At 42.7% G+C, this 117268-nt stretch overlaps 2 protein-coding genes across 2 annotated transcripts; both read right to left on the minus strand.

Annotated features, from left to right (window-relative positions):
• Nucleotides 1-11572: 11572 nt before the first annotated feature.
• Nucleotides 11573-30866, minus strand: KDELR2 (KDEL endoplasmic reticulum protein retention receptor 2). The gene is made up of 5 exons (XM_075830206.1): nt 30587-30866; nt 25806-25906; nt 22901-23059; nt 14998-15250; nt 11573-12816 (listed from the first exon to the last, which is right to left on the minus strand). The coding sequence occupies exons 1-5, from the start codon at nt 30675-30677 to the stop codon at nt 12782-12784; spliced, it is 639 nt and encodes a 212-aa protein (XP_075686321.1). The 5' UTR covers nt 30678-30866; the 3' UTR covers nt 11573-12781.
• A 16007-nt stretch (nt 30867-46873) lies between these two features.
• On the minus strand, nt 46874-114894 carry OTOA (otoancorin). Its single transcript, XM_075831562.1, has 26 exons — nt 114837-114894; nt 114310-114337; nt 113752-113836; nt 113396-113527; nt 111493-111728; nt 110452-110555; nt 108060-108166; nt 107819-107958; nt 106021-106144; nt 102907-103122; nt 101328-101495; nt 95724-95864; nt 81767-81822; nt 80372-80489; nt 77702-77775; nt 75263-75392; nt 74873-75063; nt 74678-74771; nt 71642-71771; nt 62213-62400; nt 61922-62077; nt 59845-59987; nt 50582-50718; nt 49856-49953; nt 49423-49621; nt 46874-47177 (listed from the first exon to the last, which is right to left on the minus strand). The coding sequence occupies exons 1-26, from the start codon at nt 114892-114894 to the stop codon at nt 47113-47115; spliced, it is 3318 nt and encodes a 1105-aa protein (XP_075687677.1). The 3' UTR covers nt 46874-47112.
• Nucleotides 114895-117268: the final 2374 nt, after the last annotated feature.

Genomic DNA, 117268 nt, shown 5'->3' on the forward strand with positions numbered 1-117268 from the left:
AGTTTTGATGCAATTTTTACGGCTGTTCTTTGAGCAAAAGTGGATCCAAAAGGAAGGAAAGGTATAAAGAAACACGTGGGATTTTTTTTTTTATGCTGTTTTAGCCATACCTGAACTGCAAAGTCTGAGTACACCATAAGGGAGGATTTACACGAGCATGTGCGTTTTGCGCACACAAAAGGCACTTAACAGCTCCATGTGTCACCACCATATGATGCGCGGCTTCGTGATTTTCGCGCAGCCGCCATCATTATGACACTGTTTGTATGTTTGTAAACATAAAAGCACGTGATGCTTTTCTGTTTTCAATCAAACTTCTTACCGCTGTTGCGCGAGTCACGCACGTCCCACGGAAGTGCTTCCGTGTGGTGCGCGTGATTTTCACGCACCCATTGACTTCAATGGGTGCGTGATGCGCGAACAGCACAGAAATATGGGACATGTCGTGCGTTTCACGCAGCGGACACAGGCTGCGCGAAAATCACAGACTGTCTGCACGGCCCCATAGGTCCGTGATATTCACGCGCGTTGCACGGACATATTACACGCTTGTGTAAATCCTCCCTTAGGCTGGGTTCACACGACCATGTTACGTCTGTAATTGACGGACGGATTTCTGCCGCAAGTCCCAGACCGAACACACGGCAGGGAGCCGGGCTCCTAGCATCATAGTTATGTACGACGCTAGGAGTCCCTGCCTCGCTGCCGGACAACTGTCCCGTACTGAAAACATGATTACAGTACGGGACAGTTGTCCGGCAGTGAGGCAGGGACTCCTAGCATCGTACATAAGTATGATGCTAGGAGCCCGGCTCCCTGCACTGTGTTCGGTCCGGGACTTGCGGCCGAAATACGTTCGTCAATTACGGACCGAACATGGTTGTGTGAACCCAGCCTTAATGTTCAGGATGAAACACCTAGATCCCCCCTGGTTCTATTGGACCGAACTTACAGGGCTATAGATCCCTGAGTGTCTTCCCTCAGCATCAGATAAAAAAAAATAATATATATATCTCTATCACCACCTTGACTATATCATCTACTTGTTGTCGCCCACTTACTTGATCGACTTGTCCAACCAATTTTTTTCTTTTTCCCAGCCAGATAAGTCATTGATCACACCACCGCAACTGCCATCTGAACTCTGCCTAAATTAATGCACTTTTCCTGGCAGGGACTCAAAATATCGGTTGTCATAGAAACTATTATAGATTTTTTTTTTTACGCTTTTCTGGTTTGTATTCAAATTCTGTTAGAAAGCTGAGAATTTAGGAAAATTGTCTTCACTGCATGCAAACAAAATGTTTTAGAAATATTTGTAAAAAAAAAAAAAGTGTTTTCACGATAAATGTGGCAGATTTAATCACATATAGAAACAGTAAGTAACCAGACAAGTCAGTGATACATTTCAAGGCACATTGGCTATCTGGGTACTAGATCCTGCCCCAACAGCAACACCACTAAATATCAGTGCCAGAGGGGAAAATAAAGGGCAGAGGAATACGTCGGCGCAATATACCTTAATTATTGTATAACATAGAAATGACTTATTGTACAGATGTAGCCAAGTTTATAACTTGCTGCAACGTGATATCACACAGAAGGCATTGAAAAGGGTTTCTTGCCAAAGATGGCTACATCTGTGTGGGGATATACCCTAGTAATGCCCGATTACCATCTCCTACAATAAATTAGCCTCCATAATTCAGCTACTCATTGCCCACCACAGACGAGGCAACACATCCCTCTCTAATGTAAGATGGTTTGCGATCCCATCACATAAGCAAGTTGGTAGGTAAAGTGAGAGCCTGAGGGTATGTTCACACGCTTAGCTAAAAACGTCTGAAAATACGGAGCTGTTTTCAAGGCAAAACAGCTCCTGATTTTCAGCCTTTTTTTTTTAGCAACTCACGTTTTTTACAGACGTTCTTGGAGCTGTTTGTCTATATTTAATGAAAAACGGCTCCAAAAATGGCTCAAGAAGTGACATGCACTTCTTTTTCGCAGGCTTTTTTTTACGCGGCCATTTCTAAAAATGGAACAGAACGCCGTATTTTCCATTTAAATAAATGTTCAGATGCGTTCCGCTTCCGATTTTTCGGCCGTTTACAGCCCAAAAAAACTGCCAAGAATAAGCAGTTTGAAAATACCCTGATAGTCACAGAGGCATTCATAAGGCATCTATTAGGATACCCAGAAGGGGTTAAACTAATGGGTGCTAAGACCGCCGGCTATAGATCGGTCAGGACCAGTGCAATACTATGCAGCGGATAGACAGGACTCTACCCACAATGCTTCACTCAAAATCCTTTTCAGCTGGATGCCAAGCACAGTGTACAGCCCCTACCTTGAGCTCCAGGAACCCACTAATTTAACCCTATATGGGCAGCATATATAGTTGACGGTTTAAAGTGCTTCTGTCTCATGACAGGCGTGCTACAAATCTGTATGTGGTCTAACTCTAAGGGTATGTTCACACGAGGGCGTCCGTTACGGCTGAAATTACGGGGATGTTTCAGCCTGAAAACATCCCCGTAATTTCAGCCGTACCGGCATGTGCAGGCGCTTGAACGCCGCGTCCATTACGGGCGTAATTAGCGCTGCTATTCATTGGAGTCAATGAATAACGGCTCCAATTACGGCCAAAGAAGTGACAGGTCACTTCTTTGACGCGGGCGTCTATTTACGCGCCGTTATTTGACAGCGGCGCGTAAATATACGCCTCGTGTGAACAGACAAACGTCTGCCCATTGCTTTCAATGGGCAGATGTTTGTCAGCGCTATTGAGGCGCTATTTTCAGACGTAATTCGGGGCAAAAACGCCCGAATTACGTCCGTAAATAGGCCGTGTGAACATACCCTAAGGGTATGTTCTCACACTTAACAAAAAACGGCTGAAAATACAGCGCTGTTTTCAAGGGAAAACCGCCTGATTTTCAGCTGTTTTTACACAACTTGCGGTTTTTGTAGTGTTTTTGGAGCGTTTTTTCTATTGAGTCAATGAAAAACGGCTCAAGAAGTGACATGCACTTTTTTACGAGGCGTCTTTTTACGCGCCGTTGATTGAAAATGAGATGTAAAATAAGACCCCGTCTGCACAGAACGCGTATTTCTCATTGAAATCAATGGGCAGATGTTCGTAGGCGTTCTGCTTCTGATTTTTCAGCCATTTTTCGGGACATTTACGGCCCGAAAAATGGCTGAAAATAGCCCATGTGAACATGTCCTAACAAAAATGGTTCAAAGTGTAAGATGGCTGATCTCAATGGGGGATTTAGTGTATACATTAGACTTTCTGAAGAAGATACGAGACAAGATATGTGGAAGAACAGCTGCTGGGATACAATTGTGCACCCCCTGCTGGCCACAGGTAGAAACATTTCTCATAAACCATAGTATTGAGAACAAAAAAGGAATTCCTTAGTTTGTAGTTATAAGGCCGGGTTCCCACGTAGCATAAACGATGCAGAATTTCCACAGCATTTACAGTAGCAGCAAAGTGGATCAGATTTAGTAAAACTCATGCCCACGCTGTGAAAAAAAACAACGCAGCATAAACATTCATAAATTGACCTGCGGTGCAGAATTTAATTCCGCAGCATGTCAATTTATGCTGCATTTTTGTTGATTTTCTGTTGCTGGTTTTCCCCATTGAATTCAATGGGGATGCAAAACCTGCAACAGAAAGCCAAGTGTTGCGACTCTTGCGATATAATCACGAAAAATCGTAACTCTGGAAAAAATAAATCATACTTACCCATACTTCCTCCAGTCCAGCCTCCAGGGATGACGTTTCAACCCATGTGACCGCTGCAGCGTCACATGGCCTGCAACATTATTGTAGGCGGCCAGACTACACGCAGAGAAGACTGAGGGAGTAAGTAAGAGCATTGTCTTCCGCAGCAGAAATTCCTTAAAAACCGTACCACAACGTGGTGAGATTTTACGGACAGAATGTACCATGCAACAGCAGCTAAAAAACAAACAAAAAAAAAACGCTGGTAAGTCGGTCACAGAAATTCAAACAAAAAGTGAATTTTAGCTGCGGTCTCACCTGCAGATTCCGTGTCATGCATTGATTAGAGCAAACTTTATGTGCACCTGTGGATTTCCAGTGGTTTTTACCACGTTGCCGCTGCATAAACAATGTACAAAACTCAACTTGCGTATTTTAGTGCAGAATGTCTGATCCCATTGAAGTACATGGGCCAAACAAGCAGCATCTCCGCACAGGATACGCATGTCAATTCAAGATGATGCGGATCTGAAAGTTGCACCGCAGGACACTTTTCTGCATTGTTTTCAAAAGCTTTCCCTTTGCGGCTACTGTAAATGGTGCAGAATTTCCATATAGAATTCTGTTGCAAAAATTCTGCAGTGTTTATGCAGTGTGAGAAGCCAGCCTAAGGCCTAATTCACACGGCTTTTAGCTGCACCCAGCACATACAGTGAAGGAAATAAGTATTTGATCCCTTGCTGATTTTGTAAGTTTGCCCACAGTCAAAGACATGAACAGTCTAGAATTTTTAGGCTAGGTTAATTTTACCAGTGAGAGATAGATTATATAAAAAAAAATAAAAAAAATAACATTGTCAAAATTATATATATTTATTTGCATTGTGCACAGAGAAATAAGTATTTGATCCCTTTGACAAACAAGACTTAATACTTGGTGGCAAAACCCTTGATGGCAAGCACAGCAGTCAGACATTTTTTGTAGTTGATGATGAGGTTTGCACACGTTAGATGGAATTTTGGCCCACTCCTCTTTGCAGATCATCTGTAAATCATTAAGATTTCGAGGCTGTCGCTTGGCAACTCGGATCTTCAGCTCCCTCCATAAGTTTTCGATGGGATTAAGGTCTGGAGACTGGCTAGGCCACTCCATGACCTAAATGTGCTTCTTTTTGAGCCACTCCTTTGTTGCCTTGGCTGTATGTTTCGGGTAATTGTCGTGCTGGAAGACCCAGCCACGAGCCATTTTTAATGTCCTGGTGGAGGGAAGGAGGTTGTCACTCAGGATTTGACGGTACATGGCTCCATCCATTCTCCCATTGATGCGGTGAAGTAGTCCTGTGCCCTTAGCAGAGAGAAACCCCCAAAACATAATGTTTCCACCTCCATGCTTGACAGTGGGGACGGTGTTCTTTGGGTCATAGGCAGCATTTCTCTGCCTCCAAACACAGCGAGTTGAGTTAATGCCAAAGAGCTCAATTTTAGTCTCATCTGACCACAGCACCTTCTCCCAATCACTCTCAGAATCATCCAGATGTTCATTTGCAAACTTCAGACGGGCCTGTACATGTGCCTTCTTGAGCAGGGGGACCTTGCGGGCACTGCAGGATTTTAATCCATTATGGCGTAATGTGTTACCAATGGTTTTCTTGGTGACTGTGGTCCCAGCTGCCTTGAGATCATTAACAAGTTCCCCCCGTGTAGTTTTCGGCTGAGCTCTCACCTTCCTCAGGATCAAGGATACCCCACGAGGTGAGATTTTGCATGGAGCCCCAGATCGATGTCGATTGACAGTCATTTTGTATGTCTTCCATTTTCTTACTATTGCACCAACAGTTGTCTCCTTCTCACCCAGCGTCTTACTTATGGTTTTGTAGCCCATTCCAGCCTTGTGCAGGTCTATGATCTTGTCCCTGACATCCTTAGAAAGCTCTTTGCTCTTGCCCATGTTGTAGAGGTTAGAGTCAGACTTATTAATTGAGTCTATGGACAGGAGTCTTTTATACAGGTGACCATGTAAGACAGCTGTCTTTAATGCAGGCACCAAGTTGATTTGGAGCGTGTAACTGGTCTGGAGGAGGCTGAACTCTTAATGGTTGGTAGGGGATCAAATACTTATTTCTCTGTGCACAATGCAAATAAATATATATAATTTTGACAATGTGATTTTCTTTTTTTTTTTTTTTTATATAATCTATCTCTCACTGGTAAAATTAACCTAGCCTAAAAATTCTAGACTGTTCATGTCTTTGACAGTGGGCAAACTTACAAAATCAGCAAGGGATCAAATACTTATTTCCTCCACTGTATGTAAAACTTACCTATAGGGTGCCATTATAAGAAGAATGTAATTTTGGCCTCTGACAAGTGAGTTTTTTATTTTATCTGGATGGAATAGCGTAGAGGACTAAAAAAAAAACAAAAAAAAAAAACTTACTGTGAACTAAATTATTATTATTGTTGTTATTTTAACATAGGAGCCTCTCCTGACGTATACGTCAAACGGAGACCATCGGTGTTCAAGCCCCCTAAGCACGACGGACCTGGTTGAAACACAGACGATAATAACCTGCACACCAATCTCATTAGATCCAGAAGATACACGGACATGCATAAAGACAAGCCTGAGGTGATGTTCACACGGCCTATTTTCAGCAGTTTTTCAGGCTATAAACGCGGAGGTTGAACACCTCCAAATATCTGCCCACCGATTTCAATAGGAAAAAACGGCAGATTGTTCCGACAGGGATTTTTCTTCTTTTACACAGCCGGTCGAAAAACACGGCGCATAAAAAAAACGGCCTCGTAAGAAGTGCATGTCACTTCTTGAGCTGTTTTTGGAGCAGTTAAAGGGTATGTTCATACGAGGGCGTCCGTTACAGCTGAAATTACAGGGATGTTTCAGCCTGAAAACATCCCCGTAATTTCAGCCGTACCGGCATGTGCAGGCGCTTGAACGCCGCGTCCATTACGGCCGTAATTAGCGCTACTATTCATTGGAGTCAATGAATAACGGCTCCAATTACGGCCAAAGAAGTGACAGGTCACTTCTTTGACGCGGGCGTCTATTTACGCGCCGTCATTTGACAGCGGCGCGTAAATATACGCCTCGTGTGAACAGACAAACGTCTGCCCATTGCTTTCAATGGGCAGATGTTTGTCAGCGCTATTGAGGCGCTATTTTCAGATGTAATTCGGGGCAAAAACGCCCGAATTACGTCCGTAAATAGGCTGTGTGAACATACCCTAACAGTCTCAATAGAAAAACAGCTAAAAACAAATGGACAGAAAAACTGCATCAAAAAACGCTTGATGCATAAAAAAAAAAATAAAAAAGCTGAAACTGACTGTTTTGCCTTGAAAACGGCTCCGTATTTTACAGCCATTTTTAATCTAGCGTGTGAACATACCCTAAGCGTACGCAACCGACTAGGTCTGGGCAATTTATCAAAACTCAATCCAAACTTCAGTGCAGATAACTGACCTCATCTTGCACATTTTGGCTCTGTTTTCAACTGTATCTGTGTCCTCAGGTTGCAGATACAGTTGAATCGAATGGTGGAGCAGGGAGCCCTCAGCTATCTGATCCACCATTCCTTATGTAACGCCAACCGTGAGGCTTGGCACAGGTAAGCGCGATGCAGTGACATCATTGCGCATGTCTGCACCTAGCCACACAGACAGGAGGAGCAGCATAATCTCCACTCATCCTGGGAACAGCGTTAGGCTATTTTTATTAGGCACTATAGGGGCATTAGATTGTGGGGGGGCCACTATGGGCGCATTAGATTGTGCGGGGGGCCACTATGGGCGCATTAGATTGTGCGGGGGGCCACTATGGGCGCATTAGATTGTGCGGGGGGCCACTATGGGCGCATTAGATTGTGCGGGGGGCCACTATGGGCGCATTAGATTGTGCGGGGGGCCACTATGGGCGCATTAGATTGTGCGGGGGGCCACTATGGGCGCATTAGATTGTGCGGGGGGCCACTATGGGCGCATTAGATTGTGCGGGGGGCCACTATGGGCGCATTAGATTGTGCGGGGGGCCACTATGGGCGCATTAGATTGTGCGGGGGGCCACTATGGGCGCATTAGATTGTGCGGGGGGCCACTATGGGCGCATTAGATTGTGCGGGGGGCCACTATGGGCGCATTAGATTGTGCGGGGGGCCACTATGGGCGCATTAGATTGTGCGGGGGGCCACTATGGGCGCATTAGATTGTGCGGGGGGCCACTATGGGCGCATTAGATTGTGCGGGGGGCCACTATGGGCGCATTAGATTGTGCGGGGGGCCACTATGGGCGCATTAGATTGTGCGGGGGGCCACTATGGGCGCATTAGATTGTGCGGGGGGGCCACTATGGGCGCATTAGATTGTGCGGGGGGCCACTATGGGCGCATTAGATTGTGCGGGGGGCCACTATGGGCGCATTAGATTGTGCGGGGGGCCACTATGGGCGCATTAGATTGTGCGGGGGGCCACTATGGGCGCATTAGATTGTGCGGGGGGCCACTATGGGCGCATTAGATTGTGCGGGGGGCCACTATGGGCGCATTAGATTGTGCGGGGGGCCACTATGGGCGCATTAGATTGTGCGGGGGGCCACTATGGGCGCATTAGATTGTGCGGGGGGCCACTATGGGCGCATTAGATTGTGGGGGGGGGGCCACACAGTATTGAGACATCATACTTTGTTGTGGCAGCTATGGGGGCATATTATATAGTAGGCTCAAGGAATATATACTAAAGGCTATGTAAACCTTTGAAAGGGATATTTTTTTAAAATAAAAATGGCAGTCAGTATTTGCTGCAACTTTCAAAATTAGTTTTTATTAAAAATGATTCCACTTTGAGATACAGTTACTCTGTATCCTGTATAGAGAGCAGCTGTATCTTTCGCTAAGACCTGAATAAGTCAGTCCCGCGGACCTGATGGGTTTCGAGTTAGCGGGTCCTGTGACACACAGCATCCACCTGTAATTATCACATGTAAGTTATGAACTTAGATTAGATGGATAACAGGTGGATCCTGCGTGTTGACTGCCATTTAAAAAAAATAAAACGCAAAGGTTTAAATAACCTTAAATTCAATGTTGGGGCATCCAAATAGGGCGTGGCCAATTTGTGATTTTAAATTAAAGCCATGAACACCCATGGCCTACAATCAACTAAAAGGGTTCTCCAGGACTGAATAATGTAATCCCTTCTCCCATCTAGGGGACCACTGCTGTTTCCCTGCCAACCACCTGTCTACAGATTAGGACACATACATAAAACCTTATGCGCACATCCGTTGGCTGGGGACATGCGCCATATAAATAACGACAAATTATTGGGAAAAATGATTCTGCGATCTTGCTATAACTTGAGTAGAGTTAGGGTATGTACACACCACCTATTTCGGTCCCTTTTTTAAGGCCGTAAACGGCCGACAAATCGGAAGCGGTATGCCTCCAAACATCTGCCCATTGATTTCAATAAGAAAAACTGCGTTCTGTTCAGACGGGCCATTTTTTTTTACGCCCGCAAAAAAGTGCAAGTCACTTCTTGAGCCATTTTTGGAGCAGTTTTTCATGGACTATAGAAAAACAGCTCCAAAAACGGCCGTAAAAATCGCCACGAAAAAAGCGCCTGAAAATCAGGAGCTGTTTTCACTTGAAAACAGCTTTGTATTTTTCAGAAGTTTTTTAGTAAGCGTGTGAACATAGCCTAAGGCCTGATTCACGTTAAACGTCCGTGGGACCACCGTTTAAACAGCGGCCGTCCAACGGAACTGTTTTATTCCATGTGGCCGTTCACACAGCCGTTGTTTTCAACGGACCGTGTGAAGGGTTCGTGTGAAAATAGGACATTTCCTATCTTTTCACGCATCCCTCCATAGACTCCGCTATGGGGGATGCATGACATCACGTCCCGCAGCGCTGAGCACGGATGCACCTCGGACGTGAAAAACCACATTAAAAAAATTAAATAAATAAATAAGGCTTGTACAGGTGAAGAACATACATTGAAACCATTTGCTTCACCTGTTTGATGCAGTTTTGACCATGTGGCCAACTTTTCTTAGGGTAGGTTTACATGAGAAGTGTTAGGCGGGATTCACACGACCGGGTCGTTCCCGAGCCCGAGTGTCGGCCGGTAAAATCGGCCATTTTGCCCGGCCGGTTTGCATAAAGTTATGCATCCGTGCCGGGCCGGGCAGATCCGGACAGTGACATCAGCGGCAGCTCCTGAAGGGGAATCCCCATGTGTTCGGGGATTCCGCTTCAGGAGTTTCCCCTGATGTCACTGCCCAGATATGGACAGAGACATCAAGCGCTCTGTCCAGGAGCGGAATACCCGAAAACACGGGGATTCCGCTCCTTCAAGGAGCTAAAGTGCGGCTAGCACATAGCAGAGCGGGGAGATACCTCCCCGCTCTGCTATAGTGGCGTCGCTACAGTAGTAGCAGCCGCAGCAGCAGCAGCTGCTGCTACTACTACTAGCGGCGCCATCTAAGGTGTCGCCGAGCCAGGGTGCTTTTAACAAGCAGGGGAAGGGAGCCAGCGCAGCGCTCCCTTCCACCTGCTGTACACCCCGGCCCTGCAACACAGTGTACAGCGATGCCATTCGTCAGAATGGCATCAACTCCTCCTCCTCACATGCACTCTGCGCTGTGAGGAGGAGGAGATAGAGCGCAAGCGACGGGAAACCCGGCCATCACTCGGAACACATTCCGGTGATGGCCGTGTAATACCCGGCCCCATAGACTTGTATGGGAGCCGGGCGGCCGGGTGCCCGGGCAAAGATAGAGCATGTCCTATTTTTTGACGACCGGATTTTCCGGCCGTCAAAAAATCGGTCGTGTGAATAGCCCCATTAGGGGTCTATCATTCCTAATGCAGCCGGGTGCCGGCCGATGAACAGTGTAGTCACGCACTTCTCCTGTAGCGGCATCCCCGGCCATACAGTTGGGGATTCCGCTGCAGAAGTGCGTGACTTCGCTGTGTCCATATATGGACAGTGTAGTCACGCACTTCTCCTGTAGCGGAATCCCCAATCCCCGGCCGGGGATTGGGGATTCCGACTCCTACAGCGAGCAATAAAAGACCCTCCTCCTCACATGCACTCTGCACTGTGAGGAGGAGGAGAGAGAGTGCGCGAGCGACGGTAGACCCGGCCATCACTCGGGACACATTCCGGTGATGGCCGGGTATTACCCGGCCCCATAGACTTCTATGGGAGCCGGGTGGCCGGGCACCCGGCCGAAAATAGAGCATGTCCTATTTTTTGACGGCCGGTTTTCCCGGCCGTCAAAAAATCGGTCGTGTGAATAGCCCCATTAGGGGTCTATTATTCCTAATGCAGCCGGGTGCCGGCCAATTTATGAACGGCCGGGAAACCCTGTCATGTGAATCCCGCCTTAGGGCAACTTCAAAAAAAAAAAAATAAATTATATATATATATATATATATATATATATATATATATATATATATATATATATATTGATTTTCTTTTTTTTCAACGACAAAATCCTGGCTGCCTACAGCCACCACTTAGGGGAGCTCACTTTCTACAAATGTATATAGCTTCCATTGAATTCAAAAATAAATATATGTCTACAGTGACCTCCCCCTAGTGGTGGCAGACAGAAGCTCTGTTTTGACACCCTTTAAAAACCATTATGAAGCTAATGAGAACAGAATTTTGGACCTACAAAGAAAATCATGCTCATAGTCGGATGTAAGCTGTAAAAAAATAAATAAAACTAACACCACAAGTAAAACTGTATGGTACATGTGTACTTGTGTGTGCGCTCAACAGAAACGAGGAAATAAAAGAAACTCAATTTTGAACATATATACTTTTACTTCAAACCATTGATATTTCATATCAATTTTCTTTTTAAACACAGAATGTACTGCATGGTTAGATTCCAGAAAACAGTGAGTTATCAGGAATGGCTATGTTGTGGCTGAGAAGCTAGTCAGAAGCCGTACCCATTGACACCTGTAAGGATGCTGAGAATTGTAGTTCCAAAAGCTGGAGAGTCACAAGTATGTCACTGGCATACTAAAGAATGTAAAAGGGCATGAAATCAGACTTATTCCCATGACCGGTTCAGATTTCAGTGCCTGTACCTATAAAGTCATTGTCTGCCAGCACCAATGTCATATTAGGCATTTTCTAGGGAGTCACAAGAAAAAAAATAACTTCCAAAAATTCCTTTTTGTATAAAATGCTCTTATTTAATGGCACTTCTTTAGTAAATCTTTCAATATTCTTTAAGATGAATAAATCCAAGGAAGTCTACACATACACAGACCTGTATAAAATGTGAATTTGTGAGTTAATTTCTCATTGTAATGGGAACTAAGCCCATTTGCTGCCGAGTACCCTGCAACATCAACACACTGATCTATACTTTTTATTCCGAGAACCCTTTCATGAATAAGTCATGAGACAAAATTATAACTGATCATTTCAGAACAAGCATGGTTTCCTCCCCCAAGAGAAAATAAATTATAGTGGAATGACTGGAAAATATTGGAGTTATTAAAAACAGACTAGCATTCGAAGCAAAAAAATAAAAATAAAAAAAAATTTACAAATCATTGTCTCTGACAGCAAGTAACTGGGAGAGAAAAAACACAATTGCAAAAATTTGCACCTAAACCTAGTTGTAAACTGCACAAAAATGTTCACTGTTTTTTTTTTTTTTACAACTATTGAATTGGAACTGCACTCTGGATCTATTATTACAGTATACCTTTTATGTAAAAAAAAATCTTTATACATCGTAATAAAAAACAAGGAAGGCAAGATGCATAAAACAAATCAGCTGGTATCCGAGAGTCATCAATTAAACCACTTTGCTGTTGGAGGTGCTGGCGTCGCACACTGTCCCGGGGGCCCCTCCGGCAGCAAATAGGGCAGATCTGCATAAAAAAAAGTAGTGTATCTGACTCTGCTTCAGGCATCTTACACCTTCGCTCATAGTAAGGATTGTTCTGTCCAAATGGTGTGGAGGACAGCTGCTGGTCCCGATCTTTGGCACTTACGCTGGCAAACTCAACTTCTTTCCTTTTAGTACTGCAAAGAGAAAAAAACAACAAAACCTTAATAATACATAGTAAAAACAGAGAGTTGATGAAGTAGACCTTGTACATCAAGGTAGCAGTGCGACCCCTTCAATATTTTTACAGGCACAATAGTGTCGGGTATGTGTCTGGCACGGTTAGGCCTCATGCACACGACTGTAGCCATGTGCACGGCCGCGATTTTCAAGTCGGCCGGCAGCCGCAAGCCACCCGCAAATCGCGTGCCATGCACATGGCCGCAGCCATTATTTTCAATAAGGCATGCCCGTTCTTTCTGCGGTCCAGGCTCCAGGGCCATAAAAACCACGGTCGTGTGCATGGCCCAATAGGAATGAATGGGGCCACAATTCTCCCGTGGATTTTCGGGGGAATTGCAGCCGCAAAAGCACGTTCGTGTGCATGGGGCCCAACTCTTGCCTCCTATTCAAGGGTGTCAGACACTCAACATCCACACATTGAGATGTTGTATTTTAGCACAGTCAAGCGAGTCTCTCATCCTTAACCCCTTCCCCTGCTTGCATTCTGGACCCTAAGGACCAAGCAATTTTTATAGTTTTTCTATCGTCACATTCGAAGAGCTATAACTTTTTTATTTTTGCATCAACATAGCTGTATAAGGTCTTGTTTTTTGCGGGACAAGTTGTATTTTTTTAATAGCACCATTTTGGGGTACATACTTAACTTTTAGTAACTTTGGGGGGGGGGGGGGGGTGGAATAGAAAAAAAACCTGAAATTTCGCCACTCTTTTTTTGCGTCCTAAAACTACCATCGTTTACCGCGTGGTATAAACAATGACTTTATTCAACGGGTTGTTACGATTGCAATGATACCAAATTTCTATAGATTTTGTATGGTTTACTACTTTTAGACAGTAAAAACACTTTTTCAAAATTATTTGTTTTGGTGTCTCCATATTTGAAGAACCATAACTTTTTTTTATTGTTCCGCCGATGCAGCTGTATGCAGACTTTTTTTGGCGGGACGACTTGTGGTTTTTATTGGTACCATTTTGGAGTGGACGCGACTTTTTGATCACTTTATCACTGTGCGGGTTAAATAATGTAATAGCTTTATAGTCAGGGTTGTTACGGACGTGGTGATACTAAATATGTGTAACTTTTTTGCTTTCATTTTTATAGTAAAGCATTTTGTAAGGGGAAAAAGTGTTTTTTTCATATATTTTTTTAACTATTACTTTTTTACTAGTCCCATTAGGGGACTTGAATATGCTATCATCCAATCGCTTTTATAATACACTGCAACGCTTTTATATTGCAGTGTATTACTGCCTGTCCGTTTAAAACGGACAGGCATCTGCTAGGCCATACCTCTGGTATGACCTAGCAGGCATTTACTACAGGCAGACCTGGGTGCCTTTATTAGGCCTCGGCTGCCATTGGAGACACAGACACTCGGCGATCTTATCGCCGGGTGTCGGTGGGATGAGAGGGAGCTCCCTCCCTCTCTCCAAAACAACTCAGATGCGGCACTCGCTATTGCGCGCCGCATCTGAGGGGTTAAAACGGGTGAGATCAATACTAATCTTGATCTCACCCGTTCGAGCAGAAATGCCCCCACCTACCTCTGGTAGCTGAGAGCAGGGACATTTAACGGCTCCCTGCTGTTTATTTGAAAAGGCTATTGCATCAGAATAAAGCCCACTAATGACCGCCGTGAAAAGTCCTCCATCACAGTCCGGTCCGGCCTCCCTGGATGACGCTGCAGCGGCAATCACGTGGGATGTAACGTCATCCCAGGAGGCCGGCCTGTGACGTCATCCCGGCCGGCCGCCTGGGATGACGTATCATCCCATGTGACTACCGCTGAAGCCTGTGATTGGCTACAACAACGTCATCCGAGGAGGCTGGACAGCAGGAAGGGAGGAGGGCGTTCTGGGCAAGTATGTTTTTCTGTAGTTCTTTTTGCGGTGGAATACGCCGCAAAAGTCACAACACTTGGCTTTCTTTTGCAGGCTTTGCACCCCCATTGAATTCAATGGGGAAAACCTGCAACAGAAAAACAAAAAGAGCATAAATTGAGCAGAAATTCTGCAAAGTTTATGCTACGTGGGAACCCGGCCTAACTTGTTAATTGACCTGAATAGCGTTGTCTCCTTCATTCCAGCACTGTTTTGTCAGAATAACGCATGCTTGGATAGAGAAATGTACTCACCTTTTGTAACATACAAGTAGAAGAAGTCGCAGTACAGGATGGTTTGTACCACACCTGCCACAATGGCAATCAGGTCAAAGAAACCTTCGAAGGAAAAGCGCCAAATCCAGTTGAAGAGATACAAGGCACGGTACAAGCCCAAGAAGAAGAGGTAATGGGTAGTGATTGTCTCCGCTTCACCTGTTTTGCTGATCATGAAGAGCTGAGGCAGGATGGCCACGGACTCCAGATAAATAGAAAAGGTCCATAGGATCTACAAGATAAGAGTGAGATTTTAGGGTATGTTCACACGAGGGCGTCCGTTACGGCTGAAATTACGGGGATGTTTCAGCCTGAAAACATCCCCGTAATTTCAGCCGTAACGGCATGTGCAGGCGCTTGAACGCCGCGTCCATTACGGCCGTAATTAGCGCTGCTATTCATTGGAGTCAATGAATAACGGCTCCAATTACGGCCAAAGTAGTGACAGGTCACTTCTTTGACGCGGGCGTCTATTTACGCGCCGTCATTTGACAGCGGCGCGTAAATATACGCCTCGTGTGAACAGACAAACGTCTGCCCATTGCTTTCAATGGGCAGATGTTTGTCTGCGCTATTGAGGCGCTATTTTCGGACGTAATTCGGGGCAAAAACGCCCGAATTACGTCCGTAAATAGTGCGTGTGAACATACCCTGAAAGAAACATCAGAACTTTCACTTGTGAAACACTAGCGATAACATTTCAAGTAAAACCCTCCCCAAATTGTAAAAACATTAATAAAAAGTGTGTGTATACATACAATTTTTTTTAAGGGTAACTAAACACTCAAACTTCTGACATGTCAGAAGTTTTGATTGGTGGGGGTCCAAGCACTGAGACCCCCACCAATCACTAAGACGAAGCGGCAGAAGTGCTCGGATGAGTACTCAGCCACTTCGTTTCTGTTCGGCTTTTCCAGAAAGCGGATGTATTTGAGTACGGGCTCATAGATTTCTACTGAGCCCATACACCGCTACATCAGCTTTCCGGAAAAAGGCGAACAGAAACTAAGCAACTGAGCGCTCAAACGAGCACTTCTGCCGCTTCGTCTTAGGCCGGTTCACATCAGCGTTCGCTTTCCGTTCAGGGGTTCAGTCGTGGAACCCCGCAACGGAAAGTCAAACGGAAACCTTAGCTTCCGTTTGAATCACCATTGATCTCAATGGTGACGGAAACATTGCTAATGGTTTCCGTTTGTCCCCGTTCTGGCAGGTTTCAGTTTTTTCGACGGAATCAATAGCGCAGTCAACTGCAGCTCCCTTTTTAGTGGGAGACAAGATAGAAAAAAACAACTGTTTTTTTGTTTTTTTATAAAAAAGCATTCATAGTGCAGGAAAATTAAAAAAATGTGAATATTTTATAGTAAAGGACACAGCGATAAGAATTTTGTAGCTTTTTGTTGTTTTGTTTTTTTACTCGTAATTTTGATATATCCCAAACACTAACTTTTTCTTACAAAATGTATTCGTTCCACAAGAAGACTTCATTAGGATGCTTTGCTTGGAATGTTTCTGCAAGGCAGCCTATTAGGCCCCACCTAATTGGTTTATGGCACACGAGGGCCGTTTAAAGGAACAGTGTCACGAAAAAAATTTTTTTTACATCTGTTTGATTTTAGTGTTTTATTAAAAACTTTTATATTTGTGTGTTTGTGTTTTACTTTTTTTTTTACACTTTTTCTTCACTATGGGGGCTGCCATTTTTTTTTCCATTTCTGTATGTGTCGATTAACAACACATACAGACATGGAATCCGGCAGCTACAGTCCCTTAGTGAATGCGAACGGGGCCCGTTCCATCCACTATGGTGTACGCCGTCTGTGTGGGAACGGCGCATGCGCTGCTCCCACACAGTCCAAGTTGAACTGTGCGCTGTCCGGCGCCATTTTCCTGTAGACCGGAAGTCGCGGCCGGACAGTAAGATTACTACTTCCGGTTGCGGCTTCCGGACTTGTGCACTTGGAGCGGCGGTAGCAGACGGAGCGGCGGCGACTGGAGCAGTTAAGTTATTTCTGTGTATGTAAGTATTTTACTGTGTGTTTACTACTGTATGTTAACCTACTACACTGTGTGTTAGCTCAAAAAATGGCGACACACAGTGTAGGAGGTTTGACCGTTCAATCCCCTCCTTTCTCCTGCCACTAGCCAGGATAAAGGAGGGGGGATTCTGAGAGCTCACTAGAGCGAGTGAGTTTTCTCAAATTTTGCAGCATAAAGCAATGTGATTGCTTTACCACATGCAATGCTGCAATTTTGGGAATTGCTCCATCTAGTGACCAGCACTGGGAAATATTATAAATTAGAATCTAATTTATAATATTTCCTGACTCGTGAAAAAAAATTAAAAAAATTAGAACAATGTTTAATCACCTATACACTAATTGTTTAACTAAAAAAAAAAATACATTTTTTTCTAGCGTCACATTCCCTTTAACCCCTACCCGCACCAGGACGTAACTGTACGTCGTTGCGGGAAGTTACTTCCCGCACGAGGACGTACAGTTACTGAGTTAATCCCGGTGCACACTGTCGGCGACAGTGTGCACCGGGAACCAGGAGGTCAGCTGTCGCCGATAGCTGACAGTCCCCTCTTGCTGGTCAGCGGTCCTTTGCCGCTGATTTCGGCGCATTAACCCCTTAAATTCGACGATCGGCTGCAATCGCCGAATTTTAGGGGTTTCTAACATATCGGCAGACCCCCGTCCGAAATCGCGGGGTCTGCCGATAGTTAGTATGGCAAACGGAAGCCAAACAATGGCTTCCGGGTCTGCCATGGACAGAAGCCCATCAGGACCAACCTTCGGCTGGTCCTGATAGGCTTCCTGTCAGAGTGACAGAAAGTCACTGTGCCGTTCCCGATGCACACTGTCGGCGACAGTGTGCATCGGGAACTTGGAGATCAGCTGTCCCCGACAGCTGACACTCTCCAGTGTTGCCGATCAGCGGCTCATCGCCGCTGATTTCGGCAATTAACCCGTTACATGCGGGGCTCGATTGCGATCTCCGCATGTAGCGGGTTTGTAGCGCATCAGCAGCCCCCATGCAATCGTGGGGGCTTCTGATGCTTGTGATGGCACCCGGGGGCCAGACAACGGCCCCCAGGTCTGCCATGTATGTCAGCCTATGAGGATCAGCCTCTGCTGATCCTCGTAGACCAACTGTCAGAGTGACTGTGACGTCACACTGACAGTTGGAATACATTACACTACCTATGTAGTGTAATGTATTCTAGCAGCGATCAGAGCTGCAGGTCAAAAAAAGAAAGTGTAAAAAGTAAAAGAAAAGTTCATAAACAAAAATATAAAGTGTAAAAAGTAAAAAAAAGTTAATAAAAATGTTTTATAAAAGTGTAAAAATAAAAAGGTTTTGTTTTCCTATAATAAGTCATTTATTATAGGGAAAAAATGAAAACGTTAAAAAAAGTACACATATTTGGTATCGCCGCGTTCGTAACGACCCAATCTATGAAACTATAATGTTAATTTTTCCGCACGGTGAACGCCGCAAACAAAATAAACGGAAAACTGTCAGCATCACTATTTTTTGGTCACCACCCCTCCCAAGATATAGAATAAAAAGTGATCAAAAAGTCGCATTTACCCCAAAATGGTACCAATAAAAACTACAACCCGTCCCGCAAAAAACAAGACCTCCCACAGCTTTTTTGATGAAAAAATAAAAAAGTTACGGCTCAGAATAGCGTGTCCCAGAAAATAAATTATTTTATAGAAACTTAATTTTATTGTGCAAACGCTGCAAAACTTAAAAAAAACTATACACATATGGTATCGGCGTAATCGTACCGACCGGCAGAATAAATTAAAACGTAATTTATTGCGCACGGTGAACGCTGTAATAAATAAAGAATTTAAAGCGCCAAAAATCGCTGTTTTTTGGTCACCTTAGCTCTAAAAAAGATCCTGAGGGGCCAAAATGCTCACTATACCACTAGAAAAATTCCTTGAGGGGTGTAGATTCCAAAATGGGGTCACTTTTGGCGGGTTTCCACTGTTTTGGTCCCTCCGGGGCATTGCAAACCCGACACGGCACTGAAAACCAATCCAGCAAAATCTGCGCTCCAAAATCCAAAAGGCGCTCCCTCCCTTCTGAGCCCTGCTGTGGGTCCAAACATCAGTTTACGACCACATATGGGGTATTGCCGTAATCGGGAGAAATTGCTTTACAAATTTTGGGGTGCTTTTTCTCCTTTATTCCTTGTAAAAATGAAAAAATTCTATGTTTCCACAGAAAAATAGGTGATTTTCATCTTCACAGACTAATTCCACTAAATTCTGCAAAAAAACTGTGGGGTCAAAATTCTAACTATACCCCTAGAAAAATGCATTGAGGGGTGTAGTTTCCAAAATGGGGTCACTTTGGGGGGGTTTCGGCTGTTTAGGTACCACAAGACCTCTTCAAACCTGACATGGTGCCTAAAATATATTCCTAAAAAAAGGAGGCCCCGAAATCCACTAGCTGCTCCTTTGCTTCTGAGGCCTGTGTTTCAGTCCATTAGGACACTAGGGCCACATGTTGGATATTTCTAAAATCTGCAGAATCTGGGCAATAAATATTGAGTTGCGTTTCCCTGGTAAAACCTTCTGTGTTACAGATTTTTTTTTATTACAAATGAATTTCGGCAAAAAAAATGAAATTTGTAAATTTCAGCTCTACTTTGCCTTAATTCCTGTGAAACGCCTAAAGGGTTCAAATATTTTCTGAATGTGGTTTTGAATACCTTGAGGGGTACAGTTTTCAAAATGGGGTGATTTATGGGGACTTTCTAATATATAAGGCCCTCAAAGCCACTTCAGAACTGAACTGGTCCCTGAAAAAATATTGAAATTTTATTGAAAATATGAGAAATTGCTGCTAAAGTTCTAAAGAGGCTCTGTCACCAGATTTTGCAACCCCTATCTGCTATTGCAGCAGATCGGCGCTGCAATGTAGATTACAGTAACGTTTTTATTTTTAAAAAACGAGCATTTTTGGCCAACTTATGACCATTTTTGTAGTTATGCAAATGAGGCTTGCAAAAGTCCAAGTGGGTGTGTTTAAAAGTACAAGTCCAAGTGGGTGTGTATTATGTGCGTACATCGGGGCGTTTTTAATACATGTACTAGCTGGGCGCTGTGAAGAGAAGTAACATCCTCTTCTCTTCAGAACGCCCAGCTTGTGACAGTGCAGACCTGTGACGTCACTCACAGGTCCTGCATCGTGACGGCCACATCGGCACCAGAGGCTACAGCTGATTCTGCAGCAGCATCAGCGTTTGCAGGTAAGATCGACTTACCTGCAAACGCTGATGCTGCTGCAGAATCAGCTGTAGCCTCTGGTGCCGATGTGGCCGTCACGATGCAGGACCTGTGAGTGACGTCACAGGTCTGCACTGTCACAAGCTGGGCGTTCTGAAGAGAAGAGGATGTTACTTCTCATCAGAGCGCCCAGCTAGTGAAAGTCTTAAAAACGCCCCGATGTACGCACATAATACACACCCACTTGGACTTGTACTTTTAAACACACCCACTTGGACTTTTGCAAGCCTCATTTGCATAACTACAAAAATGGTCATAACTTGGCCAAAAATGCTCGTTTTTTTAAAATAAAAACGTTACTGTAATCTACATTGCAGCGCCGATCTGCTGCAATAGCAGATAGGGGTTGCAAAATCTGGTGACAGAGCCTCTTAAGCCTCGTAACGTCCTAGAAAAATAAAAGTACGTGAAAAAAAATGATGCAAACATAAATTAGACATATGGGGGATGTTAACTAGTAACTATTTTGTGTGGTATTACTATCTGTTTCACAAGCAAATACATTTAAATTTAGAAAAATGCTAATTTTTGCAAATTTTTGCTAAAATTTGAAGTTTTTCACAAATAAATATTGAATTTATCGACCAAATTTTTTCACTAACATAAAGTACAATATGTCACGAGAAAACAATCTCAGAATCGCTTGGATAGGTAAAAGCATTCCGGAGTTATTACCACATAAAGTGACACATGTCAGATTTGAAAAAATAGGCTGTGTCCACAAGGCCAAAACAGCCTGCGTCCTAAAGGGGTTAAGGTATCCGCATTGTGTGGGAAGGAAGTTAACAAAAAAAACAACAAAAGCAACTAAACTTATTCATACCAAAATACACAATAGCCATCATTTATAAAGCGTTTAAAGCGACCCTCCAGTCCAAATGAAAAACATTTCAGTCAACCTACCCTACTGCTGGCCTGCTCGCTCCTGAATAATCCGGCCACTGTTCAAGGGGACAACCCCCTGCTCCCCAAAAAAAAGCCCTGAAATACTGTCTTATGACATTCACAGTGTGGGATAAATATTGTTATAATGAAATTACAATTATGCCTATTTTTTATTCTGATTTTACCGGATTTTTTTTTAAAGCTTTTTATGTATTAATAGGCTTAATAGGAGGTCTAAAATGGCAGACCTGGGGACCTTCAGTCATGACAATGTATTTGCATCCTGCAGCTGCATCACGAGGGGTCCGATGGGATGACAGAGGGGCCCGCTTCTGCCTAATGGCTGAGAGGTCCCTGGTCGCTATTGATCACAACATCTAAGCGATAAACAGCCGGGATTGGCATTCTCCAATCCGGCAGTTGGAGCAAGCGGCGAGCTGTAAAATACCAACAACCATAGGCTATAGAAGCATCCAGTTAATGGAAACGACATGAACCGCTATTGAAAAGCTTATGCCGTAGCCGTTAAACGGACGCCTTGATGGTTGCCATAAAGTGGCATCCATCGCCAACAGGCTCCCATGTTAAAAAGACGTTTACATTTAACAAGGGAACCCTAGACACACACATTTAGCACGTACGTCGGGACACTTTTTCCTATGACAGTATGTTCTATATATTTTATTCCATTATAATGTCTCTTATAGGAAAAATGAATATATGCACACAGTAGAAAGATCTTGCATTAAACAATTTGTCCCAGCAGCTGATTTACGGCCTGTTCACATCTGCGTTAAAGGCTTCATTAGAGTCCTCCGTCACAGATCTTTCTGGTATATAGAGCCAGAATAGAGCAGAATTCTGCGCTATTGTTTCCAGTAATTCCACAGACAGCCTGATGGAAATCTGACAAAACCCATTAGAGAAAATGGGTTCCGTCAGGCGCCGATGGAACCGGCGCTTCTGGTATTTTCGTTTTTCTGCTCTTCTGACTGAGCAGAACGGAAAAACCAACGCAGGAGTGAACTCAGCCTTGACAGAGCTCCAGCAAACCTTTGTATAGTTCTAACGAACTACCAGAGATCCCAAAGAAGCACTAATGACGTTGTGTTGCTAATGTTTTTTACTCTTCGTAATCTTATAGGATGTTATAGTACAGAAAATATTCTGCAAATGGAACGGTGTATCTGCTGAGAGGGAAGGCAAGGTTCTGTTATGCCAGAATCTCAAAAGGGGCTTTAATCTTAATTTCACATCTCTGCCTTCAAATTTAGATGCCCGTCCCTGCTGGTTCAGTGTCTGCACAGAATATGCATCAAGCTACAACTGGCAGGATTTTGGATGGTGCTCTATAGTTGACTTACAAGACTTTATAAAATTCAATATTAGAACAAGTAAAGCTAATGAATTGCAAAATGACCTAATCTGATTAAATATGTAGAAATAACTACAATGAGGTTCAGGAATGAACCTACCTTTTAAAGGGATAAGTATTGTATACATTAGATAGTCATGAGACGTTCGTATTAGTTTATGTGATTGAAGTGGAAACAATAGCAAATTGGTTTCACATAGTGAATCATTCAACATTACAACGGTCAATAAATACATCCGGCCATTGCTAGTTTGATGCATATAGATGCTACACGTTACTAGGCGAGATCATTGCAAAAACAAACCAGTACCTCAAGGAGAGAAAAATCATGATTGACAAGGACGGACAATCCACCAACAGGAACGACGAGGAACTCCACTCGGAAGGTGTCATGGTTCCCATCATATGTGGCCTTGAACTTCATGTATATCAGATAGACTGTTGCATAAGCACAGGCAACATAGATGAGCTGGAAGAAAGCAATATACTGAATTAGACAACATAGAATACACAGTTTATTCGTTTAAAGGCTTGGTAAACCTTTAAGCACTTTTCTCCGTTCCGCAAGGTTTCTGTTTTTCAGCAGAAGAGCGTAGTCTACTACGCTATGGATTCTGCCAAAAACCCAAAACTGAAGTCTTACGGAACGGAGACAAACTGAACCCCAGATGTGAACGAAGCCCTTAGGTTAGCGGGACTGATGGTTTTGGTGACAGCGGGTCCTGTGTCTCTCTAGCATGCAATATCAATCACATCTAAGCTCATGAACTTCGTTCTACCCGAAAAAAAAAAAATAAAAAAAAAATAAAGCGGTTCTACTCTCCTCCCCAAAAAAAGGCACCACACTGGTCCATGGTCTATGACTGGTATTGCAGCCTCAGCCCAACACCATTTATTTGAATGGGGTTGAGATGCAATACCAGATATAGCCTATGGACAGAAGTGGCACCGTTTCAGGAGAAAAAGGAGACCCCCCCCCACCCCTCAGACCACGTTCACACTACACAGTTTAATGCAGTTTTTGAGCCAAACCCAGGAGTGGATGCAAAAGGAAGAAAATGTGTAATGAAAAGACTGATGCATCTCTTTTCTAATGTATCCATTTCTGTGTTTGGCTAAAAAAAACTGCACCAGAAACTTCAGCAAAAAATGTGTAAATCCAGCCTATGGCCAGGATCACACACAGTTTTGATACAGTTTTTGGCTCGTTTATTTGTAGCCAGACACAGAATTAGATACAAAAGAGAGAAGTTGAATTCTCTTTTTGGTTCCACATCTGGCTCTGGCACAAAATCTGCCCGTGCGACTCCAGCCCAAGAGAGCAATTTTGACAACGGCATTATATTAGATAGTTTATAATTTGGCCTTTCCCCTTAAATAGATGGAAACGCAATATGGGCCTTTACCAGGAGTGACAAATTCATAGCCAACTTTTAACTTATGAAGGCAACCAAATCGGCATATGCAGCCCAACATACGGCAAGGAATAAAGAGACAGATCTCCCAGTGATTGATCATTCATAGTAGAACAATGCTCATTTATTGCTGCGTACACAATCTTTACTGGGAAATGCCTTCACTGCTTTTTATTTTTAATATAAATGACATGAAGATGAGTTATTTTTTTAGGCACAAACAAGATCCACAGGAACAAGTTTTCGATTTCATTATTTGAAAGCGATGCATTTCTGCCTGGAAAACCAGTAACGTCTAACGAGGGACAGGACATTATTAAGAAAAACAGAAATAAACAGGCGCTCCCTTATTGCCATTCAACCCGCCTAACATCATAAGAGGTTATTGAATAGCTATTGAGAGCAGGCAGTGAGTAATGACGGAAACATCCCTTACAAGCAGAGGGTTTAGAGGAGCCTCCAGTACTGGGATCACAGCGCCACTCATTAAAAGAGGAAAAAGCACCAAATTATGATCATATAGAAGACGATGGACGTGACAAGTACGAACCTGGACTATGGATATAGGGACGTGTATGAAAACCAGTGCTGGACAAATCCCAAAAGCAACGTCTTCATTGCTACCATTTTGGGACTTCTTGATTAATCTTTTATTATTATTTTTGGGGGGAAACGGGAAAAGAAATTGCAATTTTGCCGTTTTTTTTTTTTACGGGGTTCACCTTGCAGTTTAAATAATATGATTCTTTTTTTGGGTCATTACGATTGCGGCGGTACTATATATATATAGTTTTTATTTTATTTTTACACTTTTACTAAATAAAACCATTATGCCATTTTTTATTTTTTTTTAATGTGTACCTTATTAATTTTTATTACACAATTATTTTTTCAGTCTCACTAGGAGACTTCACTATGCAATCTTCAGATCGCAGATATAACGCTCTGGTATACTTCTTAAACAAGAGCATTATTGCCTGTCAGTAAAGAACAGACAGGCATCTATTAGGATTAGGACATGCCTCTGGTACGTCGTAATAGGTATATAGCCAGGGCAGACCTGGGGGCCATTGTTAGGCCCCTGGCTGCCCGGGCCGCCGATGGGTGACAGAGGGAGCTCACTCCCTCTGTGAACAACTCAAATGCAGCGGTCGCTAATGACCGCAGCATTTGAAGGGTTAAACGGCTACCGTTGGAGCAGGAGCCCGGCTGACATCAGACAGGAAACCTGTGCAGGACGTTGATTAGGCTGCCGTGAAAAGGCGGCGGCCTAGAATAAAGCCCAATGGCCACCGTGAAAAGGCTTATCGGTGGTCATTAAGGGGTTAATAGTTTATTAGTGCCGCCTAACTCTTTGGGTTATTTTTTATTGCCGTCTTTAAAAATAAAGTTGGCTCTTTGAGTGGTAGAACTGGCTACTTAAAGCGTACCTAACATTTCAGAATAAGCTGTGATGGGAGTACATGAGGATTAACACCATTTCTGGCCATTATGACACACAGCATTTAGCAGTTTTCAGTTGTCTCTGCGCTAGGGGGCGGAGCCTATCGGCTATAGAACCGGCCAGAACAGCAAATCCACTATTGTGCCAGCTGCTGCCCTGTAGTATCAGCCAGAGTGGGCAATGCCTAGTGTACCTGGTATGGACGAGTGTTGCCTGTCAGGTCATGCTGGGAGTTGTAGTTTTGCAACAGCTAGAAAGTTGCAGATCACGAAGGTAAACTAAAATAATGCCCGGCTGCAGCACCTTGGGGCATCTATACCATTACTAAATAAACATCTTGGAGGGCATCATCTTACCTTCATAGAAGTGTTGTACAATGAAATAAATGATGTAAAAAGATCCAGGTATCGGGTAGTAAACACCATTGCAAAGAGCAGCTGACTCTTTCCAGAAATACCTGCAAATGACAAGAAACATGAACTAAAAAACGTGCCCAATAGAGGTTAAAATATATACACAACGTAACAACCTGTGTGTGCGACGTTACAGCAGAGATTACAATGATGGATATGCTCATGTTCTGTATAGCTGTGGACCTTGGAATCAGTATCTACTGGGTCCAAGTATACCCAGGCCAGCGCACACTGCCGTGGATGGAGAACAGCAACAATGTTCCAACTGTGTATACTATGTCTATGTTACTTCCCAATTAAACCAGGGAGCAAGATTTTCTTATTCGACAGATTGTGGGGTACAATAACAGGAAAAAAAAATGCTTTCTTATGCACTTAAAGGGAACCGGTCACCAGCATTTCACATATTAAACCAGCAATACCTGGTGGAAGAGGGTGAAAAATCTTTATGTAACCTAGAATCATCTTCTAGGTCAGCTCTGTACCTTTAATATTCAGTTTTTTAGTGTTCCCATTCTCTAAGCTAATGAGCATAAAAGTCATATCTTCATTAGAAAGAGTCATATCTTCCTTTCCCAAGAGTTAACCCCGCCTCCTTACTTTTGATTGACAGCTCCTTGCCTCCCCCCAGCACACAAAAACACACGCTTGTGAATCAATGTCCTGGTCTGGTGCACAACGGGACACCAATGCGGCGCACGCGCAGTAACTAGATCTGAGGCCCGGACGAAGCAGGGAAGGGTATCAGAACATACATGACGGGCATGCGTGCCATCTCAGACGAGATTTCGGCATTCAGAGCAGGCCAGTTTTCGACAGTGGGCGGGCAGAAGAAGGACGAATGAGACTGCCGAATTATTACCATAAAAAGGCGCAAAATGTTTGCAGACCGTTATTTACGGACGGAGGAGGAGTTTAGGAGAGCGGATAATGGCAATGAACTTGACAGTAGCGGCCAGCGAGGGGTGCGGAGAGTTCAATAGGTGAAATGCTGGCGACAGGTTCCCTTTCAAGTGTAGCTAAACGTTTGACAAACTTCTGACGTGTCATAGTGACATGTCAGTAGTTTGGATTGGTGGGGGTAAGCGCTCAGCCGCTTCGTGTCTGTTCGACTTTTTCCGGAAAGCCGATGTATCGGAGTACGGGCTCATAGACTTTCTATTGAGTCCGTACACGATACATTTATTTCCAGAAAAAGCCGAACAGACACGAAACAGCTGAGCGCTCACTCGAACGCTTCAGCTGCTTCGTTCTAGCGATTGGTGGGGGTCTCCGTGCTCGGACCCCCACCAATCAAAACTTCTGACGTGTCACTATGACACGTCAGAAGTTTGTCAAACGTTTAGCTACACTTGAAAGGGAACCTGTCGCCAGCATTTCAAGGATGTGTTAAAAAAGAAAAAGGGGATTAGAAGGATTTTCCAGTCCTAAAAAAAATAAATTGATGGCCTATCCTGTTTGATCGGTGGGGGTCCGACTCCTGGCTTGCCCACCGTTCAGCTGTATTCAAAGGGCTGCAGCACTCGCACGAACGCAGCTTCCCCCTTATTCCTTACCTGTTTGTACTGTGAATCAATGGTTCACAGTATTACAGCCTTCTCACATACACTTGAATAGGAGAACACTAAGGGTATGTTCACACGCACTAATTTGCCCCGAATTACGGCCGAAAAATGCGCCTCGATAGCGTTGACAAACATCTGCCCATTGAAAGCAATGGGCTGACGTTTGTCTGTTCACACGAGGCGTATATTTACGCGCCGCTGTCAAATGACGGCGCGTAAATAGATGCCCGCGTCAAAGAAGTGACCTGTCACTTCTTGGGGCGTAATTGGAGCCGTTATTCATTGACTCCAATGAAAAGCAGCGCCAATTACGTCCGTAATGGACGCGGCGTTCAATCGCTTGCACATGCCGTTACAGCTGAAATTACGGGGATGTTTTCAGGCGGAAACATCCCCGTAATTTCAGCTGTTACGGACGCTGTCGTGTGAACATACCCTAATACTGTGAACCAGCGCTACAAGTGTCAGTGATTCACTGTTCAAGCAGGTAAGGAATTGAGAGGGCAGAAGCGCTTGGATGAGAAATCCCTGCCCTTCAAACAGCTGAATTGGGGGGGGTGCCTGGAGTCAGACCCCCACCTATCAGGTATTAATGGCCTGTCCTGATCATAGGCCAACAATTTCCTATGACTGGAAAACTCTTTTAAAGGAGTAGACCTTATTCAGGTATATGCACCATTACTGAGTACTGGTAAGACTATGGTGATAAAGTATCAAAATTACAAAAAATTAACTCTACAAACACAGGCAACAGCAGTTTATTACCACAAAGACTGATCCTGACCCTTTAATTCTCTATTTCCATGCGGTTCTGCACATAGAACGGTTAGGTTCAGGAGCAGCATTACATCCACCGTGTAATAGACGTTTTTCTCCAGAGAAATATAAATGCCCGATTCAGGCTATGTTCACACCTACTTCGGGGTATTCCGTTGTTCTGCTCCGTCAGAACGGATTCCATTGCATGATGGACACCACCTTTCGGTTCTGGGGTGCCCTCGTTTTACTGGAGGCAACAGCGCAGCACGCTGCCCTAGGTACTCCTATAACCTCGGCCGGATCAGCGACTGAGGCCCCTAACGGAGCTTCCAACCAGATGTGAACAAAGCCTAAGGACTATTTTGGCAGTACATACAAGTAGAACTACCCAGAACATTTTCTGTAAATATGTAAAGTAATTGCTGCCAACAAAACCCAGCAGCCGAAAACGCCAAATATAAAATGCAAAGAAGCAACGCAAATATGAAAGGTACAAGGGAAACGAGCGCTCAGCACTTTCATTAACTCATTCATTTCAGTAGTAGGTACGGCCATCTTTCCACAGACAGCCGAGACCAAAACCAACATGTTCTCAATATCACTGGGGATCTGCTACTGTGTAGGTTATAAAACACTAACTCCTTGTGTTAGAATTAAAGGGGGTTCCCCCCCCCCCATCTCAAACTGATGGAACTATTATATGATATACCTATCTCATCAGTGGGGGTCCGACTGACTAGACAACCCCCCCCCATCCCAAGAATAAAGTGGCCGTAGTGCTGGTTCAGGGCTACGTCAACTTCAAAGTTCCTCTCTGCCACCGGCCGTGCAGCAGGATCCCTTTCACTTGAATGGTGCTTCTTCTGCATCATCTCTTTCTAGAAAAGTTTGGTGACCAGGCAGACGCAGAGATTACATAGCAATACAGGAGTGACAGCTTGCACTTGACACCAAGTGAGACCCATTGTTGAGGTTATGACGGTAATACCAGTGGCCATCCAAGTTTCCTAGGAACAGATCACTAACAAACAACTGATCAACATTTTATTATTACTACTTTTCTTGAATGTGCGGACAAATGTATCTCTACAATGAAGTATAAATCATGAACCTGCGAGTTCAAGAAGAATATATAGAAAGCGGTGTCCAGAAGGAAACGGTACGGACTCTTCTACTATGGAGCTGTGGCACTTGCCCTGGATACATTGTAACCCAGCACTATGTTGACTCTGCAGCAGGTAGGCAATCCAACCAATAACAGAGGTGATGATGTGGCCGCATCCTCCTCAGTAACAGCCCCACGACTCAAAACTAACATTGTCGTAACGTATCTGGCACAGATCTGGAAGGATAAGGACACGGAGGCTCTCGCAACTAGTCTAATTAGCTGCAGGGAAGAAGGGGTTAACAGCTGACATGTAATAACGGGATCTCATAGATTAAGGTCTCTCGCCACGCCTTACAGCCGGCTGCCACGTCAGACCCACACACAGTTCAAGTTAGAGCAGTCACCGATTCATTTACTTCCAGCACTTGCATCAAAGGGGGGCACAGGGCACAAACATGAGGGGGGGGGCACTCATCATGGGAGGGCAGAGTCCTAGACCTCATGTCTAAACGTTTATTTGCAACTACAACTTTGTTGCCATGGAAAGAATGACATCCCATGTATCTTTTGGACTGCAGAATGTGAACAGTCCCAGCTATGTCCAGAGAAGCACATGGATGACAGACAGTGAAGAACTGCAGAGCCTGCAGCTAATGATCTTCATATATTGGGATCTTCATGAATGACTGGAGGTGCAACTGCAGCACCCAATAGTCATAGGACCCATCGCAGTCACCAAAAGTTGCCATTGACAGCAAGTCACGTGACACCAATATGTCAATGATACATCTTCCACAACTATCATAGCAGTGTTACTTTTAATAGTGGGTGGGTTAAAAAAAAAATATATATATATATATATATATGTGGGGAAAAAGCGCATAGTGTGAACCAAGCCCTGCAACCTGCATGCACCAGGCATCATAGAGGACCCAGAATAAACGCTGCACATAGGCAGCTGCTGTGATAGCGATGCCCAGGTGGCAGATCATAGAAGAGTATAACATTGCTGTATATAAAGTTTTCCTATAAGAGGGTACAGCTGGCACTGTCCTTGGCATTAAGCAAAAATGCATTGCTATACCAACTAAGACTCCAGCTTTACGTCTTTGCTGAAAATTGGGTGTATAAGAAGAACAAGTTACAAGAAAAGCATGAAAATTAGATAAAATAATAACGTGCAGCACCTGGCAGACACCAAGCCGGCACATAATGGCTGCAATGGCAGAGTGACAGGCATACAGGTGGGCACCAGCAACTACCTCACACCACCAGGTTTGGGCATCACTTACCGGCACAGGATCGTGTCTTCCAGATCTTCAGCAGCAAGATGATGATGGCTGCCAAATGGGACAAGTCCCCGCTTAACCTGAAGACGTTCATTGCGCTGGAAGATGTGGGATAAGGGTTCTGCGGTGACCGGGGAGGGAGAAGAGAGGGCAGAGGTGACCCGGGGACCGCGCAGACGAGCTATGTCGCTGCAGCCGCTGACTTCAATCCGTTAAAATGGCGAGAGCCGAGCTACGTGGCCCGGGGACGTGGCCTAACTGCAGCGACCGCAAAGCATGTAGGGAAACGCCGCTCAGGCAAGGATGACGTGTATAGACCCCGCCTCCTGTCTCGCCCCTTCTAGTCTGTCCCACGACAGAACCACGCCCCTTAAAGGCAACATGCCCTGGAATGTTCTCTACATTTTTTACTTTTTTTCTTCAGACTGAGGGGAATCCTTTGGCTCCCGCAGGGTTTCTAGAACCATCCTTGGAATGTCTAGAATCACTTGTTTATGTGTTGGCAAAATAGTTAGATGGGAGGTGACGGTTTTAATTCTTCTTGCAAATTGTGAAAATAAAAAAAAGTATTTTATTTTAGCAATGAAAAAGTTACGAATTTCCAATGGTAAATTTAATCTGACGTTGCACAAAACAACATCTTGAAATCGCATGCGATAAGTTTTTTCCAATATCCATAGATACAATCGGCATGAATGTGTGTATTTATATTCACAATTCACTCCTATATGGGAAAGTAGAGTGACCTCCACTATAAAAGCCATAGAAGGCACCCATATACGTTATCAACCTTTAGTCCACAAGTTTGGTACATAGGGTATAAGTAGTCAATGGAGATCCAAACCTATAGTGTGAGTGGCAAAACTATGATACGCACGCTGAAAGTGGCACACGTAAGATTATTTTCTTCCACGAGCCACATCTTCAGGTGGCCAAGAACGAGTTGCATCCCCTGCAAGCAAGGCTGTAGGCCAGGGGTCTGGTTGTCGGGTCAATCATACTATGCCCTTCACTTATGAGGGTCCTGAGGCAGGCGTTTCAATTAACTCTACAAAGGAGTAAGGCCCTGTTCACATCTGCGTCGTGGCTTCCCTTTACAATGGAAGCCACGACGCAGGGCCAGATCCATAGTTCAATAGATACCAATGGCGATCGACCCTATTTATTTATATTGAGGTCCGTGATGGTGTCTGCAGTTTTGATAGCAAGGATAGCGGTCAATTCTGCCAAATCTGCACAAGTGTGAACAGAGACAAACAAGTGGTATGACAAAATACTCTCACTACATTTCTATTGTAACATTTGTATACCATTTGTATAGTACCTTTGTATACTATTATATTGTTACTATTGCAAACAAGATAATAGTATACAAATGGTAGAATCAACTGAACATCGAGGGCAATGTAATAGTACGTGGGGGGGGGGGAGTCGGTTCAAGAAGAGAAAAAAAGAAAAGGAGGGTCGGGGAAGGATGGGGATCGGGAGTATATTTAATACCACTCTTGCCTTGGCAGCCTGTCAATATCAAGCAATATCAGCTTATTTATTTCTGTTCTATAGCGCCAATATACTCTGAAGTGCTGTACAGAGGTTGTCCATGCTAGCTGTCCCCGTTGGGGCTTGCAATCTGTTCCCTGTGTGTGTTTTTGTGGTGTGGGGTGAGGTGGGAGTGCCTGGGGGAGGCCCATGCGAGTAGGGGGAGAACATACAGACTCCATGCAGATGCATACCCCCCCAAATTGAACTACAGCAAATAGGGACAAGTGAAGCGCCGTGCTAAGCGTGCCATGGCAAATTTTTCCCCATTAAGACACATCTCTAACCCCGCCCAATCCCACCCATACACACCCAGTTTGGCCAACACAGTATAATGCCCCCATACAGTATAATGCCCCATAGTGCCCCCACATAGTATAACACCCCCATAGCTGCCCTCCACACCGTATAATGCCCACTTAGCTGCTCCTAACACAGTACAACCCCTAAGGACGCATATAAAGTTTAAACCGAGACATACCACCAGCGCCCGGAACAGCAGGACACCGCCTGGAATCCAAGACAGTCCTGCTGGATCTGGGACAGTTGGAAGGTATGCAGATGTAGTCCTTGGTTGGATTTGAACCCAGTTAGACTGGTAATTTCTCCATATGGTATATGTGGTTGACCTTTTGGAGCCATTGACATTTTTATGACGATATGTTACATACTGTGGTGATCACAGGAGCAGGGACTTTCTGTCATTAATTTCCTTAAAGGGGTTGTCCAGGATTAGAAAAACATGGCTGTAGTTTTCCAGAAACAGTGCCACACCTGCCCAAAGGTTGTGTGTGGTATTACAGCTTAGCACTATTCACTTTAATGAAGCCAAGTTTAAAAATAACACAACTTGTGGACAGATGTGGCGCTGTTCCTGCAAGAAGGCAGCCATGTTTTTCTAATTCTGTACAACCACTTTAAAAAACACTAAAGTCAGCCTGAAATAGCTGATAACAGGGGACAATTGATTGCAGTCAACAGCAATAGAGAACATGAAGTGGAGAAGGTAGACTGAAGGTTTAATGTCTCTTTAAGAAACTGCCGAGCAAGTCACTTATATATTTTAGAAGCCGCTCCCTCTCGTGTTTCGGACTCTACAGCATAAAGAAAAAACCCTCATACTTGCCAACAGTCCTGCAAACTGGCTGCAAAGGGACAGGGTTTATGCTAATTTGTATTAAAAAATGGGTGGTTCTAATATTTTAGTGGGCATTTATGGGTGGGAGACGGGTGGGGCTTAAAACGATTTCGGATTCAAGTATGACCCTTTGCTAAATAAGGAGCCATTGGCTTTTAACTAAAAGGTCCAGCAACTGAAACCCCAAGCGGTCAGATGTCATCATTGGGAAAAGCTGCGCAGCGGCCATAGCAGGACAAATGTGGTATTACATCAAATGAATGGGCGACCATGTAATACATCGTTCCGTCCTTCAGAGCTGGAGTTCCTTTTTGCAGCGTCTTTCTGATCTGGCTAATAGAGGGGGTCCCAAGTAGGGGATCCGTCTATGACATCTATATACCCTAGGAGGGCATATGAACAGGGGTTGTCCTAATAGGTCCTATAGCACTGTACAGAATGAGGACCTCTACATATTGTGAAGATTTACATTTTGACAATAAACTTTTTTAGAAGAGAAAACCTCTTAGGGTATGTGCACACACACTAATTACGTCCGTAATTGACGGACGTATTTCGGCCGCAAGTCCCGGACCGAGCACAGTGCAGGGAGCCGGGCTAATATCATCATAGTTATGTACGATGCTAGGAGTCCCTGCCTCTCTGCAGGACAACTGTCCCGTACTGTAATCATGTTTTCAGTACGGGACAGCAGTTCCACGGAGTAGCAGGGACTCCTAGCATCGTACATAAGTATGATGCTAGGAGCCCGGCTCCCTGCACTGTGGTCGGTCCGGTACTTGAGGCCGAAATACGTCCGTCAATTACGGACGTAATTAGTGTGTGTGCACATACCCTTACAATAATTCATCAGATAACTATACATTCTATCATTTTAATAATCTCATTAGAAACCATAACAGTTTTTGCATAGTGTTTTATGAATTTTGTGAATATTGCTTTTCAGAGTAATTCTTGAGTATTGCAGCTTAAAGAGGATCGGTCACCACATTATATGTGGCCTATATTGTACATGATGTGATCGGTGCTGTAATGTAGATTACAGCAGTGGTTTTTATTTAGAAAAACAATCATTTTTGACGGAGTTATGACCTATATTAGCTTTATGCTTATGAGTTTCTCAATGGACAACTGGACGTGTTTTACTTTTTGACCAAGTGGGCGTTGTACGACGCTGACCAATCAGAGTCATACACTTCTCCCCATTCATTTACTCTGCACATAGCGATATAGCTATATCGTTATGTGCAGCCACATAAACACACTATAACGTTACTGCAGTGTCCTGACAATGAATATACATTACCTCCAGCCAGGACATCATGTGTATTCAGAATCCTGACCACTTCTCTGTGATTTACAGCACAGCAGGCGTAGTCTCGAGAGATTACACTGTAAACTGTCATTTACAGCGAGATCTCGCTGTGCTGTGCTGTAAATCACAGAGAAGTGCAGAGAAGTGGTCAGGATCCGATTACACATCGCGTCCTGGCTGGAGGTAATGTATATTCATTGTCCGGACACTGCAGTAACGTTAGTGTTTGTGTATGAGGCTGCAGATAGAGATATAGCTATATCGCTATCTGCAGAGTAAATGAATGGAGAGAAGTGTATGATGCTGATTGGTCAGCGTCATATACTCCTCTGTACAACGCCCACTTGGCCAAAAAGTAAAACACGCCCAGTTGGGCATTGAGAAACTCATTAGCATAAAGCTAATAAAGGTCATAACTCCGTAAAAAATGATCGTATTTCTAAATAAAAAACCCTGCTGTAATCTACATTACAGTGCCGATCACGTCATGTACAAGATAGGGCACTTATAATCTGGTGACAGAGCCTCTTTAAGTAGTTTTCCATTGTCACTATATCTTGATCTCCGCATTTACAATGACGCTGCAAACATCTGAATTGATATTTTGTGTACTAGTTGTTAGATATACAATAAAACACATAATTTCATTGGCAGAACTGGTAACGGCATTTACTTATAATATGATAAACGGATTGTCATGGCAACTACCAACTCCGCCATAATCAAGAAGAGAGAAAAATAGCAAAATAATGTATAGAGACGTGAACAGAAACAAGCAGGGTGTAGTGTCAGGTTTCATTATGTAGATGAAATCTATTGATGCATTTTATAGGACTAACACCTGTCATGTGTAATGATGTGTTTTATACATCCAGGATACAAATGCCTTAGAATGAATGTAGACACAAGGCTCGTACTATGATATTAACATTCATGTGTATGGCATTGTTAGTTACAATATATCAATGGGAAATTGCCATCATCTAGTCTATGCATTATGTATGTTTTAAGTGAAAAAGAGATTTTGAGCCACTTTAATTATTACTTAAAGGCTTTGTACACCTTTGAAAGGCAACCTTTTTTTTAAATAAAAAGGTGTATCAGTGTGTTTTGTGTAAGGCCTCGTTTACACGAACGTATTATACGCGCGTGCGACGCGCGTGCTTTGCACGCATGTCGTACGCACCTATATTAGTCAATGGGGCTGTTTAGACGATGCGTGAATTGCGCTCAGCGCGTGTGCGCAGAAAAAAACTCACGACATGTTCTATAATCGTGCGTTTTTCGCGCACTCACGCACCCATTGAAGTCAATGGGTGCGTGAAAACCACGCATGCCGCACGGAAGCACTTCCGTGCGAACTGCGTGATTCGCGCAAGAGCTGTCAAACTCCTGAATGTAAACAGAAAAGCACCACGTGCTTTTCTGTTTACAAACATCCAAACGGAGTGTCAAATTCGAGATGAGCGCACCGAACTTCACCGGGTTCGGCCAAACTCGTTTTGACCGAAACCGGTAAAAAATGTTCGGGTACGCGACGTCAGGAGACAGTCACTGTCCACGGTGCTGAAAGCGTTAAACTGGTTCAGCACCATGGACAGTGACTTCCGCTCCGAAAATCCATGAACCTGTAAAAAAAAAAAGACGTTCTGACTTACCGATAACTCCGGTCCGACCTCCCGGGATGACAGTTCAGTCCAAATGACAGCTGCAGCCAATCACAGGCCAAGCACAGGCTGCAGCCAATCACAGGCTGCAGCGGTCTCATGGACTGCGGCGTCATCCTGGGAGGTGGGGCCGGATGACAAGAGAGGGACGCGTCACCAAGGCAACGGCCGGGAGCCCGGACTGGGGGAAGCAGGAAGTTCTTGGTAAGTATGAAAGTCTTTTTTTATTCACAGGTTGGTGTATATTGTGTTCGGCATTCACTGTCGAGGGTGCTGAAAGAGTTACTGCCGATCAGTTAGCTCTTTCAGCACCTTGGACAGTGACGGGCGTCGACTAGCCTCATCTCTATGATGGCGGCTGCGCGAAAATCACGCAGCCGCGCATCATACACGGATGACACACGGAGCAGTCAAATGCCTTTTGCGCGTTTAAAACGCAACAAGGCTGCGTATACGCAGTGCATACGCCATACAAACGTGCGCAAAACGCAGCGTTTTTTGCGCGCGCAAAACGCACACGCTCGTGTAAATGAGGCCTAACTTTGTAAATACTTTTTATTAAAAATAATTTTTATATATATAGCTGTTCTGTATTCTTTATACACAGCAGCTGTATCCTTCGTTATTCACTGAATCCGTCTGTCCCACGGACCTGACGGGTTCAGTGTCGGCGGGTCCTGCGTGTCTCTAAGGCCTGATTTACACGAGCGTGTGTGTTTTGCTCACGCAAAAAAATGCAGCGTTTTGCGTGCGCAAAAGGCACTTGACAGCTCCGTGTGTCATCAGTGTATGATGCGCGGCTGCGTGATTTTCGCGCAGCCGCCATCATAGAGATGAGGCTAGTCGACATCAGTCACTGTCCAGGGTGCTGAAAGAGTTAACTGATCAGCAGTAACTCTTTGAGCACCCTCGACAGTGAATTCCGAGCACCATATCGAGTAACCTGTTAAAAAAAAAAAAAGAGGTTCGTACTTACCGAGAACTTCCCGGCCGTTGCCTTGGTGACGCGTCCTTGGTGACGCGCCTCTCTTGACATCTGGCCCCACCTCCCTAGATGACGCGGCAGTCCATATGACCGCTGCAGCCTGTGCTTGGCTTGTGATTGGCTGCAGCTATCACTTGGACTGAATTGTCATCCCGGGAGGTCAGACTGGAGGAAGAAGCCGGGAGTTATCGGTAAGTCAGAACTTTTTTTTTTTTTTTACACGTTCACATATATTGGGATCGGAAGTCACTGTCCAGGGTGCTGAACCAGTTTAACTCTTTCAGCACCCTGGACAGTGACCGTCTCCTGACTTCGCGTACCGAAACATTTTTTGCCGGGTTCGGTCAAAACGAGTTCGGCCGAACCCGGTGAAGTTCGGTTCGGTTCGGACGGTTCGCTCATCTCTAAGACACTCCGTTTGGATGTTAGTAAACAGAAAAGCACGTGGTGCTTTTCTGTTTACATTCAGAGTTTGACAGCTCTTGCGCGAATCACGCAGTTCGCACGGAAGTGCTTCCGTGCGACCTGCGTGGTTTTCACGCACCCATTGACTTCAATGGGTGCGTGAAGCGCGAAAAATGCAGAATTTTAGAACATGTTGTGAGTTTTTTTCAACGCACTCACGCTGAGCAAAACTCACGGACTGTCTGCATGCCCCCATAGACTTGTATAGGTCCGTGCGACCCGCGTGAAAAGCACGCGAGTCGCACGGACGTATATCACGTTCGTGTAAATGAGGCCTAACACACAGGATCCACCTGTAATCTAACACAACTGATTCACAACTGATTCACCTTTTTATTTAAAACATTTTTTTTTTGCCTTTCAAAGGTTTTACATAGCCTTTAACGCGTTGTATTATGAGTATTTCCCTGGCATAATGATATTAGGAGAAATGTTCCCTTTACAGTCAGGAGCGATCCAACAATAACACTTCAGGGGTAGAGGTAATTCAAATTCCACACTACTGCATTGCATTTGCGACACTCAATGTCTTACGACTGGCATCTGTCAATGCCCTCCTGATAGAGGATGTAATACCTGCCAGGCCTGGCCGAGAGTACCTGCAGAGAAGCAAAAAGGAATTTGATCTCTTGACCAGTTAGTGGTTTATTATCAGAATATTTTCCTCTTGCAAATGGCGCAATTTTAATGATAACATTTTGTTAGGAAAATTCTCATAATACAATTTACCTAAAACAGTAGTTAAAGAGTGATTGCACTTTCATCAAAATTTTGATATGTCATAGAGACATATCAAAAGTTTAGATCACAGCCGAAGGTGCAAAGCCCTCAGTTGAGTGCTTTTGCACCTTTGTTTCAGCGACGGTGGGGGTCTCAGCACCTGGACCCCCACCTATCCAAACTTTTGATATGTCTCTTTGACATAACAAAGGTTTGATGAAAGTGCAGTTACTCTTTAAGGGCTTGTCCACCATTTCCTGCGTTTTTTACTGCAGAAAATGGTGTGGATTTTGCTGCATTTTTCTCCATGTTGGGAGATGGTGACATCTCTTCTGAAAAACGCAACAATTAAGTCCACTGTCCGCAGCAGGAATTTATATGATGTGGTACGAAAAATATGCATCGTGTGGATGAGATTTGTTAGATCTCACCCACTTTGCTGCTACTGTATTCTGCTGCGTATTTTCCGTCCGCAATTCCAGACGAAAAATACGCAGCAATTTCGCTACGTGTGGACAATCCCTAACTCCAAACTACATTGACAGTTTAAAATAAATCACCAAAGACTATCTATCTATCTATCTATCTATCTATCTATCTATCTATCTATCTATCATCTATCTATCTATTTCATATCTATCGTTCCATCTATCTTCTTGAACATGTGCTTTTCATTGAAATAATGAACTATTTTGATAAATCTTAAAAACAATTTAGAAATGATTACCTGTAAATTCATAAGGTATTGGAACAGGCTTCTTATTGTTTTTGTCTTCATATCTTAACAAAAAAATATTGGAAAACTAATAACAACAACAATATGAATATTCACAGCAGCTCAGAGTATTTAAGGAGATTAGTGTGCTGATATGGGAATTAATAGCTTTTCCTTTCATGACTATGTATTAAATCAAAGTCTACAAGGTCCCCACCAGATAATAGTCCAATATGTCCATCATCACTCTCTGGCCTCCATCGTTCTTGGTATGAATGATGTAGTACTACCCGTATAGGAAAAAGTAAACCTATTAGTTCAAGCTGAGGTTGTAAACATAATTTTTCTCAAATTTCTGCTTCTTTTTGATATATATATTTTAAGGTTTGACAGCATTTGGATACATTACCATTTTGCTATATGTTAACTATATATGTGTAATGACTCAGGTAAGTCCATAATAAATGGGTAGATACTTGCGTAAACACCACCCATAGCATCCACATGACCAGTCACTTACTCCTGTGTCAGCCTTATTAAGGTGATGTGTCCTTAAGAACTTTACAGTCACTATGTTGATTCAGCTGACATGGAATAGTCCCTGGGTGAGGCCACGAAAATGTCACTGTAGCGCAAACACAACAGATTGTATACTGGAACCAGTCTGGAAAACCTCAATGCTCAAATTAAATTAATATGTGTTCAGTCATTCAAGAAATCCACAATGTGGAACCACAAGTACTCTTGGTAAAGCACAAAGACAATGGGACTGAAGTGTAAGGCTGGATTCACACATCGCATATTTGTTGCAGATTTTATTGATCTTTTTATCTAAAGCCTGAAGTGGGTTAAAAAGGACTGGGGAATATAAATTAAGAATTTATATACTTCTCCTTACTCCTGGATCCGCTTCTGGCTTTGGCTCAAAAACAAAGACCCAATGTCTGAATCCAGCCTATGGATAGAAGACCCTGTCCACATAGTGCAGTTTTTGCATGCCTTTTTATGTTTTTTTGCTAACTGGATTAGTTTTAAAGCTCAGAATAATGAAAGACTTTACGACAATTGCCAAGTATAAGAAATCCTGAGGTGGAACTGTCACTAAAAACTGCAGTGCTGCCGGTTATTTGACAAAAACTTTTTAAGCATATATAGCAAGTTTTCCAACCAATGAAACAGTCAATATGTCACAAATAATTGTTTAGATACAATACACACACAGATTTTTGGCTTGAATAACTTATTATTATGGCTCATGTACATGCCCATATTACAGCTCTGTGCAGGGACCACATTCAGTGCCAAAGATGGGAGTGAATCCTGTTCTGGGAGACCAGGAAAGCCTTTCCCAAAGACTTTCATGATCTTACAGGACAAGATCCAATCCCGTCTTTGGATCTAAATACAGAGCTCCTGCAATGTGTACGAGCCAATGGTGTAGTAGCAGAAAAGATAAGTCTATGACATTCTTCACTTTTTGTGGCTGTTGCAGTATTTGGGGCAGTGGACCGCTCATGCTCGGCCATTCAGCTCAGTGGCCAACCAAAGCAGAAAATGACTGGTTGTTGACACAGTTCAGGGACCTTCTAAGTTTAGGGTATTCTTGAGGATCCCTGCTCTTAGACACAGATGACATTTTTTTAAATATATTTAAATGACATATGAGGGTAAAAAACATGCCCTTTAAATATGAAGCGTAATGCCTTCTTTTATTTCCTATGATATCAATCTTTCCTCTTGAATCATAAAACCTGCTACATGTGGGTGTATGTAGACAATAAATACACTGCCTGCCTGACTACACACTCATTTTACATGCATGTATTTACATAGCGGTTAATTTCATGTCAATGTCTATTGTTTACCAAAAGAAAACTACATTTAAAACAGTCGTCCTGAAAAACATGGCTGTTGAGTTTAAGAAAAAAAACAGCGCCACACCTGTTCATTGGTTATGTCTGGTATTGCACCTCATCTCCATTGAAGTGAATGAGGCTACGCTGCAATACCACACTCAACCTCTGTGGACAGCTGTGGTACTTTTGTTGTAAGAAAGCAGCCATGTTTTTCTAATCCAGGACAACCCATTTAAAGGGAACCTGTCACCAGCATTTCACCTATTGAACTCTACTCACCCCTCGCTGGCCGCTTCTGTCAAAAGTTCATTGCCGTTATCCCCTCTCCTAAACTCCTCCTCCGTCCGTAAATAATGGTCTGCAAACATTTTGAACCTTTTATGGTAATAATGCGTCAGTCTCGTTCGTTCGTTCGTTCGTTCCTCTTCTTATGCCTGCCCACCGCTGAAAACTGGCCCACCCTAAATGCCAAAATCTCGTCTGAGATAGCACGCATGCGCCTGTCTGTATGGTCCGACACCCTTCCCTGCTTCGTCCAGGCGTCTAGATACTGCGCATGCACCTCTATGGTGTCCCGTTGTGCACACACCAGAACAGGACATTGATGCGCAAGCGCGTGATTTTGTGCGTGCTGGGGGAAGATGAGGAGCTGTCAATCAAAAGTAAGGAGGCGGGGTTAACTGGGAAAGGTTTGAGGAATGAAGATATGACGCTTTTTTTGCTAATTAGCATACGGCACAGGAACACTAAAAAACTGAATACTAAAGGTACAGAGCCGACTTAGAAGATAATTATAGGTTACATAAAAATGATTTTTCACCCACGTCCCCCAGGTATTGCTGGTTTAATAAGTGAAATGCTGGTGACAGGTTAACTTTAAGGAGAATTTTGGCTGCCTATATGTCTAATAAAGTTTGAAAGATAAAGATATAAAGATTTTGCTGCTACTCCATGTGGCCCAAAGTGATTGACTTCTTGCTGGAAATAATCACATGGACTTTCACTATGTTTGCTTTCAGGGAGGCGTTACAAGTCTTCCAAGATCTCTTGAAAGATTCGTAATTGCAGATTCTACACTCTCATTACACCCCCTCCTGTTGGTGAGAATTTCCTCTAATTCCAAATCTTTGTGATTTGTCCTTTAAATCACCTGTTAGCCTCAAATCCCTCATCTGCCGGATATATATCCTGTGAGACCTTCATGCACCTAGCAACAACCCAGGCTCAGCGGTTCTCAAATTTCTATCCTAAACTAGTTTTTCACTCAGTCTCTGAGTCACCAAGATGAGAAATCTCACTTAAGGTATGTTCACACGAGGGCGTCCGTTACGGCTGAAATTACGGGGATGTTTCAGCCTGAAAACATCCCCGTAATTTCAGCCGTACCGGCATGTGCAGGCGCTTGAACGCCGCGTCAATTACGGCCGTAATTAGCGCTGCTATTCATTGGAGTCAATGAATAACGGCTCCAATTACGGCCCAAGAAGTGACAGGTCACTTCTTTAACGCGGGCGTCTATTTACGCGCCGTCATTTGACAGCGGCGCGTAAATATACGCCTCGTGTGAACAGACAAACGTCTGCCCATTGCTTTCAATGGGCAGATGTTTGTCAGCGCTATTGAGGCGCTATTTTCAGACGTAATTCGGGGCAAAAACGCCCGAATTACGTCCGTAAATAGGCCGTGTGAACATACCCTAAGGGTCTGTGCACACAATAACGGCATTTACGTCTGAAATTACGGAGCTGTTTTCAGGAGAAAACAGATCCGAAATTTCAAACGTAATTGCATGTACTCGCGTTTTGCGAGGTGTCAATTACGGCCGTAATTTGAAGCTGTTCTTCATTGGAATCAATGAAAAACGGCTCAAATTACGTCTCAAGAAGTGTCCTGCACTTCTTTTGACGACGCGTAAATGACAGGTCGTCGGCACAGTACGTCGGCAAACCCATTCAAATGAATGGGCAGATGTTTGCCGACGTATTGGAGCCGTATTTTCAGACGTAAATCGAGGCTTAAAACGCCTCGTTTACGTCTGAAAATAGGTCGTGTGAACCCAGCCTTACTGTTCAGTTCCTACAACTCAGTACTGCTGACAAACTCACACAATCTAGACCCCTTTATTTTTTATAGTAATAATTATTACTTGTCAAATCTATTTGGAGCATAAAAATCAAGCTCCGACGGAAGGTCAGAACGAGACCCCAATGCAGATGTGAACAGAGCCTAAAACGTCTGTTTACCTGCAAAATCGTGTGGCCATACTGGGTGTATTCATTAATGGCTGCAAGATTTTGCAGGTAAAGGGCCATTTTACCAGCAACAACGTGCGGCCATTAACATGAAATTTGACAGCGGCGCTAAACATGGTGCCGACAGCCATGTCAGTGCACTCCGTGTGGCTTTGCCCTAAAAAAAAAAAATGTTTCCGTTGCCGATAATTGCCCTGTGTAAAAAGGGCAGCGATCAGCAGATGAACGAGCAAACGCTCGATCATGTGCTGGTCGTATCATTTAAAAAAAGTTAAATATTATCGTTGTCAGCAGCACATCTACCTATGTAAACAGGGAGACGCGCTGCCGACATGATAATGCATGGGGACAAGCGATCGGAGTAACGACCGCCCGTCCCCATCCATAGCTCCGTGTGACAGGAGCAAGCAAACTCCAATCCCGGCTGACTTCCGTCTAATGTGGTTTATGATGCAGATTCGCTGTAGAATCCGTGGTGGAAAAAGTCTGCGACGTGTTCCCGGTATTAGTTATTAGCAAAAACAGGTGAAAATAATATGTAGGAAAGGTCACTGCGACCCCTTTTTGAAGCTCTTGTATTCTGGGTCAAAAAAATTACCTTAAAGGGGTTGTCCGAGATACGATCACATTTTCAAAAAGTGTTTCATACATTACCCCTTATACAGACAACCTGAATAAAGCAGTATTTTTTTTTTTAAATCCACTTACCACATATCTTCTTTGAATTTAGCGCCGTTTGTTTACATGCACTCCAGGTCCGGTTTGTTGAGGTTTCCTTCTCATGAAACTTCTTTTCCCTGCATGCATTGGAAGAGTTCATGTGAGCTGTCCTTGCTCGTCCCCGCTGACATCCTTCTTGTTTCCTTTCTGACCTTCTTTTTTTGCACCCCAACACCTCCGTAGATGTCATCCCCCACCTCCATAGATGTCACCCTCCCCTCCCCCACCTGTACCTAGCGCTATTGTACGTATCGCTATTGTATCTCATCGAAAGACCGGAATCCCACTGTGGTTGTGGATTCCGCTCCTGGACGCTTCGCTTGATTTCTCTGTCCATATATGGACAGAGACATCAAGCGATCCGTTCTGGACAGGAATCACCGGCCACAGTGGCGCTATGTATATAAGGCGGTGTTTGTGGGGGGTATCTACAAGTGGCTGTGTTTCGCAGGTGCCGTCCTTGTTCACTGTGAACACGCACAGGCGCGCTCACAGTGAACAACTACATGGGCCGGGCAGGCACCAAAGAACCAGCACCCACAGAAACGACACGTCACCAGTGACGTGTCGTATACCATCTGAGGTCTCTCTGGTCCGAGACCATGTGATCGGTATACGACACGACAGTGGAGGAGGCAGAAAAACGTGACATCGGAGCTCATGTGATGAGCAGGAAAAAGCAGCCAGAGTGGAGAACCGAAGCAAGATTGCAAGGGTAAGTATATTATGAAATTGTAAATATGTGCAATGTGGTTTTAAATGTCCAAAAAATAATAAACTCGGACAACCCCTTTAATCATCCCCCTCACAGGCACCACCTTCATGTTCTGATGTCAGTGTTAGATTAGTGTGCCTTGGGCCCACCAGAAGACATGATTTTGAGGGCCTACCTTTTACCTGCAGCCACATTTCTCAGAAGCAGCTTCGGGGATTGTAAAGTTGCCTCAGCAACTGGACTGCCCTGTCTGACACTATCAACGGGAGATCCGACTACCAGGTTGTGACAGGTTTGGTTGTGACTGCCACTTCCGCACTACGGCACTGGCAAGAACACTTAGGTCTCAAGCGTAATACAGATGCTACTAGTCATCAGACCCGCGGTTGGCCCGAAATTTCTGCCCATATAATAGGCTCTTGTAAGACTCTGCTAAGGCAGCTGCTGGATCTGCCGCCTGTAGCCATTCTACATGTAGTCTATAGGTTGGAGACTATACAATGCAACCATGACTGTAAATGGTGAACTATAAAATAAACACTTTTCATTCACATTGTTAAATCAGTGCCGCAATATAAGATATCTCCATGGTATGAGAAGGAGCGCGTTTCTGAAGTGAAGCTTTTCTGTAACAGTGTAAACACGGTAATTACCAAGCATCAAAGTGAGAACACAACGTTATGGAGAAAGCTCTGTCCCGAGAGGTATTACTCATCTGTGATACAACTGTGTCCCTTGGGCAGATCTACCTTTTACGACACAACACGGATGCCAGGTCATCCCATAATCAGCTGTTCAATGCTGTGGTTCGCATTGTATTCACTTATATGTCGGTAATAACAATGATGTGGCATTGTAGACTACAAATGCCTTTTCATTTATAGAATGCATGCAGCAAGGTAGTCGTGTATATCATCTTGACCTTATGTATGAAACCTAGTGCAAACAAGAACAGGGGTTGCCTCCTAGTTTCTTTCAAAGCAGGTAGGAAAATGAAATGAATAATCAGATAGGTTTCTCTGGGCGCCACTTCCACTTCTTGTCTGTACTGGTTTTCATAAAATGAATGTTAATTTTTGACACTTTGAGGGGAATTTATTAGGACTGACGTTGGAGTAAACTCTGACACATTTATTAAGGGGCATCATTTAGCCAGGCCGTGCGCCATACATTCCCCCCACATCGGTAAGAAAATTAAAAAAACACACACTCACCTTAGCGCTCCTTTTTCCCCATCTGGCTCCCTCATCACTCCAGCGCCGTTCGTAGGAGGTCCTGATGCGTCAGGGCCTAATATGCGATGCAGCACTTCAATATCATCAGTACTGCATCACATACAACGCCATGACGCTGCTTGGCGTCATTATGTTGTATGAGGCGCACTTGAATGATGAAGGAGCTGGAGTGAAGTAGAGTATTTTTTTTTTTTTTCAATTCTCATCATTTTATTTTTATTTAAGATGGGGTGCGGGGGTTAGTGTGATGGGGCAAGGCAATGGTGGATCATCATTGGCCATTTTGGGCCAGATTTGCTGGTGAATCGCGGCCGCAAAAACACGTTCGTGTGCATGGGGGTCTTAGGCCAGGAGAGACTGATGCAGTTTTTGGCTCAGTTTTTTTTTAACCAAATACAGGATTGGACTCGAGTTACAAGATTTTTTTTATTCTCTTGGAACCACTTCTGGCTTTGGCCAAAGACTGCATCAAAAACGGCATCAGAATTGTGTGTGTGATCCTGGCCTTAGGCACCCATAGGCTCTTCATGCTTATGGTGCCTCCGTGAGCAAATAGCCCCATAATATGACATGCAATGGGCCATGCCAAAATTTGTTTTCTCACAGATTCTGAATGAAAAACATTCTCCAACAACTTATTATTACGAGGGTATTCTCTTCTAAAATCGGAGGCATACTGAGGTATAGTATGCATACTTGCCATCAGTCTTCATTTTCACAGGACAGTCCCACGAAACGGATTGAAACATTTTCCGGGGTTATAGCAATTTGTTTTGAAAATTGGGCATTCCTTGACGTTTTGAGGGAATTTCTGGTGAAATGAGGTTGGGGCTTAAATATTCTGCTTTTTAGAATTCGGATGTTCGTAAGTATAAGTATGGTCCCATATGGGTACTGAATTACGGATCTGTACAACCTGATTTTCTGATTTACAAAAAAAAGTAACACAGTTACTGGGCCACAAAAAAGAATATTTTATTTTGCTCACAGATATGTTTACATCACAGTAAAAATCTGTATAAAACTGAAGCAAGGAGTAGGTCAGGTTAACAATATAACTGGCAGATTTGGGGATATTTTGTCATGCCCAATATGGGTGAGTAAAGACACAACCCCAATAAATGGTGAGGAAGGTGGTGATATGCAGGGATAGCAGGGTTGGCACAATATAACCATTAAGAACAGTAACATACCACTGACCTCCAATTCATGAATATAGCAGTTGACAAGCAAAAGCAAACACAACGCAATAGTCAGTTGTTATTGTGACACCTGAAAGAGAAAAGAAGATGTTTTTTCACTTTGCTATAGATTTCTGTCACTTGTCGACAGTCATGAAAAATATTTATATGAATAATTTTTCATATTGAAAACCGTTCATATGGTGGGAAATATTATGATTTTGCATTGAGCTGCCAGTATGCTTTCTTGGAGGAGTATAGCGTTTATTACTAGAGATAAGCAAACAATAGAAAGACAATGGAGGCTGAAATACGGAAATACAGTACGGTTCCGTAGAGTCTCTATTGAAATTCAGCTTTATAATAGGAAACTCCCGCATTAGCAAAATTTACATTTTCATAGATCGTAGATCTCTATTCATTGCCGGTCATTAGTAATGTACTGGGATTGCCGGAGATAGAAGAGTACAACACTCGTCTAACTCCGACAGTCCCATAGAGAATGTGTGACTGCCTCTCCTTTCATTAAAGGCACTCTTGACTGACGGGGGTCCCAACAGTGGGAGCCTCAGGGACCAAACACATCACCTATTCGGTGGTTAAAAGAGGTTGTCTTGTTTAGTAACCCATTTTCAATTATGATATTAAGGAATTCTGAAAAGTAACTTAATTCATCTACTGGCAATAGCAGTGAGTGGCTACAAAGAGCATCTGTAAAGGGGTCGTGCAGGATTTAAAAAACATGTCTGCTTTCTCAAAAAAAACAGTGCCACACCTGTCCACTGGTTGTGTATGGTATTACAGTTCAGCCATATTCACTCTAATGGCATGGCCAGACGTGGCGGAATTGCTCTGAAATCCGCAGCGGACCCGTTTCTCCATTGCCTTCCACAGCTTTTTAGTAGGGTTCGTTTGCACGTTGGAGACAATTCTGCTGCGGAGCATAGGCTGCGGTGCGGAATTTGGTGTCCGCAGCATACAATGGTTGTTACGGACGTGTGGCGGACTGTTTGCGGACTCATTGCGGAATTTCTCCATTGACTTCAATGGAGATTTTAAGCTCCACAATGAAGTCCGCAGATGTAATGTAGATGTTATGTGTGCTGCGGAGCGTATTGGTTTTTTAACATGACATTTCTTCATTCTGGCTGGACCTATGTATTTCTAGGTCTACAGCCAGACTGAGGAAGTCAATGGGGCTCCCGTAATTACAGGTGACTACGTGTGTGCACCCATAATTACAGGTGACTACGTGTGTGCACCCATAATTACGGGTGACTACGTGTGTGCACCCGTAATTACGGGAGCGTTGCTAGGCGACGTCAGTAAATAGTCACTGTCCAGGGTGCTGAAAGAGTTAAGCGATCGGCAGTAACTGTTTCTGCACCCTGGACAGTGACTTCCGATCACAATATACAGCAACCTGTAAAAAAAAAATAGAAGTTCATACTTACCGAGAACTCCCTGCTTCTTCCTCCAGTCCGGCTTCCCAGGATGACGTTTCAGTCTAAGTGACGGCTGCAGCCAATCACAGGCTGCAGCGGTCACATGGACTGCCGCGTCATCCAGGGAGGTCGGGCTGGATGCCGAAAGAGGGACGCGTCACCAAGACAACGGCCGGTAAATATGAAATTTGTTTACTTTCACTAGGGAAAGTGCTGTCCCTTCTCTCTATCCTGCACTGATAGAGAGAAGGGAAATACTTCACCTCAATACGCAGCGGCTAGTCCGCATCAATTTATTGCCCATTTTGGGCAGATCCGCAACAGAATCTGCAACGCAGATTCTGTGCGGCATTGATGCGGACAGTTGCGGAATAATTCCGCCATGTCTGGGCATGCCCTAATGGTATTGAGCTACAATACAAGACACAACCCATGGACAAGTATGGCCCTGTTTCTAGAAGAAGGCAGCAAGGTTTTTCTAACCCTGTTCAACCCCATTAACTCTGGAACACCCGACACATCTGTATATTACAGTGACATTTATTGATTTTAAAAGGCACTGTGTAATGCTTTATTTCCCCTGTGGTGGTGCTATAGAGGAATTGAATACTGGCTGATGGCTTCCCCCTTAAAATGACAGCCGAGCGCATCAGGGCACCCTGTGATCAGCTTATTGTCGGGAGACGCTTCTAACAAAAAAGAATTGTACAAAGCAGACAACCCCTATAACTATTAATGTAATGTGTATGGGCACATTTTTTACAGGTTTGTGGAATTTTATGGAATATTCCAAACTTTTAAATACATTTCACCATTCATAACTACACGTGTAATTCATGCACATATGATACACATAGTAACTGAGGGTATTCCATGCAGGTGACTACTTACTCTGTGATACAGGGGGAGTGGTTGCTGTGGTCGTAGTGCGTGTCGTCACTAGTACTGACGTGTTACTGCTGGCTCTTCTGCCTTCTACAGCCTGCCTAAGGCTTTGCAGTTGTATGCTGTTCAGCACGGCACGCTGCGATTCTGTAACCATTACTCCATTTTCAGGTCCAAGGTTTGTAATCTGCTCAGGTGACAGCTCCTGAGGCAAGCAAATTATCAGATTCGTTTTTACTACTAGTTTAATGCACCGTAAATGCTTTAAATTATAATTTATAATTAAATTTAAGTTATGTTTTGGATCTATGTAAATGTGCATTTGTGTATATATATATATATATATATATATATATATATATATATAATTTCTATATACATGTATACACGTGTCCATACTTATATATGCGCATCAGAAAATTCCAGTTCACATTCTTACCTTAAATATCTCCTCGGGTATAAGTTTAATAGCGGAAGGCTTAATATAGGGCATAAGTCTTGGATCAAGCGCTTTGAAATCCTGTTTACTTAAGCCAGCTTAAAAGAGAGACCACATAACAGGAACATTAGTCAGTGCTAACCAGTACAACTTAAATTGATTTGGAGATATTGTGTATCAAAATAGCCTACAGTGTATCATTTGGCATACAAAGCTTTTTTATTACACCAACATTTTTCTTATTACATAAAAATACATTTAATCCAGCATTAAAGGGGTTGTCCGGTGGCAGAAAATTAATGGCCTATCCTCAGGATAGGCCATCATAATCTGATCAGTGGGGGTCCGACTCATGGCACCCTCGATGATCAACTGTTTGAAGGGGCCACGGCGCTTTGTCGAGAGGTTCTTCCTCTTTATTGCTACATTCAAGTAAATGGGAGGAAGCTGTAATACTGTGCTATGCTGCTACGAATGTGACGACCATGTACAGTATGGAGCAGTTTAAGAAATGAAGGGAAAGTAGCACTCGCCTGAGCGCCGTGGCCCTTTTTAACAGCTGATCGGTGGGGATGCCGAGAGTAGGACCCCCACCGATCAAATATTGATGGCATATCCTGAATTATTGATTGCTGGGTTAATGAAATTTTACTGTACATTTCTTTCCAAGAGGCAGCATCAGGAACATTACCTAGAAGAATGTAACATCATCTACCTTTGGTTTACCTGCTATGTAGCCAACGTCATTCAAAACAAAATGGCTCCACTTCTCAGTTTTTCCATATATCTTCTCTGCCTTATTTTTAAAAGCTTGCAGAATTTTTGGACTACAAGGAAAAGATCCAATTCTTGAAATAATTGAGCTAAAGAAAAATGAGACAAGATCACGCAGCAGTTTATAACATGTAATATGCAAAGGTTTACTAGTTATTCATACAGTGGCACCTTTGAGCTATAATAACCATCCATAATAGAGACAGACATTAAGCCTTCCCATTCTTGGCCACCAGGCATATGGGCGTTTCTCATAAAAGTTAATATTCTAACATTGGCTTGACCTATTTTTGTAATGTATTATATTGGTATTATGATACCGATGATTATTATGAATATTATTACTCTTAGGGTATGTTCACACGAGGTCATTATGTCCGTAATTGACGGACGTATTTCGGTTATGTACGACGCTAGGAGTCCCTGCCTCGCTGCCGGACAACTGTCTCATACTGAAAACATGATTACAGTAAGGGACAGTTGTCCGGCAGCGAGGCAGGGACTCCTAGCGTCGTACATAACTATGATGCTAGGAGCCCGGCTCCCTGCACTGTTTGGTCTGGTACTTTCGGCCGAAATACGTCCGTTAATTAGGGACGTAATGACCTCGTGTGAACATACCCTTATTGTTAGATTGATGTCTTTGATGTCTTGTTTGGTTTTGATGAAGACCTTTAAAAGAGGCCTGGATGGCAAGAAAAGAAACAAAGAGATTGGTTACTCACCTCTGCCTGATTCAGCACTGCACTCACGCTCTCAGACACTGGCCAGGTTGGATTTCCACAGCTCGATCAAATGACATCAGGCCTGACGGCAGATTTAGGGTGAATTTATATTATGGACCAATTGTTTGTGTTTTAAGGTACACTTCCTTTTTTTCTAGCCCGTGTCTATTCTGCATTTTTACACTCTGGGCCACTGGATTTACACCCTCATCTTTCTCCTTCTGGTTTCCGTTGCCTCGTCTTCCTGTTAATGATCCCTTGCTTGTCCCCTTGTTACTTCTTCATCTTCTCCTCTGGTTTATTGCACCATTGTCCCCTCTCCTAGTGTCAAACTGTGGCTTAGTTATTGACGTTGCTTCTGCATCTTCTCTAGATATTCCTAGCAATGCACCCAAAGTGACTACTCTAGGGGCCGTGACCTGGGAATGCGACCAGGAAAGATCATTACCCCTTGCGTTGGGTTCAAGAGTGAAAAACAGGGAGATTACTTGGACTTTGCATCTAAGTTAATCCAGTGCCAATTTGATCGCGGTACAAGAATCCACTTCACTGGTGAGATTCATAATAAGATCCTTGACCAAACCAAGATCAATCTTCTATAGTCATTCTAAAGAGCTCACTGAATTAGAGCGTGGTACTGTAAGGCTTCGTTCACATCTGCATCAGGGCTCCGTTCCGACGTTACGTCGGAGCTTTACGTCGGAACAGAGCCCTGACTGACACAAACGGAAACCATTGATTTCAATAGTGACGGATTCGTTGCCAATGGTTTCCGTTTGTCTCCGTTGTGCAAGGGTTCCGTCCTTTTGACGGAATCAAAACCATAGTCGACTACGGTATTGATTCTCTCAAAACGACGGAACCCTTGCAGAAAGGAGACAAATGGAAACCATTGACACCGGATCCGTCACCATTGAAATAAACGGAAACCTATGTTTTCCATTTGTGTCAGTCAGGGCTCCGTTCCGATGGAAAGCTCCGACATAACGTCGGAATGGAGCACTGATGCAGATGTGAACTAAGCCTAAGATGATGCCACCATTGAAACAACTCAGTTCCTGATATTTCTTCCCTCCTAGATATTCCACGTTTAACTATGAGAGGTATTATTGCAAAGTGGAAGCGTTTAGGGACCACAGCAACTCAGCCACGAAGTAACAAACCACGTGAAGTTACATAGCGGCGTCGCCGAATGCTGAGGCACATAGTGCATAAAAGTCGCCAGCGCTCTGCTGACTCAATAACTGCAGCGCTCTAAACCTGACCTGGCATTAACATATGCACAATAACTGTGCTCCGGGAGCTTCATGACATTGGTTTCCATGGCAGAGCAGCTGCATGCCAGCCTTACATCACCAAGCACCATGCCATGCATCAGATGGAGTAGTGTAAAGTCGCCACTGGACTCTGGAGCAGGGGAAACGTGTTCTGTGGAATGATGAATCATACTTCTGTATCTAACTGTCTGATGGACGAGTCTGGCGAATGCCAGGAGAACGTTACCTGCCTCACTACATTGTGCCAACTGTAACGTTTGGTGGAAGAGGATAATGCTATTGGGTTGTTTTTCAGGATGGCCTAGGCCCCTTAGTTCCAGTGAAGGGAAATCTTACTGCTTCAGCATACCAAGACATTTTGGACAATTGTATTCTTCCAACTTTGTGGGAACAGTTTGGGGAAGGTCCTTTTCTGTTCCAGCAGGACTGTGCCCCAGTGCACATAGCAAGGTCCATACAGGAATGGTTGGGTGAGTTTGGTGTGGAAGATCTTGACTGGCCCGCATAGAGCCCTGACCTCAACCCTATTGAACACCTTTGGGATAAACTAGAATGGAGATTATGAGCCAGCCCCTCTCCTCCAACATCAGTGTCTGACCTCAAAAATGTTCTTCTGGATGAATGGATAAAAATTCCCACAGGCACTCCAAAATCTTGTAGAAAGCCTTCCCTGAAGAGTGGAGCTATTTTAGCGGCAAAGGGGGGACCAACTCCAAATTAATGCATATGGATTTAGAATAGGATGTTATAAAAAAAAAGGTCCTGTAGGTGTAATGTGTAGGTGTTTCAATACTTCTGTCCATATAGTGTAACTTGGATGCATCATTATGAGACACAGCTCATTATAAAAGACAATTGTGGACTTCCGGTTCCGGCGCTGGGATGTGAGGACGGAGCTACATGAGCTCCTGAAGCCCTGATCTCCTAACCCATCTACGCCACACACCCGCAGGATATAAACACCCCGGCATTAGGAGGAGAGGTGGGGGAAAAGAACCGGGCGGTTTATGGAGAGATATCTCCTTCGGAGCGGCAGCAGAGAGATCTCCTGTCCGGCCGAGCACAGCACACGAGGTGAGGGGCCATCCAAGATGGCGGCGCCGCTGCAGCCACCACATTCACAGAGCCGGTCTCAGAGCCCAGAAATTCAGAGGGAAATGCTATCACCGTCGGCAATGTCAGACTCACAGATTGATTATCGGAAGCTGGCAATTGAGGTATCTACCCAACTGGCCCCCGACATCAGAGAATCCTTAATAGCCACAGTCACAACAACGCTCCAAAAACTCCAAAATGAGGTGACATCTCATGACAATCGACTAGATGAATTGGAGCAGCGGGTTGGTCTCATGGAGGATGAATCAGCAGGGGCACATACCTGCATTAGAGACCTAATGCGAGATAATACAAAACTCAGAGACCGCTTAGAAGATCTTGAGAATCGGTCCAGAAGAAACAATTTAAGGATAGTGGGACTGCCTGAACATATTAGACCGCAGCTCCTCCAGGGCATCTGCGAGACGGAGTTACCAGAAGCGCTAGGCCTGACCAGATCTTGCAGAGTGGAAAGGGCACACAGAGTGGGCCCCCCTGGTCCGAGCGCCAACGCCAAAGGAGAGCCGCAAAGCAGACCGCGCCAGGTGATCATGCGGTACTTGGATTACAATGACAAAGAGGAACTCTTGCGCACTTTCAGGAACCGTAATACCCCTTTGCATATAAGGGGGACAAAAATCATTCTGTTTTCAGATTATTAGGCGGAAGTCACAAGGCGTCGGAGAGCATTTGGAGGGGTCTGCACCTCCCTTTACAAACGCAAAATCAAATTTCAGCTACAGTATCCGGCCACTTTGAGGATCATGCAGACGGATGGCGCCACCAAGGTATTCCACAATCCTGAGGAGGCGGCATTGTATGTAGACAAGATTCCTGGACTTCGGGGTCCTAGACAATCGGGAGAGGAGACGGCGAGTCAAGGTACAGGAGAGGAAGGTCCCCGTGCACCAGTTTCTTCACCGAGGGACTGTACATGGTCAGATATCGCCCGCAATTCCACTTCCTCACCCAAGCAACAACGGGCAGAATCGTCGAAGATGCCACATCGACATCGTTCAGAAAACCGGCTTGCAACCATCCCGGACTGATAAGTATCGCATAAAGGCTCCATGAGCGCATTTGATTGTGCCTTATATATTTATGTGGCAATTGGTTCTGGTGGGATATTATGATGACAAAATTCATGCTATAATAGGCATAAGCACTTGTACTCGTGTTGTATAGGAAGCCCAACTTATTTTGATACTTTAAAAATTAAAATATGAAGTTCCAGTATATCACGAAAAGATGGCGGGAAGGGGAGGGGGGGAGGGGTCACAGACCAGAAAAAAGTGAAGTTATGTATGCCAATTTAAAGTTTGTCTCACAGGAAATGCTGGTGACATTCCTGGATGGGCATTTTGTTGTTAAAGGTTATGCCAATTCTCTGGCACCGAATGTAAATGTTGTTATTGTAATGTTGGGAGCAATCTGGAGCAGACGCCGCCGGGCGGCTACCAAGGCAGCAAAGCACGCTTGCCTAGAATTAGATATATATGACCAGTCAATAGTGAACCTTTTCAGAACGCCCACTCTATGCAGCTGACCTCGTGGAATGTAAAGGGGCTCAGGTCCCCTAACAAGAGAATGATGGTACTCCGTCACTTAAAAAAACTCCATACGGACATCGCTCTTCTTCAGGAGACACATTTGGAGGAGAGCGACTTCCACCGCATGAAAAAGTTGTGGGTGGGCCAAGTATACGGCTCTTCAGCTTGTGGCCGTAAAGCGGGGGTACTTATTTTAATAAATAGAAACCTGGTTCATGAGGTAATCCACACTGATGCAGATAGGGAAGGGCGACTGCTCCATATTACTCTAAGCACACCATGCGGGGTATTAAGCATTTATAACGTGTATGGACCTAATAGTGATAATATTGCGTTTTTCAATGGTTTGAAAAGGGCCCTTATGTCAGATAATGTCCAGCACAAAATAGTGGGAGGTGATTTTAATTCAGTTTCTGATCACAAGGAGGATAGACGCACACACAGTCCACAAAGCACGGGATCCATTCCAACAGGGGCTCCCAGAAAACAGGACCGAGTGTTGGGACCCCTGATGGAAAGAACACACTTAATAGATCCCTGGAGAAGGGGTAACCCGGATGCCCGGGAATTTACACATTACTCCCACGCTCAACAGTCCTGGTCTAGGATAGACTACCTTTTAATATCCCCAACACTACAACCGAGGCTGGGGGTCGCTGAGATAGGGGACCTAGTAATCTCAGATCACGCCCCGGTACGAGTAGATCTTCAGGAAATATATCCCAGAGGATCAGACTTCATATGGAGATTCCCGGCTCATTTAGCAACTGATGACACCTTTGTGAGACAGCTAAGAGGGTGGTGGTTAGAATACGCGTCGACGAATTCAGAACACAGAAATGACCCCTCACTGTACTGGGATACGGCCAAGGCAGTGCTGAGGGGGAGGATAATGGCGTATACTGTTAGCAAAAAACGGGAAATAACACAAAAATTTAATGCTTCAAGTGCTGCACTGAGGGCAACCTATACAGCATATTTGGCACACCCTACACTAGATGCTAGACAGGCCTGGATTCAGGCAAAACACTCTTTTGACGAGTGGGCAGCTCAGAAAGAAACAATGCATACTCGAGACTTTGAAGCTACTTTACATAAGTTCGGAAGTAAGGCGGGTAAACTTTTGGCCAATATGGCTCGAGGAAAACGCTCAGTGCAACACATAGCGAAATTAAGGGATCATAATGGGCGAGAAACATGCGATCCAACTAGTATTAATTCCATCTTGGCTAAATTCTATGAGGAACTATACTCTGATACATCTTCCCTTTCACTGACAGACACACTGTTAGACAAGGTCACTCTACCGGTCATCTCCGCGGAACAGTTGCAACTTCTAAATGCCAGGGTCACAAGGGAGGAGGTGGATGAGGCAATAAGAAACCTTAAAAATAGTAAGGCGCCTGGCCCAGATGGGCTGACTGGCGAATTTTTTAAAGTAATGCGGGAACAGATTACGGAGACTTTGGTCTCCTTGTTTAACAATGCTCTGGGAGAGGAGGGGTTACCACCATCAGCAGACACATCTTATGTGAAATTATTGCTTAAACCTGGAAAGGACCCCCTACTACCAGGGTCATACAGGCCCATATCGCTCATAAACGTAGACGCTAAACTCCTTTCCAAAATCATAGCTGATAGGTTAGCGAATATAATGCCGTTCCTCATAGCCCCAGAACAAGTAGGTTTTATTAAGGGTAGGTCGGCGGTCACCAATATTAGGACGGTTCTGGCAGTACTAGATAGAGTACAGCATAACCCATTTCCGGGGGAACATTCGGCTTTACTTTTACTTGACGCGGAGAAAGCTTTTGACAATGTCCGTTGGGGTTGGTTGGATGCAGTCCTGGATAGGATGGAAATAACGGGGGCATTCAGGATATTATTACACCACATATACAAAGATCCTAAGGCTAGAATCTCCACACCAGGCTTTCTGTCTAAACCATTCCGGTTATGTAAAGGTACAAGACAGGGGTGCCCACTATCGCCACTGTTGTTCAATCTGGCTTTGGAGCCGCTGGCGCGTTATCTGGCGTCATCCAATTTATATACGGGCATAAGGGTGGGGGAGATGGTGGTCAAGGAAACGTTGTTTGCAGATGACATCTTGTTATTTCTCGCAGACCCCCTTAAAGATGTTCCGCGTATCTTCCAGGCATTGAACGACTTTGGGAGCTATTCAGGGTACAAAGTTAACACGTTAAAATGCCAGTTATTAGATTTGGGAACGCAGGACCCAGCATATAGGCGGTCCCTAGCCTCCCTGGATGTTGAGATGGCTAAGTCAAATATTACTTATCTGGGTATTAAAGTGGGTCGGGCACCCAACTCGCTGTATGATCTAAATTATCCCCCCCTTATACAGGATATCCAAGCAGACCTTCTGAGATGGCACAGTTTACCTCTATCACTGATGGGAAGGAGCTGTTTGGTCAAAATGTCAGGATTTGCGAAATTACTCTACCCGCTCCAGACTATCCCACTTCTGGTCAAGCACTCAGATATCAATGTACTCAACTCATCATTTACCAAATTCATATGGGGGGAAAGAAACCAAGAATAGCGCTCACGAAACTCATGATGAGGAAGGCGGAAGGAGGGGTCAATTTCCCTAACATTCGGGGTTATAACCTGGCCTGTCTGAGTAGACATCTGCTAGATTGGAAACACAACACAGAGTTCCACTCCAATACTAGACTGGAGAGACAGCTAGCAAAACCTTGGGATCTCATGGCTCTGGTACACACAACGTTCACTTGTCTCCCAAAGATCGTCAAGAAATCATCTCTGTTACGAGATACCATCATTGCCTGGAAGGTACTTCGCAAACATTATAACCTCTCTTATCGCATTTCAAAACACATGCCCTTATGGCAGCACCCAGAGTTTGCAGCGGAAAGATCTAACAAACTAATGTCAGAATGGAGGGAGAAAGGGGTAGCGACACTGGGGGATATGTTCCACGCGCAGGATAAGAGGTGGTTAACCTTGCAAGAGCTCCAGAATAAATACGTTTTTGTTCGGCATCAGCACTTACAGTACTTACAAATAGTTAATCTCTGTAAAACTAAACTTGCGGATGTAGCGGATGAGGTCCCCCCCAACCTGTTTGATTCATGGTTCACGGACAATCGCAGACACTCCATCTCCCAATTATATAGTACACTCAGACCATCACTAGTGAAGATGTCCCCGGGTCAGGCCTTTGGGAGATGGGAAAAACTGTTTAATTTACCAGGCATTGAAAAGCATATTGAGAAAGGGTTGGTGGATTTCAGGGCACATGTGCACAACGAAAACTGGAGGGAAACTCATTTGAAGATCATTCACCAAGCAATATATGCATTTACCTTGGCCCCCTCCGCCTCACAACCAGATAGGAAAACGGCATGCCCTAGATGTAATATCTCAAAGACGGACATGTATCATGGCCTTTGGGCATGTGCACATATTCAGCCATTCTGGGGGGAGATAACATCCTTACTGCAGCAGGTGGGCAGGTTCCATGGGAATTTAGGGCCAATGGAGGTCTTATTCCATATACAACATGATGGAGAATTAGAAGGGACAGAAACTACACATTTAGCTCCCATGGCCCATGCCACACTGATTGTGGCAAAGAGATGCATACTCCAAAACTGGCTGGTAGCTGAAGTACCGACTCAGAACATGGTGGTCCAGGGGTTGAGGAAACTGTTTTATCTAGACCGCATTGGTATATTACAGAATAAAGACACGCAGAGCAAAAAATTCTTTGAGAAATGGAAGCTTTTCCTCACAAAATATTTCACCAGTGCAGAACGAAGGGACATCATAGATCCATTTACGGGAACGTCATGGTACCTGATTGAAGATCTCAAGGGCACTTTAGGGGCACTGAAAATATCACGGGAGTAAAGCATATGTATCCTCTTGGATTTCTTTATTCTTGCGGACTAGCTGCCTGAGTAGGTGAACTGCTCCACGAAGCTCCAATTGTTATGTATGCTCCCATTTCTTATTTGTTTTGTGTATTGTTTAGTTATGTTAGGTAGGCAGACATGCAAAGTTATGTAACAATGTTTACAGGAATACCCGACATGTGGGGTTAAAGGATGGGAAGGATAGAGGAGATGAAGGAGGGCTGATAGCCTATGGGGAATACCTTCCAAGGTTAAACCTAGCTTGCAAGGAAGCATTCACTTTCACATGTTCATTTATACATTTTTTGTAATGTTTATTATTATGGCAATGCATTACTGTATGATTTGTGTTTTTTTTATGTGTTGAAAAAATTCAATAAAAATATGTTTTAAAAAAAAAAAGACAATTGTGGTAGAAAAAATTAAATGTGAAGAGAATACGGTCTCAGAACATGTCATTAAGCCTAAAGGATTTTTTGGAAAATTACTGTATGGTTGCTAGCTGTCAAAACTACTTAATAGCAATCGATAAAACCACATGGCATACATTTATAAATAATGACAAGGTACACTGTGACTTGTTTGCCCACAATAACTAAGAGTCTAATATGAACTTTTTGACTTTTGACTTTGTGACCTTCATGATGCTTTAGGAACACATACCGAACCTCCAATGTGTGGATCTGATCTATCTGCTCAATGTCAGCAGCACAAAGACTGTTTCCCAAACCAGCCAGTTCAAAGCTCTTCAAATCTTTTATTGATTTTCCAGAATCATTTAGGAAACCATGAAGGATAGACTTTGCCTGTAAAGATTGCAGATATAACTCGTATCCATGTTCATATTTATAAATTTACATTAAAACATTATGTTCTCTTGAATAGTTAGAGATCTAGAAGAGTTACTTTACTATAAGACAACAGAAAAGCCCACAAAACACAGGGACCAGACCTGAGAGATGGAAAAAGGAAAGCAGAAAGGGAGGGTGGAGGTCAGTACATCATTCATGGCTGAATATGTACAGGTAAAATAACATCTTATGCTTTACTCTCTTACTCTCTTATAATAGCCAAACCCAACTCATCTGTAGACATGACTGTTTCAGAGTGATTGCTCCTCATCAGTACAGAGTGTGGTTCTGGTTGGCGGAGTTACACATATTTGATGCAGCTCTTGAAAGTTGAAGGAAACTGTCTCTTTAGTGCCGCCTTTCAAGAGCTGCGTCAAAGGCGTCTCACTCAGCCAACCAGAACTCTACTCTGTACTGATGAGGAGCAACCACTCTTAAACAGTGCTGTATACAGATGAGTGTCTCTGGTTTGGCTGTTAACCAGGGCCATGTTTCAAGGCTCTATAAATGGTTGGACATTGATTTACAAAGTAGTCACCTATAGATGCTTCTAGAGCGACAATTTTCTTCCTTCTGGAGAAGAGCTATTTTGCATGAGTTTACCTAGGCATCAGCTATTATTATTCTGTACAGAAGTCAGTTCTCAGCGTACTTAAAGGGGTTTTCCAGCTTCTGACAACTGATGACCTATCCACTGGATAGGTCATCAGTACATGATCTGTGGGGGTCCGACACCCGGGTCCCGCACAGATCAGCTAGTCCAGTGCCTCCATGCACCGGACGTACAAACCGGAAGCAGTTGGCTACGGCCACGGAATAGCGGCCGAGCTGCAGTACTGCAGCTCTGCTCCTATTCAAGTGAATAGGAGCAGACCTGCAGTTCTGCAGCACGGCCGCTATGCTATGTACGGAGCCAACTGCTTCCGTGCTCCGTACATAGCATTATGTGCCACAACATCTGGTGGCCTGCGGGCATATTGGTGCGGGGTCCGGGTGTCGGACACGCAACGATGACATACTGATGACCTATCCGGTGGATAGGTCATCAGTTGTCAGAAGGTGGAAAACCTCTTTAATAGTGGTATATATTGTGCCCAGTCCTGGTTACATAGTGTTAAATCAATATCCAGTCTCTGGGTCGCCAGTTGTATGTACAGTGCAAAGTCTGTAGTAATACCACATTATATTCCTGACCCCTGATGACCTAGTGGTTTATAAAATGCTACCTGTCCCTGGTGAACCAACTTTATATATCATCACCAGTCCATGGTGAACTGGTGTTTTATACACTGATATAGCAATTTATAAGCAGTACTTATTTTTTGTATTAATTTTAATATTTTTAGGACAATATGGCAGTACTATATACATATGAACAGCATGCCATTGTATTGTGGGCGTCTGAAACAGCAGCATGACACTTCTGGGGGCAGCAGGAAGGAGAGTTTATTTTTCTAGGGAAGGTAAAGCTGTACTTAAAAAGCAACAAGCCAAAGATGTCTGAGCAGAAAATTCTGCAAAGTCATGGCTGGAAGAAGTCTTCAACTCACTTATCATTTATATGGGTAGTGTATACACTACTCTCTTCTAGGACCCCCACAATGGGGGTCCCAAGGTAGCCATTCACCAATGCTATCCAGCCGAGAAGAATTCAAGGGGTGGCTCATCTGGCTCTATGACTCCCATAGATTTTACGTGCGCCCACTTCTCCTTTATGTGGATGTGGCGCAGGGCCAGGTCCCAGAGGTGCGATGGGGCCCCTACCAATTTTTTTGACTAGGAGCTTTTACTAACCATAATCTACCGTGATTAATATACTTTTCAAAATAAATATTTTATTCATAGGTGTTCATAGATAAAAAAAACAAAAAAAACTTTAAAACACTCACCTGGGGAACAGTCCATTCTGTCTGCTGTGTAAGTGCGGACACCATATCTGTAGAACGTAGATCCAGCTCATTTAACTCGCTGACACTCAGAGTGGTGCCTATACGTCCTAATGCTGTGATGTGATAGCTTTTCCATTCTGACAATGGCCCCCAAACCTTTGAAGTAGGATTTAATCACATTAACAACATTTATTCATATTTGAACATTTCTGAAAGTGCAAGTTAAAAAAAGTTCCAGTTACACCCCTTATAATCCAAGCAATATAACCATGTAAAACATTATTACTATACCATTTTTGCTCTTTCCTTCAAAACGAATAACTGAGATTGATTGAAACTTCTTAGAACCCCAAGGATGTGAACACATTTGGCAAAGGTGTCTATATTCATGCACCGCAGCTCCTCGGACGTCCAAAATGAATTGGCTTCACCCAATATCATCACTGTACCAGCAGATGGCGCTCTAATGTTTATGCAATCTATATACATGAAACATGAACATATTTGATCTTATAAGTATTACTTTGGTAGTCACTGGCACATCACATACTGTATATTTCCATGAAAACTCCTGGCTGAATAATGTTAGTTAAAAGTCCTGAGTAGAATTTCGCTAAAGAGGTGTTTTTGAGAAACAACAATGATAAAATTGCCGTTCAACCAGGTTTAATTTAATACACTAAATTCTTACTAAATTCTCACAACTTTTTAAGCATGCTGGGGGAATGAAACTTCTCTTAATCTGGACCGCTGATTGGTACTTTAGGGTACTAGAAGTACCGGAATCCTAATGCAAAATCTGTAACGCCCCCCCCCCCCCTCCTGCCTCCGGCTACTAAGTGCCAATTATAATAGTAGTGTCTACTTATGTGGAAGAGGATCTTTTGGACCCCCTCAGCCACCAGGGCCCTGGTTCGACTGCTAACACTGCGCCCTCTATAACGACACCCCTATTAGGGAGCCGTTTAGTGGGTACAATTTTGCTCACTAGTTAAGCTTTGACCAGACTGATACCTCAATGTATGCTATCCTGAAAGAAGAGTACCTTTACCTACACCATGAAGAGAAATGTGCCTAGGCACAAAGTCCCAATTTCCCAGCCACCAGTCAATTAGTCGAAATGTCAGTAAAGGCAGTTAAAACATAACTTTTATTAATGTATCACACAGACAAACGACACTGAAGGGTTAAAATTGTATCAGAAGACGGCCAGTGTGTAGCAAAAGGGTCAATGTGCATGCATCCAGTACAACACTGGACGCAGTGAGAGAGACTGATTAGGCAGCTGCAGACTGCCGTGCATAGAAACAGTTCCCCCGGGTAGAAGCAATAACTGGACCGTCAGTGATATATTAAAATGGCGATAGCCCCCCCGACATGTTTCGCTGCAGAAGCAGCGTCCTCAGGGGATAACACGGGGCTAATGAACGCGCGTTTTGAAAATTGCTCCCTATATAGACTCGTATGCCTACGTCTGCATGACGTGTGACGGCAACGATTCTCCTCAAAGCCAATCAGGTGGCCACAAAAGACAAGCCCCCACGCCAAAGAGAATGGCATGACAACAAGCCAATAGAACACCGGAATCAGGCATCCAGTCACCACGGAGGCTGAGCGCAAGTGCACATCAGTCACAGTGGGTGATAGTCATTCAGAGAATTCTGTATGCGGGGAGATTGACAGCATGGGCAGCCAATAAGGAGTGCAAAACGGCACCCAATTGGGATAACAAAATCCAAACAAGTGGATACCGTAAAAAGCCTCAATACAGGATGACAGCAAATGCATACAGCACAATATACGTGTCATGCTAGCCGCAGGGAGAACAAATTGCAGTCATACAGCACAACACGCAGAGTCGGCATACGCGAGTGCATGACAATATATTGATTTTACACAATACATCCATTCTAGTCAAGTCTGATGGACAAAAACGAATAGTAGGAGAGAGCAGGGATCAGAGCGAGTCGTCTGTTGGATCGATAACAACATCAATAATAATATACATGCTCACCAAGCATAAATAAGGTTAGCTAAGTACACATCAAGACAGCAATGATGATCAGTGTGTCACATAACTGTCAGAACGACAGAGGTATAATAAGGGAAAGTATATTCAGCAGAGAAAATTAATTCAGCAATAAAGGTTAATGATAATAAGAGAAGAGGGTACAGTGCCAACTACAAAAAAGCCATGAAGGTGAACCCCTCATTTAGGCCATTAGGACTCAGAGAACTGAGCCTATGTATCCATCGTGCCTCCTCCTGCAGTAATCTTCTGTCCAAGTTGCCGGCCCTAGGTCCGAGTTTTAATTGCGTAATGCCCCAAAATTGAAGGACCTTGGAGTCGCTCCCATGAAAAGATCTCACATGCCTAGAAATGGAAGTATCCTCTTTCATATTGATACTACTGACATGTCTAGAGATTCGTCTCCTGAGTTGCTGAGTGGTCTTGCCAACATACAGTTTGGGGCAGGGGCATCTGGCAACATATACAACACCAGTAGTTTGACAGTTAATAAAGTGTCTGATGGTAAATTGACAACCATTTAGGGGGTTGGTAAAACATTTGGTCTTGGGCATATATGTGCAGAAGGAGCACCTTCCACAAGGAAAGGAGCCCACCGCAGGAGCTGAGAGCCATGTATCGCGAGGGATGAGTGGTCTAGAATAATGACTCCGCGTAAGAAATTCACGGAGGTTCTTACCGCGTCGAAAGGTCACACTAGGAATGTCCGAAATGGCGTCCACTAAATCAGGGTCAGACCGCAGAATAGCCCAATGCTTCTTTAAAATCCTAGAGATCTGAGTGGAACAAGTGTCAAAATTACCAATACACCTAATATTGGAACCTCCAGATCTTTCCTCAACATTAGTATTTCTGCCAAAGAGCAGTTCCTCTCTGGGAGTGGCCCTAGCTCTGGCATAAGCTCGGTGTAGTATTTTTTTGGGGTAGCCTCTTGCCGAGAATTTATGGAAGAGGGCATCACATTCTAATTTGAAAGTGTGTTCATCGGAGCAGTTCCTTCTGGCCCTAAGGTACTGACCGATAGGTATCCCCCTCTTGAGTGCTGGTGGATGAAAGCTACCATATTGTAAGAAACTATTGGTAGCAGTCTTTTTTCTGAAGACATTAGTGTGGACACCGCCACCAGAATCCAGAGAAATCTGAAGATCAAGAAAATCAATAGTGTCTTTATGTATGTGGTGAGTGAATTTCATGCCAATGTCATTGTGATTAAGTATATCTATGAAATCATGAAAAAGTGTAGTGTCACCATCCCAGAAGATCAGTATATCATCAATATACCTCCCCCAGAATAGTATATGACACGTGAAAAAAAGTAGGTCTTCATTAAAAATTAAAGTGTCCTCCCACCACCCTAGAAATAAATTTGCATAAGTGGGTGCACAAACTGTGCCCATTGCTGTGCCTTTTACCTGGTGGTAAAATTTACCATCAAATAAAAAATAATTGTGAGTTAATAGAAATTTGAGAAGTGAAAGTATCAAAGTGTTGTGTGCCTGAAATTGTGTTCCCTTAGTGTTCAGAAAGTACTGTACCGCCTTTAAACCCAAATCATGTTCAATATTCGTGTAAAGTGATTCTACGTCAACAGTGGCGATTAAAGTAGTGTCAGTGACATTGATCCCCTGGATTCTGGTGAGGGTGTCCTTGGTGTCCCTCAGAAAAGAAGGTAGGGCTTTAACAAAGGGCGCCAACATTTCATCAACATATGTACTGATGCCCTGTGTCAGATTGTCGTTTCCAGAGACAATGGGTCTCCCAGGAACAGGTCTTGTGTCCTTGTGAATCTTTGGAAGTGCATAGAAAGTTGAAATAGTCGGAGTGGAATTGTACAGGAATTTAAATTCATCTGGAGTAATAAGTTGTCTAGATTTAGCATCATCCAATAGAGAGCAAAGCTCTGATGTAAAGAGATTAGTAGGGTTCCTCTCCAGGAGGACATATGTGGATCTGTCATCAAGTAGTTTGTGGACCATGGATGTGTAATAAACACGATCCATGACCACGATGTTGCCACCCTTGTCTGAGGATTTTATAATAATTTCATCATTATTGCACAGTGTGTCTAGTGCAGCCTGTTCCATTTTATTCAAATTATGATTGGTGCCATGTTTGTTGGCTTTAAGTTTCCCCAATTCGGAGCTCACCAATTTGACAAAAACGTCGATATGTGCATATTGTGCAAAGGGAGGGGTCATCTTTGATCGAGGTCTTAGAGACGAAAAAGGGCCTGTGGCTGAACTGATATGATGTTCATTTTCATCAGACAAATCCTCAAGGGCCTGTAAAGTCCTACGTTCACTAAAGTCCATTTGATGTTCATCACTGGTTTTGGTCTTAAAATATTTATGCAATGCCAGCTTCCTGGCGAAAAGATGAATATCCTTAACCCAGGAGAATTTTTTTGGGGTAGCCTCTTGCCGAGAATTTATGGAAGAGGGCATCACATTCTAATTTGAAAGTGTGTTCATCGGAGCAGTTCCTTCTGGCCCTAAGGTACTGACCGATAGGTATCCCCCTCTTGAGTGCTGGTGGATGAAAGCTACCATATTGTAAGAAACTATTGGTAGCAGTCTTTTTTCCTCGCAGCGGACAATATCCAGTTTCTTCTTCCTCTTTTACACCATCAGTCTCCACTCTGGCTCGTCCCTCCTTCACAACTATGACCACAAATATTCCATCAACCCCAAATACCATGGGGACGATTTCAAGTGTAGATGTTCTGGGGAGAAACCCTATATCTACATCGTCCACCAGCTCTTTGATGAGTGGCCCCCTGAATGCTTTTCCTTTTTTAGGGACACACCACACTCCATGGAACCAACCGAAATAACATCTGTTAGTGACACTTTAGATGATTTACAGATTTACAATCTTTCCTCTGTACAGTTAAGTCTCCATCAAGAGTCGCTCTTACGGAGGGGTCTCTCTTATACTCCTACATTTGCTTTTGACGAGTTCTCCTGGGTTAAGGATATTCATCTTTTCGCCAGGAAGCTGGCATTGCATAAATATTTTAAGACCAAAACCAGTGATGAACATCAAATGGACTTTAGTGAACGTAGGACTTTACAGGCCCTTGAGGATTTGTCTGATGAAAATGAACATCATATCAGTTCAGCCACAGGCCCTTTTTCGTCTCTAAGACCTCGATCAAAGATGACCCCTCCCTTTGCACAATATGCACATATCGACGTTTTTGTCAAATTGGTGAGCTCCGAATTGGGGAAACTTAAAGCCAACAAACATGGCACCAATCATAATTTGAATAAAATGGAACAGGCTGCACTAGACACACTGTGCAATAATGATGAAATTATTATAAAATCCTCAGACAAGGGTGGCAACATCGTGGTCATGGATCGTGTTTATTACACATCCATGGTCCACAAACTACTTGATGACAGATCCACATATGTCCTCCTGGAGAGGAACCCTACTAATCTCTTTACATCAGAGCTTTGCTCTCTATTGGATGATGCTAAATCTAGACAACTTATTACTCCAGATGAATTTAAATTCCTGTACAATTCCACTCCGACTATTTCAACTTTCTATGCACTTCCAAAGATTCACAAGGACACAAGACCTGTTCCTGGGAGACCCATTGTCTCTGGAAACGACAATCTGACACAGGGCATCAGTACATATGTTGATGAAATGTTGGCGCCCTTTGTTAAAGCCCTACCTTCTTTTCTGAGGGACACCAAGGACACCCTCACCAGAATCCAGGGGATCAATGTCACTGACACTACTTTAATCGCCACTGTTGACGTAGAATCACTTTACACGAATATTGAACATGATTTGGGTTTAAAGGCGGTACAGTACTTTCTGAACACTAAGGGAACACAATTTCAGGCACACAACACTTTGATACTTTCACTTCTCAAATTTCTATTAACTCACAATTATTTTTTATTTGATGGTAAATTTTACCACCAGGTAAAAGGCACAGCAATGGGCACAGTTTGTGCACCCACTTATGCAAATTTATTTCTAGGGTGGTGGGAGGACACTTTAATTTTTAATGAAGACCTACTTTTTTTCACGTGTCATATACTATTCTGGGGGAGGTATATTGATGATATACTGATCTTCTGGGATGGTGACACTACACTTTTTCATGATTTCATAGATATACTTAATCACAATGACATTGGCATGAAATTCACTCACCACATACATAAAGACACTATTGATTTTCTTGATCTTCAGATTTCTCTGGATTCTGGTGGCGGTGTCCACACTAATGTCTTCAGAAAAAAGACTGCTACCAATAGTTTCTTACAATATGGTAGCTTTCATCCACCAGCACTCAAGAGGGGGATACCTATCGGTCAGTACCTTAGGGCCAGAAGGAACTGCTCCGATGAACACACTTTCAAATTAGAATGTGATGCCCTCTTCCATAAATTCTCGGCAAGAGGCTACCCCAAAAAAATACTACACCGAGCTTATGCCAGAGCTAGGGCCACTCCCAGAGAGGAACTGCTCTTTGGCAGAAATACTAATGTTGAGGAAAGATCTGGAGGTTCCAATATTAGGTGTATTGGTAATTTTGACACTTGTTCCACTCAGATCTCTAGGATTTTAAAGAAGCATTGGGCTATTCTGCGGTCTGACCCTGATTTAGTGGACGCCATTTCGGACATTCCTAGTGTGACCTTTCGACGCGGTAAGAACCTCCGTGAATTTCTTACGCGGAGTCATTATTCTAGACCACTCATCCCTCGCGATACATGGCTCTCAGCTCCTGCGGTGGGCTCCTTTCCTTGTGGAAGGTGCTCCTTCTGCACATATATGCCCAAGACCAAATGTTTTACCAACCCCCTAAATGGTTGTCAATTTACCATCAGACACTTTATTAACTGTCAAACTACTGGTGTTGTATATGTTGCCAGATGCCCCTGCCCCAAACTGTATGTTGGCAAGACCACTCAGCAACTCAGGAGACGAATCTCTAGACATGTCAGTAGTATCAATATGAAAGAGGATACTTCCATTTCTAGGCATGTGAGATCTTTTCATGGGAGCGACTCCAAGGTCCTTCAATTTTGGGGCATTACGCAATTAAAACTCGGACCTAGGGCCGGCAACTTGGACAGAAGATTACTGCAGGAGGAGGCACGATGGATACATAGGCTCAGTTCTCTGAGTCCTAATGGCCTAAATGAGGGGTTCACCTTCATGGCTTTTTTGTAGTTGGCACTGTACCCTCTTCTCTTATTATCATTAACCTTTATTGCTGAATTAATTTTCTCTGCTGAATATACTTTCCCTTATTATACCTCTGTCGTTCTGACAGTTATGTGACACACTGATCATCATTGCTGTCTTGATGTGTACTTAGCTAACCTTATTTATGCTTGGTGAGCATGTATATTATTATTGATGTTGTTATCGATCCAACAGACGACTCGCTCTGATCCCTGCTCTCTCCTACTATTCGTTTTTGTCCATCAGACTTGACTAGAATGGATGTATTGTGTAAAATCAATATATTGTCATGCACTCGCGTATGCCGACTCTGCGTGTTGTGCTGTATGACTGCAATTTGTTCTCCCTGCGGCTAGCATGACACGTATATTGTGCTGTATGCATTTGCTGTCATCCTGTATTGAGGCTTTTTACGGTATCCACTTGTTTGGATTTTGTTATCCCAATTGGGTGCCGTTTTGCACTCCTTATTGGCTGCCCATGCTGTCAATCTCCCCGCATACAGAATTCTCTGAATGACTATCACCCACTGTGACTGATGTGCGCTTGCGCTCAGCCTCCGTGGTGACTGGATGCCTGATTCCGGTGTTCTATTGGCTTGTTGTCATGCCATTCTCTTTGGCGTGGGGGCTTGTCTTTTGTGGCCACCTGATTGGCTTTGAGGAGAATCGTTGCCGTCACACGTCATGCAGACGTAGGCATACGAGTCTATATAGGGAGCAATTTTCAAAACGCGCGCTCATTAGCCCCGTGTTATCCCCTGAGGACGCTGCTTCTGCAGCGAAACATGTCGGGGGGGCTATCGCCATTTTAATATTTCACTGACGGTCCAGTTATTGCTTCTACCCGGGGGAACTGTTTCTATGCACGGCAGTCTGCAGCTGCCTAATCAGTCTCTCTCACTGCGTCCAGTGTTGTACTGGATGCGTGCACATTGACCCTTTTGCTACACACTGGCCGTCTTCTGATACAATTTTAACCCTTCAGTGTCGTTTGTCTGTGTGATACATTAATAAAAGTTATGTTTTAACTGCCTTTACTGACATTTCGACTAATTGACTGGTGGCTGGGAAATTGGGACTTTGTGCCTAGGCACATTTCTCTTCATTGTTTAATTATCCCTGCCAGCCACTTGGGGGTCTCCTTTCTGCTTTTACCTACACCATGTTACAATTTGTACAATGTTATAGACCAGTTCCAAGTAGAATAGCTTTTTAGGGTATATGAATGATTTTTTTTGTTACATTTTTGTTGTTACCTATCACAATGGTCTGAAGTCAGCAGCGGGTTACCACAAAGATCGGTGTGCGGCCAATTTTTGTAAAATCTCTTTATTAATGACTTTGTGGATGGAATTGATAGAAAGGTGTCAGTTTTTGCTGATGATATAAAACTTTGTAGAAAGCTTAAAACTCAGCTTGACTATAAAATATTACAGAAAGACCTAGATAAACTGCCAGCATGGGCAAAAACATGGCAGATAAAATTGAATGTTGAAATGTAAAGTAATGCACCCAGGACGCAATAATAGTATTAATTCATATACATTAAATGGAATAAAACTGGGGATAAAGGAACAAGAGAAGGACCTGGGTATTCTGGTTACAAATAAGCTTACAATGAAAGGCTAGAGAAATTGGGCTTGTTCAGCTTGGAAAAAAGATGCCTTAGGCTTCGTTCACATCTGCGCTAGGCCTCCGTTCCGACGTTCCGTAGGAACGGAGCCCTGACAGACACACGTTTCCATCACCATCGATTTCAATGGTGACGGATCCGGTGATAATGATTTCCGTTTGTCTCCGTTGTGCAAGGGTTCCATCGTTTTGATGGAATCAATAGCGTAGTTGATCTGTTCTTTCCAAGGACTCAACAAAGGACCAGGGGACCTAAATTGCGTGGGGAAGAAGATGTTTCAGGCATCAATATAGGAAAGGGTTCTTTACAGTTAGAGTAGTCAAACTATGGGATGCCCTTCCCCAAGAGGTAGTAATGGCAGATACTATGTCAACATTTAAAAAAAGACTAGATGACTATTTACTGACAAATGGAATTGAGGATTATAATTAATCAAGCAATGAATGACGTGTAATTCATTGAGAAAGGTTAAACTTGATGGACCTCTGTCTTTTTTAAACCTATGTAACTACGTATATGTATTTTAGCTGCTGTTGCATATTACTTAGTAATCAGGTGTAAACTGAAAAAATAGAAAAAGAAAAATGAGAAAAATGCACAAAATACTCTCTGTAGAAAGAAAAGTTGATTTTGATCTTTTTAGCCGAAACTCAGAACAGGACTTCATCACAATTCTTCTATTTTAGACCTTAATAATTCAGGCTTTTCAATACCTGAAAGGACATTTGTTTGATCACTGGCGAACAATGAGGCTTTTGAATACCATGGAAAGAGGGGAAATGGAATCTTTATGACGTCTGCAAAATGTGACTAACAAGCAGCATAATAAGCTTTACCTGCTGTCTGGTCAGGCTCAGATATGTTGGCACCACGTAAGTGAATGGCATCGAATAAGCCAGATAGCATCTCATCACTTTGAGCAATGCCGGCGGCTCCTGATACAATCTCTGATACCAGCTTCTGGAACTGAACACAAGTTAGAAGAAAGGGGTACACATACAAAATGTCACATACACCACAGCTCAGTGAGGAAAATTTTTATTTATTCTGGTGACCGAGTCATGACATTTAGAAACGTCTCACAGGTTTAATTTTGGAACATTTTATCACCAGCTCCCTATGTGCTAAGAATCAGGGGAAACTGAGGAGTGCAAAAAATATAGAATACCTTTACCGGAAAATTGCTGAACAATTATCATACTGAAAAGATAGCGCTAAATACTATAATTCCCTCATTGCTTAATTGGCTGCTTCATTAGTTCTTCTCACCTGTGCTGATAATTTAAATAAGAGGTTCATGAAATACATCTTAAGAATATTGATTGTACAGTTTATTTTTGTGACATTACTCTATTGTTTAATGAAAAACACTGAAAAGGTTGTCACAGCCACACCCCTCTTAGTATTGTAATATTATTTAAAGAAACACTAAACATACAAAATACACACACAAAAATATCAGCAATCTCTCCTTTAATATCCTCTTCACCCTTCATCATATTTGGTCTCTTATTGCAATAGGAGGCAAATGTTAAGCTCCACCACTTAATTATGACCTGCCCCCTGGGCCTAGTTCACACTGAGTTTTTTGGTACTGTTTTTAAAGTGGAAACCGCGCCAAAAAACGTCCGAAAACGCCTCCCATTATTTTAAGTGGGAGACGGGAAAAAGAAGCGTCTTGCAATTTCGTCAGGCGTTTCCGTCTCTGACCTCAAACTGACATCAATGGGAGGCAGTTTTTTGTCCGCGGCGCTCATTGGCCGTTACAGAAAAACGCTGCAAAGAAACGTGGCAAAAAGTGCGGGCAGGCAGGACTTAACAGAGGCAGAGTGAAGGCAGTCCTAGGGGTCATCATTAGGCCCCTGGGCTGCCATGACAACCATCATCACCCCCCGATCTCGTTGCGGGGAGGAGGGAGATGAGCTGTCGGAGGGGGCCGAGCCCTCTTTTCAATGCCTCGGATGCTGTGGTCGCGATTGACCGCAGCATTTGAGGGGTTAAACAGCCAGGAGCAACGCGATCTCTGTTTCTGGCTGTTAGTCCCGGGTGTCAGCTGTAAAACACAGCCGACACCCGCAGCGTATGGCGCGCGCTAAGCACGTGAGCGTGCTCCAAACATCACCCCCCACACCAGGACGTAATGGCACGTCAGGATGCGCGACGGAAGCATCAGGTCAATTCTTTGGAGCATAAAACGCACCTGATTCCCAAAGTCAATGGGAGTCCTGATTACGTGGCAAAAAAACATGCCGAAAGCGCGCACAAAACGCGTCAAAAAACGCCTGCAGTTTAAAAAGCGCTTTACAAAAATGTTTACACGTGGGGTTTTTCGAGCGCTATGTGAACAAGGTATTAATTATTCAAAAAAATAAAAAAATTTTTATTTTTCATTTTCGTTTTCCACTCCCCGCATTCCAAGAGCCATAACTTTTTTTCTTTTTTCCGTCAATAGAGTGGTGTGAGGGCTTATTTTTTGCCGGAGGAGTTGTAGTTTCTTTTAGTACCATTTCTAGTTCCATATAATGTGCTGGGAAACTGAAAAAAAAAATATTTGCGGGCTGAAGTTGGAAAAAACTGATTCCTCAATTATTTTTTGGGTTTCGTTTTTACGGCTTTCACCGTGCGGTAAAAACGACAACTTATCTTTATTCTGTGGCTAAATATAATTACAGTGATACCAAATTTATATAGTTTATTTTTATATTTTACTACTTTTATTGATAATAAACTGTTTGTTAAAAAAAATTATCTTTTGTGTCGCCACATTCTGAGAGCCATAACTTTTATAATTTTTCACCGATTGAGCGGTTTGAGGGATTATTTTTTGCGGGACAAGCTGTAGTTTTTATCGGTACCATTTCTTGGTACGTAGAACTTTTTGATCACTTTTCATAAAAAAAATTTTGACCAAAAAACTGTGATTTTGGTGTTTTCATGTTTTTTTTACGACGTTCATTAAATAACACTACATTGTAATAGTTCAGACTTTTACGGACGCAGCGATACCAATTTTGTTAACTTTTTACTTTTTACATTACTTTAGGGGGAAAATGGTTTTTTTTTTAACTTTTAATATATATATTTTTTTCACTACTAAAAACTTTTTTCACATTATTTTTTTTTTTACACACTAACGTATTGCAGTATATCTTCATTTTTACAGGCTTCAAGTAGAAACCCAATGTTGAATTGTGCCATCTAAAGGCCCTTTTACACAGGCCAATGATCGGGCAAACGAGAGTTCATATGAACGCTGGTTCCCGATCATTGCGCTGTGTAAACCGGGAAATGATCAGCTGATGAACGAGCAAATTCTCGTTCATCAGCTGATCGTATAGTTTATGCAGTACAAAATATTATACTTGTCGGCAGCACATCCCCCTGTGTAAACAACGAGATGTTCTACCAAGATGATGGAAATCCAAGGTGGTCGTAGTATCGATTGCTCATCCCCACACACTACCGATCATAGCTCCTTGTGAATGGAGCCAACGAGTGCCGATCAACAAGCTGTCTCGCCGCTTGTTTTTATTCAGCCAAAATTGGCCGGTGTAAAAGGACCCTAAGGGTAGTCTTACACGGCCTGACGTGGACCATGTAAGCAAATGCCAATAAACGAGAGAACTCGTTGATTGGCCCTCGTTACTCCGATCGCTTTTCCCCATACATGTTTACACAGGGAAATGTGCTGCCGACAACAATAATATTTTCGTCATTTAAAACGATACAATCAGCCGATGAACGAGCGTTTGCTCGTTCATCGACTGATCGTTGCCCTGTTTACACAGGGCAATTATCGGGAATTATCGTTTGGGAAATTATCGTTTGACCAATAATTGGCCATGGAAAAGTACCCTAAGTAACAGTGATACCTTCTCTATTATAATCACAATCTCCTCTTTCGACAGAAGATTCCAAAAAGGGGCCATGTCTTGAACTGTTTCAGATGTCCAGTTTAATGGGTTCCTACAAAGAATACAGACAGATAGATAATGTAGCGAAACAAGGCTTCCTATCTATGGACATAATATTGACAAACTGATAAAAACTGACAGAATCTTGCTTACCCATAATGTTTTCGGATTCTGTATTTAATTGCTTTATTTTGTTCTTGGCTGAGATTTGAGCAGGTCTTCAACTGATGTAGCGCTGCTTCAATTACATTTGAGGATATCCCGGTCTCTATGATGCTCGGGTACAAGTGACAGATGAGATTTCCTAATATATCAAGCTGATACACATCGGCTACAGAATTGTTCTGCAAGACAGAGGGATCTGTTATTTATACTTGCTGGCACTGATGACTTTAAAATGGCATTATAGGCCAGATTACAGTCACATTGTGTATGAAAAAAAACCAGGCACTTCTCCGAGAGACAACATCTATCCCAAAAAAATGATTGTTATTTATCCACTGCGCTGTGCTCCCCTTGCAATAGCAGTGTAGAAAACCTTACCAGGCAATGATTCACTTTGGTAATTACGAAATCCTTCTTGCTTGCATGTAACAGCAAATAGTTAAGATCCGTCTTCCTTAGGCCAATTAACAACTGTTTGCAGAGAGGATGAGAAGTCAAATATTCAGCCCTGAAAGGGAAAAGAAGATGAACAAATTGTAATGTAAATTACTCACAAAGGCAACATGATGGATCACAACTTGTTGGAGTTGCTAGGTTATAGGCTGTTGCTAATAGGTGCACCATATTTATGCACCATTCACTTATACCATTAAAGGGGTTGTCCAGTCCCAAAAAATTGATGACCTATCCTCAGTCAATATCTCATCAGTAGGACTCTCGGCACCCCTGTCGATCAGATGCTTTGAAGGGGCAGTACGAGTGCTGCTTTCCCTTCATTTCCTTTACGGTGAATTGACATTGAAGTGAATAGGAGAAAGCTGTAACGCAAAACTCGGCAAAAACGGCCCAAAAATGCCTCCCATTGATTTCAATGGGAGGCGTCGGCGTCTTTTTCCCGCGAGCAGTAAAACTGCCTCGCGGGAAAAAGAAGCAACATGCCCTATCTTCGGGCGCTTCCGCCTCTGACCTCCCATTGACTTCAATGGGAGGCAGAGAAAGCGTATTTCGCTGTGTTTTATGCCCGCGGCGCTCAATGGCCGCGGGCGAAAATCGCCGCAAAAAACTCCGCGAAAATCGGCGTGCAAGGAGAGGAAAATCTGCCTCAAACTTCCAAACGGAATTTTGAGGCAGATTTTCCTCCTGCAAAATACTCCGTGTGAACATAGCCTAATACTGTGAATCGCCAAGCGCTGCAGCCCCTTCAAAACAGCTGATCGGCAGGGATGCCGGAAGTCGGACCCCGACTTATCCTGAGGATAGGCCATCAAATTTTTGGGACTGCCCAACTCCTTTAACTCAACCTGCCTAATATTGTATAGGTTCCTCTCGTGACGTCAAAACAGGTCTGACCCATTTAGGCATGGATTCCATAAGACTTCTGAAGGTGACCTGTAGTATCTGGTACCAAGACGTTAGCAGCAGAACCTTTAAATCCTGTAAGTTGCGAGGTGGGCCTCAATGGATCAGAGTTGTTTTTACAGGCGCATTGGTTTCCAACTGAAATGGCAATATGCCCTCCTTTTCTATTGATGGTTGTCCCATTCTTATAATCAGTGGGATCCCAGTGGCCAACAAGGATATATGCCTTAGGTCATAGCTCTTAGAAGCAAGCTACAGACACCCAATTTAGGAGAGGTGAAGCAATGGAAAGTTTCTTACATTTCTAAGCTCTAGAGAAGCATACTGAACATAAATGTAACTCCCTTTTCTGTTATTGCAAGGAGCGCTTGCTCGGCTGTTTCCGTAACTCCCATTGAATAGAATGTATAGAGCCGAGTAGTAGTCCACGCCTGAATTCTGCCGCCAGCAGCCACCGCACTGGATGAAGCGGCGGCTGGGCAACCCACGTTCTCGATATAGGTGTGGGTCTCAGAGCTGGGACCCGCATCTATCAGGCATCCTGTGGACATTGCATAAATGTCTAAAATGGGAATACCATAGGGGGCATATTGCAAGGGCTGCACCACTGTGACCCCCACAGATTGCTAGAAGAAAGTGTCAGCAGCGATATAAAGCACAGTGCCATTTTGTCTGTTGTTAGCTCCACTCTGCTTTTCCATGGCTGACAGCATTTTAGCCAAAACTTTTTATCCATTTATTCTCTAGGATTGAATCCTAAAGGATAAAGAAGTATAACTTTATTCTTCTGCTCTTTTTTCATCCATTTCTAGTTATGGCCACAAAAACGCGATGTGAAACTGCAAAATGTGAACTGTGCCTAAGTTTTCCATTCTATCTGTGAACCAAAAAGAGCAGGATAAACAGCTACTGGTCACGTCCCTATTAGAGAAAATAGTGCATGGCGGACAAATAAAAATACAATTTATGATGAAAGTAATAATCTTTTTGGAGTACTTTTTTCATGTATTATTCATTTGTTCTTTGCTCTTCACACTTTATGTGACTTTTGTAACATAAACATATGTGGATCACAAGGGGTATCAGCTGATAAAGTCACTAAAAATAATACAGTATATTGTTATTTTTAGCAGGAAAGAGATCCAGTCATCAGAAGTCTTGGAATATTGCACAACTCCACAGTCATATTTCCCTTTTACTGTATATCATATATACCCGCACATCAGTACAGAACAAGTGTCATCTGCTCATATTCTACACTTGTATGTGGCGTCGCTCCTGGGGACTGAATGACCCAGGTGATAGGAATAGAATTATTTTTTTTCATCGCTGCAATAATGATCAAAGCCGGATGTTTCTTGCCTAGGGAAGAACTAAGCGATGCTTCCTCATTTACATAAGCCGCAGTATACCACTCGAGATTTTTTTTCCTTAAATTCTTTGAAGTTATAAACTTACGGAAGCACAGCCAGCAGGAATGGAGGGATGGTTGCTTGGGAAACCTTCCAATATTTCCATGCCAGACAATGGATCTGAAAAGTCAGACAAAAATGTAGATACTGTAAAATGCAAAATCAGTATAAAAATAAAAGTTCCTTATACAAGTTGTCACACACATGACCACGACCAACCAGCAGTGATCCGAGAATGCTGGCTGCACTTCCTTGATGCATTCATCTTTTCCAACTGGTAGCATCCATGTCTCCGTCTTGGCCTCAATATATTACAGTGAAAATCTAGCTGCTTTTAACCCCTTAATGGCCAGGCCTAAAAAGGCCTTAATGACCAGCTATTTATTTTTATTTTTTTTTCGTTTTTGCCTCTTCGTTTCAGCAGCTATAACTTTTTTTATTTTTTCATTGATGTGGCTACATGACGGCTTGTTTTAAGCAGAAGAAATTATATTTTTTTTATCTGCACGGTTTGGAGGTAGAAAAAAACTTACTGTGTAAGTTATATTATTTATTATTGTGGCGTGAATATAGTAAAAAGCGATTTTTGCTATCCTGTTTATTTTATTATCCCGTTCATGTTAAACACTAAATAACCTGTTAAAGAGGCTCTGTCACCAGATTTTGCAACCCCTATCTGCTATTGCAGCAGATCGGCGCTGCAATGTAGATTACAGTAACGTTTTTATTTTTAAAAAACGAGCATTTTTGGCCAAGTTATGACCATTTTCGTATTTATGCAAATGAGGCTTGCAAAAGTCCAACTGGGCGTGTTGAAAAGTAAAAGTACAACTGGGCGTGTATTATGTGCGTACATCGGGACGTTTTTACTACTTTTACTAGCTGGGCGCTCTGAAGAGAAGTATCATCCACTTCTCTTCAGAACGCCCAGCTTCTGGCAGTGCAGACACAGCCGTGTTCTCGAGAGATCACGCTGTGACGTCACTTACTGCCCCAGGTCCTGCATCGTGTCAGACGAGCGAGGACACCGGCACCAGAGGCTACAGATGATTCTGCAGCAGCATCAGCGTTTGCAGGTAAGTAGCTACATCGACTTACCTGCTAACGCCGATGCTGCTGCAGAATCAACTGAAGCCTCTGGTGCCGGTGTCCTCGCTCGTCTGACACGATGCAGGACCTGTGAGTGACGTCACAGCGTGATCTCTCGAGAACACGCTGTGTCTGCACTGCCAGAAGCTGAGCGTTCTGAAGAGAAGTGGATGATACTTCTCATCAGAGCGCCCAGCTAGTAAAAGTATTAAAAACGCCCCGATGTACGCACATAATACACGCCCAGTTGGACTTTTACTTTTAAACACACCCACTTGGACTTTTGCAAGCCTCATTTGCATAAATACAAAAATGGTCATAACTTGGCCAAAAATGCTCGTTTTTTAAAAATAAAAACGTTACTGTAATCTACATTGCAGCGCCTATCTGCTGCAATAGCAGATAGGGGTTGCAAAATCTGGTGACAGAGCCTCTTTAAATTAATTATTCGGGTTATTACGGTCGTGTAGATACCTAATATGTATAGGGTTTTTTGCTTTTATGTAATGTAAGGGGCAATAGTATATATTTTATTCTAAATAATGTCTTTCTTTTAGCTATTTATTTGTTTTTGTTACAATTTTTTTAATCCCATAAAGGGAAAACTTTATTTACAACTTTATGTTTTACTTATAATGTGTTAGCATACGGTTGTATACTAATACATTCTACTGTGTCACTATGACACAGGCTTCTGTTAGGGCAACACATGCCCTAACAGCAGGCAAACTGAACAGACAGCCCTGGGGTCCTTTCTAGGTCCCCAGGGCGGACTGCAGAGGGCCACCCCAGTCTCCAACCGCATCATCGGTTTTCCGGAGATTTTTTTTAGATCCCAGCTATATTCAGCAAGCTTCTCTAAGTTCAGGAGCGGTTAGTTACAGTTCCTGCTTAGAGGTTGAGCACACAGTGGAGCGCTCATCAGCCTCTTCTAGTGCGACGCCAAAAGACACAGCTGTAGAATAAGAACCTACACCGCTCGCCGTCAAAAGACAGTGGGCGGTCGTTAAGGGGTTAAAGAGATGTTATGCCGTTTACAGGGTTTCTCAAGTGTTAATAAAGATTCATCAGTATAGAGTTTAAAGCACTGCATCTTTCTAATATACATTTTGTTTCCATTCCTCATAACTTTCAAGATCTCTGCTTGCTGCCAGCGTGTGGAAACATTCATGTTTACATTGTGAGGCTGAAACATGTGTTATTCATGGTCAGACAGCTGTAACTTTTGACAATGTTCAGTCTAGGTATGACCCAGGAGTCCAGGACAGGAGAGACTCAGTTGTGTGAGCTGCACTAGGTCAGCAGGAGTTTGCCTCTTCAAAATGTAAACACAATTTTTCATTTTTCTGACAGCAAGCATAGATCTTTACTTACAAAACTCTAAATACCATGTAATTAATAATGATAAATAAACAGAGCACATGTATTACAAACTCTCTGTAATACACCTGTCCACAGGTTGTGTCTGCTACTGCAGCCGAGCTCCATTGCAGTGAATAGGGATGAGCTGCTGTACTATGTGGACAGGTGGGGTGCTGTTTTTGATAAAAAACAACAACATGTTTTTCTAATCCTGTCCAACACCTCTGCTTGCAGTCATTTAATAGAAAAATGAATTGTTTACTACCTGATGCGGAGAGAGTAGAGGCAGATTCTTCTCAATGAGCTTGTAGTGGTTCAGGAAGGTCGGCTTGCTCATGTTGTCTATGTATTGGCATGTCATTCCTTTCACCAACTGCCCTGTACTAGAAAATATAAGGGATAAAATCTGGGTTCACTGTGAAGAGTCTGGGGTGTCGAACAGCAGAGGGCGGGTTGGTCATTTGATGATAACACCCTACATCCCAAGCTGCATGCCCTAAACATTATAATCAGCTAGGCAAAATAATTCACCACAAGGTGGCACTTATCCAGTTACCCGTGACCAATGACTTGCAGATTGTGTGCATGCATGCGTGTAGGATGGTGAGGGTAGTAGTACTCACATGACGCTCTGTGACTCTCAACGTGCTGTGTGTGTGTGTTTCACGCGTGGGTTCCCCTCTGCTAGTAAAATCCTGCATATACCCCTCCTGAGATATCATATTTACACACTAGTTATCCTAGGAGGGGGTGTTTGATCCGTCATGAAAATCTAACATGGCTTATCTATATACACTAAAAGCACACACCCAAAAATCTGGGAAATTCATGATTATTGTGCTATTACATATGGTGGCCGATGAGATAAATACAAGACAACAGAATATGAGGGAATAATGTCAGTGTCAAAGAGAACACCATGAGAAAGTCAAAATTAATTTAATTTTTCAATCATATAATGCCAGGGTCCCCCAGAGTATTTGCTTGGGGGGCACATGGTAGTACAGTCATATTGGTAAGGTTTTCAATTTGGCGGGTTTTTTTTTGTGTTATTTGGTTTGTTCCTCTTTTTTTCCCTCTATTTTAGCCCAACAGTGGTACTTACCATTTTAAGGTCAAGTTCAGGTTAGATGTATGGAACATACGGGCAGGTTCTAGAATCTTCTGTCGGTGGCTCGTGCAATACTAGATGTTCTCTGATTGGTGTTTCATTCCTTATGGCGGGAAGATCCATCCTTTATAAGACTGGCTCTCAGCTGTTCAGGACCAGTCTTCAAGATTTCCAGGACCAGCGCCCCGCCCACCCTCCCTTGAATTTTGATCTTTGTTGCAATGTTTTTTGTTTTTTTTTAGATGGGGTATAGTCTCCCAACTAATGCGGGGGGGGGGGGGGGGGGACGACTTGGTCATTTATTTAATGATTGATTGGTTTTAACGGTTACTTATTATATATTTATTATTATTCAATTATTGATATTTAATTTTTATGTTACCAGTAATAAGATTATTGCGGCCAATTTTATTCCAATAAATTATTCTGGTCTTTGTGTTCTTATTTACATACAAGTGTGACTTATGCTGTCGTGCAAATAAACAATCTAGTTTATAATAAAAGGACTGAATTTCGCTAGAAGATTGGGACACTAGTGGAGCACTTTACCTCAGCAGATTCACCAATGGTACATGTGGAGACAGTAAGTCAAACAACAGAAGGGCCTGAAACACAGAATGCATAAATGGAAGTGTATGGTTCATTATTGATTTCAAAACTGCAGACAAATAAAAAATGTATGTAAGGTTTTAATTTATACTTTTATTCTAGGGATCCATTCTTACTATCACATTTTTCCCACCAAAAACAAGAGCGGACGCCAGTCTAAGGAAATAGGACAACATCCCCAGACCTGTCCTTTGTTTCGTTCGTTCTTAGACTTGGATTCTTTTCCGTCTTTGGTGAAAATAGACACTAATCCCTATAACGTATTTGTGAAAAAGCTAGAATCGATATAGAAGAAAATGAGCTGACCATATAGACTGTAATACCGCAGCCAATATAAGGCCTGTGTGGGGGCCCAGAAGTCCCTATAGCTTTATACTACAGAGCAATAGGTACTCAGTATGCAGCCATATGATGAGATGACCTAATCCTATTGTTTTCCCCAACATAAGTGCCACTAGAAAAGTACCTGCTCCCCACCACAGAAATTGCATGCACATTCTGTTCTGTTTTCTTATTTCTATGGCCAGTGAGTGAACACCATTTTTTTAAAATTTATTTAAATAGGTTCAAAATTCTGTGCTGATTGTTTTATTGATAACTTTATAGCACATGAAGCACAATTTTTTTTCTGATGAAGAGCTCTAAATTCCCTTTAGCCACCACCAGCTTGAGTCTCCTTTATACTGTTTATTCATTGGACTCAATAGTAAAACAGTATGCAGTAGGCTCCTGTGCTCCCTCTAGTGGCAACTGCAAACCACTGGAATTGTATCATTTGACTCTATATGAAGAGAATTTGGGGCTCTGTATTAGACAAAGCTCTGACTGCAATAAAGATATATTAACAAAATGAATTGGTGCAAGAGTTTGGACCTGTAAACAATGTGGTGTTAAAATGTGGAGATTCACTATAAGCTTTATAAAAACGCTGCTGATATCATTTATACATATGGATTAAAATTATATCTGGAGCATGTCAGCACTGGAGATATGTGATGTGAAATAGTGAACATGGGGGCAGGGGACTTCTCATCAGTAACCCTGTTGTAGAACACTAGTCAGCCTCTGCACAGCCTAAAATGGCTGATAACAGAGAACAATTAATTATATTCAACTGCACAGCGAATTGAAATAAAAAAGATTTGTGTTTAGTGTCTCTTTAAAAGTACCATGACATTAATGAACAATTTGTCGAGTGGTACCTTAAGATCCTATTACACGGTCCGATATGGGCTGTGAAATCGAGCGGAATCGAGCGGCGGTCAACAAGACAGCTCGTTGATCGACGCTCATTTACTCCTTTCACAAGGAGCAATGATTGGCTATGTATAAGGAGAAGTGATTGTTATTACGATCGTTCGTCCTCATACATTTCCATCATGTCGGCAGCACATCTCCCTGTTTACAGAGGGAGATGTGCTGCCGACAGCGGTAATATTCAGTGCTGCATAAATGAGCAGATCAGATGATGAACGAGCGTTTGCTCGTTCATCGGCTGATCGTTGCCCTGTTTACATAGGGCAATGATTGGGAATGAGCGTTCATATGTAAACGGTAAAAGGGCCTCAAGGCAGCTTAAATGGGGTTTCCCATGAGAGACATTTATGACATATCCACAGGATATCAGAAAAAAGGAGATTTTTGAAGCAGCACTAGTCCCGAGTATGGTGCGGTGCACGCTGTCAAGCCAGGCAAACCCACTCCAGCACGATGTATATCCAAAGAAGTAGTAGGACAACAGCACACGTCTTCAAATCATCAAAGTGGTTTTATTGTCAAGACATCCACAAACGACAAGCAACGTTTCGACCCATAGTGAGTGAAGGGTCTTTGTCAAGCCTAACATTATGTCTAAAAACATCGTTATAAATGGGTGAATACAAATGATCACATGGCCCATTCCAACCAGTGAACATCGTGAATCTGGTCTCCCAGGTGAAGCATACATTAGTCTTAATGACATACATCAAATAGTTATATAATCTTCAAAAACGTGCAAAACTACAATGTGTAATCCATCTTTAATACATCATCATCAATAATATATCAATCATTGTTATTACAATAGAAAAGTGAAGGAGGAAGGTTCACCACACTCCAGGTTCCAGCTACGATCACAGAGCTCTACTGTGCATGCTCAGCAATCAATCATCTCTGCTGTGCAAAAAATAAAGACCAGCGTTCGATCAAAAATAGTGATCAAAGTATGTATAAATGTAAGATATCCTCAGTCATAACAGGAATCCATCATACTGCAGCTCCATATCTGTATATTTTGAGGCAAAATTAATTCAATAATTAAAAACGTCTTCACTCTGTATAAGTCACATGTGAACAGGGCAGACGGAGGGAGAAGGGATCAGGTTCATATTACTTCATGATATCAATCACTAGAAGTTAAATATAAGACATCCTCAGTCATAACAAGAATCCATCATACTGCAGCTCCATATCTGTATATTTTGAGGCAAAATTAATTCAATAATTAAAAGCGCCTTCACTCTGTTTAAGTCACATGTGAACAGGGCAGACGGAGGGAGAAGGGATCAGGTTCATATCACTACATGATATCAATCCCTAGAAGTTAATGTCATCAAATTCTATTTAGTGTTAAACCGCCTACATAAATCGGATCACCGAAGTGATTCAAAAACTTTCTAGGGGATGCTTGTAACTTCTGTCCGACCAATCATGTTGGACAATAATACCGCACACAACACGAGATTTATATAATGATGATAAAAAAGCCTTCATTCCGTGATGTTAAGTCACATGTGAACAGGGCAGACGGAAGGAGAAGGGATCAGGTTCATATTACTACATGATATCAATCACTAAAAGTTAGTGTCATCAAATACTCTTCAGTGTTAATTCGCCTACATAAATCGAATCACTCAAAGTGATTAAAAGACTTTCTAGGGAATGCTCGTAATATCTGTCCAACAAAACATGTCGGACACCTATACCGCACAGAACACGAGATTTATATAATGATGATAGAGCATCAACCATAGCCCACCCAATCAAAAAACCACTATACTCAAAAACATTGCATAAAAAATACAGATGGATGCCAACATGAGAGGAACCGCCATAATCTTCGTTCTGATCATAAATCCGCTGGCGTGTGGTGAATAAACCTCCATCACGAACATGCTCAAATCTGTAAAAAATATTCCAAAAATATCAAGACCCTCAGGAATGCAAGACGATGTAAAAAATAGATGCTACACAATGTGTCAGAAATCACCCATCAAGTGTACAATATTAAAAAAATGTTAAAAACAGCAATGGGATTTCAGAGTCCAGGAATTATCTTGTATTCTAGATTCAAACCTTTGGGGTATAGGGAATCTAACTCAAAGATCCAACGTAATTCTTTCTTTTTCAATAGCTTCTGTCTATCCCCTCCCCTCCTGAGTATCGGGACACAATCTATTACCCTAAATCTCAATTGATTTAACTGATGATTCTTTTCAATAAAATGCCTTGGTAATGGAAGTTCCATCATTTTCTTTCTGATTGTACTTTTATGCTTATTAATTCTCAATTTAATAGGCATAGTTGTCTCTCCTATGTAAATCAATGAACAAGGACATGTAATCATATATACAACGAATTCTGAATTGCACGTAAATCTGTGTCTGATATTAAAGACCCTCCCCGTATGTGGATGCTGAAAACTATTCCCTTTCACAATATTATTGCAATTGCAGCAATTCAAACAGGGAAAATTACCATTTTTGGGGGGGCAAAGTAGTAATTGTGTATTTTTCTTTCTACTACCCACGTCTGACTTAACCAGTGTGTCTCTGATATTCTTAGTCCTCCGATATGACATAATAGGTGGTATTCTCAACGTGTCAATCTCATTATGTCCCTTGGACACTATAGGCCAATTCTTTCGCAGAATATTACCTATGCGACCACTCAAATTGCCAAAAGTTGATATAAATGGTATACGTTCAACTTGTACACCCTTAATATTGGATTCCAAACTATTATCCAGTCTATCCTTATGTTTCTGTACAAGTTTCCTAGGATAACCTCTCTTCGTAAATTTATTACACATCTGAGTCAACCTAATTTGTTTCTGTGTAGTATCTGACACAATCCTATCAACCCTCAATAATTGACTCCATGGTAACGACTCAATCATGTGTCTAGGATGGTTACTACTATATAAAAGGAGATTATTTCTGTCTGTGGGTTTCACAAATAAATCTGTGGAAAATACTCCGTCTTTCCATTGTACCAAAGTGTCCAAAAATTGTAATTCTCGATCAGAGCAAACCATGGTAAATTGAAGAGCTGGAATATGTGTGTTAAGTTCTAACAAAAACTGATCAAGACCCAACCTATTACCTTCCCATATGACAAAAATGTCATCAATAAATCTCCACCAGCAGCGGATGTGACCCATATGGGGGGAGGTGTAGACATACTCCTCCTCAAAGGTGGACATGAAGATGTTCGCGTACGTTGGGGCCACGTTGGACCCCATCGCCGTCCCCCTTAGCTGTAAATAGAACTGGTCACCAAAGAGAAAATAATTCTTCCTTAGTACCAGCTCCAACAGCTGGAGGATGAAGCGTCTACACCCTGGGTCACATCCGGTGCTGGCGAGACATTTCTCTATTGCCCTTAAACCTCTATTGTGTTCAATGCTAGTGTATAGAGATACAATATCAAATGATACAAGTAATACAGGACCACTGGCCTCAATCAGTTGTAATTTATGTAAAAAATCTGTTGTATCTTTAATGTAAGACGAGGCCTTCAAAACATGTTCTCTCAGGATTTTGTCAAGGAAGATTGCAATATTATTAAAAATTGAACCCCTCCCAGACACAATTGGTCTGCCTGGCGGGGCATGGAGATTTTTGTGAATCTTAGGTAGTGTATATAATATCGGAGTAATTGGTTCCTCCACCTTCAGAAACTTCCCCAATTGTTGGTCAATAATACCCTGTTCCACTGCAACATCAATAATACCTTTGATCTCTTTCAATAGCTCTAACTTGGGGTCTCTAGGTAACAATTGATATATCTCACTATCTGCCAATTGACTATAAATCTCTGACTCATATTTACTACTGTCCAAAATGACCGTGGCTCCACCTTTATCGGCCTGCTTTATGGTAATCTCCTTATTATTCATAAGTTCCTTTAAAGCCTTCCTTTCCTTATTTGTAAGATTCAAATTACTCCTTGTATCATGTATAGTACTCTCTTTTAATGATTTAATCTCATCTAACACAATCTTTGAAAACGTATCAATAATCGGGCTAGAGGGAGGCATATATGTGCTAGTTGGTCTAAGACCCAATTTGCCAGACTGAAACATACAATCAGAATCACTTTTCTCACAGACAGTAACATTATCTTTGGAAAACATTACTTTAAGGTTCAGACGTCTAAAAAAACTTTTAAGATCAAGATCCAATTGGAACCAATCAACATCAGTATCAAGACAAAATGAAAGACCCTTCTGTAACACCTGAAGTTGGTCATTCGTGAGGTCTATAGATGAGATATTTACCACTATATTTTCGTTCTTGGAGGGTTCCTCCTCATTGGGGGTCTCGATCTCGAACGAAATCGGCCTCTTGCGTTGCCGTTGGTGTTTCCGTCCACCCCTCCTAGACCGTCCATACTTCCAAGTGGACCTTTGTCTAAAAAAGGTGCATGATTGGCGTCATCGGTTGAATCAGAATCACCGGTAGTGTATAACAGGTTGCCACTCCCCAATTTCCTCGGTTTTCTCCGCCTCTGGGAAGGACCATATGAATTCATATTTTGCCAATTGTAGATTTTACCATTGCGATAGTCCTCCAAATCCCGATGCCATTTATCTCTTTTCGTTCTCTCTATCTCGGTCTTCACTCTATCCAAATTCATGGAGATTTTCTCCTTTAGAGAACCAAAGATTAGCTCATTGGAAGATTGGACAATTGACACTTCAACTTCCTTCAATTTATTTTCAATCAATGCAATTTCTGATTGTAGATATTCCACATTGAGAAGTATTAAATCGAAGGCATATTTATTAGATATGTGTTCAAACTTCGTACAGAAGTACTCATTATTAGGAAACAGATTCGGGCGTAAATGTGATCTTAAGCCTCTGGGGATTCTCTGTGCCTTGTAGTACTCCAATAATGTGGATAGATGTAACTCCAGTGAAATCTTTCTTTTAGCTTCACTTTCATATTGCCTCTTCAAGGCATCCATAGATGGAGTACTTAAAAACGCTGAATCATAAGTTGCACTCTGTACAATCCTTAACGCATCCTCATTGCTGTATGCGAATGTCTTTGACATACCTTGTAAAGTTGATGCACTAGAAAGTGCGGTAGTCTCTCGGGAAATCAAGCCCATAGCACTGGGTGGATTCGGATTCATTCTCCAGAAGTGCACGCCTCTGTGGTTTGATATCAGAAAAAAGGAGATTTTTGAAGCAGCACTAGTCCCGAGTATGGTGCGGTGCACGCTGTCAAGCCAGGCAAACCCACTCCAGCACGATGTATATCCAAAGAAGTAGTAGGACAACAGCACACGTCTTCAAATCATCAAAGTGGTTTTATTGTCAAGACATCCACAAACGACAAGCAACGTTTCGACCCATAGTGAGTGAAGGGTCTTTGTCAAGCCTAACATTATGTCTAAAAACATCGTTATAAATGGGTGAATACAAATGATCACATGGCCCATTCGTGTTCTGTGCGGTATAGGTGTCCGACATGTTTTGTTGGACAGATATTACGAGCATTCCCTAGAAAGTCTTTTAATCACTTTGAGTGATTCGATTTATGTAGGCGAATTAACACTGAAGAGTATTTGATGACACTAACTTTTAGTGATTGATATCATGTAGTAATATGAACCTGATCCCTTCTCCTTCCGTCTGCCCTGTTCACATGTGACTTAACATCACGGAATGAAGGCTTTTTTATCATCATTATATAAATCTCGTGTTGTGTGCGGTATTATTGTCCAACATGATTGGTCGGACAGAAGTTACAAGCATCCCCTAGAAAGTTTTTGAATCACTTCGGTGATCCGATTTATGTAGGCGGTTTAACACTAAATAGAATTTGATGACATTAACTTCTAGGGATTGATATCATGTAGTGATATGAACCTGATCCCTTCTCCCTCCGTCTGCCCTGTTCACATGTGACTTAAACAGAGTGAAGGCGCTTTTAATTATTGAATTAATTTTGCCTCAAAATATACAGATATGGAGCTGCAGTATGATGGATTCTTGTTATGACTGAGGATGTCTTATATTTAACTTCTAGTGATTGATATCATGAAGTAATATGAACCTGATCCCTTCTCCCTCCGTCTGCCCTGTTCACATGTGACTTATACAGAGTGAAGACGTTTTTAATTATTGAATTAATTTTGCCTCAAAATATACAGATATGGAGCTGCAGTATGATGGATTCCTGTTATGACTGAGGATATCTTACATTTATACATACTTTGATCACTATTTTTGATCGAACGCTGGTCTTTATTTTTTGCACAGCAGAGATGATTGATTGCTGAGCATGCACAGTAGAGCTCTGTGATCGTAGCTGGAACCTGGAGTGTGGTGAACTTTCCTCCTTCACTTTTCTATTGTAATAACAATGATTGATATATTATTGATGATGATGTATTAAAGATGGATTACACATTGTAGTTTTGCACGTTTTTGAAGATTATATAACTATTTGATGTATGTCATTAAGACTAATGTATGCTTCACCTGGGAGACCAGATTCACGATGTTCACTGGTTGGAATGGGCCATGTGATCATTTGTATTCACCCATTTATAACGATGTTTTTAGACATAATGTTAGGCTTGACAAAGACCCTTCACTCACTATGGGTCGAAACGTTGCTTGTCGTTTGTGGATGTCTTGACAATAAAACCACTTTGATGATTTGAAGACGTGTGCTGTTGTCCTACTACTTCTTTGGATATACATCGTGCTGGAGTGGGTTTGCCTGGCTTGACAGCGTGCACCGCACCATACTCGGGACTAGTGCTGCTTCAAAAATCTCCTTTTTTCTGATATCAAACCACAGAGGCGTGCACTTCTGGAGAATGAATCCGAATCCGCCCAGTGCTATGGGCTTGATTTCCCGAGAGACTACCGCACTTTCTAGTGCATCAACTTTACAAGGTATGTCAAAGACATTCGCATACAGCAATGAGGATGCGTTAAGGATTGTACAGAGTGCAACATATGATTCAGCGTTTTTAAGTACTCCATCTATGGATGCCTTGAAGAGGCAATATGAAAGTGAAGCTAAAAGAAAGATTTCACTGGAGTTACATCTATCCACATTATTGGAGTACTACAAGGCACAGAGAATCCCCAGAGGCTTAAGATCACATTTACGCCCGAATCTGTTTCCTAATAATGAGTACTTCTGTACGAAGTTTGAACACATATCTAATAAATATGCCTTCGATTTAATACTTCTCAATGTGGAATATCTACAATCAGAAATTGCATTGATTGAAAATAAATTGAAGGAAGTTGAAGTGTCAATTGTCCAATCTTCCAATGAGCTAATCTTTGGTTCTCTAAAGGAGAAAATCTCCATGAATTTGGATAGAGTGAAGACCGAGATAGAGAGAACGAAAAGAGATAAATGGCATCGGGATTTGGAGGACTATCGCAATGGTAAAATCTACAATTGGCAAAATATGAATTCATATGGTCCTTCCCAGAGGCGGAGAAAACCGAGGAAATTGGGGAGTGGCAACCTGTTATACACTACCGGTGATTCTGATTCAACCGATGACGCCAATCATGCACCTTTTTTAGACAAAGGTCCACTTGGAAGTATGGACGGTCTAGGAGGGGTGGACGGAAACACCAACGGCAACGCAAGAGGCCGATTTCGTTCGAGATCGAGACCCCCAATGAGGAGGAACCCTCCAAGAACGAAAATATAGTGGTAAATATCTCATCTATAGACCTCACGAATGACCAACTTCAGGTGTTACAGAAGGGTCTTTCATTTTGTCTTGATACTGATGTTGATTGGTTCCAATTGGATCTTGATCTTAAAAGTTTTTTTAGACGTCTGAACCTTAAAGTAATGTTTTCCAAAGATAATGTTACTGTCTGTGAGAAAAGTGATTCTGATTGTATGTTTCAGTCTGGCAAATTGGGTCTTAGACCAACTAGCACATATATGCCTCCCTCTAGCCCGATTATTGATACGTTTTCAAAGATTGTGTTAGATGAGATTAAATCATTAAAAGAGAGTACTATACATGATACAAGGAGTAATTTGAATCTTACAAATAAGGAAAGGAAGGCTTTAAAGGAACTTATGAATAATAAGGAGATTACCATAAAGCAGGCCGATAAAGGTGGAGCCACGGTCATTTTGGACAGTAGTAAATATGAGTCAGAGATTTATAGTCAATTGGCAGATAGTGAGATATATCAATTGTTACCTAGAGACCCCAAGTTAGAGCTATTGAAAGAGATCAAAGGTATTATTGATGTTGCAGTGGAACAGGGTATTATTGACCAACAATTGGGGAAGTTTCTGAAGGTGGAGGAACCAATTACTCCGATATTATATACACTACCTAAGATTCACAAAAATCTCCATGCCCCGCCAGGCAGACCAATTGTGTCTGGGAGGGGTTCAATTTTTAATAATATTGCAATCTTCCTTGACAAAATCCTGAGAGAACATGTTTTGAAGGCCTCGTCTTACATTAAAGATACAACAGATTTTTTACATAAATTACAACTGATTGAGGCCAGTGGTCCTGTATTACTTGTATCATTTGATATTGTATCTCTATACACTAGCATTGAACACAATAGAGGTTTAAGGGCAATAGAGAAATGTCTCGCCAGCACCGGATGTGACCCAGGGTGTAGACGCTTCATCCTCCAGCTGTTGGAGCTGGTACTAAGGAAGAATTATTTTCTCTTTGGTGACCAGTTCTATTTACAGCTAAGGGGGACGGCGATGGGGTCCAACGTGGCCCCAACGTACGCGAACATCTTCATGTCCACCTTTGAGGAGGAGTATGTCTACACCTCCCCCCATATGGGTCACATCCGCTGCTGGTGGAGATTTATTGATGACATTTTTGTCATATGGGAAGGTAATAGGTTGGGTCTTGATCAGTTTTTGTTAGAACTTAACACACATATTCCAGCTCTTCAATTTACCATGGTTTGCTCTGATCGAGAATTACAATTTTTGGACACTTTGGTACAATGGAAAGACGGAGTATTTTCCACAGATTTATTTGTGAAACCCACAGACAGAAATAATCTCCTTTTATATAGTAGTAACCATCCTAGACACATGATTGAGTCGTTACCATGGAGTCAATTATTGAGGGTTGATAGGATTGTGTCAGATACTACACAGAAACAAATTAGGTTGACTCAGATGTGTAATAAATTTACGAAGAGAGGTTATCCTAGGAAACTTGTACAGAAACATAAGGATAGACTGGATAATAGTTTGGAATCCAATATTAAGGGTGTACAAGTTGAACGTATACCATTTATATCAACTTTTGGCAATTTGAGTGGTCGCATAGGTAATATTCTGCGAAAGAATTGGCCTATAGTGTCCAAGGGACATAATGAGATTGACACGTTGAGAATACCACCTATTATGTCATATCGGAGGACTAAGAATATCAGAGACACACTGGTTAAGTCAGACGTGGGTAGTAGAAAGAAAAATACACAATTACTACTTTGCCCCCCCAAAAATGGTAATTTTCCCTGTTTGAATTGCTGCAATTGCAATAATATTGTGAAAGGGAATAGTTTTCAGCATCCACATACGGGGAGGGTCTTTAATATCAGACACAGATTTACGTGCAATTCAGAATTCGTTGTATATATGATTACATGTCCTTGTTCATTGATTTACATAGGAGAGACAACTATGCCTATTAAATTGAGAATTAATAAGCATAAAAGTACAATCAGAAAGAAAATGATGGAACTTCCATTACCAAGGCATTTTATTGAAAAGAATCATCAGTTAAATCAATTGAGATTTAGGGTAATAGATTGTGTCCCGATACTCAGGAGGGGAGGGGATAGACAGAAGCTATTGAAAAAGAAAGAATTACGTTGGATCTTTGAGTTAGATTCCCTATACCCCAAAGGTTTGAATCTAGAATACAAGATAATTCCTGGACTCTGAAATCCCATTGCTGTTTTTAACATTTTTTTAATATTGTACACTTGATGGGTGATTTCTGACACATTGTGTAGCATCTATTTTTTACATCGTCTTGCATTCCTGAGGGTCTTGATATTTTTGGAATATTTTTTACAGATTTGAGCATGTTCGTGATGGAGGTTTATTCACCACACGCCAGCGGATTTATGATCAGAACGAAGATTATGGCGGTTCCTCTCATGTTGGCATCCATCTGTATTTTTTATGCAATGTTTTTGAGTATAGTGGTTTTTTGATTGGGTGGGCTATGGTTGATGCTCTATCATCATTATATAAATCTCGTGTTCTGTGCGGTATAGGTGTCCGACATGTTTTGTTGGACAGATATTACGAGCATTCCCTAGAAAGTCTTTTAATCACTTTGAGTGATTCGATTTATGTAGGCGAATTAACACTGAAGAGTATTTGATGACACTAACTTTTAGTGATTGATATCATGTAGTAATATGAACCTGATCCCTTCTCCTTCCGTCTGCCCTGTTCACATGTGACTTAACATCACGGAATGAAGGCTTTTTTATCATCATTATATAAATCTCGTGTTGTGTGCGGTATTATTGTCCAACATGATTTGTCGGACAGAAGTTACAAGCATCCCCTAGAAAGTTTTTGAATCACTTCGGTGATCCGATTTATGTAGGCGGTTTAACACTAAATAGAATTTGATGACATTAACTTCTAGGGATTGATATCATGTAGTGATATGAACCTGATCCCTTCTCCCTCCGTCTGCCCTGTTCACATGTGACTTATACAGAGTGAAGACGTTTTTAATTATTGAATTAATTTTGCCTCAAAATATACAGATATGGAGCTGCAGTATGATGGATTCCTGTTATGACTGAGGATATCTTACATTTATACATACTTTGATCACTATTTTTGATCGAACGCTGGTCTTTATTTTTTGCACAGCAGAGATGATTGATTGCTGAGCATGCACAGTAGAGCTCTGTGATCGTAGCTGGAACCTGGAGTGTGGTGAACTTTCCTCCTTCACTTTTCTATTGTAATAACAATGATTGATATATTATTGATGATGATGTATTAAAGATGGATTACACATTGTAGTTTTGCACGTTTTTGAAGATTATATAACTATTTGATGTATGTCATTAAGACTAATGTATGCTTCACCTGGGAGACCAGATTCACGATGTTCACTGGTTGGAATGGGCCATGTGATCATTTGTATTCACCCATTTATAACGATGTTTTTAGACATAATGTTAGGCTTGACAAAGACCCTTCACTCACTATGGGTCGAAACGTTGCTTGTCGTTTGTGGATGTCTTGACAATAAAACCACTTTGATGATTTGAAGACGTGTGCTGTTGTCCTACTACTTCTTTGGATATCCACAGGATATGTCATAATTGTCAGATAGATTCGGGTCCTACCTCTGGGACCCGCACCTATCTCTAGAACGGGGCCCCTAAACTCTGTTCTGCCGCTCTGTGTTGCGGCAGAAGAAGGTGACTGCCGACCATGAATTAGGAAACCGCATAGCTCGCTGAGCTACGCTGTTTCCGTAATTCCCATAGAACTGAATGGTAGTTATGGAAACAGCGTAGCTCGCATTCTATGCTGCTTCCCTAACTGCCATTCACTACTATGGCAGTTACGGATATGAACTACGCTGTTTTTGTAACTCCCGACCATATAGTTAGGAAATGGCCGGGAGGCAGAGGGAGATATGTCATAAATGTCTCTGATGAGAAACCCCCTTTAAAGACTGAGACTACAGACACTTTCTTGAGAAATACCAGTTCAACACCAATTTTATCTATAAAAACACAAACGTAAATCCACTTAAGGCACTTTTACACGGGCCAATGATCGGGCAAAGAGGGGTTCCTATGAACGCTCGTTCACGACTATTGCCCTGGGCAACGATTAGCAGATGTTCCAGGAAACGCTCGTTCATCGGCTGATCGCATCATGCATGCCGAACTAAATATTATCGTTGTCGGCCGCACATCTCCCTGTGTAAACAGGGAGATGTGCTGCCGACATGATGGAAATGTATAGGGATGAAGGATCGTAGATTGCTCTTCCCCATCCATACAATACTGATCATAGCTCCTTGTGAAAATTCACTGTATTTTAACGATATATATTGTGCTCCCACAAATATGAACATTTTTAACGCGGTTAACGCAGGCTCCTGTGTGAACGAGGGTCCAAACCTCTGCTTTACCAATGTTATACGCTGATTCCATATTTTGATATCTCTGTTTACATACCCAGTCACAAAGGGTTCGCAAACGAACTAGGACTGGGAGTATTGTGTTTAATACGTTTTTAAATACACGGTTGGGCTTTTCACAGTGGTGATTGTACCCCTGTTTTTAGATAGCTATGAAATAAAAATTATACATTTTACTAATTTATCACTTTAGCTCCTTGTGAAAGAAGCAAATGAGCGCTGATCAACGAGCCGTCACGTTGATCGGCGCTCGTTTTCACAGCCCATATTGGCGCGTGTAAAAAGATCTTTACAGAAGTGAACAATGACTGCAGCTTATAAAAGATTGTGCCTTTCTAACTACCAGGAGACTTCAACATTGGCGAAACCTCCCCGACTCTACTCGCAGCTTGAATGGACGCTCATAGCTGAAGGGCATTTGGGTTAACCATATAATTACCTGACTCCTTCTCATCTCTTTGTCATTTAGTTCTGTAACGTCCAGGTTCCTTTGTGCTAACAGTTGTGAGAGAGACACTTGTTTAAAGAATGCTCCATTCATGTCTGACAGAACGGTCTGAAATTCTCCAGAAGACATCAGCTAATTAGAAGAAACACAGTAAGGCTGAATGACTGGTGACATTGCGCTACGTCAACGTTATTTTATGGTATTCTAAATGTCATGAAAAGGAACAATACGACTATTTCGCAGGTAAAAAGTTTCAATCCGTTAATATGTGTCATAAAACACAGCCAGATGACGTGAAGGTGATATATTTTAAAAATGTAGCTTAACAGTAAATGTTCTAACCATTGTGATGCCTTCATTGTTAGGGATGAATTACATATACGGTTTCAATACCTTGTTTTTCAAGATAAAACGACACTGGAAAGAATTGTCCGCTTTACATAATCCCTTTTTGTTAGAGGGGTCCCCTAAAAATAAGCTGATCACAGGGTTTCCCGCTGTTGGTACACCTAGCGATCAGCTGTAATCTGGGGGCGTCCCTACATTACACAGTTCTTATTAAAGTCAATGGGCTGTATGTGTAATACACGGACATGCTGGGTACCCCAGAGTGAGAGATGCTCTATGTAGCTGTTATCCTCTCCGACTAATAGATGAGGTTCCTAAACAGAGGAAATTGGACACTTGAAAATGGGTTTTGTAAGACAGGCAATGCTTTTAATATGTGTAATGGCAGGAAGGAGGTGAAGGGAAAGTGAGCCCTAATCTACCCACCGCCCTGTCCCTGCCTACTTGCAACGACCCGCCCTAGGCGACGAGGTACAACTGGGCGGCGGTCCCTACGCTGGCTAAGTGCACAGGAAGACAAACAGGGAACACGCAAGGGAAGGGGCAGTAGCCACGGAACGCCACGAGGAAACGGGGCGGCGAACGAACAGTCAGGACCAGGACGAAGTGAGTACACCCGAGCAGGCACAGAGACAGAAGCAAGCCAGGGCAAGCAAGCAGGTCAAGCAGAACTGCAGCAAGGCAGAAGCACGGCAGAAGCAGGCTGGAGCAAGCAGCAGAGGCCAGGAATCCAAAAGAATTACAAGCACTGAGGGAGAGCACAGGGCAGGTAATAAAGGGCAGGGGGCGGAGCTAACTCCGAGAGACCAGGCCGCGATAGGCTCTCCCACTCCTGAGCCTGCCACCCTGGTTGGTGGGAGATGGTGTCAGTCGAGCAGGTCTGGCCTCAGGTGTGGATTGATTAATCCCAGGAGTATAGCTAGATGAAGTACCTGGCAGATCCCTAACAGTACTCCCCCTTTTATGAGGGGCCACCGGACCCTTACTAAGGGGACCCGGTTTAGTGGGGAAGAGGAGGTGGAACCTCCTGATCAATACCCCAGCATGAACATCACGGGCAGGTACCCAAGTCCTCTCCTCCGGCCCGTATCCTCTCCAATGGACAAGGTACTGGAGGGAGCCCTGGACCATCCTACTGTCCATAATCTTGGCCACCTCGAATTCCACCCCCTCAGGGGTGAGAACGGGAACAGGAGGTATCCTCAAGGGGGACCAGGACGGGGAGCAGCGTTTAAGGAGGGAGGCATGGAAGACGTCATGTATGCGAAAGGATGGGGGGAGCTCCAGACGGAAGGATACAGGGTTGAGGACTTCAATGATCTTATAAGGTCCAATAAATCGGGGAGCAAACTTCCTGGACGGGACCTTAAGGCGCAAGTTCCTGGACGACAACCAGACCAAATCCCCGACGACAAACCGGGGGTTAGCAGAACGTCTACAATCCGCCTGAATCTTTTGTGCGCTCTGGGACGCCTCTAGGTTCTTCTGAACCTGGGCCCAGACAGTGCACAGTTCCCGATGAACCTCCTCTACCTCAGGATTATTGGAACAACCAGGGGAGACGGAGGAGAACCTTGGGTTAAACCCGAAATTACAAAAAAACGGGGAGACACCTGACGAGTTACTGACCCGGTTATTCAGGGAAAATTCAGCAAGGGGAAGGAATGAGACCCAATCGAATTGACAGTCAGAGATGAAACACCTTAAATATTGTTCCAGGGATTGGTTGGTCCTTTCCGTTTGGCCATTAGTTTCGGGATGGAAGGCGGAGGAGAAGGACAGATCAATCTCCAACTTTTTACAAAAAGCTCTCCAAAATAAGGAAACAAATTGTACCCCTCTGTCAGAAACGATATTGACTGGGGCCCCATGGAGACGCAGGATGTGTTTCACAAACAAAGAAGCTAACGTCTTGGCGTTAGGTAGCTTCTTAAGGGAGGCAGGTTGGACCCATTCCGCCACAGCTTGAACCTTGGCAGGGTCCATGCGGAATTCATGAGGAGTGAGGATTTGCCCTAAAAATGGTATCTCCTGTACCCCAAAGACACATTTTTCAGTCTTAGCAAACAGATTATTCTCCCGAAGGACCTGGAGCACCTTCCTGACATGCTCCACGTGGGAGGACCAGTCCTTGGAAAACACCAGTATGTCATCAAGGTACACAACAAGAAAATTACCCAGGTACTCTCTCAGGATTTCATTAATAAAATTCTGGAAGACAGCAGGGGCATTACACAACCCAAAGGGCATGACCAGGTATTCGAAATGACCCTCGGGTGTGTTGAACGCAGTTTTCCACTCATCCCCCTCTTTGATGCGGATAAGGTTATATGCCCCCCGTAGATCGAACTTAGAAAACCATTGGGCTCCCTGAACCTGATTAAAAAGATCCGGAATCAAAGGAAGTGGGTACTGGTTCCTTACGGTGACCTTATTCAGGTTCGATAATCAATGCACGGCCTAAGACCACCATCCTTCTTCCCCACGAAGAAGAAGCCAGCACCTACAGGAGAAGTCGAGGGGCGAATGAAACCCTTGGCCAGGCATTCTTGGATATACACCCTCATCGCTTCACGTTCAGGACATGAAAGATTAAATATCCTACCCTTAGGAAGCTTGGCACCAGGCACCAAATCGATAGCGCAATCGTAATCTCTATGGGGGGGCAACACCTCGGAGGCCTCCTTAGAAAACACATCGGCGAAGTCCTGAACAAACTCAGGAAGCGTGTTTACCTCCTCCCGGGGAGAAATAGTGTTAACAGAAAGACATGACATAAGACATTCATTACCCCATTTGGTGAGATCCCCAGTATTCCAATCAAATGTGGGATTATGCAACTGCAACCAGGGAAGACCTAATACCAGATCAGACGATAATCCCTGCATCACCAGTACAGAGCACTGCTCCAAATGCATGGAGCCAACCAGGAGTTCAAAAACAGGAGTATGCTGAGTAAAATAACCATTAGCAAGGGGGGTTGAGTCGATTCCTACTACAGGGATGGGATAAGGTAAATCAATACAAGGCATCTTTAGAGACATAGCAAAATCCACAGACATGATATTAGCAGATGAGCCAGAATCCACGAAAGCACTGCCCATGGCAGACCGGCCAGCAAACGAGACCTGAAAGGGAAGCAAAATTTTATTGCGTTTCACATTAACGGGAAATACCTGTGCGCCCAAGTGACCTCCCCGATGATCACTTAGGCGCGGAAGTTTTCCGGCTTCTTATTCTTGCGCCTGGGGCAGGTGTTCAGTAGATGCTTGTCGTCCCCACAGTAGAAGCAGAGACCATTCATTCTGCGAAACTCTCTACGTTGTCGAGGGGACATGGAGGCCCCGAGTTGCATAGGTACCTCCGAGTCCTCCGTGGAGGGGTGAGGAGACGGGACCTCGGGGGGAATCACAGAAAAGTCAGAGGGGAGCACACTGAAGCGTTCTAGCTGACGTTCCCTGAGACGTCGGTCAAGTCGTACTGCTAGGGCCATAACCTGGTCAAGGGAGTCAGGCGAGGGGTAGCTAACCAGCAGATCCTTCAGGGCGTCAGATAATCCTACCCTAAACTGGCACCTTAGGGCCGGATCGTTCCACTGAGAAGCTACGCACCACTTCCTAAAATCAGAACAGTATTCCTCAACCGGTCTCCTACCCTGACGTAAGGTCACCAGCTGACTCTCGGCTAAAGCAGTCCTGTCAGTCTCGTCGTAAATGAGTCCGAGGGCAGAGAAAAAACGATCAACAGAGGAAAGTTCAGGGGCGTCAGGAGCCAAGGAGAAGGCCCACTCTTGGGGCCCTTCCTGGAGTCGGGATATGATGATACCCACCCGCTGGTTCTCGGAACCTGAGGAGTGGGGCTTTAGGCGGAAATACAGTCTGCAACTCTCCCGGAAGGAGAGAAACGTCTTACGGTCCCCTGAAAACCGGTCAGGTAACTTGAGGTCGGGTTCTAGAGGTGAGGTGAGGGGTACTACTAAAGCAGCGTCACCCTGATTGACCCTTTGGGCCAGGGCCTGGACCTGTAGGGAGAGGCCCTGCATCTGCTGGGTCAGGGTCTCAAGGGGGTCCATGATAGCGTCAGCGTAGGAGAAATGGTAGACTAGGTAAGGGCTTGTAATTATGTAATGGCAGGAAGGAGGTGAAGGGAAAGTGAGCCCTAATCTACCCACCGCCCTGTCCCTGCCTACTTGCAACGACCCGCCCTAGGCGACGAGGTACAACTGGGCGGCGGTCCCTACGCTGGCTAAGTGCACAGGAAGACAAACAGGGAACACGCAAGGGAAGGGGCAGTAGCCACGGAACGCCACGAGGAAACGGGGCGGCGAACGAACAGTCAGGACCAGGACGAAGTGAGTACACCCGAGCAGGCACAGAGACAGAAGCAAGCCAGGGCAAGCAAGCAGGTCAAGCAGAACTGCAGCAAGGCAGAAGCACGGCAGAAGCAGGCTGGAGCAAGCAGCAGAGGCCAGGAATCCAAAAGAATTACAAGCACTGAGGGAGAGCACAGGGCAGGTAATAAAGGGCAGGGGGCGGAGCTAACTCCGAGAGACCAGGCCGCGATAGGCTCTCCCACTCCTGAGCCTGCCACCCTGGTTGGTGGGAGATGGTGTCAGTCGAGCAGGTCTGGCCTCAGGTGTGGATTGATTAATCCCAGGAGTATAGCTAGATGAAGTACCTGGCAGATCCCTAACAATATGTGTGCAGAACACACTGGTGCCACATACTGTATGTTGTAAATGTATCTCCAGTTTGGATGTACCTTGACTAGAATATTAGGGGATTGGTATGAAAATTTTTCGAATATTAGCTCAGCTTATTCTGCAGCGAAAGAGGATTTGCGCTATAATTTCTGCCAATTTCTGCCATAAGTAAACCAAAATCTGTCTATTTGTGGGAATAGGTATCTGAATGAATGATTTGTGTTGTGTGAATCCATAACATGGATTGCTATGGGTCTATACTGTACCTCCATGTAATACAGAGGCACACAGATTCATAACAAATCTGTGGGGGAAAAAATTGTGGCCATGCTCCATCACATGATGGAGTCACCAAACAGTGGTACACAGAGTATATTGTGGACCCTTGGAGACTCTGTGTGCCAGCATATAAGGTCAATGCATTGTCGACAACTGTAGTGAAAATTGGGATTGGGACTCCAATGTTCTTGAGATCTCAGACCATACAGAATAATGCCAAGACTTACTATTGCAAATGTAGGTCAGTTTAATAAGTCCCTGGTTACCTTACTAAGGATGCTTTCTTGTTGTGCTGGGGAAAAATATGGGGCATGTTGGAAGAGTCCGCTTTTCAGAGCCATAAAAAGATCCCTTGAAGTCATCTCATAAAAGGAGTCCGCACTTACTCCTGACACCAGTTCTCCTAGTTGACTTACATTGGAATATGTTAAAACCTATAATGTACATAGAAAAATAAAGCAGTTTATAATTCCGGAATATCATATAAATAAATCCTGATAACCACAATACAATGAATGTTTCAGGATCCACCAGGACCAATCTTAAAAAGTATGAGACTCCTCACTTCTTATCATAACATTATTATTCCAATGAGTCATTGTGGTTTTGTGGGGTTGGTGTATTATAGTTGTCTATCTTTTATGTATTCATGCTTCCAAATGGTTCGTTTTGTGCATCTCTGTCTTCTATCATTGCACGCCACACACTCATTACAGAATATATTAAATCTCGGAGAGAATTATGCAACTGGTTGTTTAGTTTTCTGACTGATCAGGTAGGGTGCAACAGCAATCAAGTCATCATTAGGGGTTGTGCTGGGGTGTTGCTTGAGTCTAGCTTTATTCTCCTTTTATACTTTGGATTGTGTAACATATTATAAAAGTACTATCCCACTAAAATATGTGGATAATATGAAACTGATTGTCCGGATTAGGCTTCGTTCACATCTGCGTCAGGGCTCCATTCCGACGTTCCGTCTGAGCTTTCCGTCGGACCAGAGCCCTGACTGACACAAACGGAAACCATAGGTTTCCGTTTCCATCACCATTGATTTTAATGGTGACAGATCCGGTGCCAATGGTTTCCATTTGTCTCCGTTGTGCAAGGGTTTTGTCGTTTTGACGGAATCAATAGCGCAGTTGACTATGGTATTCATTCTGTCAAAACGACAGAAGCCTTGCACAACTGAGACAAACGGAAACCATTGGCACCGGATCCGTCACAAATTAAATAAATGGTGATAGAATTGGAAACATATGGTTTCCGTTTGTGTCAGTCAGGGCTCCGTTCCGATGGAAAGCTCAGACGGAACGGAACCCCGACGCAGATGTGAACGAAGCCTTGCAGGTGAGGATGAAACTTGTAGTACAATATATGCTCTTGTTAAGAAGGCCTAGCAGCGTTGACATTTTGCAGAATTATTATCGGGAAACAATTGAGAGTCATTTAACCTACAGAATTACTGTTTGGTCTGGCGACAATAAAGGAACAGCGTTTGTTGTGTAGAGTAGCTAACACGGCCAGGCCCATAATTGGTTGTAATGTTCGTGCGATATCAGATATTTAAAAAAAAGATGTGTAGGTGTAGCAAACAGAATTTTGTAGGACCAGTCAGACCCATCGCACGTTCTGTTGGAATTTACCATTGGGCCAGAGATATCTGGGGATTAGGGCACGTTCATTTAGGGTTTAGGGAGAGTTTTTATCCAACTTCAGTGCGTCTTTTAAATATGTAATATAATGATTTCTGTTCACTGCAGTTTCATACTTTACAATAAAGTACTATTCAATTTTTAATAACAGCTGGAGAGCCTTTCTACGTTAATGTTTCTAAATCCGCATTACCTTCTCAGAGTGTAGAAACTTTCTTGTAAGGACTATAATCTGGCTCTTAGTCCACCCTGAGACTTGCTGGAGTGTTAGGATAGCGCTCTGTACAGCTTCTGGAGATAATGATTCAAGCTGGGATATGGTCAGTCCAACCACGGCATCTGAGAGAGAGCCCAGGTTTTCATTCAGGGACTGGTTTAAGACAGCTATTCGAAGGAACTGAGACTTTAACTGTAAAAGAGAATGTTAATTTGGTATTTATATAGATTTTAACCTATTTTATAAGGAAAATAACATAATAGCAAACAGTGATGATTGGGTCAAATAGCAACTCTCTGTTTTAACATGTGAAAGGAAGTGCAAAGTTTTTTTTATGGTGCGAACAACCTTAAAGTTGAATCCACATGTGAATCCACCTTTAGGTAAACACTGTGGATTTTCCGCAGCGTATTACAGTAGCAGCAGTGTGGGTGAGATTTCAACAAATCTCGTCCCCACACTGTAAAAAAACCGCACATAAATTGACCTGCAGTGCGGTTTCTTCAACCGCAGCATGTCAATTAATGCTGCGGAATCACAGCTCTTCTGTTGCAGGTTTCCCATTTAATTCAATGGGGTGCTTAAACCCGCAACAAAGCAGTATGTGTTGCGACATTTGCGGTGGAATCACAGCGATTCCACCGCAAAAATCGCAAGTAAGAAAAAAAATAAAAACGTTATACTTACCCAGAGTTCCCTGCTTCTTCTCCAGTCAGGCCTCCTGGGGTGACTTTTCAGCCCATGTGACCGCTGCAGCCAATCACAGGCTGCAGCGGTTACATGGCCTGCAACGTCATGCCAGGAAGCCGTACTGTGAGCAGAGAAGAGGGAGGGGGTAAGTATGAACGGTTTGTTGTTTCTTTTCCAGCACGGCTTTACGCAGCGGAAAATACGCTGGAAAAACACACCACAATGTGGTGCAATTATTTGGACGGCATTCCCTGAAAATCATGTGCTGTTCACAGAAGTGCAAGAGAAAGCTCTTAGGTTGGGTTCCCACGTAGCGTAAATGCTGCAGAAATTGACATGCTACAAAAACAATCCACAGCGAAAATGTTCATAAGTTGATTTGTGGAGCGGATTTTGTGCTCTTCTGTTGTGGGTTTTCCCCATTGAATTCTATGGGAATGTAAAACCCGCAACAAATAGCCAAGTGCTGCAACTTTAGCAGGCAGAAACACTGCAATTACGCTGCAGAAATTGCAAATGAGAAAAAAAAATAAAGCTTTTTTTAATTTAAAATTAATAAAAAAGTTTATACTTACCCCTGGCCGTTGTCATAGCAATCCGTTCCACTGTACTAATTGCTGCACAGCCTCCTGGGATGACGTTTCATCCCATGTGACTGGTGCAACCAGTCACAGGCTGCAGCAGTCACATGGGCTGCAACGTCATCCCAGGAATCCGGACTGCACGAACAACGGAGGAACGCGTCACTATGACAACGTCCTGAGATAAGTATAGACTTATTTTTTCTTAAATTGCGGTTTGCACAAGGGAGAGTCTGCCTGAAAAACGACACCACAATTTGGCGCGGTTTTTCAGGTGGAATTCACTGCGGGTTTTAGGTCGGATACGCTGCGTACTTTTACACAGCATATCGGACTCGTGGGAATCCAGTCTTAGGGTGCTTTCATACATGTCAATTAACGTTGTCTTTTTTCCATGCAGCCAATTACCGCTTGGTAAAACTGTACAACGTAAAATCATGAAACCATGGCAATTCGCAATAAAACGTGCACAGTTTTGCCGAGCGGTTATTGGAAAAAGGTTTATAATGGGGGCCACGACGCAGTGCCAGATGCATCCTATGACAGATGCAGTGTTCAATGATACCCATTGACTCACATTGGGATTTATCACGGTTTGATCATGGCTTCCATCCTTCAACGCTAATCCTTCCGTCAAGTCAGACTGAATTAACAATGGAGGCTCTGAACAGAAGAGTGCAATAGTACACACTTTAGTACTACTATGTAGGCTCTGTATGTTTGTGGTATTATGTGGGCACACTACGGCACTATTATTTTAGTAGTATTATGGCAGTATTAGTGTCCACTTCCCTAATCTCCAAAAATGGAGTTCCCAACACACAGACAGTCCAGCTTCCTCGAACACACAGCTCTAATGTTACATGAATCCTCGAGGACTCTGCCTGTTATGTGTGGAGAACATAATGTAGACACTATAAGGGCTTTTCCACACGTAACGGATTTGATGCAGAAAATTTCCGCAACATTTCCGCATCAACTAGCAGACAATCCGCTGCGGAAAATCTGAACCATTTCATGTGTTTTTTTACTGCGGAAAATAGTGTGGATTTTTGGTGCGTATTTTTTGGTGCATTTTATTTCAAGGGCTGTGTGGTGTTGATATTTCTTCTTCTTGTGATGTAATTTCCACCCCCTATAAGAAATTCTGCAGCGTTTCCGTAGCAAATTACGCAGTACATTAGAAAAACTAAGGAAATCAGTCCACTTTCCACACAAATAATTGACATGCTGTGGAACTAAAAACACGCATCGCAGGTGAATTTCCGGACTGAATTTTTACGCAGTGTGTGGATGACATTGATTGGGTCAAACCCACTTTGCGGCTACAGTATTCCGCTGCGCATTTTTCCTCCGCAATTCTGGACGGAAAATGCGCAGCAAATCCGTTACTTGTGGACAAGCCCTAAGGGTTACATTTTAATAACATTAAACCAGAAAATGATAATAACATGTATACACTTTTATAATCTCTTTACACCTCTTGCACACGACCAAGTTCGGGCTGTGAAAACTTTCCGTGTGTCTGCCGGATTTCCAAGCCCGACTGCGGTACAGGTGAACGGGACTCCTGGCCTGATAGACATTTATGATGCTAGGAGTCCCTGCCTCCCCACGGAACTGCTCTTCCGAACTGGACAAAATGAGGCCTATGATGTCTATGATGCCAGTAGTCCCGTTCACCTGTAAAGCGGTCAGGCCGGGAAATCCAGCCGACACTGGGACCGTTTTTCACAGCCCGATTTCGGTCGTGTGCAAGAGCACTGTAACAATGTAGGTGACACATTTTATGAAGTCAATTTATTTGGGATTCACCCACCTTTTGTACATCAGTTCGGAAGCCCCTCAGCTGGTTGCACTTAATCATCTGATGCAATAAAGCTTTTGCAATCACGGGATCAAGATCTTGTATATCATCATAGAAGCAGATGAGTAAACCCAATCTAAAGTGTACAGAGGAACAAAAGTCATCAATGAGGTCATACAGATAGAAAACGCACTAAGCTCTATATACACTTTACACAGCATGACGACAAGGGGGCACGATCTTTTCTGCCACACTGTCAGATAGAACTTAAAGGGGCCGTAATAACATTCTAACATAATGTATAATACAAGTTCTGAGCAGGGATACACCTAGACTTTTTGTAGCACTATTGGTTGGTTTTAATTATTGAGTTACAGCTGCAGTCCAAATCAATACATTGAGTTGCATACAATCCTGTGGACTGCAGCTGTCACTCAAGAGTTAATAACAATCTGTAGTACTACAAAAAGTCTAGGTGTAGCCCTGGCCTTAAAGAGGCTCTGTCACCAGATTTTGCAACCCCTATCTGCTATTGCAGCAGATCGGCGCTGCAATGTAGATTACAGTAATGTTTTTATTTTTAAAAAACGAGCATTTTTGGCCAAGTTATGGCCATTTTTGTATTTATGCAAATGAGGCTTGCAAAAGTACAACTGGGCGTGTTGAAAAGTAAAAGTACAACTGGGCGTGTATTATGTGCGTACATCGGGGCGTTTTTACTACTTTTACTAGCTGGGCGTTCTGACGAGAAGTATCATCCACTTCTCTTCAGAACACCCAGCTTCTGGCAGTGCAGATCTGTGTCGTCACTCACAGGTCCTGCATCGTGTCGGCCACATCGGCACCAGAGGCTACAGTTGATTCTGCAGCAGCATCAGCATTTGCAGGTAAGTAGCTACATCGATTTACCTGCAAACGCCGATGCTGCTGCAGAATCATCTGTAGCCTCTGGTGCCGATGTGTCCTCGCTCGTCTGACACGATGCAGGACCTGGGGCAGGAAGTGACGTCACAGCGTGATCTCTCGAGAACACGGCTGTGTCTGCACTGCCAGAAGCTGGGCGTTCTGAAGAGAAGTGGATGATAGTTCTCGTCAGAACGCCCAGCTAGTAAAAGAAGTAAAAACGCCCCGATGTACGCACATAATACATGCCCAGTTGTACTTTTACTTTTCAACACGCCCAGTTGTACTTTTGCAAGCCTCATTTGCATAAATACAAAAATGGTCATAACTTGGCCAAAAATGCTTGTTTTTTAAAAATAAAAACGTTACTGTAATCTACATTGCAGCGCCTATCTGCTGCAATAAGCCCTGTTATAAGCTTTATTTAACACTTTACAACTCTTTAAAGTCATTACTGGAGATGTTAGGGAGAGCAATGTCCCTCTGCTGTGGCAGCTTTGCTTTTCCCTAATGTCCCTAATTTCATGGCTGCGTGCGGCAGGCATAACCATGTAGCCTGTAGATTGTAAGCTCTTACGTGAAGGGTCCTCTCTTTTTCTCATTGTTGATTTGCCTTTGTTTCATGATTTGCCATTTTACATATTTATGGCTTCCCCTGATTATGAAGTGCTGCCTAGAGGTGTAAATTGAAGCTCCTAGGCCCCAATGCAAAATCTGTGACAGGCCCCCGTCTACCATCCATGTGCCATGTACTAATTGTGGGACATTTGTAAACCCCACCGCGGTCCACCTGGGTACACCCCAACATACCCAGAAATGTCCCTTTGATTGCACATTTTTATAACCTCTACCCATTTCGCAGTTCATTTCATAGGAAAGTCCTGTTGGCAGGTATGCTTATGCTTACCGATATAGAGTGGAGATGTTTCTCATATCAAACCCGGAAGAATTTATTAGCTCCAGAAATGCATTTGCTAGGTCTTGTGTAATATCATATACCGTATCCAGCTGCTTTGTGGCATTGTCATAGCTTATAAAACTCCGAATCTAGGGACACAAGAAAAGATCCAGCAAAATATTTTAACAAAATAGGACAAGGCCTACCTGTAAGTAGCTATATTAATATTAGTGATGATAAAAATACTTACTTCATTGACATTAATTTTATTGATTTCATCCAGCGGTAGATGTACCATGAAGCGTCCTAAAATCCACAGGCTCTCAGCGGTCACCCATGATATGGAAGCATTGGCCTCTGTGTACATGTAGGTATATTTATAATGTATAATGTATATATTTTTTTGCCACATACAAATATGTTAGGAAGAGTGGGCAGGGCTTTCAGAGTGCGCCTCATTTATCAGAGATGGCCTGGCATTGTTTTAAGCCGACGTCAGAGTCATCAACATGGCATGCTCAATGGCGCACATTGCACAGAGGAGAAATACACGGTGCGCCAGTATAAATAAGAATCCCCCTTTGTGCACCCAGCAACTAGACAATCCCCCATAATGACCAAACCGTGGACAAATTGTGTAAATGACAAGATTGTCAAAAACTATGGCGTTGCTTTAAGGAGTTTTTGGGATGGGCTGCATCAGCAGTATACATACTATATATACAGTATGTATATATATATATATATATATATATATATATATACATATACATATATGTATATATATATATATACACAAACATACTGTGATGGCCATATATATTCTTCAGCCAAACGTATAGCAAGAGTGTCCTACAATATTTAAATCATGCAGGAGCCTAACTTTAACCTGCGCTTCAATGCAAAATCTATAACAGGGCCCCCCAACTAGAACATGCAGTATTAATCTCCTCAAATGGGGTAGAGGGAACTTTTAGGCCTCCTCCGGCTTCAGGGACTGTTGCGACCACCAACTGCACTCTACGTCTATAGCACATCAACCCTATCCAATGCCACAAAAACATACTAGGATATGCTGTAGTATACGCTGTTACAGTGAAGTCAGACATATCCAGTTCTATAGCCTACAGTGGAAATAGGATTTCAAGTGTACACCTAATGTCCCTAAAGATTAGGTACAGTTTGCAACCATGGAGCTATGATTTTTTTAGCATCGCTAAACATCTAAAAATCCTAAATCAAAGGAGCCAATTACCAGACGGGGAGACTATTTTAATGGCGTTTGTATTAGAAACTAATTGGAGCCAGATAGAAAACGATGACGTGGATTCAACTTGAACTCTTCATTTGAGGTTTAGTTATAGTGGCGCAAATAATTACAAAATCTACTTTTTAATATATCACCTCTTCTAAAAGCTAAAGTACTGAGCACCTAATGGACTATTGTCCCGTTTTATAATTGCATTCACTGCTTATTAATATCGGAAATGCGCTGCCCCCATTTATTCAACAATTCCTTATTGCAGCCTGGATTATTATTTACTCTACGCCATTGTAACTACCATAGCAGAGTTGCTGTATTTGTTGATACAAAACTATAAAGTAAATTTTTGCCTAAAAAAACACAGATTTTTTGGATTATCAATAATATATTTGTGTTTCTGGAATTCAATAAGTATAATAATATTTGCTAAACAGATTTTCTAGTTTGTTTCAATGAAACAGTATAATTTGTATCGATCCAGAAATAAGAACTGGACCCATATCTTTTTTGGGTTGTCCTGGATGCTGTGTTCCCATATGTGTAGCCCCGAGTTGGACAAATCCCAGAAGACAGGTAGTCAATGCACCTAGAAAACTGCTGCTGGGTCCTAACTTTTTGGGTTGTGTTCTATTAATGCCTAAGGAAATTTCATTCCTTGACCAGTAAAAAAAAATTGCAATTGGCTCCTGGATAAAATCAGCTATGAAAATCCTAAATTCTGCACTGATTTTTTTTTTTTTACTATGTGAAAATCCTCACCAAAGTCTCCTAAAATGGTGACATGTCAGGTAACAGTGCTACTTCACCATTGTTCTGAATGACAGATGTGAGATCTAGCCTTAAAGGAGTATTCCCATCTCAGATATTTATGGCATAGCCACAGGATCTTCACATTGCTTGTTGATTTTGGTGTACAAAGCCCACAGTATGCACAGACATACCTACTGTTCTCAAGCGCATGTAAACCAGCCCATGGACTTGCCTTACAATATTGACAAGCCTGAGACCATCACCAAGTCAAAAAAGGAAAATGCTCAAAATTAAAATATCTTGAAAAAAAAAAGCAATTGGGTCAAAATTACAGAAATAAATTACATCCTTCCAAAAAATAAAAATAAAATAGTCTACCCATGAAAAGTAGATGAAGTTCCTCATCCTTATCTGATGTAACTGCATCCTGCAGGTTATATATTGGACATTATAAGGGACACGCACTTGCCCTGAGATACTCCTTCTTGGTGTGCCCCAACTCTGAGGTCAGACAAACATAACTTGCTCTGCTGATTTTGGCTTCCATTTCACAGACTATCTTATTACCAGGCCATTGTTGCTCTTTTCTGGGCCACCAATAATACCACAATAAACACTTCATGCTTACCATTGACTGCATAGGAAGTTTGCAGAACTTGAGTCATCCATTCATAAAGGGCTCTCCGGTCATTGGCCTTTAGCTTGTCATATAGATCCCTAAATACGGATGAACTACAAAAGTAATTATAGAGGGGTCAATCGCTACTTTTATGTCACTATGTTATGATTACCTTATTTATTTCTAATTCTTGTTTCTCAGTTGGTGATAACAATATATAGTATGTCTACATAGAGAAATATTCCTCAATACAATTGTGACTGCTTATGGTCATTTAAAGTTTTTATCTATTAGTTTCTACTCTGTAAAGTTTGCATAATATCCTGGCAAATGTATGAGATATCCTAAATGTCTTTATTTATTATAGAACTTAAAATTTGTGTATGGTGTATATGAGTTTATTATCGTTTAGTAAGAATCGTGCTCCAACTTGTCAGAATTCCTGACGGTGGCTCAAAGCAATTGTGAAAATAGCCTAAGCATCATGGGCCCAAATATATAAACTGGTTGCTTCTGTTTTGTAGGTAAAATGATGAAGCGAACACTAAATATTTATGACAAATGTACTCGGCACATTACAATATATATTAAAGTGGATCTGTCATCGGGCTATGCTGTCTTATATAAGGGCAGGATAGTATGGGGACAGGTCCGCTCTCCTATTAGCCAAAATGGCACAAAAATTTGTTGTGTTGTTTGGCTAATAGGAGCGTTCAAAGAATTCATGAGTAGTGAGCTCCCCCGCCACCCCGCCGCCCCTCTCGGTGGTGGTTGACGGCTATCTACTGTCTATTTGCATACAGAGCAGCCCGTCAATCACTGTTGGGAGGGGTGAAGCACTCCTCTCACGAAGGCACCAGACTCATGAGTCTGGTGTATTTTTTTAACACTTCTATAAGCCAACAAACACAATATATATTTTTCTGCCGCTTTGGCTCATAGGAGAGTGGACCTCTCCTAATACTATGCTGCCCTTATATAGGGCTTCATAGTCTGATGACAGATCAGCTTATATACTATGTCTGAATAAGTACTTGGTTTTATACTTACAGATTTCTGAATGGGTCATCTAGTATCTCAGTTGGCAATCTCGCTATCACATCACTTTGCAGGTAAGTACCACCATACATACGTGTGACTTGACCTAGTATTTTCACACACTCAGCTGAGTACAAGGCTGGAAGACATTTCCGGAGGGTGGTGTTGAACAAACTACGATTTCCTACAGGAGACTGGAAAATTTCATCCCGCATGCTCTCAAAGTCCACATCAATGCTGGCCATTCCCTTGGCATAAGACATCGTTAAAAATAATTTTGTGGCAAAAAAAGAATAAGCAAAAACTCTCAATAAACAACTATTGTAAATAAAAACTGAAATCACAAAAACCTATTAATTTTTTTCTCTGACAGAATACCTTAAAGGCAGTTGTTTGGTGTAGAAACCTAATTTTCCCAAACACCTCATTAGGAAATTCCCCATTCAGGACCTTTATCTATTAGGCAGATCAGACAGCGGCTACAGAGAGCATCTATCACTCTGGAGAACTAAGCAGCAGTGTAATGCTTCATTTTCCCTGTGGTGGTGCTGCAGGGGAATTGAACACTTGCTGCTGAGTTCCCCCATAGATTACAGCTTTAGGTCCCAGCTTATCGTCAAGTGACTCGTCAAAAGCAGACGAATCCTTTATATTTTCACAGATAGGATTGAGAAATGTTAGAAAATGAGGATCCAGGAGCACTGCAGCCCCTTAACTGTAGTATGTACCCCCACCAATACTGTATTCTGACACTACTCAACATGTCAGAAAATAGTTAAAGGTGAACATATATTTTAAATCAGTGATTTTCAAACTGTGAGGCGGGCTTTACTTGTTAGGCACCCTCCAGTTATTGGTGAGGTGCCCCCTAGTTGTTGATGAGGCGCAATTTTGATAGGATTGTCCATAACCTTCAGAGTCCTTTCTGAAGAATTAGCATTTCTATATGATGAAAACTATTCAAGTGGTCAAATGTATCATATTTTATTGGATAATTTCTAATTTAGGACAATGCACACAGGGTTGGACTGGCCCATCAGAGTACCAGAGGGTCCCCTGAAGGCCCTAGATGAAAATTAATAAGACTATTGACTTACACACAGAATCAGAAGACCACTCAAGACTGCAAGATCGAAACTCGTTGCTATTGTAAACCACACTATGGTTCATGATCAGGACTCTTCATTCCCATCATGTTTTTATATTATTTTGTGCCGAGAAGTTGGCTTTTATTGTCATCGACCATTTGAATAGTGTTTCTCCACAGTGTCCTGTCTACTGTTTGGATCTTCAAGCTTCCCATTGGAGAGTTTATGTTCTTGTGATTGTCTCTATCCATCTCGGTGATGGTCTTCCTCTTGACCTGTACTTTTTAACTCTTGCCAGTATACTAGTCTTTTCCAATAAGCTGGGCCCTCTCATAATGCATCCAGGATATGATAAAGCTTCAGTCTGGCCATTAGTGCATCTTCTACTGGAAGAATAGTCTTGGCTTAGGCAGGGGATCACTAGTCTGTAGGTTGGTCAGGGCCCTAAAGCTATCTTTATATAGGGACGATTGCTATCATCAGAGGATCAGGCTCAGGCCAATAATGGTCCCTGGCATTACAGCAGAGGACAATTCCATCAAAAGCTGACTATTTGCCTCTAGGGTTTATTCCATATGGGTTGATTCACATATACATTTCTTTTAGACTTTACTGATGATATATCCTGTGAGTGCAATGACAGCAACAACAAAGTAAATAATGCAGTTAAAAGTGGACTATACATGTTTTGGATAGAAACATATCCTCTGGTGCATCCAAGGAACCTAAGTCCAATACTAAAGTCAAATGTTACATAAGAATGAACTTGCCAATGGCTGGAATTATATTCTGTATTCATGCTCATTGGTCAAGCTTGTTATACTTACAAAATTTTCCTTCTTCCCACTGAAAAGATATCCCATAGCTCTTGCAAATAACTGATGATCGAGTTGTTCTAATTCAGCCAACACAAGCTCTGGGTCACCACTAAGGTCTGCCAGGTACCTTTTCACTGATATCTTAAAAAAAGGACAATTTAAGCACTCCCATACAACATGGATCACGTCCAAAACACATCGTTAGATGAATGGTAATTTCATATTAATCATTTATATACGTGAATTGATATTACAAAATTAACGTATAACATAACAGATGCAATTTAATTAATAGAGGTAGAAGATGAGGTAGAGGAAAGGTAGCAATTATACCTAAGTCCTACACTTAGATTTTAATATATTACCTGGAGGCTGAATATATAAGTAGGATTTGGAGTGGAGAGATAGTGTAGGACTTCATCTTCTAAATCTGGTGTCCATTTGTTCAAACTACAAACAGAAGTAATTATATTGGTTGACACCTTAGTATTACCTACAAATGCACCATAATTTGAAGTTGACCCCCAAGTGTCATGACATGTGACAATTTTTCACAGTTTCAGGTTAAAGGGGTTGTCAGCAAATATACAATATTTTTGAAACAGCTCACAATGCCGTACAAACATAAAAATTGCAATACTAACCTCACCGATCCCCTGCTGCTCCTATTCCGCTGCTGCCTGGTACTCCGCTACAGTCAGTGATTGGCTGCAGCAGTCACATGTCCCTGTGTCCACACGTCATTGCTGAAGCAAGAAGTAGAGACAAGCTGGGGACTGGCAGCTGTGAAATGGGAGCAGCGGGGGATTGGTGATGTGAGTTTGGCTTTTTTTAATACATATATTTGCACTGCATTGTGAGGTTTTTCAAGAATAATTTTCACACGCTGGATAATCTCTTTAAGAATGTTGTGTTCAAATTACCTTTGAAATTGCATTATCTCTAGGAGACCTGGAAAAAAAAACAGAGTATTTCTGTGAAGACTCCAAGAACTAGACAGATGAGGCTTTATCTATAAAGATACCAACTTTGACGTTTTAAAGGGGTTTTTCACATTGACATTGGGTCACGCTGTAGATGTAGTTGTCTAGTAATGTGGTGCAGCTGATACAGTCGCGCTCCAATAGAAGTAAAATAATTGAATGTGACTGAAGGATTATATCCATTAAATCCCCCAAAGATGCATTATGCTGGTTTCACACAGATTTAATACAATTGTATTTTGGCATCCATATTACATCCGCTACACCAGGAACCCCCTATTACCTTTTGGTAACCAAAGTTTGATTCATTAGAACCATGGGGGGTCTGGATGTTGCACCTGTATTACACCAAAATGCAGCTGTATTACAGCCAAGGCTTTGGGACTTTTGTACATGGCCATATTATGGCTAAATTTTGTACAGAGTCATATAGGGCACCCATAGAGGTGCATAAGGCCTCACTGTACCTCCAAAAGCCTCTGATTTTATATGAAGGCCTATGAAGGATTTTTCTGATGGATCCATCGTGGCATGCTCCATTGGATGCCCGTTCTATGGAGCTATTCTCCCCTAGAAGCAAGCAGAATAGCTCAATACAAATAGCAACCAATGGAGCATGACATGGCCGTATGCGGACTCTGGCAAAGCTTTTACGTGAATTTAGCATTTAAAAAAGGTGCTGTTTTTTAAAGCTTGGTACTTTTTTAATTTTTTTTGCATATCGCAGCATGTCCAATCTGTTGTGTCTTTGGGGAGTAAAAGGAGTGTATACAAAGAAATGAGATCACATTACAGGGGTTGTCCGGCCACGGACAACTGATGACCCATCCACAGGATAGGTCATTAGTATATGATCGGTGGGAGTCCAACACCCTGCACCGATCAGCTGCTCCGCCTGCCTCCGGGCACCAAGTGTCTGACCGCCACCGATCATATACTGATGATCTATCCTGTGGATAGGTCATCAGTTGTCCGTGCCCGACTAATCCCTTTGAGCACCATAATGTGGTTTCCTAAGTAAGCAATTCTAGAAAAAAATAGTGGACCCAATCGTTGTAAAACTGCATGTATTAGTATGCAGTTTTGCAGTGTTTTTTTTCCATTGTGATTGTATCTTAGTCTCGGCTGCATCGTTTACAAGCGATTGTGTCCAGCAGCAATTCTGATAAAGTAAGAAGAATTTTCATTACAAATTAAATAAATGTCGAGCGTTCCTGTGCAAAGAGATAAATATGTATAATACAGCTAGAATCACATTACCATTTAAATACTTTCCAGATATCAATTCGTTCTGCAAAAAAAAGAAATAAATTCACAAATCACATTATATCAGCGAGTGTCCAATAAAACAAACCCAGTAATATAATAAACCATACTGACCAATCCTCTTCTCAGTTGTTCTGGCAAATCTGTAAAGGATATTGAAAAAATAAGTATATTTAACATAAACATGTTATACAACTGGAGTGGATTTGACACTATGTGACAATCACAGTTACTTATCTAACAGTAACAAAGATCATCTGCCGTAAAACATTGCTGACTGTGTTTGTTAACCAAATTATCAGCAATAGAACTGGAAAAGATGACGTGTAGACACCTGATAGCGAATTTCAGTATTTACTTGGTACCTGAAAATGGAGAACTGAGAGCGGCTATAATCCTTTTCTGACTATAAATCACCATGAGGAAGCAAAGTTTAATTCCTATGTGCATCCTACAAAAAAAACAAAAACATAAAAACATTATAAAGGTGCTGGGAAATATACTATTCAAAAATCAATAAATCCAACAACCCATTTAACCATTTTAGAAGGCAAACCACCCTAAACCTGCTTAGACCACTATGAATATTACCATTGAACCCCTCACAATCCTAAATCGCCAGAGAATTTCGATATTATTCAGCACAGAACTTTTAACCTATTTAATAACCAAAAGTAAAAATGGTTTTCGAATGGGGACATTCATTTTAAGAAATTAAGCTGTAAGGCATTTCAGAGAATGAACATGATATATTGTATATGGACAATTTTCTTAGTATACCGTTTAAGAAAAAATTGCTAAGTACATTTTCTTACTGTGTTGCAACTGACTTGTCTGGGAAATGCACACAGATCTCCTTGTCTAAGGAAACATTTGGGAATACGCTGCTCCATGTGACACGTGAGGAAAGAAAAACCTTTGCAGCGCAGAACAGGGTATTACAATACACCCACTGTACTTGTTGAATACCTCAGGGACACTGCCAGATCTCGCTCCTTATACATGAAAAATCCTTGTAGTTGTCCCCTACCGTAGCTGCGCACATTAACTACTCAATATCTTATTACACAGGATTATATTATATGAATATACTATATATATATATATAAGAAACAAACATATAATAGGAGCAGCACTGTGCAAAAAACAAAAAACAGCTGGTGCTAAGCTTCAAATAACAGGGAGTGACGTTCTCCCAGTAAGGTATATGGAAAAAATCGAGCAAAGAAGCAGCACTCAATAGCACTCAATAGCAAAAAATGAAATTTATTCACCTGTGCTGCTTCTTTGCTCGATTTTTTCTATATATATATATATATATATATATATATATATATATATATATATATATATATATATATTTATTTATTTATTTATTTATTTATTTATTTATTTATGTGAGCTATTCAGGACCCTAGGAAAGCTGGATGACAACACTAAACAGCTTTCCTCCTGTTGATGTATATGTGTTGATATCATCAGGGGATTCTTTTTTTGGCCTCTCAATGTAAACACTGACCAAGATTTATTAAAGAGTCACGTGCGGTGCCACTAGGCCCACCAATTTATGCCAACACATTCATATGTATCAAAAAGAAGGGCAGGTGTTTCATAAAATTGTTACTAAGCTATA

This window comes from Rhinoderma darwinii, chromosome 6 (assembly GCF_050947455.1).
Source record: "Rhinoderma darwinii isolate aRhiDar2 chromosome 6, aRhiDar2.hap1, whole genome shotgun sequence".
Classification (NCBI taxonomy): domain Eukaryota; kingdom Metazoa; phylum Chordata; class Amphibia; order Anura; family Rhinodermatidae; genus Rhinoderma; species Rhinoderma darwinii.

What these genes read in the sequence shown, in the direction of transcription:
- KDELR2 (XM_075830206.1), bottom strand. Translation starts at nt 30,677, where the DNA reads ATGAACGTCTTCAGGTTAAGCGGGGACTTGTCCCATTTGGCAGCCATC. An exon ending in GAAGACACGATCCTGTGCCG is followed by an intron (nt 25,907 to 30,586) that starts GTAAGTGATGCC and finishes TGTCATTTGCAG; the next exon opens with GTATTTCTGGAAAGAGTCAG. An exon ending in CTACTTGTATGTTACAAAAG is followed by an intron (nt 12,817 to 14,997) that starts GTGAGTACATTT and finishes TTCTCTTTGCAG; the next exon opens with TACTAAAAGGAAAGAAGTTG.
- OTOA (XM_075831562.1), bottom strand. Translation starts at nt 114,894, where the DNA reads ATGGATCCATCAGAAAAATCCTTCATAGGCCTTCATATAAAATCAGAG. An exon ending in AGTTTCTACACTCTGAGAAG is followed by an intron (nt 101,496 to 102,906) that starts GTAATGCGGATT and finishes TGTACATTATAG; the next exon opens with GTTTTAACATATTCCAATGT. An exon ending in CCAAAGTGAATCATTGCCTG is followed by an intron (nt 75,064 to 75,262) that starts GTAAGGTTTTCT and finishes TCTGTCTTGCAG; the next exon opens with AACAATTCTGTAGCCGATGT.